This window comes from Megascapheus bottae, chromosome 26 (genome assembly GCF_031878675.1).
Source record: "Megascapheus bottae isolate mThoBot1 chromosome 26, mThoBot2.hap1, whole genome shotgun sequence".
Taxonomy (NCBI): Eukaryota; Metazoa; Chordata; class Mammalia; order Rodentia; family Geomyidae; genus Megascapheus; species Megascapheus bottae.
The window spans coordinates 21,697,998-21,842,176 of NC_143534.1; the positions used below are offsets into that span (position 1 = coordinate 21,697,998).

The 144,179-nt window shown below is 39.1% G+C and overlaps 2 long non-coding RNA genes across 2 annotated transcripts; one reads left to right on the plus strand and one right to left on the minus strand.

The window, feature by feature from the left end:
* The first annotated feature begins 21,160 nt into the window (after window positions 1-21,160).
* LOC150046066 (uncharacterized) lies at window positions 21,161-24,710 on the plus strand. The gene is made up of 2 exons (XR_016532727.1): window positions 21,161-21,254; window positions 24,607-24,710. It is a non-coding gene; the product is annotated as an uncharacterized LOC150046066 (long non-coding RNA).
* Window positions 24,711-27,523: 2,813 nt separating this feature from the next.
* LOC150046067 (uncharacterized) lies at window positions 27,524-89,905 on the minus strand. Its single transcript, XR_016532676.1, has 2 exons — window positions 89,647-89,905; window positions 27,524-27,623 (listed from the first exon to the last, which is right to left on the minus strand). It is a non-coding gene; the product is annotated as an uncharacterized LOC150046067 (long non-coding RNA).
* Window positions 89,906-144,179: the final 54,274 nt, after the last annotated feature.

Below are 144,179 nucleotides of genomic sequence, written 5' to 3' on the forward strand. Positions count from 1 at the left end.
TTCCTTCCCAGGTTGGCTTCAAATAGTGAGCCTCAGATCTTAGCCTCCTGACTACAGCCATTTTTAGTTTAGAATTTTTAATATATTTTTTCATTTAATCTCTACAACATACCTGTAAGGTTATATTGGTGGTTTTAAAACTTTACCACTGATTCTTTGTATTTTTTTTTTAATGCGGGGCTGGGGACTATGCTATCTCCCTCTACATGTGGGATAGTCTGTGTTTGCCTCGCCCAGTAGGATGCCACTTTCTGAGGTTTCATAAAAAGATATGCATCTCAATCTTGTCTTCTATAACATTTGCTCTCAATGCTATGAGTGGACAGGCATGTAGTTGGATAACTTGAGGTTATCATGCTGTGAGAAAGACTAAGATATAGAGGCTGCAGTTGACAACACGGGCTGTACTAGTCTTGGATTAAACTCCCATCCCAACCCCGGTGCCAGTCACAGAAAAACACTCTGACACTGGGTAGGATCCATCTTTCCAGTTGGGTGGATAATCCAGATACCATGAGGTAGAGGCCTGCCTCAATTCCTAACTCTCATCCATCAGTACAATGAAATGCTTGTTTGCCTTACCTCGAAGTTCCTAGGTGTTTTGTGGTGTGATAATCACTAACTAGGACTCAGGAAACTAACATGATCAACTTGGGGTGATGCCACCCAGTAAAGTAGAGACCTGCAATTCAAAACCACATCTGTTAGACACCAGACCTCAACATCTTTTGCCCTAAAATGATAAGCACTACCAAAGAAGTCAAGAAATAGTGTAGTTTTCTTTTTGTTGATGGTCATTAGTGAACACTTATTCCAAGCTTGCCAGTCCTAAACACAGAAAAGCTGTGCAAACCATGCGGCGATCTTTAATTAAAGTATGTTTTTAAAACCCACCCCTGTGTTCCCACCAAATTGTCATGTATCTGATTTGAAAAGTAGCCAACTTATTGACTTTAACTTTCATCTGAACCCATCTGGCAATATGGAACTCAATATGAAAGCCCCAAGTTCTGTTTATCACTGGGTTATACTATTTGAAGCCAACCAAGCTAACTGCTTAAATTTTTGTTCTATGTTGCCACTTAAATGTTGCCTCTTAGTTCCTTACACAGAAAAACAAAGTTATAAACTTTTGCAAAGTTTCTAAACATTCACAAACCTTACTTGCTTCTTTTCAGGACAGGTAAAACGCCAATCTGAAGGTAAGATGACTCTACCATCTTATTGCAACTAGAAAGTCTTTCTGCATATTGAGATCCATGTGGAAGGTCATTGTTCAAAATCACGTTTTCCAGTCACTTCAGGCCTTGCCTTCCAGCTCTCTTTTCTTTCCTATTTCACACAAAGGAAGTCTAATGTTATATTCACTTAACTGTGTGCATGGTTTAGGGAAACTCAATGAACGGGGGTAATTTAATATACCCTCAAACCTTATTGGAGCTGAACTCTAGGCAACAGGCAACATGTTCCTATGCTTTGAAAACGTGTACAGGCAGAAACAAGATTTTACATAAACACACTTTTCCTGGAATAAATTGACTAACTTTGTAAAGCTTTCTTTATAATGAGAGGTCTGAATGCAAGGTCACAGGTGACAGAGCTGCATAAGCAATTAGTCGCTAAATGCATCTAGAAGCCTTTGGGAATAAGGGACTTTCCTGCCCAAGGAGTCTTATTTATTAATTGTTAATTATAATTTCTCTTATCAGCTTCTCTGTGGATTTGATGTCTACAAAGAAAGACTGAGCGAGGGGGGAACCATGTATGAGAGCTTTCAAAAAGCAGACAGTCCACGAGTTAGCAGTGCCATCTTAGCAATAGCATTCTGGGATCTCAAATGGAGAAATCAAGCAGCTGGGCTTTGTCCACCTTATTTACATATACCTCAGGTGTAAGAGACCCAGGTGAATTGTGCAGTCCTTTAAGCTGCCACTCATGTTTCGTCCCATGGCAACGGCAAATGGGAACTTTGTTTTACCTAATTGTTCCAGCACACCAGTTAGCTTCTTGGGAGCCCTAAGTTTTGCAGTCAGCTTCGCAGCCTGTAAATTTCATTTAATCTGAAAATCTTGTCTCTTGTACTGCCTTGGGAAGGGTGATTGGTGGTGATGGATTATGTTGGCCTCTCTCCAACATGGTGGATCCTGTGATTTACCAGCAAGTGATGTGTCACCAAAATGTAACTTGATTGTAGGTGTCCAAAGATCAAGCCACATTAGGACTGAGGCAGTCAGTGGGCTGCCTTTACAATAGCAAGAAACTACATAGACACTTTATTATTCATTCTTTTATTTGTTTGTTAGTTTACTTTTGGTGGTATTGGGGTTTGAAGGTAGGATCTCCTGCTTGCTCTAGCACTTGACCTACATCTCCGGCCTTTTTTTTTTTCCTGATTATTTTTGAGACAATGTTTCACAAATTGTTCTGCCCGGGTTAGTCTTGAAGTATGATCCTTTATAGGCACTTCTTAAATGATTGTTTCTTTTCACAGGGAAAGAAAAACAGTACAACCATTCTTAAAAGGTATGAAGCATGCCATTAAATAGTGCTAGTTTAATTTTTCCTGTAGTGATGTCTTCTTCATGGAATTTGTGGTATAATTCTTTGTAGGTTATAAAAGTACATAATTGCGTCTGACAAATATAGATATACTTATTTCCCCACCAGCAATAAGTGGATTAGATGATATTTTAGATCTAGACAACCCTAATTAAATTACCCCTAACTTCCCTGGTCTCTGTGGAATGATCTCTCTTTGACCTTCACAGCCCATCAGAATAAATGAAAGGAAAGCACTTTCATATTTTTTTCCATGAAAACATTACATGAGCCTATATGTGTGTATGCTACATATATATGTATATATTAAGAGGAACTACCAAATGTTTGCATACTCTTAACATTTTCTTTAAAATGAAAAACCTGTGGTGAGTAAAGCAGCATTATGTCAAGGAAATGTATTAGGTTACTTCAATGAGCGATCCTTTAAAGGACATTTTTTTTGCCCACATTTATTGTATATTGAAAAAATTTTTCCAAAAAATATCCCTCTTTAAGAGTATATATGCATTCTGAAATCTTTGTCTTTTAAATAGTACCAGCTGAAACTATTGTGCAAGCTTATGAACAAAACACATACTGTTTAAATGACATAAAGTAGTGGAAGTTTTCTTTGTAATACCATTCACTTGTATTTATCTTTCGTGGGAAAGGAATCTTTTATTACTGAGGTGTCTGTGATAAACATTGAAGAAAATACTTTTTTCCATTTGTGAAGAGAGCATGTTCATGTTGTACATTTTAAATAAAAGTTTGCCTATATTATACTGCTTGTTTAAAATGAAGTTTCACTACATAATAGACGTATTTTCTTTTAGAGAAGAATAGAATTAAAAAGTAACAAGTCATGTAAACTATTACAACCAACAAAAGTCTTACTTCCTTCCTTCTTCCCTTCCCTTTCTTCCTTCCTTCCTTCCTTCCTTCCTTCCTTCCTTCCTTCCTTCCTTCCTTCCTTCCTTCCTTCCTCTCTTCCTTCTTTTGTGCTATTTCTGGTGCTTGAAGTTAGGAGCTAGGTACCATCTCCTAGCTTTTCCACTCATGGCTGGTGCTTTATCACTTGAGCGGCTACTCTACTTATAGCTTTTTACTGGTTAGTTTGATTGTTCAGGCAAGCTTTGAAAGGAGGGGGGAGGGAAGGAGGAAAGGAGGAAGGGAGGGAGCAAGGGAGAGAGGAAGGAAGGAAGGAAAGACAGAAAGAAAGAAAGAAAGAAAGAAAGAAAGAAAGAAAGAAAGAAAGAAAGAAAGAAAGAAAGAAAAAAAGAAAGAAAGAGGAAGGAATGAAGAAAGAAAGAGAGAGAGAAAGAAAGAAAGAAAGAAAGAAAGAAAGAAAGAAAGAAAGAAAGAAAGAAAGAAAGTGAGCTATGTTTCTGAACACTTGTATATTTAGGCCTTCCTTTCTCATGAACTTCTGAGGATTCCCACCATAAAAATACTACTCAACAGTATGGTGATTCCCTAGAAGACTAAACACAGAGCTCCCCTATGTCCCAGCAATCCCACTCCTTGGCATTTACCCAAATGTCCAGAAAAAAGGGCATACTAAACTTAATAGCACAATGATGTTCATTGCAGCACTATTTACCATAGCAAAGATAGGGAACCAACCCAGATGCCACTCAGTAGATGACTGGATCAAGAAGATGTGGTACTTATACATCACAGAATTCTATGCTGCCATCAGAAAGAATGACATCACCCCATTTGTAAGGAAATGGAAAGACTTAGAAAAAATCATATTAAGTGAAATAAGCCAGACCCAAAGGAACATAGGCTCAATGGTTTCCCTCATTTGTCATAATTAGTATGCTACTAGCAGAGGATATAGGATGAATCTAAACGTAAGGACCTCCAGGACATGGAGACAAGAGCTTAATTATGAGTGACTGTTGTTCTTAATGTACTATGTTTTTTAAAAAAATCTTCTCGTGTTGCCCTTTGTTTAATCTCATATTATTATAGTATCTGACTTTGTTACCTTGTATATTGTATATAAGTTCATTTGACTATTTGAAATAGGAAAGGGTTGAAAACAAGATGATTGAAAGGAGATGGGAGGAGGAAAATGGGGACAAAAACCAGAGAAGGGTTATCAATGTGTGAGAAGTAATACACCTACTACCTGGTGAATGTAACTGTCACCCCTCTATGCATTATCCTGACCATAAAATTAAAAAAAAATACTGCCTGTTTGTACCAACCAATGAAAGCATCCATACATCTTAAGTAAACACCGTTGTTGGAGTTGCAAAGACTGCACATAGTAGGTCACCAAAAATATTTGATTTAACTCTTACTACTACTGAAATGGGATGGGTGATTTGAATCTTGTATTGATTTTTAATAATAAATTATTCAAGTCTTGTGATAGTCTGCTTGATTTTGTTGTTTGGCTCAGTAAGCCCCAGTAAATATTAATCCACCTGTTGATTGCAAAGTGATTATAACCATATGCAGATAGGCAATCTTTTTGACCATCCATTTGACTGTATTTGCTGCCACAGGTTTTGCCACACCATTAGATATACCTTCATTTTCAGTTCAGGTGCTCTAATCTCATCTTTTCCTATTACTAAAGAAAGAACTTTGGACAACCCCCCCCACCCCCCGCCAGCACACATACCCCTCATCGACACTTGCTAGAAACTTAAGTTTCTAACTGAACAAATACTATACAGGATAAAATTTGATTTATACCTTTTATTTTGATTTATATTTATTTTCACAGATGAACAAGAGGAATTCGTTTATGGTAGTCACATCTCCGAAGCACAGAACACTACACTTCTTTTTACTATACCTAAAATTTTGACAAATGGGTGAATTTACGGCTCCTTTCTCCTCTCAAAATGTTAGTTTTAATTAGTACAGTACTTGTCTGGGAGATGAAATAATATCAAAGGAAAGGCTCAAAAAATTACCTGTTGTACACCTTTCCCCACATCATATCTCAAGATCATTTAAATTCTAATAACATCACATTGAAAAAAGTCATTAAATCACATAATCTTCAATTTTCTTCTTTCTGTTCAAATATTACTATGCTCTGTATATATGTTCTCTCCTCTTTTTGTTTTCCTTCCTCTTATCCAGGGAGCCTGAGCTGTTTTCTATATGCGCGTTTTTTTTTTTTTTCTCAACCTTCTAGAAAGCAATTGAAAACATGTTTGCACGCTGGGTTGATCCATCTATTGAGCATAAAGCTATTCAGGAATTTTCCAAATAGAGGAAAGTAAACATTACCTGTGATACCAGGAGCATAGTTTCTCAGGATGGTAAGTTCAGGAAATAACCGTTAATTTTTGCTCACTACCCCTGCATCAGTGGGTGGTACCTGAGTTTCATGTACGTTCCATTTCCAGAAACTTCTTTCTTGCTCAGCTCTTTCTATTGTACATTCTCTTACTTTGTTTATCCCCTGTTTGTGTTCATAATCAACAGCAATCTAATCATTCAATATCGTGGTTGCTATGATCGAATCACAGGTAAAAGAATTCACATTACCTTTCTAACAATCACTGACACAAACTGTTCCATGAGTGTAATTTTTTTTTCTTGTGCTGATTTTAGGCTTGAATGCAGGGTCTGTCTGGATGCTGTCCATAAGCTTTTTTGCTCTAGGCTCTTACTTCACCACTTGAGTTAAATCCCTACTTCCAGCTTGTTTCTTTGTATGCTAATTGCATATGAATCTCATGGACTTTCCCTGCCGGGGCTATCTTTAAACTGTGATCCTCAGACCTCAGTCTCCTGAGTGGTTAGAATTACAGGTATAAGTCTCTGCTGCTTGGCCCAGTGAGTAGAATCTCTTAAGCAAAGGATGGAAGTTGTTGAACTCAGTCTTGGTCACACCTCAATGGCCTGCCATCCCCTCCTCTCTTCCCTTCATGCTGCCGATAAGACTAGAACTGGCTTGTTTCAAATGTGCTTCTGGGTTGCACCCACCATATGGCAGCTCTGAGAATGTCACCCTGTGTGCTAGTGTATTTTTCCCATAGCTTATACAAATTGTAAATTATTATCAATAAAATAATGGTAAAGAGAGACAAGGGCAGGGAAACGATCTGCCATGAAGCATCCATTAGCAAATGAGATTGGTTTTCCCATTCATGTGAAAAGTTCAAGGAGGCAATCTTGTTAAACAGCCATTTTGCATAAAGAAATAATATGCTGTAATGGACCTTTTCAAATAACTTTGATGTTTTCCAGAAGAATGTATTAATACTGTTCTTTGGGGAAATAGAGGTTGAAGTCTCAGTAGAGAATAAAACCAGCATTTGTTAGGCAGTTGGTTGTGGCTCAGCAGATTTCAAACACATTTCCATCCTCTGCTAGGAATGCTTTAGATCATAGAAATGCAGTCATGATTTTCCATTCTGTAAACATGACAGAAATATATTGAGAAGTAGTGAGGCAACTGCAGTTTGGCTTCTTCATCTTTTCCATCCTTTTCCTTAACATCTGTCAGTTTATTCTGTTGCTTCTATTTTGTGTGTGTGTGTGTGGAATTCACTAGCTTTTTTATTCAAGGCTGGCACTCCACCATTTGACCCACAGCTCCGCTGCTGACTTTTTAGCGATCGATTGGAGATAAGAGTTAATTAGACTTTCCTGCCTAAGCTGGCTTCCAACCAAATGATCTTTTGATCTGAGCCTCCTGGGTAGCTAGCTAGATAATAGGCACAAGCTACCAGCGCTTGACTTTCTATCAACTTCTTAAGTCTGGAAATATGGAAGAGATAGGACAGGAAAGAATAGGATAAAGGGGACAGGTATGACAGGTTTGCTAGAGAATAATAACAGTAACTCAAGCAAGACCCACAGTCTGTCTTTTTGGCTAGATTCATACCTGCCAATAAACATCCATGCATTAGACTCATGTAAGACCAAAGTGTATTACACTCTAGTGGACATAGCAAAATGGTGCTTGCTTTTAGCTATACCACTCTTCTGTCCCATTTTTCTCATTCCATGAGCTAAGATGGTATTCAAGTTCTTTCATTTTCTCTGTATTTTGGGGACATTCTTGGAGCATTAGCCTTTATAGGTTGTCACAGCTACCCTTGCTAATCAAATTTGAAAACCCTGGGAATATAAAGTTAAACAGCTTTCTTTGTCATGGAAATTTTATTATGGAGCTTTTTAGTATATTTATTCATTTTGTGAATCTTCTTAAGCATTATCTTCTTGCCTTCTGTCAAGCTGAATCTTTTTGCCAAACATGCCTTGCACACTAAAAAAAAATAAAGATACGGAATTACAAAACCAGGGATTACAGATGGAGAAGAATTGATTTGTGTCCTAAAAAAAACACAGTTTTTATCAGTTAATAGGATGAGGATGAGTTGACAAAAGCCTATGGATTCTAGATTCTCCTTAATAGCTTTGGTGCAGCTGTGGAATTAGAAAAGGTCCAGGTAGCAAAGGCTCTGGAGGAAACTTGCCATAAGCAAGAATGAGGATACGTATACCAGCATCCAGCACTCCTACTAATGGTTTTGTGAGTGTCCCATTCTCTGGCAATACTCCAGGCAAACCTGTGGACCCCAATTGCCTCCTTAATTACAACCTGTAAAATACCAGCTCAGAGGTGCCCCAGACTCATAAGAACTTTAAGAATTTGAAGTCACCACATTCTGAGGTTAATTTGTTACATCCATTAACCAATACAGATTTTGATCAAATGTGAACTAATGTCTCTGCAGGGTTCATTTGGAAATCTGTAATTGAGGGTAAATGTAATGGAGAGAATTTTGAAGAAGACCCACCTATTACTCTTGTCAAGATAAGAGAAAAGAATGTGTATGTACTTAAAATAGATGTCAGTCATCATAGAGAATATTTACTGAGCATTTACTAAATGCGTGGCACTATGGGAGAAGAAAAATAAATAATCTCTTATTCCTCAAGGAAATGTATCTCATAGATAAGAAGGCAAATAATGATGGAGCATTTATTTTCAGAATAGAAGTAAAATAAGTGTACAAATTACTATAGAAACCACACTTCCATATGTGCAGATGGGAGATATTAGTTCCAAGAGAGTGGAAGGAGAAAAATAACAAAGTTTATGGGGATAAAATGTCAATCCAGCCAGGTGTTGGTACTCATGCCTGTAATCCTAGCTACTCAGAAGGTTGAGAACTGAGGACTGTGATTTGAGACAGCCCAGGGCAGGAATGACTGTAATCTCCAATTAAGCAGCAAAAAACTGGAAGCAAAGGAATGGCTCAAATGGTAGAGTATTAGCCTTGAGCAAAAAAAGCTAAGAGATAGCACCCAGGCCCTGAAGTCCAGCTCCAGCAGAGTGTGTGTGTGTGCTCGCACACATAATCAACCTAGTTGGCCTGGAGGAGTAGGAAATAAACCATTTTCACAGAAAGGGTGACCAAAGGCATTTCAGGAAAAGAATGGAAAATATATTCAGATATATATTCAGAAGGACTGAAACAAAACTGGACCATTCAAAGGACTTTTGTTTGTACTGAGTTGACTTTTCTTTCTTTTATTTTTTAATAAATCATGTCAAATGTACCCCAGCTAAACTTCCAAAAATCAAAAAGTCAATTTCTGTCCTCTTGGTTTCAACTCTAAATCTGATAGGAAGAATAAACATTTCCTTTGGGATAGGCCTGAAAATATCCGAGCAAAAGACTTCAAAAAGATCCCCCACGATTCCTTGGAACATTTTTTCTAATATTTGACATCTTTCACAGCTTAATGATTGCAGGTTAATTATCCACTTGTAACTTGTGATGATGCTTCAGGCTTCTTTGAAAACTTCTGAATTTCTTTGAACTTTCTTTTTTTTGTTTTTTTATTTTTATTTTTTTAAATATTTTTATTGTAATTAATAAAAGGGTTACATGATATAGAAGGTGCATTAATTCACATACATTGATACCCTTTCACATGTCTTGGTACCCTTTACCCCCCCCCCCCCCGTCTTGGTTTTCCCCCATTCCCTATCAAATTTCAAATAACCAAATACAAATAAATTCAATATATCAGCTAACAAAGTGAGGTACTGAAACAAAAGCCATATAACGAATGATTGTTGTCCTTAATGTACTATGTTATCTCTTTGAACTTTCTTATAGGTTCTTTCTCTAAGTCAATAGAGATTGTCTTGTTCTCCTCTGGATCTAGCCCAAATTTTCTGTCTCTTTAATAGTAGAGACCCCTTTCAGGCAAAGCACATAAAGGAAAGGTCTAGAACAATATGACAAGTATAGTTAAAAGTTGACTTGGCTTTCATGTTTTATATTCCATGCACATGATATTTGCCTCTTGATATAAGTACCACGTACTGGGCTCACATTTGTCCTTGCCTATTATGATTTCCTGAGCTTGAAAAGAAACCTTGGTTCGATGGCAGCTCATGAAACTTCTCTCAGGGTCCTAAAATCTACAAGTCATAACTTTCCAAATATTATATTGGCACAAAGACTCAATATGATCATAAAGTTAATACTTGGACACCAGAAACAAAGTTGGCTTAAAACTGTTTTTGAGATGGGGACCAAGACATGAGAAAGGGTATCAATGTATGTGAATTAATGCACCTTCTATCTGGCAAATATAATGTAACCCTTCTATTATTACAATAAAAATATATTAAAAAAAACTTTTTGAGGACTGGGAATTTGGAATACTCACCTAGCATGCACAAAGACCAGGGTTCAATTCCTCAGTACCACATACATAGAAAAAGCCAGAAGTGGTGCTGTGTTTCAAGTGGTAGAGCTCTAGCCTTGTGAAAGTCCATGGACAGTGTTCACGTCCTGAGTTCAATCCCCAGGACCAGCAAAAAAATCTTGCTTTTTGCTGGTGAAGTCCTAAACTTATCTGGAACCATTGTTGCTATTTATCTTGCATAGTCTTACAGACATTCTGTCTATGATGTTTGATGGTTCCTAATGCTGTTATCCTTTTGCTGCTGTGCAAACAAAGATATAGTAACTTATTTACACAAGTAAATTGTAAATGGTGAATTTCTATAACTCCTAACTGAACTAAACAAATACAATGGAACTTGGCTGTTTAAAGAGGGGTAAATAGTTCACTAAGTTACTGAACTAATGAAAATATGTAAGTTAATTATATCATAGTAATTAATATTTAGTTATAACAGCTATGGCTAATATTTAGTTATAACAGCTATCTTTGAATTAGTAAGATATGGCTAAGAAGATTGGTGAAGACTTGGGGACTTATTTTGCATATCTACTTGCAACTCAACTAGCAGCTCCTAGACAGAATGACACTCAGCTAGCACCATAAGAGAAGATGATTGGCAGATTTGCTGTTTTTCCCCTAATGAGAAAGACCAACCATGCCTCAGTGTGGCTTATGCCTGAAATTCTGTCTACTCTACTTAGAAGACTGAACTCTGAGAATCACTGTTTGAAGCCACCAAGGGCAGAAAAGTCCATAAGACTCATCTCAAATTAAAACACCAGTAAGCGGGAAATGGAGCTATGGCCCAATGGACAGTGTGGAAGTCTTGAGCATAAAAGCTCAGAGACCATGCCCAGTCCCTGAGTTCAAGCTTTAGGAACTGTAACAACAACAACAAAAAATCTGCACAGAGAAAGAAAGAGGGAGAAAGGAGAGAGACAGAGAGAGAGGGAGGGAGGGAAATTGAGAAAGGGAGAGACCCAATCAGTCTTTTTGGGTCTCTTAGATAGGTAATTTCATTCCCTGAATGCTTTTGAACCTCCCTTTTTCAATTGGCCAAGAGTCTGGCAGTAATTGGCAGTGTGTGTGTGTGTGTGTGTGTGTGTGTGTGTGTGTGTGTGTGTGCTTCCTTGGACGGATTTTTGATGGAAGGCTCTACTCTGGCAGAAGAACCAGCTTTTTATTTCAACTTTTGAAAATTAAAAACAACAACAACAACATTTTTAAAACCATATTAAACCACTAGGATTCCATAACTGGTTAATGTCTGAGAATATCCAAGAACATGCATGCCTTAATTCCAGCTTTCTCTCTATTAAACCACACTGGTAGAGAAAATTAACTGGAAACTTAGGTCCTTGGGAACACATTACTATATGATTATACTGCTTTGTCATTATAAAATTATGGGCATCATTGAGAGGTAGGAATCAGAAATTGCACAAAGCCAGTTCAGCAAATTATATTCTAAGTATTCCCTTTGGAATCAATTAAAGAACATCTTTAACAAATTAATCCTTTTGTTTCATCATTAGAAAGGAATACATAAACAGAATATTTAGGCAATGAAATATTTTTTGTTCAAATTAATTGTAGCAAATTAGGTAGAGAATTTCTAATAAATTGCAAAGTTTGATACCTTAAGAACCTATTTAAATAAAAGCTTTTCTTTCAGCCATTAAATTATTCATTTGCCTGGCCTGAAATGATAATTTAATGGTTTTATTTATATATGATAATTTTTAAATTACAAAAATATAGTCAGTCATATTACTAGTTCTTTATATACAACTGTGAAGATTACATACAGCATTTTGATTGCGATTAAAAACAATAAATGAATATTCAGATCTGACTAATTACATCATTTTTCAGTTGTTGTGGAACTGAAAAGCTATAACTGTAGTTTTGGCAACTCATACCTATAATCCAAACTGCTTGAGGGGCAAAGGTAGAAGGTTAGAGTTTAAGGCTAGCCTGGGGAAGAGATCATGAGGCATTATCTCAAAGAACAAGCTACATTTTATGGTGACACCTGTAATTTCCAGCTATGTAGGTGGTAGAGGTAGGAGGCCTTTCAGATGCCAGCATTAGGCTAACGTGGGAGATCATGTCTGGAAAAGAAAGAAAAAAAGGCTGATGGAGCAGCTTAAGTGCAATGATACCAAGCACTCCACAGTCACAAGGCCATGAATTCAAACCCTTGTATTGCCAACAGAACAAAATAGAATGAAACCTTGTTCTCGAATAACCCAGTAATTGAGATCTAAACATTTCCATCTAAGAAAAATGTATATTTTTCTCCCATTTGTGTATGTATGTATGAGGTATATAGTATGTATATACATGTGAATATATGAATATGGATATGAAAATACTTGTTATATTTTTTTTCCTCTTGAACCAAACTCTTGATTTTCTCTACAATGAAAGAAGTCAGCCGACTCTTTTCAGCAGGTCTTTCTAATTCTTCCATTCTATTTCATAGCAATACTTATGGAAAGAAATGTCTGGAGTGTATTTCACGTCTCACCCCATCTCAGCACTCAAACTCCTCCAATCAGGCTTCTCTCCACCATCCTCTGAAAGTGCTCTTTTCAAAGTTCCAATGGTTTTCTTCTCTTCCTCCTTCCCTCCTTCCCTCCATCCCTCCTTCCCTCCCTTCTTGCCTGCCTCTCTTCCTCCTTCCCTCTTCCTTTCTTTCTCTCTTCCTTCCTTTCTCTCTTTCTCTCTTTCTTTCTTTCTTTCTTTCTTTCTTTCTTTCTTTCTTTCTTTCTTTCTTTCTTTCTTTCTTTCTTTCTTCCTCTCTCTATTGTCTTTCTTTCCTTACCTGCCTTTGTAATTTTCAAAACATCTGAATATGCACTACTTGGGAAAACAGTCTCTGCTCTTCATTTTCTTCTTCCCTCTACTTTGACAGCTTCTCCTTCCCAATTCCCTTTCCACTGTTTAATATCCAAGTCATGATCCCAGGCTCTTTCTCTTCTGCTCTTTCCTTCTTCCTCAGGTAATCTTATCAAGTCCCATTACTATAGCTATCATCTATATGATAATGAATCCTAAATCTCTTATTTCTGTCCTGACCTCCACTGGTTGTTCGACTTCGACATTAAATGACTTGTAGACTCTCAATTTGGTGTTCATAGCAGAATTCTTGATTTCTTCCCACAAACTTATTCCCCATCCACCTTTTAACAGCTCAGGCCAAGAACCAAGATCTCATCCTGGTCTTCTTTTATTCCCCCACTGCCTGTTTTCAATCCCTTGCTAAGTTCTGTCCGCTACTGGTATAGGTCCCAGCAATTTCTGCTTATCTATCACTATTATGTTGGTTTCTAAGTCACCGTTGTCTCGAACTGCTGTTGGGGGTTACCACAGTGCTGATTCTCCTGTAATCCATTCTTTACAAAGCACATAGTTAATGCTAAGCAAAAGTAAAATCTGAACTGTACATTCAATTTAAAGGTCATCTGACCCTGGCCCCTGTCTATCTTTCTGAATACACTTTCACCCTTCTACTCTGCTACCAACTTCTGTGCCAGGGGTTTCATGAGTAAGAATGGAGTGGGGTAAGAATGAATGGTGGAGTGATAGAATGATGGTCCAGAGGAACATGTTTAAAACTACTAAAATTTCAAGATTGTTTTGACCACGTGTTTAAACTAGTGCAGGAATCATTTATACATTCACTCATAAAAACCATATGTTTGTGGAACATAATACTCATGACCACTATTTTTAGAACAATAAATAAAATGGGATCGACAAAGTCTCTCATGGGGTTTACTTTCTAATGGGGGCATAAAGTAGAGAGGCAAATTGATGAATGAACCTGATACTTTTAGATAATGAAAATAAACAAAACATTCTTCAAGTTGAGGGGTATAAACCCAGGTTATCGGACAGGTAGCATAGAGGCAAATGGTATATGAGCCATGGACAGAGAATATTCCTAAAACAAGAATCTAAAGACCAACTTCTTCATAAGAAAGATGATGAATGGAATTGAAACAGTTCAGTATTTTTTTTGGCCAGTCCTGGGCTTGAGCTCAGTGCCTGAGCACTGTCCTTGGATTTTCTCAAGGCTAGAGCTCTACCACTTGAGCTTCAGCACCACTTCTTTCTATGTATGTGGTACTGAGGAATTGAACCTGGGACTTGGTGCATGCTAGGCAAGCACTCTACCACTAGGCCAAACTCCCAGCTCCCAGGTAAGTATTTTTTCACAAGATAGATTATATTTATGAAAGACTGAAAATACCATTGTAATCCCAGTTTTAGTCCTAAAATCACTAATAAGAATTGCAAAATTAGATGTACAGAGCAATATATCAGTTAAAAAATACAGTCTGGAAGAACTCTGGAAGAAAGTTTAAGTCAGAAAATAGAGAAATAAATCAAGAAGAAAGCAATAAAGTATTAGAAACTAGGCAAATAGAAAAGTGTCAGGCTCATTAAGATTAAGTAAATAGTTCCTATAAAATACTGTAGAACCTTTAACTATGAAACCAAATATTAATCAGACTAAATTGACTGGCAGTGGTGAAACAAATCTAGTTCTACCAAAACATACAAAGACATTTATGAAGAAAGAATTTAAGCTCTCTTGAAGGATATTAAAGAATAGCTAAACAAATGGAGAAACACACAGTGTGTCAAGATGAGACGACTTAACATTTTAAAGATGCTAACTTCCCAGATTAATAAAGGTATTCAATATTCCCATAAGTATTAACAGTTAAGAGCTTTGGTGGAATTAGGGCACCTATTTTAAGATTTATCTAGACAAATGAAAGCCTATAAATAGCTAAGAATATTCCTAAAAGAAAAGCCTTCAAGATGATCACAGTGTGTCATATATTAAGACACATCTCAAGTCCATGATATTACATTATTTTAGTGCTCAAAAATAACCAAACAGTTTGAACTATGGACCAGAATCAAGTCTACATCTATGGAAACCTGATATGTGACACTACAGAGATTACAAACCAGTGGGAAATACCAATTTTTAAATAGATTGTGCCAGAAAAATTATTTTCCCATATGTATGTAAACCAGATTTGTTCCCTATTTCATACCACATGCAAAAATAAATTCCAGATGCTTTCAGATTTTGAGCTTGAAGGGGAAAATATGTGTATTAATTAGCAAACAGTGTAAGAATTATTTTGGTCATTTTTGGTGAATAATTTCTGCAATAGTTTGCAAGAATTAAGAATTATAAATAAGTGGAAATGATCTCTAGTTAACAAAGGTAGATTGAAAGATACTTCCAATTGATATTACTGCTTTAAGTATTCAGGAAACTTTCCAAGTCTATCCATTCCCCGCCAACCCTCCCCCCCAAAATGAACCAAATGGAAGTGGAAAGCTTATTAGGTCATTGGCCATTAGTCTAATGAGATACTCAACCTCATTATGAAGTAGAGATTCATACAATAAGCATTAAATTGATAAAAATGTACAAGCTGTTCAAGTTCAAGTGTTACAGAGGATTAAGAAAAATGTCACAGGAATGAACTTTGGTCCAGGTGCTGGGTACGATACAACCTGGAACATCAATTTGAAGAACAAGTTAAAAAGGTTGAATGAATTTGCAAGTGCCAGTGAATTGCTACTAACTCGGCGGTTCTATTTATTTCTAAATACATTGTTGTATAAAGCCATCAGAGAGTTTCCAGGAAGACATGCATGAGGATATGAAATGTAATTTGGCTTGAGATAGCAGGTTTGGAAATAATGATAGACCAATTTACATGGATAACTCTTGAAAGCATAAAGTTAACTCTTTACAAAGCGGAATATATAAATTCATAGTGTAATACCACAAGGAAGGATGCTGGGAAAGAAATTGAGGATGAAGAAGAAGATAAACAGAAAGGGTATCAATGTATGTGAATTAATGCACCTTCTATTTGGCAAATATCATGTAACCCTTTTATTAAGTACAATAAAAATATTTAAAAAAAGAAACATTACAAGTAGCAGATTAGATTTTTTTCTCTTTCCTCTTATATAAAATTCCTTTATTTGCCAATACCAATTTTGTTCCCCTTCAAAAACAAATGAGGGCAATATTGTAAAGACTTAAGAGGGAGTATAGAAGAAAAGTGAGGAAAATATTTTCCTTGTATAATATTAGCATGTAATCCAGTATTCAAACTAATCTTCAATCAAGTCTAGTTTGAGTTACTGATAGAAATTGCAAAATACTAAGACATGGTAGTTCATGTCTATAATCCCAGCTGCTGGAGAGGCATAAATAGATCATTCACCAAAGCTGTTCTAAGGCAAAAAGTGAGACATTGTCTGAAAATTAACTAAAAGCAAAATGGCCTGGGGTTTGTGCCAGAAGAGCCCCCAAAGCAAAATGATCAGGTCATTATTTTAGCCTCTTCTAATATTCAAAGTGCTTATGTATACATTTTTGCTTTATTATGTTAACAATCATAAGGGGTAGTGAAGAAAAGATCCAGGTCAAATCTTGTACATTAGTCAAAAGTTAAGTGTCTTAATGGCAACAAGAAACAGAGCCAACACTCTACCTCTGTTTTTAAAAATGATGGTCAAACCAGTTGTTCACACCTGTAATCCTATCTATTCAGGAGGCAGGCTGAGGTTTAGAGCTAGTCCTGACATAAACTTTCCAGTTTCATCTTCAATTAATGTGCAAAAAAATCTTGAAAGTAGAGATGTGAATCACATGATAGAACACCAGCTGTCAGGGAAAAAGCTGAGTGAGAGCATGATACCCTAAGTTCAATACCCAGTAAAGACAAACGAACAAATAAAATACACAAACCAACAACCGCATTGTAGAGTTTACTTCCTTTTCTCATCTGTTATTCCTGTGCAATTTTTCACACAGTTAAGCAACAGTTTAATACCATTTTTATTAGAAAACATGGAAGAGAGTACAATGAGGGAAAAATAACTCACATCTTTCTTCCAAGGACCTTACATTCATAAGCCCAATATTTCCTGTAATCCGAATGATCATTGCTGCAAAAGGAAGGCCATATCTTCCTATTCTCTTTAAATTAACTTTCTTTGTGAGCATCCCTTCATTTTGAATTATGGTTTAGTGTTCCTTTATGGCTGGGACTATGATTAAAGCTTAATTAATCTCTGAGAAAGCTATGTCTACATTGATCCACTAAATCAAAACTTTTGAAGTTATATTTTACTTTTATTATCTCTTTAATAACTAACTTCCGGCTCATCAGAAAAATCCTACAATAAATCCATATGTAATTGATGATGACATTGATTTGAAGTTATCATGATAAAATTTTGAGTCATGTCATGGTTCTGACAGGCCCCTTCCCATATTTGTTTTGGTGCTGGCACGTGGGCCTGAACTCAGATTTTCCCGTGTGTGCTTAGTTATTTTATTCAAGGCTGGTGCTTTACCACTTGAGGCACAGCTCCACTTCCAGCTTGGCAGGTTAATTGGTGATAAAAGCGCCTTTGTGTTCTCAACTAGCTTCAAACCACTATTCTCAGATCTCAGGTTCTTGCATAGCTAGGATCATAGGCCCCTTTTAGAAAATACTTCAAGGTCACAACAAATCAACAATAAGCTTTTCTATACCTTATGCAATGTCTTACTCCTTTGAGTTCCTTTGACTAAGCACTTTGTTATTGAAGTGTGTGTGTGTGTGTGTGTGTGTGTGTGTGTGTGTGTGTGTGTGTGCACGCGCTGGTATTAAAGCTTGAACTCAGGACTTGCTGTCCTGTAGCTTTTTGCTCAAAACTGGTGCTTTGGTACTTGAGCCACACCTCCATTTCTGGCTTTTTGCTGGTTAATTGCAGATATGAGTCTTACGGACTTTCCTGCCCAGGCTAGCTTCAAACTGTAGTCCTCAGATCTCAGTCTTTTCAATAGATAGGTAATAGGTGTAAGTCATTAGCACTTGGCTTGTATTCTTAAAATAATTACTGAAAAAACTGTGTGTGTGTGTGTGTGTGTGTGTGTGTGTGTGTGTGTGTGTGTGTTGTGTGCGCGTGCTCTGGTCCTGTAGCATGAATTCAGAGCCTGGGCACTGTCCCTTTGCTTTTGTGCTCAAGACTAGCTTTCTACCACTCGGGCTACAGTTTCATTTCTAGCTTTTTGGATGCTTAATTGGAAATGAGAATCTCACAGCCTTTCCTCCCTTGTCTGGCTTCAATCTTCACATCTCAGCCTCCTGAATATCTAGGATTGCCTACATAAGCCAGGGACCCTAGGCTGATATTTTTTTGTCAGTTGTGGGACTTGAACTCTGGTCCTGGGTGCTGTCCCTGAACTCTTCAGCTCAAGGCTAGCACTCTAGCTCTGGAGCCACAACACCACTCTGTTTTCTGGTGGTTCATTGGAGATAATTGGACTTTAGTGCCCAAACTGTGAACTGTGATCCTCAGATCTCAGTCTCCTGAGTACCTAGGATTACAGGTATGAGCCACGGGGCTCGGCTTTAAAGTATTTTTTAAATATTATTTTATTTCAGGTAAACTCTAAAATTCCATCCAAAGCCATGGAAACAAGCATACTTTTTTCCTAAGAAAAATATCTTCTGGGGGAAGCAGATGGTTAAATCAGTGATACTTCTTTACTTGAAAGCTGTTAAATTGCTGATGAGTTGGCTTCAATTTTTCTTTAATGATAGGAATCACATATAAAATAAGTTTAAAATTCTGAAGACTATTTTTGAGAATTTCAGTACTTTTATTTATTCAACAGTATGAAAACACCAAATTGACCAGGTCAGACTTGATGGCTTTATCCTGCTATGTTTCATTAGAGTTTATACACCGAAACGTAAGTCTTCAAGAAGCGTTGGTAAAAGTGGAGAATTGCTTTAGGCCATTCAAAACCAAGAAGGTTGTAGGTTATACATGAATTAAGTCAAATATTCAACAAGGATTGCAAGGAACTATGTTTTGGTAGTTTTAAAATCTTCAATACAGAGTTCTTAAGGACAGATTATAGATTTTAATGAATTACTCACTCCATTATATTTGAGGCTTGAATCAAGTGAAAAAGAGTGGTAAGTCCTGATATCATTCGTGTGTCACTGCCACTGTGTGAACACAGGGTAAGCTTAAAATGGCAGTAGTGATTTCTACCCATCCAGTTGATCTTCCCTGACTCCAGGAATTCCACGTGTGGACCAAACAGCATAGCGCGAAATCAGAATCCTGCTAGACAGGAGTTGATCCTTTTGGTAACTTCAGCTACCTTTGTAATTGAATGCATAGCATCTAAGTCATAAGTAATGATTCATTTTGATCAAAAGCTCTACCAGGCTTTCCTGATGATTGGTCTAGTTGTTTTGACTTCCAGGGTCTAATCAGAGAAACAAGAAAGTTTCATTATACGCCACAGCAATGTGGAAATTATTTATATATATAAACATAAATAAGTAATTTGTCATTCATATAGGTGACTAATGTGGAACTAAGAATTCCAGTAAGTTTGTTTCATTTATACGCAGATACCAAGTGGTATATAAAGTTCTTACATATGAGTAAAATGTCTTGATCAAATTTAGGGAAATTTTTCTATATACTTGTCTCATGAATAAGAACTTACACGAGAAAGAAGCTATATTATTGACATGTATGTCTGTTTTTCTATCATCAGTTACCTAACTATATGTTTATTTATAATTAATAGTATACTCCCTAGATAAACTCATTCTACTACCATTTGGAAGCCAAAAAGTCCAAGATTTAGAGGAATTATAAATGAAATAAATACTAAAATTTGACACAAATTATCTTGAAAAAATACAAATTTTAAGGATACTTGGAATACAAAAACCTCTAAAATGTAAGAATCAGCAAAAGGATAAATCATGAGGTGATTAGTTAAGTGTCAATTACTTTTTGAGTGCTTTTTTCCAGCTCATGAAACTTTTCATCTGACAGATGAAAAGCAGAGACCTCATCAGTACCTGAAGCTAAATATCTACCAGCAGCTTTTAAACAATGCCTGTCATGTTCCTCGTTTGGGAAGTAGATTCACATATAAATTAAGGTCCCCTAAACGGTAGCTATGAATTAGAGGTCTATGAAATATGCTCCCACTGACATAACCCAGTGGTTCACTGCTATGGTTTCAATTGTTTTAATGATAAATTCCCTTTAGAAAATGAAGAGGTCTGTTGGTAGTCAAAAACCAAGAACTAACAATGGACCATTTTAGACTTGCAAATGATGGAACATTTAATTATTTCAAAATAGTATTCCCCAGTTAGGATCTGATCATTAAATCCATCATTCTTCAGTTTATATGCACAAAATATTCATCATGTCTTTCCCAAACAAGAGTCAGTCATCTTAATATAGATTTTTGGACCATCCCTTTTAGCACATTTCATCAAAAGCCTGGAATTTCATTTGTTTCCTGCAACAGAGATAAAGTGTTTGTAAATGATGTGATAAGACCAGAAAGAGAAAGGAGAATGAATTCCAGCTTCATGGAGAGATAAGGACAGACCCTTGTTTCTGCACAGGGAGAAAAATGAGAGAAAGCATCAGCCAGTCTCAGGTGGGAGTCCATGTCCTCTGAGGATGGCTTTGTAAAAATGGCTTCAGCTGGAGGCATAGCTCAATAATAGAATTCGTGCTTAGAATGTACTGCCCCTGAACTTGAACTCCAGCACCAACATGTAAAACAACAATAATAGTATGAAGTTAATTTTGATACTCTGAATTTGTTCACATCAAGCAACACGATGGAGACCTTAGGGAATGACAATGACGTACACTTGCCTTCTTTCAGTCATTGTCAAATGCTGGGAAAAAAAAACATGTGTCTCATTTTTGAGGAAAGAAATGTTTCAGGAAACAAAGTTTTATAAAATTGAAAAGCTATTTATTTTTTTCATGCTTTTATTTATTTATTTTTCAGGAATTATGTCCAGTAGTTTGAAATGCCTTATTTCAAGTCCAACTTGGATGTCAGTTATTTATCCTGGAGAAGCATTGACAAACACAAATACCAACCAGATAGAACTCCTTTAGAGGTGGGTCCTTCTAAAGGGTGTGGGAAAGGTGAATGTGAAGCAATTACAAGCCGGTTACCCATAAAAGACATTGAAGGGAATGTCTTCTTTGTTCCAACACAACTGCCATTTCCAGTCTTGGTCCTTCTCTTTGCCAGCATTCTATAGTTCAGACTAAAATCTATTGGATTTCAGCGACAGCGCCAAGGTGACCTGCTGGTATTAAAGCCAGACATTTATTTCACTTCTGCAGGTAGAAAAATGCTCTCATTGGTGAATAAGCACATAGACACCATCAGAAGGTGTCTCTGGAATTTTAACCAAGTAAAGCTGAGTATACACACACATATATGAAATATATACATATCTATATTCATAGAGTGAGAGGGTGAATGAATGATTAGGAGATCTTAGAGGATTCAAGACCTACAATTATTTAGTATAGCTAAATCAAGTAAGCTCCCAGTCCTCACCCTGGTTTTTTTTTTTATTGTTCTTTGTTATCTTTCAATAGTTGTACAAACTGGGTGCAACTTCATTCATTCATTTATATGTATAGTAAATCTTTATCAGAGTCATCCCATCTATCATTTTCTCCTATTCCCAGCATGCCTTTCTCCTCCAATCACATCGTTTTCTAGTTGTGTGTTCATACGTATACCTTGAGTATTTAACTTCATTCCCTCTTTCCACTCATCTGCGTCTCACCCACACACTCATTCCTTCCTCAGCCAAGGCATGTTTCAGCTTCTGAGTATTTATTTTGTTAGTCTGCCTATTGTTCCGTGTGATTATATCATAAAAATGTATTCTGGCATATATATTTATGCTTTACAGCCTGGTCAGAAAGAATGAATTCCTTTCCCTGTTTCCCATCTGACTCTATCCTGTGCTTCCAAGCCTTGTCTCTTTCACCTCTGAGGTCAGTGCTGAGTCAGTGGTAGTGGAGAAGAGAGAAATATGTCAGTTGCTAAGTGGTAGAGTTGCCATGAATAATGTTTAACTGTTTCCTTGTCTTATCTACAACTTGGAAGAACAAATCACAGGCCTGTAGGAATTTTATTTAGGATTTAAAGTTCAAGGATTTATGACCTAGCTAATGGCAAATTCCCATTCTTCCTTTGTTTTCTTCATCCTAGCAAAAGATCCCTATTTCACCTTATGCTTTTCTAGTTTAAAAAAAAGCAAATAGCTGTCTTATTGTCTTTGAATAGTGAAATGTGTATTTCTTTCATAGAAAGAAGCAGAATGAACATAGATAGACAATATGAACTATTAATATGATTTGATTCTCTGATTCCCCACCGAGGCTGTAAGTAGACAATGAAGATCCAGCTAGTGATTAGTAGCAGGGTATGTAACCTACCATTTTCTCACAAATAGACTGCCAAAGCAGGAATGAGGGGAAACAGAAAAGATTTAAATTAGGTCACCAGAGAATGCTATCAGAAGCCTCAACCAACTCTAGAATGCATTCTCCTTATGAGCAGGTATGGAGACAAATAAGTTTCAGTTGTGGACAGTATTATCATGTCTACAATAGTAAAACTCCAGTCATTTTGATAGGTGTTCTGCATACACATGAAGTGTAAGATCACTCTTGATAGATGTGATTTCTTATAATAATCAGTATACGACTCTTTCTTTTGTTGACATACAAAACTCTGAAGGACTTTGCCTTTACCCACACTGTATGCAATACCTAAGATGAGCTTCTAGCTTGCCTTTGCTTTCTTCCACCTTGTTAAAATATGCTATAAAATATTTCCATGTTTACCTATAAAATATCTCCATGTGTACCTATAAAAATATTTCCGTGTTTACTTGGTCAATGTGGCGCATTGCAAAGCTTTGTAAGAAAATTCAACTGCTTGGTAAACATCTCTACACACTGACAGAAGCACTTGTCTAGAAGCGAAAAGGAAGAAGGAAAAGACGATGGTTATGATGATGATGATGATGTTAGTGCTGGTAGACTTTCACTAAGTGCTTCACAGGAACAAGATCTGGCTCCAGGAAGACATGATTTCTTTTTGTGAAACATTCTAGAGGCAGCTAGCTCCCTGGCCTTTTTCATAGTACGTCATTCCTCACTCTCCTCCCTTCAACGGACTCAAACTTTCTTTTTTTTCTTTAAATTTTATTTTATTGTTGGGGTAATATATAAAGGGGCTACAGTTACATTCGTCACGGAGTTGGTGCATTACTTCTTGCACATTGTTTTTGTCCCCATTTCCCTCCCACCACACCCTCCCAATTATCTTGTTTTCCCTCCTTCCCTTCCCTTTTTTAAATGAACAAATAAACACATATACTATATACCAGGTAACAAAGTGAGATACAGTACCCACATGAAATTAACCATAAGGAGAAAAAAAAAGAAATAAATTAGTACATTAAGAATAACAATCATACAAGTAAAACTTTGTTTCCATATCCTAGAGTTCCTTTCATTTAGTCTCATCCTAGATGACCTTATGGACCTAGGTTTTGAGCTATTGTGATCCTCTGCTAGGAGAGTCCTAGATGTGTACTATTACAAATGAGGGAATCCATGGAGCCTACATTGACTCAAACTTTCAAGCTGACCATTTTCTTGAAATATGTTTAGCTTCTTGTTATTCCTATCCCTGTTCAATTTCCACACTATTTCCCCTCGCTATGCTCATCTCTGTCCTTTAGGTCATGGTAAAGACTATACACTAATGATTACTGGCTGTTATCATTTGTTGTTGTTGTTTACATGGTCCTGAGCAATCAAACTCAAGGCTTTAGGCAGCTAGGCAAGCACTCTATGGCTAAGCCCCATTCCCAGGCCTTCCTTAACACTTGCCTATTCCACTGAGCGTGTCCTAAAGTGGAGTGAAGACACACAAGAGAAAAACATGGACATAACTTTCCATACTGATGCCTCACAGGATTCAGTGGGAAACTGAAAATGAGCAAAATAAAGGCATTGAGGAAGGGGAGGAACACAAACGTTGTAGGTTACTTCTCCTTGTGTCAGCACAAACAGGAAGGTCAAAGTGAAGGTCAAGGAAGCTGTGGGTGTTGATTCTGAAAAGTCAAAAGTGTCATGGTCACTTCAGTCACCTGTGGATGAAAGGCTAGCAATCCAAGGCTACACAGCTGAGTCTCAAGACTATTCAGCTCTCTACAGAACCGTTTCTGAAGACAATTAGGATGATGTAAATTGAAGCTGATGACTAATTTGAGGAACTATATTATATTAAAGTTAGGAAGAAGTCTGTTCTTCCGACAGTCTCATGGAGAAACTCATTTTCACTGCATGTGAGGTAGTCTTTTAGAGTTCAATAGGATGGAATGCAGAAAGAATCTAATGTCTGAAAACCTATATTTCCCTTACTTCTAGAAAATTAAAATGGCTCTTCGATCCTCCAAATGGAAGATATTGTTTCTCCTCTCCTTAAAATCAAGGAAATTAACTCCAGGCTACTTAGAAATTCACAAATAAATGTAAGTATTTGGGAAAGAAGTAAGGGGAAATATATCAATTCCAGAATAAGGACAAATTTTTCCAGAAGATCAAGGTAAATGATCACCAAGCAATTTCCTTCAGAGAACTTACAGGCGTTACTATTAATGTGAAAACATAAGGCACTGACTTTTTTGTGCCAGTCCTGGAGCTTGAACTCAGAGTCTGAGCACTGTCTTTGGGCTTTCTCAAGGCTAGAGCTCTACCATTTGAATCATAGTACCACTTTCAGCTTTTTCTACGTATATGGTACCAAGGAGTTGAACCTTCATGCATGCTAGGCAAGCACTCTACCACTAGGCCAAACTCCCGGCCTGGCACTGGCTTTTTAAAAAAATTTTAATGAAAGATGTTCTTGAAAATTGAAGACCCTGGGGCTGGGAGTTTGGCCTAGTGGTAGAGTTCTTTCCTAGCATGCACACCGACCCGGGTTCGAATCCTTGGTGGTACCACATACATAGCAAAAAGCTGGAAGTGGTGTTGTGGCTCAACTGGTAGAGCTCTATCCTTGAGAAAAGTCCAAGGACAGTGCTCAGGCCCTGAGTTCAACTGATTAAAAAAAAGAAAATTGAAGACCTTGAGAAATAAAGTACAATGCTGAATTAAAAAGAAATACAAGTTAAAAAACTCCCCTTCTAATTACACATGAAAAACTGTAAGTCTGATGTGTTCTTTTATTAATTTCTAAAAATCATTAGTTTCAGAGGATTAAGGGAGTATTTTCAGAACCCAGTGTATTGAAGACACATATCGACAATAATGCATGAACTAATTTACTTTGTGCATCTTCCGGGCAGGAGAATAAGCATTTAGGCACCAATACCAATAATAAGTTTGACTCATTCAATATAATAGTCTTCAAAACATAGACCTGTGTTTATAGATTAAGATTAAATCAAGGAGTGGGTTGAGTAATTGCTAACCCACAATGACCTCTCTTTCCTGAAAATGAAATAAATCTAACAGACATTTCTTTTAACTCAGCCCTTGAGAGAGAGGGTGTGTTGCTATTTTCAGAAACTGTTAAGCTAGAGCAAGAGTTAGCTATTTGTTTCTGGCTTACTGTGCTTTAATATTTTAATTACATAATAAATTTTGGAGTTAATTTTGGAGTTTTCTTCAATATTTCACAACAGTTTATGAATAAATTCAGATAATCTTGAGAGTCATGTTTTAAGACATGTCTAACATTCATTTGAATAACTTACAGTTCCACCTAGAATCATATCTGGCTAAGGTAGAGTAAAAGGAATTAGATTTATACTGCTTCCTAAAGCAACTTTTTTAAAAATTTCATTCAGGATGCTATAGCTTATATATTAGACTGAATAATTTATGAACAACAGAAATTTATTGTTCACATTTCTGGAGGCTGGGAAATCCAAGATGAAGGTAGGAAGAGATCCAGTGTCTGGTATTCTCATGTGGCATAGAAATAAGCACCCTTTACAGTGGTAAACACACACTGTATTAAATATATAAGGTCTTGTCTATGTGAGTTTGATTGCAGAAACTAATAAAGTATTCTCTAAATAAAAAAAAGAAAGAAGCACCTTTAGGCCTATTTATGAGGGCATTTTATTCTATTCCTCCATTATCTATTATCCATTTTTCATTCCATATCTGATCATTTTCCAAATTGCTCTGCCTTATAATATCACACTGGAGATTGGGTTTCAATATGTGAATTCTTTGGAGACATAAATACTCAGATCTTATCACAATCAAAACCAAAAGCAAATGGACGACACAAGAAACAACCCATGGACATTAGATGACAAAGAACAGCATGAATGAAAAGTTGTAGACAAAAGAGATGGCTCCATGATTGTTACAGCCACATCACCCCATTATGTACAAGCCATGTATAGGGAGGAGGAACCCAAGGGAATTTTAGAGTCTTGTCACCTGTCAAGGATACCAAAATACCTAGAGTCCACAAGAAGAAGTGTCCATAAGAAAGCATGTGGCAGAGGAACGAGTTGTTGAGAGGAAAGGACAACTTCTGAAGTAATGTAGTATTTATCTGAATATTCTCTATCATAGCTGGAGTAAGGAGAGCACCAGAAAAGGTCAGAAAATAGGAAATACCACAATACAATCACGCAGAATTATTCAATTGAGCTGGGTGTTGGGAGCTCACATCTACAACTTTAATGAAAGCATTCGGGGCAGGAAAGTCCATGAGACTCTTACCGCGAATTAACCACCAAAAAGCTGAAAGTGGAGCTGTGGCTCAGGTCGTAGAGTGGTAGCCTTAAGCAAAACAGTGCTCATGCCTTGAGGTCAAGGCCCTGAGACCAGCTCAAACACTTCTCCCTTCAATTTGGTTGATAGAAAATGTCAGGTAAAGAAGAGAAATAAAGAAATGGAAAAGAGGAAGAAATAGAAACAAACTTTAAAATATAACAGGTTTGTACTCATCTTTATGTATAATTATACTACAGTAAATGGTTTAAATAACCCAATGGAAAGCATGTTGAATAAAAAGATCAAAACCCACCTTTCTTCCTTCCTTCCTTCCTTTCTTTCTTTCTTTCTTTCTTTCTTTCTTTCTTTCTTTCTTTCTTTCTTTCTTTCTTTCTTTCTTTCTTTCTCTCTCTCTCTTTCTTTCTTTCTTTATTTGTCTCTCTCTCTCCTTCCTCCTCCTCTCCTCCTCCTCCTCCTCCTCCTTCTTCTTCTTCCTCCTCATCCTCCTCCTTCTCCTCCCCCTCCTCCTCCTCCTCCCCCCTTTTCCCCTCCTCTTCTTCCTCTTCCTCCTTTTCATCTTCCTCTTCTCCTTTTCTTCTTCTCCTTCCTCTTCTTCTTCTTCTTCTTCTTCTTCTTCTTCTTCTTCTTCTTCTTCTTCTTCTCCTTCTCCTTCTCCTTCTCCTTCTTCTGCTTTTCTTTTTTTCCTACAAAGAAAGCATATTTTAGTTCATGCAATTTGTTTTAATTAAATAATATTTCAAATATTCAGAGAAATTACCCCTTTGGTTTCATTCCCTAAAAATTTCTCCTTTAGTATGACTCTGTGAATGCCCTCTTCCTCTATAGGTTATCATGTTCAGTTATATTTTAGATCTCCTTCTACAGATGAGAGGAAACACGCACTATTTGTTTCTCTGAAATTTTAATGCTCATTTTATTTTTATGATTAACTTATGTCTTCAGTTATTCATTATTGTAAAACCCAACTTTCTGTTACCCACAAGAAGTATGGTCTAAAGATGAAAAACTTATAAAAAATGCCATGTTAACTGAAACAAAATTTTTGACCAGCCAAAGTGTTGTAGATTTGAAGGGTATTTTATAATAAGGAGTCAATTAATTGGGAATATAACTGTCCTAAACATTTATGCATTGAATAAGTGAATAAAATGAATAAAAAGGCATCAAATAAAATAGCTTCAAAATACATGAAGGAAACATCAAGAAAGCTACAAAGAGAAATAGTTAGTGTGCAATTATAGTCAGAGAATAATTCATAGGAGGAGTAAACAAAATTAGTGATGAGTTAGAAAATTTGAGCAGGATTGCAGCACCTTGACTGGCACCTACTCTAGAGCATGTTAAATCTTTGGGGTTTTTCAAAATGTATGGGAGATTTATGAAGATAAACTATATTCTATGTTACATACCAGTTTTGAAGAATTTTAAAAGGCACAAGTGATACTATACATGCTCTCTGATTAAAATTAGCTAAAAATTACTAACAGAAGATTGGTGAATTTTTTGTAAAACAGATAATTAAAAAGTAAATGTATATGTTAAGTCAATCAGTGGTTAAGAAGCTTTCCCCAAAAGAAAGCTCCAGATTCAAATGGTTTCATTCATAAATTCTATAAAGTATTTAAGAAAGAATAGTATCACTTTCATGCAGTGTTTTAGGAAAAGAGAAAATATTCTCTACTATTTTATAAAGCCATTGTTACCTGTTACCAAAAGAAAATCTTTGAAGTAAAGGTAAATACAGTGTAATAACTGTAAAGAACATACATGCAAGTCTTAAATAGTTCGTTAGCACACTAACAAACTCAGGATATATTATCCAGTACAGTTTCCTTCAGGAAGGCTAGGTTGACTTAACACTCAAAAATCAACCAACAGTATTCAGCATAGCGATAACTAAAACAAAGATAAAATGTAAAGTCATCTCAGCTGATCCAGGAAAAATATTTGACATAAATCTGGGCTAGATATTATTGTTTAAAAACAAATCAACTTTCTAGGAGTAGAAGGGAGTCTCTCACCTTAAAAGAGGGCACTGAGGAGAAACCCACAGCTGGCATCTTCCTTTGATAAGAACTTCAAAGATTATCAAGATTGACGCAAGTTATGGTGCCTAGTTCCTTGAGGTAGTAGAGATGAAGTCTGATATGGTTTTGTCTGATATTATGTGTGACACACAGAAACAAATATCTCTTGTGTATATGATGAGCCAGTCCTGAGGCTTGAACTCAGGGCTTGGGCACTGTCACTTAGTTGTGTCACTCAAGTGAAACCATAACTCTACTTCCAGCTTTTTGGTGACTAATTGGCTTTATTGAATCTCATGCACTTTTCTGCCTGGGCTGGCCTCAAACCAGAACCTTCAGATCTTAGCGTCCTAAGTAACTAGGATTACAGCTACTTATAGCCCCTAGAGTACAGCACACTGTGAGTTGTAAAAGTCATTTTGTTCCAGTGCAATGGGAAGCTCCAGTGACCAGTGCATAGCCATTTGTCTCAGGCTCTATCACTTTTATCAAGTCTGCCCATTGATGCCTCCCAAAGGTAAACTGTGTAGAGATTTGGCCTTATAGTCAATGTGGGCATGGGGCTCCTTGAAATTCCTTTGATTGTTTTCTACATGATTAGAAGGGATGTAGTCTAATTTATATTGCCATTAATAGGCTGGGATATAATCACACTGAGCCCCATCAATCCTTAGAATCCTTAGAATCTGGATCCTTGTAAGTTCGTATGTCTGTTTTCAGAAATAGTAAGAATGGTTCCGAATGTAGGCTCTTGAATTAGTATTTCTCATTTTTTTGAGATTGAGCTGTGTGGTCATCATAGCCATAATTTGAAACTTGGTGAAGATGCCTCTATGGTTAAAGTACTTGTCAGTCATTCACTACGCAGCTTTCACATGCTTCTCTTGGAAGTTCTTACACATCCCATCTTAAACATGGTATAGAGCCAATTCTGGTAAAGCCAAAGGCTGTGGGGATAGAACTCAGCACCTTCAGTGTTCCTGAGAAGTTCAGTAACTATTGACACTAGCAGTGACCCTAATAAATAGAGTCACAGAGTCACATCTACATGATCCTGTTTTCTTTGAACAGGAACAAACAAAAGGAACCCAATTACTGACTCTTGGCTACATTTTCTTTTTATTAGTTATTGAAGCTTTGCATTGATTAACTTGGTCTGGCTTCCAGATCACCTCCCAGAACTTGAATTTTCTTCGGTTGTTATTAAACTCTGATTTTAACCAGGCTTCTCCTAATGCTTACACTAGAACATGTAGCATATCTATGCAGCGGGAGGAGCCTAAGAATAACTGCACCTTCAAATGCCTAGCTGAAGCCCTTTCTATCCCACTGGAATCAGATTGCCAGCACAATAAAAAATGGAGTCGATTTGAACACTAAAGTGTGCCAAAGGTCCCTTTATTTGTTAAGCTAGAATTTAATATCTCCATGCCTTTAAATTAACTCATCCCAATAACTTGGAACTTCTTCACTTTCACTGCCTTTTTAAAGAATTGGTCTAGTGACCACAAGTGAAAAGCTAATATTGCCACCTGGTGCCTGTGTGAAAGTTCATAAATAATACTTCTTTATTATCCACCAAAAGTATTTGTTAACCCCTTCTATCATAAGCTTATGTTATAACCAGGAAGGAACTCTGGTAACCTCTTGTATTAATTTGCTTGCTTTTACAAATGAAGTAACAATTCTACTTGAGGTTATTAAGAATAAGGGAAGTAAAAAAGAGGTACCTACTGGTTCATGCAAACAGCAGCAAGCTTTTGTTTAAATCTGGCTTGAATGTACTTGATGACCTCGATCCACACTAGCTATGTATTGCAGTGCTTGTAACAAATGATTCTTAATGGCATCATTGTAATAAAGCCACCCATTTTGTGTAGTGCAGTCAGAGCCAAGTTTTACTTAAAATGGACTACTTTCTCTGCAAGCATTTATCCCACTGTTTCAAACTAAGTAGTAGGAAACTTTTCTCCATGGCTTCAGAAGGCATCAGTATAAGTGTCAAGGACAAAATTGTTAGATGGGGGAAACTTAGCAAATCTCCTGTGGTCAGATGAACAGCCAATCAAATGTTTTCCAGTGCTTTTTCATTTACATATGTAACACCTTTGTTAAGTGACACTGATCTGTACAGACATAACTCCTCCACTCTTCTAGCCAAATAATTATACAATTGTAAACAATCTTGAAAGTCTTATAAAAACAAAAAAAATGCTGTAGTGTCATCCAACTACAATTGGAGGCTTTACGGAAGGCATGGAACAATAACTGACTTCTAAACTAAGATCAGAAGGGCAAATAGGAAGTGGATAACTAGAAGGCCAGGCATGAGGAGAATGATACTGGCCAAAGACATAGCAAATGGGAGAGGTCAGAAAGAAGAAAAGTAAGAGTGATTGGAAAGGTGAAGGAATTTACAGGATCATGGTAGAAATAGAAGTAGGAGATGAGACTGAATACACTGAAATCAGATTTTATTGGTCTCGTAAGCATTGGTGAAGACTTCACACATCCTTCTGATGCGGTGATGGTGTTTTATAGTTAACCTTGTACGTTTAATGGGATCACTTCTAAAATGGAGAAGAACAATGATGGATAGAGTCGAAGGCCCAAGACAGGGGCCATTTTGGAGGCCGTAATAATAATTCAGGTGTCAACCGGCAGCAAACCAGGGTTCGCAGATTGGGGTTCCTGAAATAGGGGGCAAGGACTAGGAAAAATTAGAAGAGAGACAAACAGATGGGGTTCAGGAGGGCTACAGCCCAAATCAGGAGCCACAGCTTAAGAAGCCTGTCGCCCAAGACCGTAGCCCCGTTTATTTCCAGTTCTCAATCTTAAATACACATCTTTAAACTAGGGAACTGCCAGGGGCTACATTCGTACAAACAGTATCAAGTCTGAAATAGGTTGAATGAGAAGCTATCAAGTCCCAAACAGGTTAAATGAGAAGCTATTGACACAGCCCAAAATCATGATAAGAGCTTACTTCCTTGTGTACTCAATTGTGCGGGTCCAAGGTCACTGACCCCACAGTCACGGTCACTGACCCCACAGTCAGTCCCCAACATCTCCCCCGTCTTTATTTTAAAAGAAACACAAGTGCAATTTTTACTCTTTTCTATACCCCTAATTATCCTGTCACATTTTCCAAAAATGACTTTGGTCCCTTGGTCTAATTCTCTTCTCCGGGAAGACACCAAATGGCGGACGACGCCGGTGCAGCGGGAGGGCCCGGAGGCCTCGGCGGCTTCCGAGGAGGCTTCGGTAGTGGCCTCCGGGGCGAGGTCGCGGTCCTGGGAGAGGCCGGGGCGCGGCCGCGGGGCTCGCGGAGGCAAAGCCGAAGACAAGGAATGGATCCCCATCACCAAGCTGGGCCGCCTGGTTAAGGACATGAAGATCAAGTCTTTGGAGGAGATCTATCTGTTTCTCCCTTCCCAACAAGGAGTCTGAGATCATCGACTTCTTCCTGGGGGCGTCTCTCAAAGACGAGGTGTTGAAAATCATGCCCGTGCAGAAGTAGACCTGTGCTAGCCAGCGCACCAGGTTCAAGGCATTTTCCTGATTGTCTGGGGAACTAAATCTCTGCAACCTTAAACAATGCTTTAGTTGTCAGATCCACAAACTTTCCTGAATTTGTGGCTGGAGTCAAATCAAACTTTACTCAGTTAGAACTTTAAACTACCACTATCACAGATGATTGACAAGTTCCTGCCCAGTTATGAAAGGCATGGGCATTAGTAAGGCATGCTTACAAACTATTCTATGACCTCCCGGCTCTGAATAATATTGAATGGCCAAGCACGAGTGACTCTAGGATCTGACACCATCTCTGCCATCACCGCAGAGGCTTTCTGCATCTGGATACTTCATAGTCCCAGTAGTGTCTCTCCACACAGGGATAAACATCCCCTGGGCATTTCACTTGCTTGGTTGCTGGACTTGAACTCGGGGTCTGGGTACTGTCCCTCAGCTCTCCAGCTCAAGGCTAGCACTCTGCCACTTTGAGCTCCAAAGCAACTCTGCCTCAATTAGCACTCTGCTGCCAGATTAGACACCACAGTCTCACAGGGACTTTGCTTTGCCCGGGGTTGGCTCAGAACTGCAGTTTTCAGATCAGTGAGTCCTACAAAAGGCCACGTTACTCCAATTAAAGCAACAAGGTGGTCAACACAGAAATAGTCTCTAAGCATGAGCTTACCTAGAACCTGGTAAAAAGCCAAAGTTACATCTGAATAAGGATTGCTGTACTTCTCCATGGGCTAGCTGGAAGTTATTTTGGTAGTCCTGATTTTCCCTTTTTCTCTTTCTTAAAACATTTAAGACAACTTCACTTTCAAATATTATTCAGAAACCCAATTCTAATGTTCTTTAAAACGTTTACACTTTTTAAACTTAAACACTTAACATTTTAGTCTTCATTTGCATTTGAAAAACCTTTAAGGGCTCAAGGCACTCCCTTTTCTCCAGGTCTCCTTGGGCTCAAGGAACGCCCTTTGCCTTCAGGCCTCCTTTTAGAAGCAATCCAGTAACATGAAACCAAATCATACAGAGATAAACCTTTAAACATTCCTTTAAAATACTAATCACATTATCCACATTTTACCATTAGATTTCTAGTGTCAGTTTGCAAGAAAAGACAGACAGACAAAGTTTCTGACGTTAATGAACAATTTTACATTTAAATCTCTAATACATGTCTCCAAATTTTAACTTAAGGTAATAAATCCCAAATTCCCTAATACCTCTGTGCTAAACAGGATACAATGTTTACAGTGTAAACAGCTGTATGCCTTGCAATAAAATGCAGATTTCAGGATCTAGAAAAATATTTACCAGTTTTTCTTTAAGACAATGCAATAATCCTTTGAGGCATAGTAAACATTCAAACCTAATATTTTTGTTGAAGTTTTAAGCTTAGATTTACCCAATTGTCTTTAAGTATAAATTTATCCATTGTTTTATACAGCATGCTGACAATTTAACCCTGAACATGTTCACTCACTCATTCACACACATTCATACTCAAAGATCATAAAGCGCGCAAAATTAATATCGGCCGTTCAATTTCCGGAAGTTTGTGTCAAGAGAGTTTTGCCAATTTTACTCTTACAGATGAGAACCAAGTTCAAAACAAAACTTTTTGCAAGGCAACTTAGCTGGAATTTATTTTTCCAGGGCTTGTTACAACTGCAGACATGGGGGAGCGGCCATGCTAGGCCCAGAAATGTTCAAAAAAATAACAAGGATGTGTGCTTGAGTATGCACAGAAAACCCATAAGGATCCATACTTAGAAATGGTACCAATTTTAAACACAAAACTGGACAAGGAAAAACATGTAACACGAACAAGACAGAGAAACGGAGACTTTTAAATAATCAGACATTGACATATAACAAGAAAATTGGACTCAATCAGATACACTTAACACAAAAAACATGAGCTCAAATGAATGTTTTCACCAAACAGTTATTTTTAGATTTAGACATGTCTTGCTGGTGGGACTCTCAGGTATGCCTTGTTATCGACAAGAAACTCAGAAGGGGAGGGGGGGGTCAAGGCGTCCCTTGACCACCCAGGCCTCTGTTTTAGGCCCACAGTGCACCTTTTCAAACAAACAAACAAAAATAAAATAAAATAAAACGCAGACATACAAGGGGGTCGGCCGACTTCTACTTACCTCTGGAGGCCTTTGCTTTTCACCTGGGCATCTTTTACAAAAAGGTTATTAAGAAGAGGGATGGTAAAGACAAAATAATGTCACATATTAAATTGTGTAGAGTCAATGAATATGTTAAAAGGTCCCTACATAATAGTAAAAGGAGGAGAAACACAGCTCATATGAATGTGTGGAACAAGTGGATCAGTAGCAGTCCCAATTGACATGCACAAATAACTCAGGTCCTTTCCACGTCGCAGGATGCACCACTGGAGGGTTGGGGGTGTAGGCCCAGTGAGTCGCTGCTTGGATGGCCACTGTCACTCTCCACGATCCGAACGCAGCGTTCAGGCAGCCAGCGGGCGTCATTTTCTCCTTGTGAAAAAACACATACATGCCCTCGACCCCAGGTTAGAACAGGATCGGGTCCATGCCAAGCACCAGTTAGGGGATCCTTCCACTTTACTAAGGCAAAAGCACGCTGCTCTCTTTTTTCCCAGAATCGCTGAGCAGCAGATAAATTATTTGAATCCAAATTCAAAAAATTTAAAACAAATAAAGCATGATTAAGTATATTCACAGGGGTAGCGGGATACGACTCTCCTTTCTGTATTTTAGCAATTTGATGTTTTAATAATCCATTAGCTCTCTCCACAATGCCTTGACCTTGAGGATTGTAAGGAATGCCTGTAATATGAGTGATATTATAGGAATGGCAGAAGGATTGAAATGCTCGGCTTGCATAGCCAGGGCCATTATCTGTTTTTATTTGCGAGGGAATCCCCATCACAGCAAAGCATCGAATGCAGTGAGAAATACAATGTTTAGTGGCTTCCCCAGCAAGGGGGGTGGCCAAGATAAAATTAGAATAAGTATCTACAGTAACATGAACATATTTTAATCGGCCAAATGATGGAACATGCGTGACATCCATCTGCCAAATGTGATTAGAAAGCAGTCCTCGTGGATTTATACCTAAATGGGGGGCTGGTGAAAAAGGGACACAGTTGGAGCAAGTCTTAACTATTTGACGTGCCGCTTCTCTAGATAATTTAAACTGTCGGCGCAAGGCTCGGCTGTTTTGATGATGGATGGCATGTGACTGCTTAGCAAGTTCAACCTGAGTTAAGTAAACTCTGGTGGCTGAGTCAGTAACTGCATTGCCCTCACTTAAAGGGCCAGGAAGATTAGTGTGAGCTCGAACAAAGCCAAAAAAACAGGGGTGGTTGCGAGAACAAAGCAAAGTTTGTACTTGGCGAAATTGGGTCTGAATATTGGAGTTAGTAGTTCCAATAAAGGGAACAGTTTCTATGACTTGAAGAGCACGAATTACATATTGACTGTCTGAGTATAAGTTAAAGGGCTCGTCTTGTAACAGGACGAGTGCTTGTAAAACAGCCTCTAATTCCACCTCTTGGGCGGAGGAAAAACCCGTAACCCAAGATTGAGTTTTCCCATTAATGGTCAAAGCAGCCTTTCCATTAGAGGATCCATCTGTAAATACCAAAGCAGCAGAAGATAAAGGCGAGGCCTGTACTATGGAAGGAAATAGAAACGTATGACACGCAGCAAATTGGAGAAGTTTGTTAGACGGATAGTGATGCAAAATTTTCCCCGTATAATTGGCCCAAGCAATGGCCCAAGAATCACAATGGGCGAATAGCCAATCTTGTTGTTGTAGATTATATGGGACACAGATAAAATGAGGTTCCTGACCTAAATATTTACGGGAATCCACTCGGCACATATGTATCAAATTAGCTACCAATTCGTAGTAGGGGGTCAGCACTTTGCCGGGTGTTGATGGTAGATAAAGCCATAAAAGTGGGCCATCCTGCCACAATACAGCAGTTGGGGAGTGAGAAGTAGCTAAAATATAAACTCCCCATGGTTTAGAATAGTCACAATAGGTCACTTGTTGCTGGGAAATTGCCTTTTCTACAATTTGGATGGCCCTCCTGGCGTCAGGATTTAATTCGCGCAAGGATGTAGGGTTGGTATCTCCTTTTAAGAGATCAAAAAGGGGTTTTAACTCTCCTGTGGAGAGCTTTAGATAAGGCCGAAGCCAATTTATATCTCCTAAGAATTGCTGAAAATCATGAAGAGTTCTTAAGTGTGAAGTTTTTAATTGTATTTTTTGGCTTTTAAAATAGTGTGGGCCTAATATATGGCCTAGATATGTAAAAGGGGGATGTTCCTGAACCTTTTCAGCTGCTATTATAAGGCCAAAGAGGCTCAGATCTTGCTTTAGTTGTCCAAAGGCTTGTCGTACGATGATAGGGTCAGAACAAGCCAACAAGATGTCATCCATATAATGAACAATATAAACAGAAGAAAATTTTTCACGAGTGGAAGAAATGGCTCTAGCTACAAAACTTTGACATAAAGTTGGGCTATTTGCCATGCCCTGTGGGAGCACAAGCCAGTGATATCGCTTCATGGGTTCTTTAAAATTAACAGAGGGGACGCTGAAGGCAAAGCGCTTACAGTCTTGGGGCGCCAGGGGTATAGTATAGAAACAATCCTTCAAATCTATAATAATCTTATAAGTATCCTTTGGGATTGCCATGGGTGAAGGCAAGCCAGGCTGTAGGGCTCCCATCAGTTCCATGGTGGCGTTCACTTTCCTCAAATCCTGTAACAGCCTCCATTTACCTGACTTTTTCTTTATAACAAAAATTGGAGAGTTCCATGGAGAGTTAGAAGGGGCCACATGCCCCAAGTCCAGCTGTTCCTGTACCAGCTGCTGTACTGCAATGATCTTTTCTAGTGAAAGAGGCCACTGTTCAACCCATACCGGTTGTTCAGAGAGCCAATTTATGGGATCAGCATGAGGGGGAGGGCAAACGACAGCTCCCGTCAAGGGATACCCTAATCCTTGTCTCGTAGGGTGAGACTGGGGTTGGAGTGGCTCTAGCTCCCCCTGTGCTGCTCGGCCTAGTCCCCTAAAGGGGAGGAGGCCTTGATCAAGTAACTGCTTAGTGACCACAGCACTAGGACTAAACATATACACTCCCATTTTTTCCATGATATCACGACCCCATAAATTAATTGGCAGATGATCCAAGACAAATGGCTGAAAATGACCAGAGTGCCCTTCCTCATCTCTCCAAACAAGGATCGCACTGCTCTGCTGTGGGTCAGTTGCTTGCCCAACCCCCTGTAGGGAAGTCATAGAGGTTGTCAGGGGCCATTGGGTTGGTCAATGTTTTTTAGATATCACAGACACATCTGCTCCAGTGTCTAATATTCCTTTAAAGGGCTTTTCTTGTATAAATATAGTCATCTCAGGCCTCTCTTGTTTTATGCTTTGTACCCAATAGATATCAGAAGATCTAAATCCTCTCTGTCCACATGGGGAATTAGCAGTCTCCCCGGGAGGTAAAGGCACAAGTATTAATTGTGCTAATTTTTGACCGGCTGGGATCGATATCACGTGTTTCGGGGCAGAGGCCATAACTTTGATTTCTCCAGTAAAATCCTGGTCAATTTTGCCAGGTGTAATCTGTATCCCTTTAAGGGCTGAGCTACTTCGCCCTAACAGCAATCCAGCCACTCCTGGGGGAAGGGGACCGAAGACCCCCGTGGGGAGAGCTTGTGTCCCCATCTCTGGGGTCAATACTGAGCAGGTGGAGGAACAGAGGTCCAATCCTGCACTGCCTGGGGTGGCACGGAGGAGGCTGGAGACTGATCTTGGGGGGTTGTTAGAAGATGCACTTGTGGCCGAGAAGAGGGAGGGACTGCCCCATGGTTTTGCGGGGCCAGGGGCTGGCCCCCTCTCCAGTTTCCCGAAAGCGGGCGGCCATTGCGATCTGTTCTTGACCTGCAATCTTTAGCCCAGTGCTTCCCTTTACCACAGCGTGGACATGTGCCAGGTGATTTTTCTCTCTTTTGCCTGGCCTGGCGTGGGCATTGCGTCATCCAATGTCCTATTTGTCCACAAGAAAAGCAACGCCCTGGGGGTCTAGCATCCCGAGAATGCCGCTGACCTCTATATTTTAGAGACTCAGTAACAGTCTTTCCTTGAGGAGCGGCGGCTAAAGTAAGGCCTTGTACATGGGAGGGTCCAATATCAGCACACAGTGAAATAAAGTCCGTGATTCCTCCCTTATTCCTATGGGGTCTGATAGCCGCCTGACAGGCGGCGTTGGCATTTTCATAGGCTATGTGTCTAACTATACTCTCCCTTGCATTCTCATCTTGTACTAGGCAGTCTGCAGTCTCCATTAATCGAGACAAAAATTCTAGATAAGGTTCATTCGGTCCCTGTTTAACTTCTACTAGATTTTTTGTACGATTGGAATTGCGTAACTTTTTCCAAGCCTCTCTCGCCGCAGCATTTATTTGTAAATAGGCCTCCTTTGCATAACCCAATTGATCTTCGGTGTTTTTATAGGTTCCCTCTCCTAACAACTGATCAACAGTGTAAGGCAGGTTCTTAGACCTATTTGTTTCAATTTTAGCCCGACACTGTGCAGTGAACTCTGTCTCCCATAATAAGTACTCTCCTGCACTAAGGCATGCTCTGGCAAGCCGCTTCCAGTCATTTGGGCATGCAATACCAGCACACGCGGCCTCCAATATTACTTGAGTAAAAGGGGCAGTTGGCCCATATTGGGAGCAGGCATTTTTTAAATCCTGTAATAGTTTAACAGGAACAGGCTGATGGTATACTTGTTCATCATGATCAACTAAACTAGGGAAGCATCGAGGCCCTGAAATACCTTCCCTCTCTCTAGCAGCCTGAGTCAGGTTTAATTGCGATGCACTGTGCCTGGTTGTAGTGCCTGTTAAAAGGGACTTGTTGCTAGGGCCTTTAGGCTTGCCTAAAGGTTGAGAAAGGGATTGAGGCCGTAAGGCTGCAGCCGGAGGCGGTGGGTGTGAGGGGTAAGGTTTAGAATCAGACACCATAGTGGCCTGAGGGTCATATCTCTTTCCTACTTCTGGGGGGGCTCTCTGCTCTGTCCCCATTTTCGATAGAAGATGTAGCATTTCTTCTAACTTCTTCTCTATCGTAGCCACCCGGCCCTCCAATGACTCATCATAACTTTCCTCCTTGGTATTCAGACCTGAATTCTGATACTCAATATCTACTGGTTGTTGTTCCCTTTGCAAGATCTCACTTAGACTCTCTTGGGCTGCGGCATATGGCTCAGCCTCAGGTTCTTCAGAAGGGTCCTTTAACTCATAAAGTTCCCTTAATTCAAGATTAAGTTCAGCATTTTCATGTAGAGGATCTATGTATTCACTTACTAAACTCCATACAGTAGCAGCCTCTATTGGGGTCTTCTCGGGGCCATATACATCATAATAATCTAGAATTCTTTTTCCTATCCGCTGCCAGGCTTTTTGGAATTCCTCCTCTATAGACCTCGGGCATGCCTCCTCGACAAACTGTAGGAAGCTCTGAAGCACCCCTTTTTCCACCCGCGTTCCGTGGTCTTCAAATAGGCCTGTTAAGATCGGTAGAAATAACCCATGGCTATTAGCTTGACCCATAATTTTTACTCCTGACTATACACTCTCTTAAGATCTTCTCTTAATAGTCCTACGATGTGTTACTCACCACAGGGAGGGGTCCTTCACCTTCGTCCCAGATTTTCAGGGTCCCTGTTCGGGCGCCAGATGCCGGGGCCAACCGGCAGCAAACCAGGGTTCGCAGATTGAGGTTCCTGAAATAGGGGGCAAGGACTAGGAAAAATTAGAAGAGAGACAAACAGATGGGGTTCAGGAGGGCTACAGCCCAAATCAGGAGCCACAGCTTAAGAAGCCTGTCGCCCAAGACCGTAGCCCCGTTTATTTCCAGTTCTCAATCTTAAATACACATCTTTAAACTAGGGAACTGCCAGGGGCTACATTCGTACAAACAGTATCAAGTCTGAAATAGGTTGAATGAGAAGCTATCAAGTCCCAAACAGGTTAAATGAGAAGCTATTGACACAGCCCAAAATCATGATAAGAGCTTACTTCCTTGTGTACTCAATTGTGCGGGTCCAAGGTCACTGACCCCACAGTCACGGTCACTGACCCCACAGTCAGTCCCCAACATATACATGACTGGGGAAGCAGTCATGAGAAAGGAGAGAGAGGGATGGATGTTTATAAGATAGAAATACTTAGGATATGCAGATTGTCAATATGGTAGGTTGAGGAAACAGGACTTGTTTGTAGCTGTCAAATGAGCTGTTGGCTCTACTAATTGATACCAGGAACATCAGACAGAGGACATGGGAGTAAGGGATGAAGAAGAGAAATGAAAATTTCATTGAATAGTTTGAACAGCCTATCAGAGGTGACCAGTAGACTGTTGAATATGTTAGTCTGAATTCTAGGGGAGCGGGGATTTAGATTGGAAATTCAGGTCTGCAACTCACGATTAGATTATAGATGAACTGGGGAATTATCCAAGGACAGTATATATAGGGATAAAATTATGCTTAGCTAAAATCCTTGAGACTATCTCAAGGACAAGGAAAAGTCTTCCAGGATGTCCATAGGGTGGTCAGAGAATTTAGTAGAAAACAGAAATTGAAACCAGCAGAGAAGCTGGTATTTAGACATAAGGTGAAACCAGCAGAGTAGTCTCTGGCATCTGTGGTAAGGGCATTCCGTTTTAGTGGAATGGTTGTAATAGAAACCATGTATCTGTGAGATAACAGAGGGAGAAGAGACAATACGTGTGAACCACTCTCCAGAAACTGAAAGGGGAGGCATGGAATAGAGTTATAGCTGAGAGGTGAGAATGGATGGATTGATGACAATTTTATAGTGTGAAAGAACGGAGCAGGCTGAACTGTTCAGAGCAGAACCAGGGAGAATGGAAAGGAAGATACAGGATAAGAGCCTATAGTTACGGAGCAGGCAGGATACCAGTACCAGCATTAACTACACATTTAATGTAGACTTCCTACTGCTTGCAGATTATACATATTCAGAGACATCCCCAATTCACATTAACTGCATTTTTTTCATGAGAAATATTTTCTTTTATAATCCAGCCTTCAAAATTACTTGGCTATGGATAACTCACTTAATTTATAATTTAGTATGATTTATCAGCAATCAACAGCCATACTCAGGAATTTGGGCAAATTGAGAACATCCAACTCACAAATTGCTTTCAAATGTAGTAAAATGTTTGTGAATGCTAAGTTTACAGTGCTGAAATAATATTACATTTTATATACATTCCATTATTCACTACATTTGAATCTCATTATTTCCATTCCAAATTTAACCATTTTCTCTTTTTCAGAAGAAAAGAAATAGACTCCAAGAGTCACAAGTGGTAGGAGAAGATGGACCAGAGAGAAGATGCAGAGAATAAAATGCCAAGGTTGTTGCATCTCAGAAATTACTGTTGTTTTTTTTTTCAATTCTCCTCCCCGTTAGACCCTGGTCCACAGCTGTATAAGCAGCATGTGAAGAAATATGAGGAGGCGCTTTCTTAGTTGTGACTCTTGGAGATGGTTCACATACCTGCTCTGTTCTCTAGTCAACTCTTCTTTCCTTATCCTGTCATGCTGGGGTACAAGAAAATGGCTAAGATACTTTCACCCGTGTAACAACACATTTCACTGCCTTCTAATGTCTTCATTATTGAAAAAGAAAAGGAGGAGATGCTTTTGTATGGATTTTGAAGCCTTGTTTTCTTCTGCTTTCTTTTCATTGTGAAAATATTGCCTACAATTAGAAAATGAAGATTAAAAAATTAAAAATACCTCCTTTGGTAGACCAACCATGTGATTATGTTGCTTTTTATAACATTTTTAGCCATCATGGAAATGCAAATCAAGTTATAGTAAGAGACCATTGCACTCCAGCAAAATGGTTATTATAAAAGAAAAAGCAGTGGTGAGATGCACTAAAAGGAAACTCTGAGACACTGTTGTGAGGATGTAAATTAGTGTGATCATTATGGAGAACAGTATGGAGAGTTTGTTAAAAAATACTAAAAAATAGATTTACCATATTCAACTATTGGATCCATAGTTCCAAAAAGAATTAGTTAGCATGCCAAATAGATACCTGCAAACTCATATTTATTGCAGTACTATTCACAATGTCTAAGATTTGGGATTAACCCAAGTAGTAATTTATATGTATATATACATGTACATACCCCATAGAGTGTTATTTATTCATAAAAAAGAATGATGTCCCCCTGTAATTTGTAGCAAAATGATTGGAAATCTAGAACATTACTGTAAGCCAAATAAGCCATCCACAGAAAAGACAAATTCTGCATGTTTTTTCTGCATGTGGAAACTTAAAAGAAAGCAAATCTAATGTTAGTGTGAACTGATATAGGTAAGGACAGGTTGGGTTTGGTATGTGGACACTGCATACATATATGGAGATATCACACTGAACCTCATATTAATATGTAAAAGTAATATGTGTTCATAAAATGAGAAACAAATAGGGCGAATTATAAGACTCAGTAGCAGACTATACTTAAAGTAGGGCTCTAGGTAGGTTGGTACAAGACCCTGGGTTCCATCCTCAGAACTAATAATATGTTTGCTTGTTTCTTGTGGTTGTTTTTATAGAACTCATAGGTGACTCTGTTCTAGCCTATTTAAAAATCTTGGCATGACTGCAGGGAACCTGAATGAACAACCACACACCATGATGAAAATGCTCTGATTATTTAAAAAGCTGTTTGGGCTAATAGCGTACATTACCTTTTCTTTTCATTCATGTTCCTAAGCAGGCTATAGAAGTAGGAAAGTCACAAGTTCATTGCCTTTAGCCAAAGGCTATTTGTAGCATTTCCAGATAGGGTAGGAAAACAGGTACAGAGTGTTCTTCAGGAAAGGGTATAAGCTTGTAGATAGAAAGAATAAAAGGGTTATTCTGAGTGTACTAACACATAATATGTTGCCAATGTTGCCATTGGTTTTCCAAAGAGAATGTTAGATCAATACACCACTATGTCAAATTGACTGTGATATCCAGAATAACTTTAGATCTGGCTTTAGGAAGAAAGAAAAGAAGGCATGTGAAGATTCGAGTTGGACAATAAGTAATTTGTCTCTTATGAAATAGGTCTTGATAACATTGCATAAATCATTCTCAGAAACTTGTTTAGTCATTTAAACTGCATGGGATAGAAATCTAAAGTAACGAGAAATGTATACATTGTCATAAATCAGTAAGACATAACACTTGATGAAAGGTCTTTCCATTGGATGAATTTTGTAAGTTATGCAAATGATTGCACCTTCATTTCTTATCATTTATATTATATAGGAAAATTAGAATACAGTACTATTAAGGTGAGAGAGTCTTGAAGGTCACAGCAATGTAAAGAGTCTGGCAGTCTATAGTGTCAGCTGCATAATCCATGGAGACTGAAGGAATAGGCCTGAATTTCTTGCCATAGGCCTGGTAAATTCCTATGAATTTAGGTCACTAGGCAAAAGTTCCCGGAATGGCGGCAAACATACAAATCACAATCCCCCTTCTAACTTGTTAAAAAAGAAAGATTCTGGCATTTAGAAATGTTTTGTGAAGGCAGAATCTGAATAGAATGGACTGATGACACATCAGATGAATGCTAACTATGAAGAATATAGAATTTAGAAAGAACTCTGGCAATTAAAGGAGAAAGTTCAGCTGTTTAAGCTGAATGAGTGGAGAAGCTTATGAATTATTTGGATAACAAGTATTTATTGCAAACATGCAAAACACCTGATACCACAGTTTCTAGACAGGGTAAGATGTACATAACCTTAGCTGTATAGATGCCTTCAGTTTGTTTGCAAATTTAGTATTAGTCACACTGGGCAACCATACCAAAATAACCCACGTGGCACCTTAGGTGGCACTTGGAGAAGGTGACCATAAGTAAGGGGGCAAAGGAGTGAATGGTTGAAGTCAGTGGCTAGTCAAATTACAAGGCTCATCATTTTCTTGTGCCTCAACTCTTTAGTTCTTTTTAAAAGAATCTTCTCTTTATTCTTTGCCAGTCGTGGGCTTGAGCTCAGGGCCTACGCACTGTCCTTGGGCTTTCTCAAGGGGAGAGGTCTACTACTTGAGCCACAGCACTACTTCTGGCTTTTGCTATATTTGTGGTACTGAGGAATCCAACCCTGGTCTTTGTGCATGCTAGGCAAGCACTCTACCACTCTGTTTGTTAGTTCTGTTCTTAGAGACACATTCTCTGGCTCGTTGGCTTTGAAAAGTCTCTGAACAAATATCCTTTCTAAAACACACTGGGAAACCTAACAATGTTCTCCGTTGGTACTATCAAATATTTCAAATATCTTTTTAAATCTTCTTTAGTTTGGTTATCTGGTCATTCCTAAATTAGCAGGTAAAAGTACAACTCCCTAGGAAAAACTAAGAACCTGCTGGCGTATGTAAAATTCCCTAGGTCCCTTCTATGGTCAATAGTTGTTACCGGTACCCTCAAAGTGGTCACTTGCATCAAATTGCCTGGAAAAATCTCCTATGCTGTTGTGCTACACTGAAGGACATTGTCTCTGTTGATAAGAACAACAAAAGGTAGCAAAAGTTCACTTCCTGTTGCAATGACAAAGGCACAAGCGCCTTTTGTCACTTTACTATTCCGCTTACATTTGGTTTTCTAGTCACTACTTGTCACACATGAGAAGTTTGCACATGCGAAAATACTTATCATCTGCTCCAGTGGCCTGTGTTCAATACATTTAGAACTTCCAAATAACAACAATGATATTTTTTTCTTTTTTCAAAACTATCTTTAAGTAGTTATTACAAAGGGGTTTCAATTCAACACGTCAGTTTCTTTCTGATCATCATGCATCTTGAACAATGTCATCTCTTCCATTCTCCTCCCCCATATCTCCTAATCCCTCTTGTCCCCTCAATTTTCCTAGTTCCATTTCTACACACACACACACACACACACACACACACACGCACACACACATATTGAATACGCACGCACACATATATTGAATATTACCCCTGCATTGTCCGATTTTCTTCTCTTTATTCATATAGCTTCATTCTCTTAACTACTTTCCTGAAACCTCATGTTCTAGCTTATTGGTATTTATTTTGTTAGATTATAAGAAGTTGTTCAAAGGAATTACACTATTGGAATATATCACAGTTTAGTTAATATATCAGTGTATTTATATATATATATATGTATATATAAAACCTGTACATGTTATATCACTCTTCCACATATGAGAGAAAATGTATCCTTCATCCCTCTCAGCCTGACTTACTAATTTAGCATAATTTTTTTCAGGACCACCTATTTCTCTGCAAATGGGATAACATCGTATTTCCTTATTTGGGGGATGGGGTAAAATTCAAATATCTATCTATGTATCTACCTATGCCTCACATTTATAATTATTTTCTATGAAAAATATAATCTTGGAATGATAGCCTAAAGTGTCTTTTTATGTATGCTTGTTTTTGTTTTATAACCTAACAAGAACTGCTATTTCATTGGTTACTCTTGGCTAACAGTTTGAAAACTTTGCAGCCAAAGTGACCGAGATACTACATGCTCACTTTTACACTCCAGTAGTTTCACACTGAACAAATTTTTATATTATTAATTCTTGATTATTCTTTTCTATCAGGCTGAGAAATTCTATGTCATATTTATTGCAAACCTAGTTATTTTTAAGAGACATTTTATGACACATAGGACAGACTGCTTCTCTGTTATTTGCAGAAATACTAATCTTTCTTGGGAAGTAAACACAAGGATCTATTAAATTATGGATAAAGGATGAATTATTTTATGCCTAATTATAAAAATAATGAGTAAAATATCAAAGAAATTTGTTTGGGGAATTCTAGTTAGGAAGAAAAAGAAAGCTAATGATTTTCATAATAGAACTTTGGAAACTATTGCACTTCCAATTTTATGGGAGAAACCATTTCATTTTTATTAATGTTTTTAATTCTAGAAAGTTGGTTGTGGTATTTTTCACGGATACTTGTTTGCAAAATATAGGTGAAATGATATAATTATTATGAGAATTTTACTGTCTCTCTATGAGAGTAAAATAAACAGAAAGACTAACTTCCGATAAGGATAAGGACATCTCTGCCACTAAGCAGTGTTTGGCAAATGACTTTAATTTCCTGGGACTTGATTTCTGCACCAATAAAATAAAAAAGCAAGAATTAGATCACTCTTGACAATAATGTTTTTGCTTGGCAAAAACATGCTCCTTGGACAAATGAAGTTGGAAGTCATTATACATTGTGTCCCCAGTGGGGTGTTTAAGACACACACTGGTAGATTAATAATGAGAATCCTGCAGTAGAGGAATTTGCTTATCTTTGTTTATGCCAAAGTTTCCTAAACCAAGCTGGCCACAAAACTCTTCCTTTGTTTTCTTTATATAACGGTAATTGATGTATTCCGTGCACATTTTGGGAAATGCTGGCTACGTGGGAATTGCTGGCTAGACTATCTATGGGGTATTCCAGCCCCCACCTTTTGTTGTTTTACACAGTTCAAGACAACACAGTGAAAAGCTGAGTCCCGTCCTTCTTTTAAAAACAGACATTAGAATCAATTAGCCTCATGTGATGGCTGCTCTTTCTAATAGTATCTTCCTATTTTCACTTTTCTGGTTTTCATGAACCCCCAAAAGTCATGAATTTCAGGTCTGTACTAAGCCCCTAAGACATCTGGGATAGCAGAAAACTGCTGCTAATCCTTTCTTGATGACTAAATGCATTTCAAAAGACATCAGGATGACAAATGACAGAAGCTCTCTGGACATTGAAACCAAACTTTCACATTTCCTAAGTCATTATCATAAACCAGTAACCACACTTACTCAACATGCATTTAGTGACCATGTGTCATATCACAACAGTATGATGAACACTAAGGCAGTTATGGCTTTAGAAGTACTTCTATACATTAATGGAACCTTGCACGTTTAGCAGGACGGGAAACAATAAGTTTCGAATAACTTACGCATTCTACAATAGGAATAAAAAGTAACAGTGGCTACTGTCTTCTAAGTACCTGCAGGGAGACAGATTCTAGGTCTTCATTACTATTTATTTTTTTTGAAGTTTCTAGCAATACACACACAGACACATATACATACAAATAATAAGTTTGTAAAACTCTTAAACCCTAACTATCAAGTGCTGGTGACTCACACCTGTAATCCTAGTTACTCAGGAGGCTGAGATCTCAGGATTGTTGTTCAAGACCAGCCAAGGCTACAAAGTACATGAGACTCTTACTCCAATAAACTACTCAGAAATAACTGCAAGTGGAGCTGTGGTTCAAGTGGTAGAACACCAGCCTTAAGCAAAAGAAGCTCAGGGACAGTGTCTAAGCCTTGAGTTCAAGTGGCAGGACTAGAACAAAAATTAAATTAAACTTAAATGAAATTAAAAAACTTGAAATGTAGATTCTACTGTTGTATCATTTTACAAGGAGATGACTAAGGCTAACTAACAAGGTAGTGACTACTCAAGGAAATGTAGCGTCAAAAGACAGAATGGACCCAGTCCAATGTCTTTATAACTCCAATATCACATTGCCTTTCAAATCATGCTTCGATGTGAAAGCAGGCAGAGGAGATGGGGTTCCACATGACACTGGGGTGTGGGGATTAATTGATAACACTTCATACCAAGACTCAAACTAAGATTCTAGGGAGGATGATTTGGCCTTGCAAAAACAAAAAAATCAGATGTCCCTTCTTCTGTATGAAAGAGGAAATAGAGCTGAAATGTGAGTAAAAGTAGGACTTTCTGTATTTATTTTTGTCAGTCGTGGGGCTTGAACTGAGGGCCTGAGCACTCTCCTTGGGCTTTCTTATGATTAGAGCTCTACCACTTGAGCCACAGCACCACTTGCAGCTTTTTTCTATGTATGTGGTACCTAGGAATCAAACCCAGGTCTTCGTGCATGCTAGGCAAGCACTCTACCACTAGGCCAAACTCCTGGCTCTGTATTTATTTATAAGCACATATTAGTCTGGGGAAAACTCATAATGTCTGATCCCTGTCATGTACAGCTGTTTAAACATAGCCCGCCCTTTTATTGTTTCTAATCCATATAAGCCCATTTGAATGAACCATCTATCATCTATCAAGTCTACCTAATACATGGATAGTTGTGATTTCCCCTCAAAAAGTCAAATATCATCACCATCATCCTTTTTTGTTATTAGAAAAGAAGACATAAACTTTATCCCAGAAGCCTCAATTAACTGAAAAAAACACTCCTCTTCCTGGCTTTGGGGGTGCTGAAAAGAGCTCATCCGCATTGTCTATCCTGTTTTTAAGGAACTATTAAAATGAACAATACTCCCCTTTTCTTGGAGAACACCAATTTTTGTTGGAAGTTTAGCAAAAGAGTACCTTTATCAATCTACAGAAAATATAAAGATTTGTCTCCCCTTTGAAAGGAAACCTTCACTCTGAGTTCCAAACATCTCTTTATGGTTTATCCTAGGATACAAGTGTCAGAGCTGGGTAAGTAGCAACTCATGCCATTCAAGGTCACCGTGTCTTGTCTATGTAAACCTTGCCTATGTCAGAGAATTGGAACACAGCTCTTAGTCTTTTATCCCCCTTCCACTTGCAATCCCTTAACTTCATGAGACTTGAAAAATTAAATTATTAGATTCTACCATGACTTAAAGTAATGACAACCTTTCTGCAGAACTTCTAACGAGCTGAAAATAAAGACTATGTGATTTCATTATGTCCATGACATTTGGCTGCCCAATGGGTAGTAAAGAGGCTCAGGGAACGTCTTTTCTAGGCCTCATTCCAAAGTAGACAGTGATTTGGAAGCCAAAATCCTCTGTGTTCTAGTTTCACATTGTTTGTTTGGGGCAATTGGAGAAATTGGGGTAAGTAGTCTTTTTTAATGACCTTTCTGGTTCAGAAATTCTAGGTCATGAGAATAAAATACAATCAAACAAAGGTAAACTAAGTATGGATGAATATATTTATGAATACAATGAACATATATTTTAGTGACAGAATCTATCTTTGGATATTTCAGGTTTAAAGAACAGATGTATATATAGGTGTAGTAAATAATAGACTCATTTATGGAAATTGAATTAGTCAATTATACAATTGTATAAGAATCCAAACAATGTTTATTTTAACAGCTTTTCAGCTCAGCTCTAAAAGGTGACAAAAATCCATGGGCAATGATTCTTAGGAGCCTGCAGTCAGAAATTCTAGGCCCCAACCTGGGCTTTTTGCTGTAATCCTTTCTACTCTTAACAGTATAGATCTATGCCCTCTAACCTTGTGATGGAAAGAAGCAGCTAGAGTTTCTCACCTTGAGGAAAGAATGAGACTCAAGAAGTCTAAGCACTTAAAATATTATAGAATTAACAATTCACTACGTTAAGAGGGTCTCCAATGTTTTTTAACTATTAGCATGTTAAAGTCATTGTATGAAGAATTTTCAATTCAACATGTCAATTTATGAGTACAATGCATCTTGCTTCGTGTCACCCATTCTATCAATCTCCCCTCATCTGTCACAACTCCACCCATCCTTTCAAGTTATTTGATTTCTTTTCACATGTGTACATTTAGGATGAAGACTATATTTGCCCACCATTCCTCTCCCTATTTGTCTGCTATCTTCACCTTAATCACAGCTCCTTCAGGTAAATCATATTTCAGCTCGACAGAACATGTTTTTGTTCTAAGTTTTTGCATTATTTTCCAATAATAATGCCAGGTTAGTAGAACTATTACGATTTGTATATCTCTGACATTTTCTTTTTGTGGGTCATGGGGCTTGTACTCAGCCTGGGTGTTGTCCCTGAGCTCTTCAGCTCAAGGCTACCCCCCTACCCTTGAGCCAAGCCCCATTGCTAGTTTTCTAGAGGTTCATTGGAGATAAGAGTCTCGGGTCCTTTTGTGCCCAGACTGGCTTTGAATCTTGATCCTTAGATCTCAACCTCCTGAGTAGCTAGGATTACAGGCATGAGCTACCGTTCCGGGCTACATCTATGGCATTCTAAGTTGCTAAACATTTGGGAACAATGTTGGGCTGATTTTATGCTTTTATATTTATAAAAACCTGGAATTAAAAAATACATCACAGGGCCGGTAGCATGGTTTAGTGGTAGAGTGCTTGCCTAGCATACATGAAGCCCTGGGCTTGATTCCTCAGTACCACCTACATAGAAAAAACAAAGCAGGAAGTGGTGCTGTGGCCTAAGTGGTAGAGTGCTAGCCTTGAGAAAAGCCCAAGGACAGTGCCCAGGACCTGAGTTCTAGCCCAAAACTGGCAAAAAATGTATAACTAACCAACTAATTGAAGAGTGGCATAAATAACTTAGCCTTGCTAAATCTATACTGCATTCTGATATCTGTATTTTAGTTACCACTTTTTACTTCCCATTTTTTATTTAATTTTCACAAAATATTCTAAACACAGTATTTTTCTTCTTGAGAAAAATTCCTATTTTTCCCACAGGGTAGACTTTTGGCCACAGGACAGGAAATGACCAGAGTAACTAGGTTCTAAATGTCATTAGCACAAAGGAAATGTCTTTGTGTGTACCCTCAACAGAATGGTCTCTTGTAGTGGTGAATACTCCCTAAATGTCGATGCAATAATATTACTAAATTAATGAGAGGATGTAGAATTCATGATCCTAAACTCATGAAAACGTGTAGAGAAAAATATGCGGGCTTTGCAAATATCTTTGATTCATTTTGCTCTGTAGCCACGTGTGGAGGGTTAAGCTGGAGTTGGAGAATTCCATGCCAGGATTGCCTTCTTGGCACAACCCTGGTGGAGGATTATGGTCACATTTCATACATATTCTAAGAACATTCTCTGCACATCTTCTCTACCAATTCAGATTAGTCCTTCCAGACCTGTAAGTGTCACTTCCTGATATGGTAAAGTTTCACCAAATGCCTGTAAGACATCTAGAGAGAAATATATATTTGATTCACTGAAAATGAAGACAGAAGTTTGCCCTTTTGATTTTTCTCAGAATGATCTATTACTTTTGTGGTACACATGCCCCCTGCCTTGGTCCTTTCTAAGGGAGTTTAAATGTTTCTGCCATTTCCCTCCAATAAATTCTTTGACAATGAAATCACAACCAAATCCACTTTGCAAGGGGCAGGAATTGTGGCTTAGTGGTAGAGTGCTTTCCTAGCATGCACGAAGCCCTGGGTTTGATTCCTTGGTACCACATACACAGAAAAAGTCAGAAGTGGTGCTAGGCTCAAGTGGCAGAGCACTAGCCTTGAGAAAGCTCAATGACAGTGCTTAGGTCTTGAGTTCAAGCCCCATGACACGTCAAAAAAAGTGAAACAGGCCACCAAGGAAAGTTACATGTCCCCTTCTCCAACAATGTTCTGTCACAACTGTGCCAATCTTGGCTTCAAGTATTAGTAATTCTGCCAGCAAGTTGACATGTCTTTCAGGGTCAAGTAGAGGAATGACAAAAGTGATCTATTTATATGTTCCTGTCACCTCTTTCTTTCCTTTTTATGTTCCTGTGTATACAAAACCTAGTAGTTATAATCAGTATCTCTATGTTAGAGAACAGCTGCTGGATGTGTATCTGAATACCATATTTGTACCATATATACCTCAGGCACATAGAGGAAACCAAGAAAGTAGCTATTATAACATGTATGAGCTTTCATATAAACAGATGATTCAAACTTACTTAATCTTCCAAAGAAATTCCACTGATAACAATGAGAAATCTGATTACTTGAGAAGTGATTTGTAGAAATAGCAAACTATAAGAAAACATGAAAGGCACAAATTATAAGAAAACTATTGAGTGAGTGTACAACATTTTATTCCTTTATCTGAAAAATGCTTATTAAGCACTAAGTGCCAAGCCTACTTTTAGGGACAGAGCAATAAATGAGAAGTCAAAATTTTCACAAAAAGAAGCCACACAAGTTATGCTACAAGGAAACAGTAAAGGTGATGCATCTGAGAATAGTGATGTGCACTTACCTGAAAAGGTGGCATCTTAGTGGATCACTACGTGACATCAAAAGAAGCATCAATAATAGAAGCCTCTGAATAGAGTGGGACCTGAAGATACTGAGAAGACCCCTTGTGTCAGAGGACATGGCAGCAGCTGGTAGCATATATGGGGGCAGAGAAGAGGCAAGACTCTGATTAAGTAAAGCCAAGTCCAAGTTTTAATTTTATTCAAGTGTAACAGCAAGGCGTTAAAGACTGGGCCAAGGAGTGATGTCATCTGATTTATATTTTAGAAGATCATTATGCTTATTTTATGGGGAAAGAGAGGAAGCTGGGAGCTGGCTCCAGCAGTTCAGGCAAACATCAAGGAAAAAAAAAACCCAATGGTGGGGAAAATAGTAAAATGCCAGCAAGTGATGTCATTAGAAATAGGTTCCAATGGGAGAGAATAATGGAATGGGTGCCATTGAGCAAGATGCATCGGACTAATTGATACATTGGATCGAAATCCCTTTGTATAACTACTTAACAATAATAAAAAAATTCATCAAAAGAAACCTTTTCCTCTGCATTTGTCAGCATGAATATCCCCTCATCATTGTATCCCAGAATTGAAAGTCTTAATCTCAGAATTAAGAATCCTAACAAAGGCATTCTGCAATCTCACCCCAAAGTTACATGGGAAGCTTGTTTTTCCCCCTTTTTTTTCTATCAAACAGAGCTAGATAATGGACTTTTTTTTTTCTTAGTGGAAGCTCCTGAAATTACAAGAAAGAAAGGAAGAAAAAAAATCATGTGAGAGAAACAAAGATATTTGATAAGGCATGAGGGCTAGACAGGGAAGCAGGGTATTGGTCAAGCAAAGAAAGAAAAACCATGGGGGAAGAGAGTCATCAGGCAGAGATGAAAACATCCCCCACCACACACACTCCTCTACATTTCTAGCAGGACAGAGACATTTGAGCAAAAGCACACACAAATAAAATGTCTCAGTGAACTAGATATTGATTCATCATATTTTTGAACCAGAAATCTAGAGAGTACAGCCAGAGAAAGGATTTTTGTGGTATTTCTGTGCATGTTTGGCAGTGAGGGAAATGAATATCAAGATGTTGTGATTTCCAGAAAATGTTCTTGGCCTTATGTGGGACAAAAGAACAATATTGTTTAATTTGGAGTCATTCAAGGAAAGTAAGGATGGCCAGGCAGATAGCTGAGCTATTTTTGTCCGCTTCCTTACAAATATTGAATTTTCTACCATTTCATGTCACTAGTCACAGATATAAATTTGGAGACGTATGAGGAGGAATTTTCATTTCAATTTAGTGGATAAGAAGGAGTTGAGAATTTCAATTCCAGAATTTCCATAGTCATTAGGATTCTAGATCAGCTCCTTACCCCTCATGCCAACAATTAGAGTCCAATCATCTAATGATTCTTTGTGAAGTCATTGCTTCCTTTTTTCATTCATGTTGTTCTAGTTAGCCCAAGAATGAGTTTTCCAAGCAGAAAAAGTGGAACAAATGGTTATTTGCTCCTAGCCTCCCCTCCCCAAAAGATCTAAAGTAATATATGTCACACATACACATATGTACAGTCACAAAGAAATCTTTCGTCACTTAGAAAGTATAATTTTAACACATTATTTCTAGCCATATGAAAAGCTTCTATTCATGGAGCCAAATAGGTAAAGTAGAAAATACAATCAAAGAAAAGGGATTTAAAAGTACTGAGATGTGCAATTCTGAAGGATAGAAAGTGACAAGTGCCTTGATAACAGTATAAAGAATCATTTACATGGAGGTTGGTGATGGATGTGGGAAGCCATAAGACTACATTCATATCTAGTGGTGCTTACAGATCTGGCTCCACCACGAGCATTCAAGAGGGATGAATTTCAATTTTGTTATGAGAATTTTTGTTAGTTATAGCTGAAATGTACATGTTATATAGAACAATTGTTGAATTCTACAATGGTTTACACCAAATGAGATCTATAAACCCTTTACTATTCCTTGGGGCCTATTTCAGAACTATCCTTGATTTCAGTCATTTTTTCCTTACTGCCATTGGATACTTTCCCCAAGCATCCTTTTCTTTTTCCTTTATTACATCCTATTTTGAGACATACTTTAAAATCCCACTTTACTGAAACTCAGTAATTTTTGTCTTTTATGAAGTGAAGTCCTATAATAAAGTTTAACTTCAGAATTTACAGACATACTATCTATACTTTCAACTGTTTGCAAGATAATCCAGTTATTTTTGCTTTTGTTAGACATGGTTTAGATTCTTGATGTACAGGAGAAAATTACTTACTCATGGGGGAATATGACTCACTGTTGAACATTTACAGCTAAATACAGTTTCATAATTCTCTACCTATGCTTGTACATGTGATAACTTCTTATTTGGGTTTTTTTTTTTGGTCAGTCATGGGACTTGTCCCATGGGCGCTGTCTCTGAACTCTTCAGCTTAAGGCTATCACCCTACCCCTTGAGCCACAGTACCACTTCCAGTTTTCTGGTGATTATTTGGAGATAAGAGTCTCACTGACTTTAGTGCCCATATTGGCTTTGAACTGTGATCCTCAGATCTCAGCCTCCTGAGTAGCTAGGATTATGGGTATGAGCCCAGCTATGTATAACTTCTTATCATGTAATTTCAAACTTTCAGGTTTCTTAGTTTGGATCTCTGGAAAACCCTAAGGATTTAATCTACCTGAAGTCTTTTGCATAGGACTTATTTTTAAGAGCTTAGAACTCCTGGCATGCTGATTTTTTTTTCCATTTACATGTAGAATCATTTCAGCCAAAGAGAAATAGATTAAAGCTTCATGTAAGTAACTCATTTGCTAGTTAAAAAAACAACAACAACAACAAAACCTTTAGGAGAACTTTGGATCAGTATAACAAACCCAGTAACTCTACCAATGCTACTGATACCATAACTTTGGAGAGTCCTTAATCTACAGTATTGAGAAAAAGGCCAGCTCACCCAGAGGGTGAGGGTGACAATAGGTTCCACTTCGTGTTGTTACCAAGTAGGGAACATGTTAGCTCAGGAAAAATGGGCCTATTTCAGAAATGTCTACAGTCTTACTCTAAAAACTGAATTCTGAGTTCTGCAAAACTGATCTCTACTATAAAAAAGTTAAGGCTACCATTCAGAGTCAGGGAAATGGTTGTCATTAATGGTTAGATAGAAGTTTCCAAGAGATGCAGTGAGTGTTGGGAAATAGTACTCCAGAATTAGGATCAAGCAGATTAATTATCAATTGTTTAAAAACTGCTAAACTGGGCCGGGAGTTTGGCCTAGTGGTTAAAGTGCTTGCCTAGCATGCATGAAGACCCGGGTTCGATTCCTTGGTACCACATACATAGAAAAAATGCTGGAAGTGGTGCTGAGGCTCAAGTGATAGAGCTCTAGCCTTGAGAAAGTCCAAGGACAGTGCTCAGGCCCTGAGCTCAAGCTCAGGACTGGCAAAAACAAAAACAAAAGCAAAACTGCTAAACTGGATAATAACTTAATAACAGTAAAAGGAATACTGATATTAATCTTCACTGCCTGAATACTTTGTGTATCAACAACTTGTATGTTATCTCATTTAATCCTTCCAATTGCTGCTTGAAATAAGTTTTTTTTTTACTGGTCCTGGGACTTCAACTCAGGGCCTAGGCTCTGTCCCTGAACCTCTCTGTGCTCAAGGCTAGTGCTCTACCACTTGTGCCACAGTGCAACATCCATTTTTTTCCTGAATAATTGATTAGAAATAGGAGTCTCATGGACTTATCCTCAGATCTCAGCTTCCTAAATAGCTAGGATTCTATGCACCAGTAACCAGCACCTGGCATTCAAATAAGTCTTATTAAGGAATATAAATTTGAAAACTGAGGCATATTGAATTTCAGCAATGTAACTGGCAAGAATCACCCAGGGCAGAGTGGTAGAATCAGAATCCAAGTGTATCCTTATGTGATTTCAAGGCTTATATTTTAAATCATGTTTAAATCACCATTTCTCCACAGTAACACAAAGGTAGAGGTGGGACCTGTTGAGAGCAAATGCATGGAAATCTCCCTTAGGAGGGAGATATTGTGGTAGATATTGTGGGAGGAGGAAGCAGGTAAGACAGAAGACAGAATCTGGAAGGATGACTTCAGTTTGAATGGAATTAGGACACAGAGATGCCTTGAAAGCTAGAGCCTTCTCTTTCATTTGTCTCTTATCCTTTACATGTAGGATATGATCTAGTTATAAGTTCTCACCCTACAATAAGAATTCTGCTATAAAGCATCGTTGAGGCTTGAACTGAGGGCTTGGGACTTTTGCTTGGCTTCTTCTCCCTCCCTGCCTTAACGCTGCTGCGTTATTACTTGGGCCACACCTTCCTGCTTTTTGCTGTTTAATTGCAAATTAGTCTCTTGGACAATTCTACTTAGGCTACCTTTTTGACTTAGAATCATAATCCTCTAGGATTATAAGGTGGAGGGGAATTGGGGGAAAGCTCAGCTGGGGAAGGAGGGGAAAACAAGATGATTAGGAGGGGGTGGGGGAGGGAAATGGGAACAAAAACATGAGAAGAGGTATCAATGTGTGAGAATAATGCACCTACTACCTGGCAAGTGTAATTGTAACCCCTCTATACATTATCCCGACAATAAAAAAGAAAAGAAAAAATTCAAAAATGAATGAGAAAAGAAAGAATTCTGCTATAGCAAGTATAGCTCTTTAAGTTGAAAGCGTTTTAAGGTCAGCCTGAATGACATAGTAAGGCCCTGCCAAATGGAACAAAACAAACCAAAAAGTATGATGGCTAGTTGTTGATAGGTTCCAGTTCTTCTAAAAGAAGGTAAAATTTTATGGCATTGCAGAAACAGGAGGCAAAGGACTGACCACAGTTGCTGTTAGTTTATGACCTTGTTTTAGTTATATCCTCATTTGAAAAAGACACACTTCAGAGACTCAAAAGACTTTCTGTACAAGTTTTCTCCTTTGAATAGTGATAACCTTCCAATTTTCTTAGAATTCTAAACTTTCAGAGCAAATTGGAAGACACAATCAACTCATGGTCCAAACCTGTGTACCATGCACATGCAGATTTATGTAAATATACATGCAAATCAGGCACTGCCACTGAGCTTCTGGGAAATTGCAAATGGAGCCCTTAGTACAGCAAAGGTCAAATATACTTGGCTTAGAGATCAGCTCTAAATGCAGATTTTATAAGAAAATAGCATCCCCTAAACACAGTTGTCTTTAAATGCTGCAATAATTCCACACTTGAGTAGTTTTCAGTCATAATTAGGAAGAGGTGACCTGATTCAGAGAAAAATGAAGTGCAGAATGAAACTGAGCCTTCATATTCTAGTTTATTTGCGTTTGACACTTCTTATGTCTACTTCCTTAATTTTTTCAGGTGCTAATTATAGGACTTCAGTTGGCATAGAAAATTACTTTCATATTTCCAAGTGGTTTTGATTTGAATATTGTATTTCCCTAATTTATCTAAAAGATGGGCTAGTCAAAGGCTAATGGCCTTGGAAATACCTCATTGTAGATAAGACTCCTGCGCTGGAGTGTGGGTGCCTTTCTTGACATGCTGCATGCACAATGCCAATGTGATTTTGGAAGGCTGTGAATCCTCACTTCAGGAAAACCAGTGGAGACATGGGGAGAAGCCCAAGGGTCATTATACTGAAATATCCCATGGAAGTTTACTGCAAACTCTTGGGTGCAGTAGTGTAGGATATTGCTAGTTCTCTGCCTTAAGGCAGGGAAAAGAGACGGAACTGTCTGGTGAAAATTCCATCAAATCAATGCTAGTACTGAAGTAATACGAGTCCCAAAGATCCAGAGCCCTCTATGTGTGCCTTGGTTATTGAGTTCACAACCACAGGTATTGTCCTGTTAAATTGCAGGATTCAATTAAATGCATTGAATAGATTTTGAATGTCACTAATGCATCTTGTCAATAAACAAGTCTGAATCTAACCATGTTTAAGAGATTCCCCACACTGGCCACATTAAATCTACTGCTTCCTTATCCTCTAAACATTGTATGCTATAGTTTACATGATGAGAATGCTCCTGTCCCCTTAATTTATTGCTAGGTCTGTGGCTAGTGGCAGAGCACATATTTAAAAATATTCACAGCTGTATTCTGAAGAGCAGACAGGGGAGTGTTAATTAGTTCTTTGCTATAAGCTTTGTATTCCTTGGATAAGATAATTCAATTCTTCTCATTTCTCATCTACCAATCTGAAATCACAATGCCAATTTCCTTCAATGAAATAGTCTCAAAATATAATAGTTGAAAGTCTAAAAGTAGGCTAAGTACTAGTGGTTCGTGTCCGTAATATGAAATCTGAGGATTACAGTTGAAAGCCAATCTGGACAGGAAAGTCTATGAGATTTTCTCCAATTAACCACCAAAGAGCTGGATTGGAGTGATGGCTCAAGTGGAATGGCATACACACACACACACACACACACACACACACACACACACACACACGCACACACACACACACACTCACACACCCTCACACACACCCACGTAAAAGTATCTTTTTTAATGGCATATTTGCATACAACCTGTTCTTATCTTCCTGTAGGCTTGAAATAATTGTTACATGACTTAGACAAGTACTCTACCACTGATCAATTCTCCCAGCCCCACAAGGGTCTGTTTTAAAGCTTAGAGAAGAAAATTGGTGAGTTTAGAATTAGCTGTAATCACATAATCACACACTGATGGCCCATCAGAGCCAGCCTGGATAAAAAATTCCATGGGACTCTTTTCTCTAATTAACCACCAAAAAGCCCCAAGTAGAACTGGCTCAAGTTCTACAGCTCTAGCTCTGAACGAAAAAATCCGAGGGAGCCCAGATTTTGAGTTTAAGCATCCTCTCTCTCTCTCTCTCTCTCTCTCTCTCACACACACACAATGGTTCCAGTGATACTAGATACTATAATATAAAATTAAAGGGCAGAGTATCCATCTATAAAGTAAGATATGGAGGTTGCTCTGTTTAGTATACATAGTCAAGTACCTGGAGTCAGGGATGGAGAGAAATGCAAGTTTTTTTTCTTTTTTTTCAATAAGAGAAAAAGTAAGCAAACGAATTGGACCATAGAGAAGAGGAATGGGTCACAGTCCAGCTTTCAGCTTATGAGATAAGTACTTTCATTTAGATTGTAAATAATTCTCACCTGTGGTTAGGTATAAAGCATGTAAGTAGTACCAATATTTGAAAGAGAAAATTGTTCTTGCTTCTAATTAAAAGGTATTATACTCTCACCCAGCTGTGTTGTCCAAGAATCCATTAATCAAAGAAGCTATTACATCTCTACTTACATTAATTCCTTTATTGAATCACGTGAGTTATGTTCAAACATTTATTGCCCAATAATTTTCAGAGAGAAATGTAATAACTTGGGTGGAGATATCATTAATGTGAAGAGAATTTTTGGCACAAGAGATGACGAGGTGCACGAACTAGCCCTCCAACCCCAATTACAATTACAATGGACCTTTCCAAATTCGAAGGCTAATTTCAAATGGTTGAGCTCAACACTGCCGTAAACAAGATGGCTAGATTTTGGCAGCACTCAATACCAAACTAAGTCCTAGACTTTTGGCAAGGTCCACATCAGGCAAATTGAATCAGAGTATCTTTTTAATGTTCCAGAACATTCCAGGCTATTTTTTTACGTGCCATGCTTTGGGTTTTTGTTTTCTATTGGCAAGAATTTCCATTAAATCTTTATACAAAATAAAATAACCATATGAAAAAGATGACTGTCTTTGTAAAGCAGGAAGTAAATTGTTCCTTTAAGAAAACCATTTCATGAAGTAAAACATGTGTCTTTTTTCTGTCAGTCGTGGGACTTGAACTCTGGGCCTGGACGCTGTCTCTGAACTCTTCAGCTCAAAGCTACTGCTCTACTTCTTGAACCACAGCACCACTTGCAGCTTTCTGGTGATTAATTGGAGATACGAGTGTTACAGACTTCAGTGCCCAGCCTGTCTTTGAACCACGATCCTCAGATCTCAGCCTCCTGAGTAGCTAGAATTACAGGCGTGAGTCACCGTGCCAAGCTTTACTTACCACTTTCTACTTGCCATTTTCAATGTGATTTTCGCAACGAATTCTAAACATACTATTTTTTTTTCTCCCCCAGGCAAATAATTCTAACAAGACTCTGTTGGTTATCACACAAGAATTGATTAAATATTGACTTCTCTCACTGTGCTTGTCAAATTCCAGAACATTGAGATGAGTGGTAATGGTGGTTATATTTGCAGTAGGAAGTCTGAGCCATTGGGAAAAGGCCTCATATTTCCTAGTTAATACCTCATGCTTTGGTGAAAGCCTGAAATGTCAGACATTTGACTCAGGTCTGAGGCAGAAAAGAGGACATAATAATGACAAGAGTTAGACATGGTGCAATCACAACCTATTATTGTTTGGCATGACCCACTGAGTTGTCTATACCAGATAGGTTATACCTGTTAGAGATGGGATATGGTTGGTGCTGAAGAAGTCAGTTCTTTCAGCCATAGAATTGGTGTAAGGATCCGACGTGAGAAAGTTCGCAGGTCCACAGGAAGACGTTTTATCAATGACACAAATACATGTGGGAAGGAAGATAATCTGGGAAATTCCAACATGTAAAACCCAGAGAGAACTAGAGACACTTGGGTGGATGGCACAAGACGCGCAGAAGAGAGACCCTTTCATGAGTCTCTTTTTCTTAGTTCTACCAGGCTCTCTGTGGGAGCAATCCCACACCTGAGATATTTGAGGACCTGTATGAGGTAGGACTTTCTTTGGTTGCAAAATGGGTCCAAGTGAGCATGAGATTCAACAAAACCATGAAGATGGCATTCACATCATCACCTCAGACCCAGACCCAGGCAGCCTTACTGTTGGGCTTCAGGAAAGGAAGAACCTTTTAGAATTGAGATTGTCTCCTTCTCCTCTCTCCCCTTGTCCTTTTACATTCCCCTCCTTCTGTCTGTTCATCTGTCTGTCTGTCCATCTATCTATCTCCCTTTTCAAGCACACACATACACACACACACACACACACACACACACACACACACACACACACACACACAGAGGAAAAGATTTCCATGGGAAAAGATTCTGATGGATTCACTTCAGGCAGGGCTAAGCAGTTACGATGAGTAGGGAGTTAGTGTCGGAAAAAGGAGGCGATAGGGGACGTGTAGCATGAGTTGAGTGTCAGTTTCTAGAGAAAACATAGGTCAAGTCATTCAGCAAATAGAAAATTACTAACAGTATTCTAAAAGTTGATGTGTCCACGCACACATAGCCAGATGGGACAGGAACTAAGAGACCCAAGAACTAAATTTCCCTAGGTTGATAAAGGCACTTATTTTACTAGGCTGTGGTAACACCCAGGATTTCAGGTAAGTATGCCAGCCTGAGGCAGGTAGCTTGGAGACCTGAGCACTCCGAAATAGCATTAGAAGCAGGTGTCTTGATGCTAGCTTAGATCTAAGGTCCAGTTAGCGTCAGGACCTGTTGACAAAGGCAAGGAAGGAAGAGCTAGCAACTGAGAAAAGTAGCCTTGAGATAGGCATTAAAAAAGAGAGAAGCTTACTTCTTGGGCTTGAGGTCAGCAGGAAAGAACAGCAGAACTTTGGGGCCAGTAAGTCCCATGAGCCACTGGTACAACATGCCCCATCCTTCTTGCCATCAGGTCTGTGGGGCCTATATGGATATACAGTCTCTGAGGATTGAGGCTTCTGCGAAGAGAAAAGCAAACGGGTCATTAGAGCTTTCCACTTGCTCAGAATAGCATAGTATTTGTGAGGTGGGGACTTGGCAGTTTCTCTTGCTCAGTAATGATAAGCTCTCTCAACTTTTCCATACTGGGGTGAAAATTTTCAGCCTCCAATAATAAGTACTGCCCGAACTCAAATACAGGGAGACATGTTCGAATGCATGCATGCACTTTGAAAATGCACTAACACCATGGTAAATACTTTCTAAACGAACACTTTTGATATATCTAGTCTTAGGGTTTATGAGGCTTTCTAAAGAAAGATCCCAAGAAACGATTTCAAGAGTTGCATATACACATCACCTTGTGATACTTTCCATGCATACAGGGAATAATACACAAAATCTGTCTACATCTCATTCTGGGACATGTTTTACTCATTTGCTTAATTTGCTGAAGATTTTAATGTCACGTGGCTGCCAGGAGAAGGACATGGAACCATTTAGAAGCAGGACTCAGGGCATTAACTTCAAACGCCCATTCTTGAGCCTCCTGCCAAAAAATAACAAAGCATTTGTCTCTGAGATAGTTAACCTCTCTTCCATACACAATCCACAACACATTGCCTTGGCAGGCTTTGTGCAATTCCCCATTCCTCTCCGTAGAGGATGATAATCTTTCTGCTTAGATTTGAGCCTTTCCCACAAAAATGAGAAACACCAGAAACACACATCATTTTCCAACAAATTAGCTTGTCCTAAGACTATTTTTCATCTAATTTAAGGGTAAATGTCAGAAATGCCTTTCCCTGCACTGGAGCTAAAAAACTAAAATTCTAAATGTGGACAAGAAATGGAGTTTGCTATTCCTGCAGGCAAGGGTCCTCTATTTGCATAGCATTCTCATCAAGTCTCTGGGATTCAGTGTCCAGAGGAAGTGTTCTGAGGATGTCCTAGGTTGAGTATCTTCTTTTATTTTTCCCATATCTTTCATCCTCCCTTCCCTATGCCCCTACTCTCAAGGATTCTGGCTGTACTACATGGCTTTGTGACATATTTCCTCTAAGTTGGAGGTGTACACGAGTCAGTCACCGCTGAAAGGTGATTACTTATTCACTAGAAAGGAACTTTGAAGAGCAGTGGGATATGGTTTCCTATAAATGACACGTTTGATCTGTTTTTCAACTAATTCATGGAAAATACTGATATAAAGTGCCAATTATTTTTCTCCCCTGCATAGGGACGGGCAGTCTTATTGTACACTTGAAAAAGTCACTGACGATTTGCTCCCATTCTTGTAGCTCTCCAGGGAAAAAGTTGTAGTTTTCTTCTCTCTCTCTCTCTCTCTCTCTCTTTCTCTCTCTCTCTCTCTCTCTCTCTCTCTCTCTCTCTCTCTCTCTCTCTCTCTCTCTCTCTCTCTCTCTCTCGCTTTGCTGTGAAGATTAAAGTTTAATTTGACTTCATCTTTTTGTAAAAAGGACTCTTAAAGACATGGCAGCTCTCATATCCTTCCAGATATCATTAGAAGTTGTAAATTTTGTGATTGATGTCTACCACGCTGGCCTCTGGAGCTGCCTTCTAGTTAAAATAATAAAATATTCCTTATCCTCTGGGTACATGGCAAACACAGCAGGTGGTCCTTGTTTACTGGTGCTAAAGTGAGCCACTCCTCTCCAGACAGCTCATTTTTGGACTCAAGGCTGAATGCCATGCCTGAGTGATTCTACTTCTAACAAAGCCCGCCAACACTTGTTCATTCTCATTGTTTAATTTGAATGAGAATTAGCTGCTGCCACATGCAAATCTGCAATCCTCCATTAGAAAATGGTTTTCTAGACATGCTCACTGAAGCCTGATGGCTGCAGAATTAGAGGGAAAGGGGTGGAGACACACATTGCCTCTCGTGCCACTGGGTATTAGATACAAGAGAGGTTGCAGAGAGGAGAGGTAGATAGAGGTGGCTAACATCTTCTGGCTGGGACTGAGGATAATTGGAGGATGGACTCCCAGGAAAGGACACAGGCTTGAGGAATACAGTGGCTCACAAATTTTGTTAAGAGAGTGTGCAACCAAGCCACCAGCATAACCACCAAGAACACTGGAGCGGTACCAGCACAAGATGTGGCTGCTAAGGTTGCAATCAGAAGGAGGGAAAACATAAAAGTCAAAGCTGGGATTTTTAAGGCACTGTTCTCCCTCATCAGTTGGATGCATTTACATAAGACGCTGGTGGACGGTCTGGATGCACATCCCAGAACTTGGCCCAGAACTTGGCCACATCTGGTTGCAGGCAACACAGTGCACCTTTGCTTTCCACAGCAGACCCTTGCTTTACACAGGCTTCTATGGTGTGGTCTGTAGAACTGTAATACTGTACGTAGTGTCTAAACACTAGAAACTACTTATTATGTCCCACTCTATACAGCCTGCTTCAAAGTAAATCTTCTTGTTCAGAGAATCCATAGGTTTTTGTGTTATTTTGTTTATTTTGGTTTTTTCTTGGTGGTATTGGGTTTTGAATTCAGGGTCTCATGTTTGCAAATCAAGTTCTCTACTACTTGAGCCACATTCCAGCCATTTTTTTTGCTTCAGTTCTTTTTTTTTTTTTTTTCTGGGGAGAGGGACAATGTGAATAGGGTTTCATGTTTTTTGGTCCAGGACTGACTTCAAACCACATAATTCTCTTACATTATCTATACCATTCTCATAGCTGAGATTATAAACATGCACTGCCATACATGGCACAAAATGCATGGTTGGAGATGCAATCAAGATATTAATGACATCATCACTATCCTCAGAAGAAACAATAACTATGATGCCAGATCATCATGCCATCCTTATTTGTTCATTAATTTATTACTACTTTGACATTTTCCTCTTGGCGTTCTCAGTACAGCTTGACAAAGGTCAGTATTTTGTTTCTCAAAGTGGGTAATCTGCTCATTTCAATTACTTTTACTAGTGATATTGTGTATTTATACCCTAATGGAGGCTTACCCGTGCCACCATTTTTATTCTGTGAAAATGATCCTCAACCTGGAGTTTTAACAGCTTTGATAATGCTTCAATTAGTGTTACCCAATCCTTAGCCAACCTTTATTAACCACCAAGGAATTCTGCCAGGAAGGCAGGTAATTCTGTGAAGACATTAAAAATATTCCCAAGCTGGGCCACTGGTGACAAGCCTGTAATCCTAGCTACTGAATTGGGTGGAGCTCTAAGGATCTCAATTTGAAGCCAGCTCAGTCTGGAAAGTCTCTAAAACTCTTCTCTCCAACTAACCACCAAATAACTGAAAGTGGATCTATAAATTAGTGCTAGTGTACCTAAAGTGCCAGCCTAGGGCACAAAACAAACAAACAAACAAAAAAACAAAGTAAGGGACAGTGCCCAGACCATAACACCAGCATACACACACACACACACACACACACACACACACACACACACACACACACACACACTATTCTCCCTCCCAAGTTGGTGGGAGTTTGGAGTAATGGATGGAGTTCTATTGTACACATGAATAATAGAAAAGGCAGCTTCCTTCCTCTCCCAAAACAAAAGACCTCTCATGCTTTACATTCTTGATTTCTAAGCTCTATCTGCTTTCAGGCAGTTGGAGTTCCCTTCTTATTGTGGCTGGTACAGTTGTGAACTTTACCCAGTGGTGTGTCTCACAGACCAGACAGGAAGTTAGAGCCCTAAATATACAGAAGCAGAGCCTCTAGCAAGCTGTGGGTTAACAACTGAGAAGGAAATTGCCAGCCCAGGAGGCAGAGGGCATGAGCATGAGATAAGAGTATCATGGCCAGAAAAGACTCTGGCATGCAACTCCACTGGTTCCAAGGTCAAAGACAAACAGAATGTCAGAAAACTGCCATGTCTGTAGAATTCCACTGGTAAGATGCATGGGGCAAAGAATGCAATCTTGCCTCTGCCAAAAACCCAGAAGATTTATTCTCACAAGCCCTGCCCCAAACTGAAAAGGTCATCTGCCTAAGGAAATAGAAATGAATGTTACCATGATTCTATGGGATCTCATGATCTCCATTACCTAATACAGACCCCTTCCTGTTATTTGTTCATTTTTTAAGTGCCCAGAATAGATTATGGCATAGTTTCTAACTTTTCAACTTTTCAGGCCATCTGGAGGCTTTGGATCTAACACATCTCTAATCTTAAAGCACATCATCCACATTAGCATACCAAGTTCTGAAAAAAAAAGGCTACTCCCTATCTAGAGCTTTTCTTGTCAAGGACTAGAATCAAAACAGTATCTCTCTTGAACAATATCTTTCTTGAAAAAAGAGAGCAAATGGTGGAAGGACAGCAAGATGACAGCTGAGAGCCTTGAAAGGAAAAACAAAAGAAACTCTGGAATGGGCAATAAAACAGGCATGAGCCTTTTCAAAATTTATTGAGTGTTTATAATATACTAAGCACTGTATATGATACCAAGTGGGTCCACTGAGCAGAACACTGGACTTTCTAACTATTTCGCTTTGAGAGAGAAGGAAGATTTGATGAGAAATTCAGGCAGGTTTAGACGGAGGGGGTCTTTCACTTACTTTCTTTAAGAAGCACATAGTAAAATGCAAGGAATACTGGACTGACATCTGAGTTTCCATTTAGTTTTATCATCTTACATCATTTATTTATTTATTTATTTATTTATTTATTTGATGGTGTTCAGGCTTCCTTTAGCATTTTTGCCCAAGGTTTATTCTCTGCTACTTGAGCCACAGCTCCACTTCTGTTTTTTTTGGGGGGGGGAGGGGTTGCTTAATTGGAGAGTGACTACAAATTCTTCTGGCAGAGGGCAGAGATAACAACATCTGCCAAAGTCTTGAAGAATTTGCTCTTTCAACAAATATTTAGTGAGTTACTTTAATTATCTGTTGATTCATTTACATATTGTTAGTGCTTTCAACCAAACACTGGAATATAGCTGTAAGAACAACAGACACCATTTCTGCACTTAAAGTCTACCATTGCACGGGTTTAGAAGAAAACAGAGTGAAAAGTACCATCATTATGGGATAATATGAATCAATAATGACCAAGTTTTCAATCATAATAATAACAGAGATTAGAAAAATCTAGCAGAATGAGGTAATAGATAATAAAAGTAAACTATTTTAGGTTAGAGAATTGTAGAGGTCTTTCATGAGAAGGTGACATTGGGTAAAGACCTAGAAGAATCTGGAGTCCCTAGCAGAGTGGCAAAAGACCATGTTGGACTCAGAAGGAACGTGCTGGTTTAAGAGAAGATTTGGTAGATTATAGTAAGAAAGTTTTGGAGGAAATAGTTTTGTGGCTCAAGTGGTAGAGCTGAAGATGCTATCCCTGAGCTGAAGAGCTCAGGGATAGCATCTAAGCCCAGAGTTCAAACCCCATGACTGACAAAATAATAACCACAGATGATGGTGGGGATGTAGCCAGAAGAGATCACTACTACACTGTTGGTGGGAGTGTAAACTCATTCAACCATTAGGGAAAGCAGTATGGAGATTCCTCAAAAGACTAAACATAGAGCTCCCCTATGACCTAGCAATTCCACTCCTGGGCATTTACCCAAATCTCCAGAAACAAGGGCATACTAAAGCCATTAGCACAACAATGTTCATTGCAGCACTATTTACCATAGCAAAGATATGGAACCAACCCAGATGCCCCTTAGGAGATGACTGGATCAAGAAGATATGGTATTTATATACATTTAAATTCAATGGTGCCATCATAAAAAATGACATCGCCCCATTTGTAAGGAAATGGAAAGACTTGGAAAAAATCATATTTACAATAGAACAAAATCTAGAGGCATAAGGCCAAATAGTATGACACTAAATGTAAGGACCTCCAGGATAAGGAAACAAAAGCCATATAATGAGTGATTGTTGTCCTTAATGTACTATGTTATCTCTCATCTCTTTTGCCATCCCTTGTTATCTCATATTGTTACACTATTTCACCTTGTTATCTGATATATTTTATATGTGCTTAATTGGTTATTTGAACTTGGATAGGGAAGGGGAGAAATCAAGATAAGTGGGGAGGGTGAGAGGGAAATGGGGACCATGTCATGAGAAAGGGTATCAAGGTTTGTGAAGTAATGCACCTTCTATCTGGTGAATATAATGTAACCCTTCTATTAATTACAATAAAAAATCTAAAAAATCATATTAAGTGAAGTAAGTCAGACCCAAAGGAACATAGGCTCAGTGGGTTCCCTCATTTGTAATAATTAGTACACATCTAGGACTCTCCTAGCAGAGGATTACAATAACTCAAAAAACCTAAGTACATAAGGTCATATAGGATGAAACTCAATGAATGGAACTCTAGGATATGTAAACAAGAGCTTTATCTTGTGTTATTTTTGTTCTTAATCTACTATGTTATTTTTCTTCTCTTTTTTTGCCCTTCGATTAATCTCATATTGTTACTGTATCTGACTTCGTTACCTGGTATATTGTATATACGTTTATTTGTTTATTTGAAATAGTAAAGGGAAGTGGGGAAAACAAGATGATTGGAGAGGGTGGGGAAATGGGGACAAAAATATGAGAAGAGGTATCAATGTGTGAGAAGTAATGCACCTACTACCTGGCAAATGTAACTGTAACCAATCTATACATTATTCGGACAATAAAAAATCAAAAAGAAAAAAAGAAAGTTTTCTTTCTCCATTTCAATGGAAAGTGTAAATAGGTACGTGATGCAGTTTGAGAACACTGGAAGAGGGGTAGAGAGAGCAAGGACAAAACCAAGCAGGGCAGTACACACAGCATAAGAAATGTAAGACGTGATGGTGAATTGTCAGGAATTTGGAGGCCTACCAAATTCCTACACAGGGGAGGTTGAGGTTGAAGGATTATGTATTCAAGGCCAAACTGGGACCCACAGATTAGCCTGACTCTCTACCATGCTCCCTTCACCATCTGTGTCTGTCGCAGAGGGAGGAGGAATCAAGAAGAAGAGAAGGAAGTAGAAAGGAAAGATGTGAGGAAGGAAGGAAGAAGTAAATTATAAAGTTCTTAACCAGGATGTCAAAGCTGGAGAGAAACAGGAGGATTATTTGAAATATTGTTTCTCACAATGAGTTGGATTTATTCGGATGCCTCACTGGAAAAGGAGGGGAAAAAAGATGACACTGACATGCTAGGAAGGGCTCAGAGGTATGTTGTATATAAGAAGGGGGAGAAAAGCTTTGTTTTGAACATGTTTGTGATTTTGAGGAGGCTGTATTGACTTAAACAAAGCAAGAAAGCCAGGCATGGGTAACTCATGCCTGGAATTCGAGCTACTCAGGAGGCTGAGATCTGAGGATTGAAGTTCAATCTAAGATTTTTAACTTCAATTAAACACCCCCACCCCAAAAAAGAAGGAATTGTCATTGGAGGATCCCAGTGGTAGAGTGCTTGCCTAGCATGCATGAAACCCTGGGTTCAGTTCCTCAGCACCCAAATACACAGAAAAAGCCAGAAGTGGAGCTGTGGCTCAAGGGGTAGAGCTCCAGCATTGAGCTAAAAAGCTCAGGGATAGCCAAGGCTCTGTTATACAGAGAGAGACAGCAAGAAAACTTGGAGCCTGTGTACATGTAGGAAGCCATACAAGAAAGAGACAAGTAAGGCTGGATCAGGGATCAGGGAGAGACTCATAGGAGACCTGAATGTTGAATTTCACCCTATAGATGACAAGAACCAGGAAAGGCACTAAGCAGAGACTGAAAGTGTCAGTTTTCAGTTTGAGAAGAGCAATTGTAACAACATCATGACTGACTGAAAGACTGCTGAACCTGGAAGAAGAAACTGTCTAAGAGGTAAGAGTCCAGACAGACAGGATGCCAATTGAACAGAGAAGACAATCATGTTTAGGAAAATATGGTCCCTAAAACACACTTTGACAGCCAAATTCATGCCAAAGGTTTGAGTCTCCTGAGGTGGACTTTGAAGTTGTTTGCCTACGGATGAAAGCAGACATTGGTGAGGCTCTGGATGAGTGCAGAGGTTCAAGAGACCAGAACATGGAACAGCTTCTCCAACACCAATCGGAAAGGCCGATAAACTGCAAGGCAACTGTCTACTCTGGTAATATGTGATCAGCTCTAACTTCCTCCTCACTACACAAATGGGCACGAGGGAAACTAGTAAACAAATAATGCTCAGCACTATGCAACTGAAGCAGACAGTTCTACAAGAGTGTAATCCGAGCCTGAAACAAAGCTCATTGACTTCCACTTGATTTTAGGCTGCAATTCCAAGTTACAGGAAAGAACAGAGGGAGAGGAGGAGGTGATCATGTGAATATAATGTGAGTTTTTACTAATTCGAACAAGTATGGACCATTCGTCGGAAAACTGCACCTGGAAGAGAATGGTTAGCCACAGTTTTTATGAGTCCCTCACTGTACCCTTCTGGCTTTGGCATGAGCACGCTGGGCAAAGGCTCCTTCCTGTACTCACATGGAAGGTAAGAGGCACACAGCTTGAAAGGAAGGAGGTGATGTCAGGATGTGTAGATTTCGTAAATAAGCAGACTGATGTGGGGACGGGGTGTTCATGTATTCACAAAGGTTTCCTAAGCACTACCCGTTTCTGACATTGCTCTCAGATGTCAGCATAAGCAGTACCATGGTGATTAGAAGATAAGGACAGTTGCGTTGCCGTTGTGGACAGTTGGTAGAAGAAACATGTTGAGAATTGAATACCTGGCCTAAGGTCACATGCTAATAAGAGGTGGATTTGACATTTGAACTCAGCTCTAAGTCTTGAATCCTTCCCATCTCCCTACATCCAACATCACTTCTCACTATGTGAATTTGAGAGGAGTCTATCATCTTTTTGTTTTGCCAGTCCTGAGGCTTGAACTCCTTGGGCCATAGTACTACTTCCAGCTCTTTCTATGTATGTGGTACCGAGGAATCAAACCTAGGTCCTCAGGCGTGCTACTAGGCCAAACTTCCAGCACCGCTCCCCCTTTTTAAAGCTATCCAGATAGTTTTAATGCACACTTGGGAATAACTGCCCCATTTAAACAAAACAAATCCTTGGGATAATTATTCACTGACTGAAATTTTAAGCTGATACTTATTAGCATTTTGCTTATTTGTTAAAGACTTGCTTGGGCATTAGACATTAGAATTAATGGGAAAAACTAGCCAGCAGTCAATGCCAGGTGGTGTGTTGCTCTACTTTCCACACTGGTTGAAATCCCATCATTACACATGGCAACATTGTCTTTCATTGTTCTTTTATTGCCCTGTGATCTGAACTGTCTTCTTACAACTTACAGGAAAAACAGAAAATGTTTCTAGATTCTCCTTGGTAAAATGTAAATCCTTTCCTTTTTTATTATTTTTTTTAAAATCAAGTCTCAACTAGAGAAATCTGCTTTGGATCAAAGTAACAAATCATTTATCTGGATCTTTCTCCAAAACTGGAACCAGCCCAAATGCAAGCCATGATATATATGTAAGAGGCCAGACATTTAGAAGGACATTAATTCTTTCTTATTGTTGATGGGTTTGTGCTGACAAGAGGACATAGAGACCAACGGCAGAATACTGAAAGACTGTTTGGGTATTTTTAGCCTGATTAAAATAAGAAATGATTTAAAACTATTTCAAACAGTTCTTCCCACAGACTTCAGCAAAGCTTCCAGCCTGATTTCTGGACTGGAGTGACTTGGCTAACGCTATGGACATTGGGTAACTTCTCACATTTGGACTGAGCCTTCAGCATTTTGAGGTTGTAACCCATCCATCCAAACAACATTTTTTTTTTATGATAGAAACAACAGGCCACAGATGGGACTTGTCTTTTATTGTCTATGATGGGAAATCATAACAATTCTCATGAATTGCCTGAGAAATGTTAAAAACCACACTGCTGTCAACAGTATGTTTATTGCCTGAAGACAGTTCAGGTGAGAGCACCCTCTGATAGGTTGTGGATTAAAGGTGAGGCTATGTTTGTGCCCTGCCAAAGCCTTCCTTGTTTGCTCTTGAGTTTACTTCATCATCAATGGGACAGTTTTGCTGGCCTCAGAGCCAGGCTGGAGGCAAGGCAGATATGGAGGGGAGCCCAGTTACTGAGGTACTACCTGTTTACAGTGTCGGCCTTGTAGTTCCTCTACATGATTCATGGTAAAGGCTAGTCTAAAGAGCTATTCTGGCTTTGATAAGGCCTACAATCACTCTACAGGCCCTGGATTTTGCAGGGTGACTTGAACAGCATATCTCATTTTTGCTTCTCTGTTGGTGTGAGTCATTTCCTCTACTTTGAGGAGAAACGACTCCTGGGACAAAACATTTATCATTCCTAGCCAATGAATCAGGCAAGCGTTCAAATTATGACAAGATTTTTTGTTGTTGTTGTTGACAACCCAAGATCTAATCTCACATGAAATTGTTTCATCCTTGACTATAGGACTGAGTTTCAGGTCTTGGGTGATTCAATGTTTTCTTTTTCTTTTCTTTTCTTTTTTTTTTTGCCAGTCCTGGGCTTGAGCTCAGGGTCTGAGCACTGTCCTTGGACTTTCTCAAGGCTAGAGCTCTACCACTTGAGCCTCAGCACCATTTCTGGCTTTTTTCTATGTATGTGGTACCGAGGAATCGAACCCGGGTCTTCATGCATGCTAGGCAAGCACTTTAACCATTAGGCCAAACTCCCAGCCCGATTCAATGTTTTCTATCTGAAAGGAATAAAAATAATTTAAGCACAAAGACACACACACACACACACACACGGCAAAGATCTCCTAAGTCTTTTTCTGCTCTTGTGCTCCATAAGCCATCCACCAATCTCACCCAGGTAGCAGTGTGCAGTGCCTGTGACCTGCAGTGAGGTTGCATATTCAAAACGCATCAGATTTAACACCTGTGAACAGCCTTTGTTTGTATACACAGAGTTGGCAATGCAGATAGGAAGGCTGAATAATATTCTGTTAAAAGAAACTAGAGTCAGATGCTGGTGGCTCACACCTTATAAGCCTACCTCCTTAGGAGACTGAGTTCTGAGGATCGAGGTTCAAAGCCAGCCTGAGCAGGAAAGTTTATGAGACTCGTCTCCAATTAAACAACTAAACAAGAACCAAAAATGAAGTGGCTCCAGTGAAAGAGTGCTAACTTTGAGCAAAAATGCTCAGGAACAGTGCCCAAGCCCTGAGTTCAAGCCCCAGGACCAGCACACACACACACACACACACACACACACACACACACACACACACACACACACAGAAAATAAACCCATCCAATTCTGTGTCTCATTTCCAGAAACACTGTCCTTCACCAGTTTACCAGAATGTTTCATCAACAATCTGATCACACATGGAGCTTCACCAGTAACACGTCTGTGGCTGTGAATATAGGTGTGTATTTGTGTCTGATTTAATGAAATCACCAAATCGATCCCAAATATTGTAAACAATGGCATTTTCTTCTTTCAAATGGACAGTTTACCCAGAAAACTTAAAATATTCACTTTCTTTAAGAATTGAAAATAAGTCTCTCTCTCTTTTTTTTTTTTTCATTTGAGTTGGAGTGGTCACCATCTCTAGGGAACAGGAAAATCTGACCAATTACATTACATTGTCACTTGCTAGAGACACTTGGAATATTCAGGCATCTATCAGCTGCGTGAATAATAGACTGATTAGGCCTGCCAGCATTCAAAATGATTTACTGTCCTTTTGTAAATTAGTTAGAAAAAACCCTTCCTTCTTCCTTCCTTCTTTCTTTCTTTCTTTCTTTCTTTCTTTCTTTCTTTCTTTCTTTCTTTCGTTCTTTCTTCTTTCTTCCTTTCCTTCTTTCTTTCTTTCGCCAGTCATGGGGCTTTGAACTCAGGGCATAAGCACTGTCCTTGGGCTTTCTCAAGGTTAGAACTCTACCATTGGAGCCACAACACCACTTCCAGCCTTTTCTATGCATGTGGCACCCAGCAATGAACCTGGGTTTTAATGCATGCTAGGCAATCACTCTACCACTAGGCCAAACTCCTGGCCAGTTTCCTTATTTAAAAAAAAATTATTATAGACTAAAACCTGCTATGAGGTTTTGACAAGATCATGTTTGTCAGGAGGCCAGCATTCCATGCACTGCAATTGCTATAGTTGATTCAATAACTGTTAGCTATTATTATCACATTATTTCACATTATTATTCTATCGCTACATTATTATTCTATCACTTAATCCTGAGAGAATATTGTAAAACTCAGTGGTATTTCAAGGATTAAACTGGATCTTAAAAGGAAACTTCTCAATTCCCAAGATGACATTTTAGGTTGCTTCTCCGAGGCTTTGGGAAGATTTCTCAATTTTCCTAACACAAAGTAGATTATTTTTACACATTCTGTACCACCAAACTTGTAAAGGGGATTCCTTATTAGACCAGATCTACCATGTGTATCAGGAATTGCAGGTGGGTCAAGAGAGCAAGTGGAGGCTCTTTACAACCTACATCCATCTTTGATTTTTCAGGCCTCTTTGTGTGTTTGGATTCCACTGGTTACCAGGTAGTTCTGGGTGGAGGCTTTGATGTTCATGTGAATTCTGTCTTCCAGCTCCCAGCCCAAGGTTACCATGTAGAAACTGTAAATGCTGAGAGTCATCCTATCACAGTTAAAAGCTACAGTGAAATAAATAGGATACGGAGCTTAACTGTTTTTCCAGGGAGAATAGGCTGGTAGGCTGAGAAGAGTGAATGAATGGTAAGCTCAAGTCTATGAAAAAAATGAGATAATAAGTCAGAAAGGCTTTTGAGTTCAAGCTCTACTCCTGGCACAAAAATAAATAATTATGTAAACTAACAAATAAATACAAGTTGAAGAAGCCTAAAGAAACAATTCTTCTAAAGACAAATGAGCCAAGAAATGTTCTAACTGCAAAACAAACCCCAAAATACCCCTACAACAACAAAAACCACTCTCATCTTGCTATTGTCTCTTTCCTTTCAGTTCTCATTTATTATAAGCAGAGATCATCTCCAGACTGCATCTGCTCTGCCAGGAACTCCTTAAACATGTTGCCTTGTTTCTACATCTTCTTTTCTATTAAATTTTTCTTAAGCCACAGGTATGTGATAGAAAATTTTATTCCTGAAAGTAATTGATTTATTTGTGCTGACATCATCAAAATGTCTCAACATGAATTTGATTTCATGTCCAAGATGATTAAATGTACATACTTCTTACCCTTAAAAGCAGAAAGCCAGGTTTTTCTTTGTGTAAAGGAACTTACTCCAAAAAGTTGTGGGCACTCCTCTGATTTCCCAAAATAAAATTGTGAAGACTATCTAAGAGTTTCTCCTAATCATATAATTCCCATAATAGTCACTAAAACCAAGAATAACCAATAGATAAGACAGAATTCTGAAAATTGGACTTACATTTCCAGTGTGTCTATTTATCAAGAAAACATCTATCCTTCGTGCTTTTTTCATTCTCAAGAAAAAACAAAAGGCAGGCAAGGAAAGGGAGGCAGGCAGGCAGGAAGGAAGGAAGGCAGGAAGGAAGGAAGGAAGAAAGAAAGGAAGGAAGGATGGAAAGGAGGAAGGAAGGGAGAGAGATAGGGAAGGGAAGTAGAAAAGGGAAAGAGATGAAGGGAAAAATAAGGTAGAAGAGGAAAGGAAGAAAAAGAAAATCTCAAACTCACAAAAGAAACCCAGCCATTCATTTATGTCTTTGTATCTTAAACAAAATGAATTGATGACTTTTAAACCTTTTACACTCAAAAAAGAGAAAGTGCCTCTCCCTTGACAACTCACATGATAAGTTGCAGCCCAGTGTGCTTTGAAAACGACCAAACATAAATCTGTCTTCCATGGGGGGTTTTAATTGGAAGTCACACTGACCCTTAACTCGAGCACTGCTGCCACACAGCTTGTGATAATGAAGAGTGACAAATTGTCTTAGCTGGATGGAACCTCTCCCTGCTCTCCCTGCTCTCCCTGCCTGGTCTTGGCCACACCAGGCATCTGAAAAGAGACATGCATGCATTCCTGAAGTCCAAAGATGACTGAAATCCACCCTAGACTGCTGGATAGGGCATTGTGGAAGCAGGTGTCTCCGTGAACAAAAGGGTTTTGGAGCCCCAGAGAAACATCTTTGAAATGAGAATTCAAGAAGATCAGGCAGAGAGAGGAAAAAAAAAGAAACCGATTTTTCATGGAGAATTCTGTCTACTTGTGGACTGTTTGGGAATTAGGTTATCAAATCTTCTGAGGTTTTCTAAGGCTGATTGTAGGAGGGGTTGCAAAGCTCTGTGTAGAGTTCTGAAGAAAAGCAAACCAGAAACAACAGGAGTTTCTAGCTTGGAGAATGCTGTTGAGCAGAGATTGCGATATTGAGACCATTCCAGGAGAGGAAGTTTTAAGGCCAAAATTAAAATAGTACATTTGTTCCTTGCAATTTGACTTCAGAATCCCCCAAGGCTCCTTTGCTGAGAAGCCTTATTTTTCACTTGAGAGATCTTATGTACCATATGGATTCTTTTTAATTTTTTTAATTTTTTTTCGGTGGTTTACATATTCTATTGCCAAGATTGTCTTAGGAAACCCAGTACCTCATTTTCCATGGGCATTCCAATAGATAACAGGTACCTTCAAAGTTCACTGTATTTTCTCTGGTAGATGCGAACACACAGAATGAAACAATCCTCTTAAGCAAATAAAAACAGTGTTCTCATCATCTCTAAGCTGTGCCAATCATTACAGCAATCTCAATAATTATTACTAATTTAATGTTCAAAGCACCCACCTTCATTGAGAAGCAAAGTGGAATTGGAATCCAGCCTGGATATTAGCCTACCACAAAACAGATCCTCAACAGAACAGACACATGTGTTTGAACAGTTTGACCAGATTGGAAGGTGAATTCCATTAATGTATAAGTTCCCACTGAAATTTCAAGTAGACTGACTAAATTGATTGAGCGCATTGACATAGTAAATGATTACTATATGGACTTTGTTACCTTATAGATACTCAGTTATGGGACAGATATAAGGTAAAGGAAAAGAAAGCCTGAGTTGACATTAGTTGCTGGAATCTTTTTTGGCTACACTGTGATCTTCAAAGGGAAGACTGATTTACTAAACTTGACTTACAAATGGATTTGTAGGAGTGTTAAATTTGGGGGGAACACTCAACCATCCACTGACAAGCTTCTTAGCTTCTTTGGCTCACTTCTTCATTGTTGGCAGTCTTAGAATAACAGACTGTCTCATGCTCTTTGCGTGTGCTTCTCTTCAGCTCTTAGGCTTACTGGGGTGCTGTATTTCGAATCTGGAAGATGCTTGCTTGTCTGGATCTTAGTTAACTAAGATGCTGTCTTCACTTCCTAAACAGTCTAAACGTGGAGAACAATTACTCTTGCTGTATGATTTAATCTTCTAATTCATGGAAACCTTCTCCAGTGCTCACAACACTCCAGTAATGATGGATTATGGGAAAAGTACAGGAATCCTGCCATCTAAAGATGTTGTATTTTGTTCACATAGGGTGTTATTTTGGTTGATTTTGTCATTGTTAATTAGAGTACTTTTTTCTCTGAAACATACAAAAACATGTTTCCTGAGGAATACTTGAGGAAATCTCAAATAGACATATATACATAAATATGTTGTAGGAATGTGCATATATAGGTATATAAAATAAACTTGCAAATATCTGCAAAAATAAAAAGTATAAAATGTCTAATAATATTCACAGCATTTTGTTCAAGTACTCAAGAAAATGCTTGCCTTTGGCAGAGTAACGGAAAGAACAACAGACTATACTACCATCTCTACCTAAAACACCTGCAGAACAAAATCTCAGCCAGTTGTCTCCCTAACACCTTACAGTAACTTCTGACATTCAGGTTCTGTTTTTGATTTGTTGGCTTCGTTATTGCTTCTGGTTTTATTTCTTTTATTTTCTTTTTAAGTTGCACCAATCCCGGGGCTTGATCTCAGAGCCTGAGTGTTGTTCCTGAGCTTTATTACTCAAGGCTTGCATGCCACCATTGAAGCCACAGCTCATTTCAGCTCTGTGATGTTAATCCTGCCTGAGCTGATTTTGAGCTACAATCCTCTGATCTCATCCTCTAAGTAGTTTAGATTACAGGCGTGAGCCACTAGCACCTGGCTTGTTTTTAAATGGTTTTTTTTTTCCAGATAGAATCTGTCTATGTAGCTTAGGTTAGTTTCCAACTTCTGATCATCCTGTCTTCTCCTCCAAAGTGACTACTGGATTCATAGGCCTGAACAACTTGCCTATGTTAATTTCATGTTGAAGCCCCTAGCTTCAGGGGCCCTAGTCCAGGAAGTATGATCAAGTGGGCAGACACTTAGCAAAAACAGTATTTCAAACAAAAGGAATGTATTTGTGAAACATCTTCACAAGAGTTTTGAATGCCAATGATATAGTAGACTAGACACCATACCAAATGCTTTATAAATTCTACCTCAATTGATTCCCATTTTAGAGCTTCCTGGGGTGAGACAAAGATTATCTTTCTCTCTTATGCTTACCATTTAACACAGGAAACTTACTTAAAATTTTGCAAGTTACAATTTGGTTGACTGTAATCAGATACTGATTATCATTCATCTGAGTGTCTGAAGGGAAACATCGCAAAAGAGCATAGTAAGTGTGTGTGTGTGTGTGTGTGTGTGTGTGTGTGTGTGTGTGTGTGTGTGTGTGCTGTAACACAGGCTTGAACTTAGTGCCTTATGCTGTCTTTTGTTTTCTTGTGTTTGCTCAAGGATGGCCCTCTATCACTTGAGCCACTAGCCTTTTCTGCTGGCTTTGAGCTTTTATCCTCAGATCTTAACCTCCTAAATAGCTCGGATTATAAATGTGTGCCACCAGGGCTCACACTGACATACAATAAACCGAAATGCTCCTTAGCATCAGAGTAGCCTTGGCCTTCATAATCAACTTGTATTACCCGAATGATCCATTTCTCTAGTCTCTTCTCAAGAAGCTCATTTCCCAGGCACAAATCATCTTCACTATGCTTTCTGAATCATGTCCAAAATTCTCCATAATTCATTTTAGTTCAGCTCTACGCACAACAAAACTCCCTAATAAGGGCCAGCCTGAAGCTGAACGAAAGAAGAATTAGCATGTGCTTCTTGCATGGCATACACCTATGCTTTAATCCCTAACACATCCCTGTAATGTAGCTTGTCTTTAATTCCAGATTGAAAAGCTGAGGCATGGAGAAAATAACACTTGTGCCAACATCACACAAAACCAGCAGTAATTTAGCTTTTTCCTTCTCCAATGCAGTTCTCACTAAACGCCAATCCCCTGTCTCGACTCATTTTCTGGAGGAAACAAAAGCCAGATACTCCTTGTTAGCTATGAATGAGTAAGATGCTGGCTTTTTGTTTTATAAGTACATAAATGGTGTTTGAATTTTTATATAGCTAGGACTAAATCAGCCTTGGGCAAAATACTGTGCATGTAATGATTAGAACCACATTATTGCAAAAGAACAAAAAATGTAAATGGAATTTTGCAAGGAAAATTTCTCAGTTGAAATTTTTGATGGGTCTGCTTTCTGGTTCACATGGGACTTTAAAGTTAGTTTTATCAAAACAACTTGAAGCATAATAAAAGGAAGGACATTTCTACTAATGACCATTTAGATAATAAAGTACCAAAATTGGGTTGGATACAAAATTCTGAAAATGATTCTTCTGCATGTGATTTCTAAATGATGTAGCTTGTCTGTCTTCTTCATTTCAGTGTTTTCCATGTGAATAATTTCACAAGCACTTGTATGTGACTTACCTACTAAAGCTCTACATTCATATTACAGGCATGTATGTATGCATGCATGTATGTATGTATGTACGTATGGGTGTATGCACATGTACACATATGTATGTGTTTCTGCTCTGGTACTAGGACTTGAACTTAGAGGTTCATATTCTTGTGGCTTTTACTGCTCATGGATGGTGCTGTTACTTGAGCAAAACTTCTACTGTGGTTTTTGCTGACTATTTGGAGATGAGAGTTTCTTGGATTTATTTGCCCAGGCTGGCTCTGAACCACAATCTTCATATCTCAGTCTCCTGAGTACCTGGAATTGCAGGTATTAGCTATCAGCTGACAGTTTCTTTTCAAGCAAACAAAATGGTTCCATTTTATCTACATCTAAGGTATCCACAGAAGCTTCAGCACGTTCCTGGGCTTCTAAACATTCTAACTTTCTTCACTGAAGTTTCACAGAAAAAATTGATTCTTGGACCAGCTCTTTATACGTCTATTGCTTTATATTTATATTGCTTATATATATGTATATTGCTTATATATTTATATTTATATATTTATATTTATATTTCACCATCCCGGCTGCCATCTCTGTCACAGACTTTGCTTTTTGCTTCTCCTCTCTGTCCCAAGCATGGCTCCTTAAAGGCCTGTTGTGATGATGTATACAGTGACAACAAAAGCAACTGTTTCTTATTTTAGAAGAGACATTTTTAGGGTTTCTTCAAATCTGTCAAAGACAAAGCCCTCGAGGTGAAATCTTTCCTCAACAACAAGCAAACTAATATCTCTCCCTCTCTGGCATCTTAAACTTCCCTTGGCAAAAATAATAGAATGCAGTTCCTAGAGACGCAGGTTTGTCCTCAGAGGGGTCTAGAGTGCTTCAGGGGTCAGGAGAAAGGCTGAAAGTTCAGCCTTCAGCTCCTCTGAGCACTTTGCCCTTGTATCCAGCTTCCCAGCTGTGGTGACAGTTAACAGCCGGATTCTTGGTGACGTGGAAACTTGATCACCACATCAGTACATGGGCCATCAAACAGCTGACCCTGGGGTGAAAGTCTCCATGTTGTGTTACCTCCTTTCAGCCAGGCCACCCCTCCCCCCCAGCACTGCTTTTTCAATTTATATTTATGCCCTTCTTCCCCCTTCCTGTTCTTTCACACGAGGCAGCTGACAATAGTAATAAATGTGATAGTCTTCAAGGATGGGGCTGTGACAGGCTCAATAAGGAGTGGACTGATTTGTTGCTTTGGGGTTGAAGGCTCAGACTTTCATGAAACAAAAATATTATATTCAGGATAATGATTTATGGCCTTGACTCCTGTTTGATTGCAGACTATAAATACTAGCAAGCAATACTTACAAGCATCTCTAGAGGACATTAGGGACCCACTCAAGTTTATTTTATATGGCGATTATGGATTCTGTATAAACATGGACATTATTTGAAAGACATTATTTCCCCCTTTAAAAAAGGTGTTTGTAGCTGGTTATGTTCAACAGTGATTTCTGTAAACTTCGGCCTGTATCACATGACTCAAAAGTGCTGAGAAATCCAATGATGGATCAGCTAGGGAGGCAGAAGCCTGTGTCAATTGATCGATACTCTGACAAGAATGTCATCTTCTTCTTAATCTATAATAAGCTTCCCAGTTGAGAATTCAGGGCCTACGATGAGCTACAGCCCTCCAACCTTTACACGCTTGTACTGCAAATCTGTTGACTGGGCTCCTCTTGTTGACTGAGCTCAAATCGCATTTCTTTGTGACTAATTGATGCTATTTTTTCTTTATGTTTGTGGTACTGAGCTTTGAATGCAAGGCTTCATACTCTTGGGAATGGTACAAGACCACTTGAGCCACACTCTTAACTCTTTTTACCTTCAGCTAATTTTTAAACTAGGTATTCATTGAGTTCATTTTGTATGTGCACATGCTGGTCCTGGTGTTTGAACTCAGGGCCTGGGTGTTTTCCCTGAGCTTCTTCTTTCTTGTTTTATTTTGCACAGTGCCAGTGCTCTACCACTTAAGCCACAGTTGCACTTCTGGCTTTTTTTTTGGTAGTTTTTTTTAGAGAAAAGAGTCTTATAAACTTTCCTACCTCAGCTGACTTTTGAGCCTTAATCATTAGATCTCAGCCTCCTGCATAGCTAGGTTTTCAGGTGTGAGACACTAGTGCCTGGAGGGTCTCATGTATTGAAGCATAAGCTAGATATAGACTATGATCTTCCTACCTATGTCTTCTGCAACATCCTTGTCACAATCATATCTAGATAATAATAGCAATAACAATAATAATAATGATGATGATGATGATGATGATGGCAACAGCAATAAATAAAATAATAAGCCTGGTCTATATGCTGAAATTCAATTCTCCTGATCTTTGCCATACTAATTATGAGGACTATAGTTGTGAGCAGCCATACCCAGTCCTGTGCTTAATTTGCTTAGCAGGAAATTACTAATACCTTCTTCAAAATCACATCCCTTCTTTGCTTGCTTCCTTGCATGTTTCTCTCCCTCCTTCCCTCCTTCCCTCCCTCCCTCCCTCCCTCCCTCCCTCCCTCCCTCCCTCCCTTCCTTCCTTCCTTCCTTCCTTTCTTTGTAGGCCCTCCCTTTTTCTCTCCCTCTGTCCCTTTCTTTCCTCTCTGTCTCTCTGTATCTCTCGCTGTCTCTCTCTCTCTTGCCTTCCTTTTCCTTTCTTACCATGGTACTGGAGATTGAACCCAGGGCCATGTACAGGCTAGGCACCTGGTCTACCACAGAGCTGCACCCCAGCCCATCTCATTCTTCTTTACCTTCCTTTCCTGGTGCTGTGTGACCATTATACTTATACTAGATCAGTTCCTCATGCCTCCTGCCCATTTGTTGAGAGTCTTGTTAGTCATAGGCCTGAGACAACCATTCTGCCTTCACCACTGAAGCCGGTGCCAGCCAGAATGGAGACGAGAGCTTTGTAAATAGAAAGCTTCACTTATATTACAAAGGCATTTCAGTCCCATGAGGAATTTATACTCTCTATACTTAGTGCTCAGTTAATTTATCTATTTAAGGCAGTGAATTATATTTTTTTCCATAATACTGATTTGATGTCTGCATGGAAAAGCAAATGACCTCTCTAAAAGCTTCTATTGAGCTTTAGGAATTGAATTCAAAAGATGTTCGCTGACATATCATTGAAGGAGAGCCTCACTGCAGACAAGCCTAGGCTTTGGCGCTGTCTGGATCACATTATTATGGTAGGTAGCCATTTCCCCTCCCTATGTTATTCAAGAGACTTCCCAGAAGATAGAAACCATTTCATTCTTTATGCTAGCAGTGATTGTCCTAGGTATTCTTTTTGTGGGTATCGTTCTTGATAAATTATAGATGAGCTTGATAGTAAGACAAATGCCATTATCTGAGTTATTTATTCATGGGATGTTGTCTGTAGCATACGCACACTAGTTTTTCTCCAAGTTTGGTATTGATCAATTGCTTTAATCAGTTGTAATAGGGGATGCTAAAAGACTCTGCGATAGCAGCTTTGAACATCAGAATCTCTCCTGGGTCTCTGCCAGGCCGGGAGTGAAATCTGTGGCTGTTTTCCAAACTCTCGGTAGCAAGAACTCAAAAGTAGAAGTGAATGAGTAGCCTCCATCTCTCTAGACAAATGAAGTGCATTCCTCTAACTCCATATCCATGCAAGCTTTGCTTTGATAATACCAGTATACTTTTGTTCACAAATTTTGTTCAAGTACAATATTAGCTGGAAAGATGGCAGACATCCAGCCTCCCCACCTTTGGTTAACGATACCCACATATCTTTTCTGACTTTGTTTTCAATGCAGGGAACAAACTCTGCTGGTTCCCAAGAACACATGGCTAAAACTTCGGTAGATAATCAGCATTCTGTCTCGAGGCAATTAGAGATGATATAGCTGGGACTCTATTTTTATTTATACTGTGTAATGAGGCTCCAAATTAAAAAAGTTATATCCTAATCTCTATTAATGTAAAGCTTTGCAGCCTTGTGAGTGCAGTGGTCCATATTAGGTGACAAATTTATCATTTTTACACTTTCTTTCTGTGCTGGGATTCAGCATTTCCTGAGGACAAGTGCTGATGCAAGTAGCAGGAGCTCTGCCTCCCTCCCTGCTCATCCTACTGTGGAAGTGGGCTTCATCTGAGTGATAAGACGTGACAGACCACACATTTGTGGGCAATTATGGTACACATTAGGTGGTATTAGAAAGCATAAGGTCAAAGGATGGAGGCTTTAACTTCCTAAGAAGTGCAATAATGACCCTGAAATGCACAGCGTGGGCACCACATTACAATTTTAAGAGAGAATACATTAAGATAAAGAAAACAAGGGAAGAATAAAAAGAAAACTAAGTGGGAATTGGTAGACAAGACTATGAAATCAATGTCAGACAAGCATCAGTCTTTGTGTTTGGATTTCCAAAGCCATTTCCCAATTGTTTTAATCCCTGGGCAAGATTCAATGCCCTGCCACACACAGTCAGAGACTGCTTACAAAGGAGCACCTAACTGATTTCTCTACCATTTTTAATGACGTTGGGAAGACCCGGAAAATGATCCAATTGCTTTTTGTTGGAAAAGAGAACTGTGCGTGGGCTGGTGAGTAGCGAGAGCCCACCCGAGGGCTATGTACAGGCCAGAGGACTGAATGATTGTAGAAGTTGGCAGATATGACTCAGTTAAAGATGTTGAGAACATTATCCTGGAGGACCCTTGTGAACTTTAAACACATTTCTCATAAGAGAGAACCACAGGAAGAGCTCACACCCACCCACACCTACACACACACACACACACACACACACACACACACACACACACACACGCACGCGCGCGTATAAACTGAAGTGATGTTCTTACAAGGTAAAAAAAAATAGCAGTTGCCTTTCAGCACAGGAAGAGACCAAAGTATTGATTCTACTTTAGTCAGGCATCCGATTGACCTCATTGATACCTTGATACAGACCCAAAGATAGTGATTTTACTCTTCTAGATTCCAGAACCACTTGTGCTTCCAATTTTATTTTTCTATGTACCCTAGTTTGTGACCACAGGAAACTGATTTAAGTCACAGTAGTTATGAGGCATTGAATATCTCAGACCCTATCCCTTCCTTGATTTTTCTTCAGGGTTACATTGGTAGAGTTATTCCTATATGATAGGCTTTTTATTCTTTCAAAGAACCCAAAAAGATAAAATGTTTGACTACCATTTCAGCAGTTTCCTCTCTTTTGACTAACAACTTCAACCTCTCTGTGTCATATTTCAATGAGATACATTGTGTTGTGGCCTCTCTCTGGCTAGAAGATACCTTGTCATGTTTTTGTCTGTCATGTACCTAGACCCTGCCTTCCACTAAAGGCTCATACTTCTTTGAGTAGATTTACTTTGATGTTGTAGAAAATAAACACTGCCAGTCATCTGGGTTGTTCCTAGGCACAAAGATTAGACCTAGAATGTCCTACGGAATGGGGAAATAAGACTTGGACAGGTCAGAAGCCAGAAGAGTAACATGTTAATCCCAGCCTTTTTAGCACATGACAGGCAGGAAAAAGGCAAAGCTGAAAGTATGGAGTAAGGTGGGGTACATCTTGAAAGGTTATGACTGTTGCAGGTAAAATTGGAGAACCCCCAGTTGATGAGCCTGGAGTGGGATACTTAAAGAAACGGTGTAAAGAAGAGATGGTGGGGTTGGGAGAGATGAGGAAGAATAATGGAAAAGGTGACACTGAGCAAGAAGCAGTATGCTTTAAAATTGACATGCTGCTTTGAAACCCCTTTGTACAACTACTTCAAGGTATTTTAAAAATATTTTTTAAACAAATGGATTAAAGGCTAAACATGGTAGCAACATGCATCTCGTGGTTTCACATACTTGGTAGGCAGAGACAAGAGGATTGTGGTAGAAGACCAGCCTGGGAAAAGTTAGCTTGAGACCCTATCTCAAAATATTATGCTAAGTGAAGTAAGCCAGGCTTACAAATCCATAAGAAAATACAGCAGGTGGTAAGAAAGGGGTTAAACTGAATTAATTGATGTGTGTTAGACTTGATGGAGATCTCAGAGTAATTCCTTAGAAAGACAAAGTCAAAGCCCAGCAGAAAAAGCACCAGGAAATGGATACAAGTGGGAGGGTTGGGCCAAGAGGAGAACAATTGCTGAATGAATGGGAGGAAAAGGGGATGCGGTCCAAAACAACATTGAGATCCACCCCACCCCCGTTAGGATGGCTATATAAGATAGTGATTGGATTGTGGGGAAAGAGGGAACTCTATTACACTATTGATAGGAGTGTAAAAATGTTCAACCACTCTGGAAAACAGTATGCAGTTCCACTCCTGGACGTTTATCCAATAGACCACAAACAAGGCTACACTAAAGCTACCAGTGTAACCATGTTCTTTACAACACTGTTTACCAAAGCCAAGATATGGAGTCAGTTCAGATGCCCCTCAGCAGACAAATGGATCAAGAAAATGTGATATATATACACAATGCTCCCATCAGAAAGAATGATATTGCCTCATTTGTAAGGAAATGTAAAGACTTGGAAAAATTATATTAAATGAAGTTAGCCAGACCCGAAGAAACATAGGTTACATGGTTTTCCTCATTGGAATGTGCCTGTAAATCTACAAGTAAACACACTGGATAGTAAAGGACAAAAAACTACACCTGGATATCTTAAATGAACAAGTCTCTAGACATTCACACAGTGAGACCAAAAAGGATATGCTTGGGAGAGGATCACAAAGGGTCAATAATTATGTGCATAGGATCATATAAAATAATATTTATTGAAACGAACTCCGTTGTTTCTGGTTTTGCTTTCTGTTCTTGTCTGTTTTGGGCAGTGTTGGGAGGAGGCACAGAAAGCGTGGACAAAAGGTTAATAGTGCACATAGATACTATGTCAAAATACACAACATGTGGGCTGTGGACAGGAAAGAAAAACTGGGAGAGAATGAGAGGAGAGGTGACATGGCTCATTACCTGACTTATATAACTAAATTTCTCTGTATATCACCTTTAAAACAACCACATGTACATATATATACTGAATCAAAATATATTGCATTCAGGCTCAGGGAGTTTGGCCTAGTGGTAGAGTGCTTGCCTAGTATGCACGAAGACCCGGGTTAAATTCCTTGTACATAGAAAAAAGCCAGAAATGGTGCTCAAGTGGTAGAGCTCTAGCCTTGAGAAAGCCCAAGGACAGTGCCCAAGCCCTGAGCACAAGCCCAGGACTAGAAAAAAAAATACATTGCATTCATAAACTGCTTTGTTAAATGGCAACTCCTTTGTACATCTATTTAAAGATAATAGTAAACAACAACAATATAAAAAAACCTAAAAGCAAAAGGACTAAGGGAGTGGTTCAAGTGGTATCTATGATGCATATAAGAGTTGGTGTGGCTCCTGTTTCAAACATTCTCCGGGCTCTCAGATAAGAGATATTACAATACAAAACTATTCTCCTTCCATACCTTCTAGGACAACTATTCTTCTTCTATACCTTCTAGGACGTGAAGACAAATGCCAAGTATCCTGTATATCACGTTATTACAACCTTTGTTAATTTCATAGCAATCCAAGGGTACACTTTTATTTTGCAAATAGTCCTCTCAGTGTAGTTTAAGGATAAGCAACTGTAGACTGTTGGCTCTAAAATTTGTACAGAATTAAATTTGGTTACCACAGGTACTCCAGTGTATATTATTTATAAGGAGAAATTAGCTATTGTCCCTTTTCTTATACTTTATTTTCCAAGCCTTTTTAAAACCCGTGGTATCTAAAATCCAACTATTTCCAATTTAGTGGGAGAATACTGAGCATACTGGACTTTCTGCTTCATATCAACCTTCCTAATTGGTACTATTTGGATCCTAATGATCAGCTATTTAAGATGTAGGGGGGAAACCCTTTTCCCAGAACTCTCCCTCATGTTAATTTGTTTCACATGCAATTTAGTAGTAGTTATTTAAGAATCAAAAGAATGATGTCTCCCTCCTCTCTCTCTCTCTCTCATGCCAAGGTTTTAATTTGCATTTATTAGACTGGCACTCTACTACTTGAGCTATATCTCCAGCCCTACAGTTTGAAACTCTAGTAAACTTCCCTATCCTCCCCCTTGACTTCAATCTATGAACCTCCACATTTCAACCTCCCTAGAACAAGGATTAAACACATGAGCCATAAGCACTCAGATGTTTTTATTTCTTAGGGCTGGTGAAAGAAAATCATTCACTAGGGCTGTTGCAGTGATTCAGATGCATTCTTGAAAACTTCATTCCTAAACCCACATGTTATTGGCATTTGGGGGTTGGGTCCTAGAGAGGTGGTTAGGACATTAGCCGGAGGCCTCATAATGGCATTAGTAGCTTTATAAGAAGAGAAAGAACCTGCTCTAGCACATTTGCTCTTACTAAATGATGCCTTCTATCTGTTACAATGCAACTAGAAGCTACCAACAAGCCAGGTACTAGTGGCTCAAGTCTGTAATCCAAGCTTTTCAGGCAACTGACAGATGAGGAACCTGGTTCAAAGCCAGCCAGGGTAGAACCTCTGTGTGACTCTTAACTTCACTTTATTAACATAAAGCCAGAAGTGGAGATGTGGTGCAAGTGATAGAGCAGTAGTCTTAAACAAAAACGCCCCACAAGAACACATAGCATACTCTTAGAATCATGAGTTAAATAGACCTCTACTGTTTATACATTAGCCAGATTTTGGTACTTTGTTACAGCAAATGAAAATGTACTACAATAGCAACAGAAACATTTTTGAGTTCTTTCTCTATTAAAACATTTTTTTTATTAAAACTGAGACTTTATATCACATTTCAAATGTCATGTTCTACAAACAAGTATAATAGAAACATTTTAATATATCTCTCTTGTACATTTAGAAAAAATTGTTCTTTTAAGTGAAGCTATTGTAATTATAATCGGTGTTAATGGTTGAGCTTCTGCTCTGTGACAAAGATACAGATTCTCTCACCTCATTCTTGCAGCAATGAATACTATTATTAGTCCCAGTTTTATGGATAAAGGTCCTGAGGTCCAGGTTAGGACACTTGCTAAGGTCACACATGTCTAGTTAGTGGTGCAAAACTCAAACCACAGTAATCTGCCTTAGGACCATGTGCTGTTTGGAATATAAATTGAAGACAAAAAATATACTTTAACCTAAGGTATAAATCTTCATCTATAAACTCAGGCGGTTTATTTTTCCATAAATCAACTTAATATCTCAAAACCCTTCTCCCACAAGGTTGGAGGAAATAGAAGTATGACTCTCCCTTTGCCTCCTTTCCTGCACCAGATTTGAGAAGGTTTGGCTATCTGACTGAGGTGTCACAGGAACTAGATAGTCTCAGTGGTTCTGTCTAGTGACTGTCACGTGACACATTGCCCCACTCCACGTGATAATTTCTGCACTGTCACTTCTATAGCGTTCATGGATCCCAAGTTTTGAGATGTGTGCCACACACACTCCCCCTTTCCTCAAGCCCTGTCTTACCTTCATGAAGACATCAGGTAAGCAGGGCTCCATCCTCATTTTCTTGAACCAGGGAAGTCTTAGTTGTGGGTCTAGCTCCTTCCTTTCTCCCTCCTTGTCCGACTCCATCTCTCACTCTCCAAGAGATGTAGCCTACATAGTCTTTCTTGGGTCACTGTTATTTGAAATGGACTTAGAATGTCAGTTCCTTTGCAAGGAATGACCCAAATTTAAGTCCCCAGCAATTTAGGTCTTGACATCTTCTTGAATGAGCAGAGAGCAAGGCAGAAAGCAGAGAAAAAAAAATCACCCTCCACTTACTTATGCAACTGAAACCTAGAATTTCACTGCTCTCATTTCCATATTTTTTCCCATTAGCTCTAACTTGCTATCCTGTAATGACCTCTGCTTCCCAACTAACCAGAACTACCCTAGTTCAACCATTGCCTATGGACCACAGTATTTGTTTTTTTATTTTTGTCAGTTGTGGGACTTGAACTCTGGGCTTGGGTACTGTCCTTGAGTTCTTCATCTCAAGGTTACCACTCTACCCCTTGATCCATAGCACCACTTCTGGTTTTCTGGTGGTTCACTGGAGATAAGAGTCTCACAGACTTTGCTGCCCGGGCTGGCTTTGAACCACTATCTTCAGATTTCAGCCTCCTGAGTAGCTAGGATTACAGGAGTGGGCCACTGGAGCCTGGTTCATAGTAATTTTAATCTATCTTATATTTTTAACTTGACTTATGGAATAATTCAGATGATCTGCTGGTTTGGAATTCACCCCAATCTATTCTAGTCATTTGAAACCTTAAAAAGAGTATTAAAGGAATATTTAAATGTCTCATTTCATGGAAATTAGAAACCCTAGGTTATACTGTTAATATAGTCATGCAGAAAGTAGGAATAAAAAACCTCACCGAGAAGATAGAGTATTCACCATTAACATTACCTTCAATATCACCTCATACAGATTTCAGTGCATATGTTGTTTATATTTTATCTTGTCCCTATCTCTTCACTACTAGTAAATCCCTGGACTGTTGGTACGTACAGACACATGTTTTCTCAGCAGATCTCATCTTTGGGGATCATTTTATTTCCACAGGTTAGTGCCTCCCGACTAGAATAGAGTACTCTATAATTTTTTTCTAAAGATTCTATCAGTCTTGATCCAGTGTTCTAGGTGATAAATGACTGAAAGTTGGCCACAGAGGGAAAGTAAGCCATGAGTCATGCTGTCTCCTAGTAACCAGTCAGTAAATAGCTTCCAGCAAGGATCTTAAACCCCGAAGAACACTTACCTTTGGTAAGTATCTATATCTATGGGCTTATCCTTATTTTACAACTTTGGAAGAAAAAATATGATCAAGTTCAAACAACAATGAAAACACATCACTGGAAGGAGCCTTCCCCCAACACCATGGACCTGCACATATTTTCTGATACTTTGCTTGCCTTCAGATATTTTGAACATGCTGCTTTATCAACTGGCAAATGAGTTCACACTGACAGGTAGTGGAATACTGTATATAGATAGCTTTCTCACTCGTTCCCATTAACCAAAGATTGCCCTAAACTAATTACATTTATTAGTATTATATATTATATAAATCTTCCCCAAATGGCATGTAGAAAAGGGAGACTATAACCTTATTAACTATTCATCTGGTTGGATACTGATGTCTCAACTACCTATAATCCTAGTTAGTGGATATGAGGATCCAGGTTCAAAGCCATCCCCAGGCAGGAAAATCCATGAAACTCTTACCTCCAATTAATCAGTTAAAAGTTGGAAATGGGGCTGTAACTAAACCTCCAGTACTCCTTCCTCAGAAATATACATCTTCTTCATCCCAAACATTAATGATAATATTTTTTGGAATAGTGGAGTCCTTATAAGAGACATGGAACAGGCAAACAAAACTATGAAAATATTAGTGTTGGATCCTGAAGATCATAAGATATGTCAAGATAGGTGAATACAGAAAGATGCTTTATTTTATTTTTAATTATTTACTTACTTTTCATGCTTATGATTGAACCCAATGTCTTCAGCATGATAGACAATATTCTACTGTCGAGATATACCCCTAGCGTAAGAAAGGCATTTCAGATAGAGAACAGCCAGATAGCTCCAAGAACTAGTGGGAAGGGAAATTAGTAGAAGAGGAAGATGTGTAGCAGAGATGTGTAGAACCATCTGAATCTTCTTTTAAGACCTGCTTTGTAGAAGTATGGCTCAAGTGGTAGAGCACCAGCCTTAAGTGAAAAAGCCAAGCAAGAGTGGCAGTCCCTGAATTCAAGCACAAATAATTTCCTTAGAGAGTGCCAAGTCTGATTTAAACTGAGGTTAAAGGTATGGTTTTCTGCTTCCTCGTTTTCCTTTAAAATGTCTGTGTAAACTGTATGTGAAATGTTGGTTGAACAAATATACTTCCATTTTAGCTGAGAAAGAATTGATGATCCCTAGACAGGAATGAAGAAAAGGCTAGAAAGACTGACAGCAGTTAAAAGTTATTCCCACAACAGGTATTTTTTTATGGACATACATCTTTCCTCAAGACACCTTTTATACTATTGTTTTACTGGGGCTTGACCTCAGAGCATGGGAGTTATTTTTTTTTCTCAAGATTGATGCTCTAGCACTTGAATAATCACGCTTCTGGTTTTTTTTTCCCCAGTTCTGGGGCTTGAACTCAGGGCCTGGGCTAGCACTGTACCACTTGGGCCACAGTGCCACTTCCAACTTTTTCTCTGTATGTGGTACCAGAAATCAAACCCAGCTTTACTGGTTTGTTTTATTAATAGACAAAGGTCCTAGAATGACTAGCTGCTCTGTGAGAGGGGCTGGTACGAGTATTGGGGACTGATAATGTCAGCAATTCTCTTTCTCTGGATGAACTTATTTCAAGTTTTGATGAGTAATTCTAAGGTACTTGTCTTCTGCTTTTTTTCCTCTTCTGACAGTAAAAAAATTAGCACTGTGCCCGAAAACCTTTTTATACCATTTAATTTGGTATTTTTAAACTAATAAATAGCCGCCTCATTGGGGGCTTATTGTACATTTCAAAGATAATGTGAGCTTTTTATAGATGATCTTTTTAATCCTTCCTGAGAATTTCAGGAAGCGCAGTTATTGGCTCTTCATCTAGCACAGGGAGTTTCACATAGGTTGAACAAATTGCCCAGTGCCACAAAACTAATATGATACAGAGCTGAGACTTGAACCCATGATTTCCTGGGTCTATAGTTCATAATCAGAACTATAATGCTATCCAGTCTGAGCCTGAAATATGCTGAAAAGAAATTTTTCATGCCTATTAATCTTGCTAACGAGTCATTGGAGACTTATGTGACAGTGATTCAAATGGATCAGGAAGCCCATAGCATTGTGATTCTCAGAGGTTATCCAAGGTGAAAGAGAGATTCAGTGGAAGTTGGGAGGCCATGGGAGACAAACTCAGGACTTTCAATTCCCTTTTCTGAAAACAGATGTATTCCCTAATTTCCTCATGTGGAAATGCTAAGCAAGACTTCATTTAGGGACAAAGCTGGTGGGGGAAGCTTACATTACAAAAACAAAAAGAGTTGATCATCTCTAAGTCCAGCTCAATCTGTCAATTTACTTTTGTACCTGATAGCACTAGGATTTGTACTAAGGATCAGGGTGCTGGGTGCTGCCCCTTCGCTTTTTTTTTTCCCTAGTCACAGTTTTGAACTCAGTGCCTGAGCACTCTTCTTGGGCTTTCTCAAGGCTGGTACTCTACCACTTGAGCCACAGCACCACTTCTGGCTTTTTCTATGCCTGTGGTACCAAAGAATTGAACCTGGGCTTCCTGCATGCTAGGCAAGCACTCTACCACCAGGGCAAATTCCTGACCAAGCCCTTTAGCTTTTGCTCCAGGCTGGCACTCTACTAGTTAATCCCTATCTCCACTTTCAGCTTTTTGCTGGTTAACTAGAAATAAAAATCTCCTGGATTTTCCTGCTTGGGATGGTTTTGAGTCACATTCCTCTTAGATCCTCACCATCTGAATAACTAGGATTACAGATAAAACCAGTATTTCCTGGCTCTCAGTCTGCCATTTTGTAGTATGAGAAAATGAAGCTATAGACCGTAAGTTACCCAGGATCCCAGTTGAAGTCATAGGCTCTCAAGTCCCACAATTAGAGTGAAACCAGCCTCACAGAGGAGTTTTCACATTGCACACATGGGGTCTGACCTGGGACATAGCCGGGGATTCACAATTCACCACATCTTTCCATTTTTGTATTATTTTGAAAGTATTTTCTAATAATATGCTAGAATTTGTCTTTTAATCTCTGTAGGAGCCAAGTGGGATAAAGGTTAATCTTCTTCATCACAAGGCTTCCAATGTTTGAAGATGCCAAGCAACTCCTCAGAGGAGCCTGTGAATGCCAGGTGTGGCGACTCTGATTTCTTCAGTGATACTTCAGTGAGCCTTCCTTCAGAGCTCATTGATTTCTTCCAGAAAAGAATTCAATTTGTCTTTATGTTCTTGAAATCTTCAAGTGTAGAATTTAAATTCTAAAATATTTAATGCATATATTGTCTTTGTAACTTTTATTTACATGAGGCAACATCTGATTAACTCCCTTCTGGTAGGCCAGGATGGCAGATGTGAGAAATAAAGTCATCATTTACCTGGAGTTCTCCTGCACAAAATCTACACATATACTTTCCCTTCCCTTCTCTCCCTCCCCTTCCCCTTCCCTTCCTCTCCTCTTCTCTGTCTCTCTGCCTCTCTGTCTGTCTATTTCTCTCTATCTCTCTGTCTATCTCTCTCTCTTTCTCTTCTGCCTTGCTGGTACCAATGTTTTGAACTAGGTGCCTTGTGCTTATTCAGCTGGCACTCTACCACTTGATCCATAGCTTTTTCTCAGCCTTTTGCTGGTTAATTTGGAAATGGAATTTCATAGACTTTTCTGCCCAAACTTCCTTCCTAACTGCAATCCTCAGGATCTCACATTCCCAAGTATCTAGGATTTGCAGACATGAGCCACCAACCATAGCCAGCCTCCTCCCTTTTCTTCAAAGAAATTCCCTACCCAAACCCTCTGGCTCCTTCCCTAAATGAGCTCCTGCTTATACCACAAGCTGCCTGTGTGTGCTTTTCAGGAGGGTCTATAAGGCTAAGTCAGAAATGGACTAAGTCAACACATCCGTGATAATATGTCTATTTAATACATTTGTGGCGGAGCCACGGCAAAGTCATTTTAAAACAGTCATCAGTTTTAAGAATTTTTACAGATACATTTGCGAGTGAGATCATGAAGTCGATGCTTACAAAAAGCACTGGCTAAATATTACAAAATGTGTTAGAGTTGGTCCTTCACTCCCTCTGATAATGGAGGAAATTTTAGGAAAATAATCTAAAAGAAGCAAATAAAATGTCATTAAATCATAGCTGGGAAGTACATTAGAATTTACATTCTGAAGCAATAGTGGACTATCTTTCTAGTCATCTATGGTTAAAAGTGTGTCTTTAAGTTTGTCCTGGATCTTGACACACTCTGAGTGGGAAAAGAATCCATTTAAAATTGAACATTTACTAGAAATAATCCACCAAATAATTAATGACCTATATATCCATAATTTAGGGATGATGGCGCTCTCTCTTTCTCTCTCTCTGTCTGCGTGTGTGTGTGTGTGTGTGTGTGTGTGTGTGTGTGTGTGTGTGTGTGTGTGTGTGTGTGAGGGAGAGAGAGAGAGAGAGAGAGACAGAGAGAGAGAGAGAGACAGAGAGAGAGAGAGACAGAGAGAGAGAGAGATCTCAGCCTCTTGAGTAGCTAGGTTTATAGGTATGAGCCACTAGTGCACAGTAGAATGGTTCTATTCTAGAGTATTGTAATTGTGCATGGCTATATCTGGTCACTTTGCACCTTTTATTCAAGGAATTATATGCTTCATGTGAACTGTCTTATTTACTACTACAACTGTTTGGCAATTATTATTTGTTCCATTTAATGTTTTTGGAAAACACATTTGGAATTTGTTTCAGGATTGTTCAGGAGAAAGAGCAAATATCACAAAAAAATATCCAGCAAGACTTAGATTTCTTTCGAGAAGAGAAGGATAGTTAAACTTATCGTTTCAGGGATGAGTCTGGCGACATCAGAATCAAAGCAAACTTCTATTTAGTGAACTCCAATACTTTCCAATTTCATTTCCAGAGTTCGAAATGAGAATCCTTACACTAGCTGTTTTCTAATAATAGGATTCTCATAACCACTAATGGGAGGGTGCCAAGATGAATGAAACTGTCTCTCTGCCTGATCTCTACTAATGTGGATGCCAGTTAGCTTGAGAAGAGGAACACTCAGCTGTGGCTGAGCTTCATCTGATCCCTCCCGTGACATGAGCTCACTTTCAGGAAACAGACCTCAGACTTGTCTTTGGATCTTAGCATCTCCCTTTCTAAAACAAAGAGATTGGAGAAAACCCTTTTAAATGTTCTTAGATTTCTAATGTGCCACAATTCTCACTTCTTTATATAAATTTTTCAATGCATAATACATACATATGTCAGAGAAATGCAAATTCACAGACTCTATGAAGAGGGGAAGAAAGCAAAATGGAAGGCTATATCATATTTAACTATATTTCAAAGGAGAATGATGATTTGATACTTCTTAATGTCGTTCCTTTGAATAGAGAAGCACCTGGTTTATTTTCTACATCTTTCATAAAGATTTGAGAGTTTGATGTGCTTTCAATTAAGCATTCAGTCCCCTTAAATGGTTTGTTGTGGCTACCCTTACTCAAAAGCCGTCTGAACACATCAGTCCTTGCACAGAAAGGTATGAAGGACAGAAGCCATACCTTTCCTTAACCAGAAAGTCAACAAAACCCATCAAACTTGGTCCTTGGATTAGACATGAGAAGACTTGGGGCAAGACACAAGAGGAGTAAACATGATAGAAAGGCTTTTTAGGAAAGAAATGTGGCCAAGAATGGAGTCTACATGGCATAAAGCCTCAGGAAGAAGACACAGTCCATGTTTGGCCATCTTCAGTGTATTGACAGTACAGGAGAATTAGGGAGAGGGGATAAAGGTGTGCATAGTTGAAGAGTCCTCATTCCAGATATAATATGTTTAGTCATTATCTCTGTGCTGGGTTTCCAGAGTTCTGGAGAAATTGTTTTCATTGACAGTGTTTGAGGGGAGCAATCTCACTCCCACAAGGTGATTGTCCTAGCTCTCAGAGACAGCTTGATCCTTATTGGTAATTATCCTCATTTTAGGGGGTGATTTGTCCTGCAAGGATCCTTGGAGGTAGATTTAGTCCCTCATCTTAAAGATGATTAATCAATCCTGTTATTCCTGGAACCCAAGGTGATTGCAGAGTGACTACAGAGAGAACAGCCTATACCAATGACAGTTCATTTGTGGTGGCCAAAAGAATTAAAGTTACAAATATTCTTTCAATAGACTGAAAATGGGTTGTCTCTAGGGTGAGACCATCTGTATTCATTGAGCACTTATTTGTGATTGCCTGTGAGAAATTCATATCCCTCGGTCCAATCCACCAGTTACCTGTGAGTAGGGAAGTTTAATTACAGTCTTTTATTTTCCTCAGAGAACTTGTGATCTCCTCCTCTATTTTAGGCTTCATTTGCATTTTCTCATCGCTCAGGGCTAGCTGCTGCATAACATTTTTGAAGAAGTCTCCTTCAGTTCACTGGGAGAATAAGGCTCTCTACTTCTAAGCCAGCGAGACCACTCCTTTCTTCTAGCAAGTGATTATGTCACCACAAACAGAGATTTATGAGCCCTGACTCTAAAGAAATGGAAGGTAGAATGAATGATGAGAAGTTCCAGGTCTGCAAATACTTTCTTCAATAATTAGCCTGAGGAGGGGAGAAGGGAGAAATTGACCGCACTAAACTCCCATTTTACACAACCCAAATAATGCACTGCTAACATCTGACTGAGCACAGAAATTCATCTTGAGGCGATCTAGTTCAAACCCCATTTGTAAAGTTCAGGCTGAAAGGCTTCAAGGGAAAGAATTAAAGGGCTCCAAACACTATCTACTGTGAGTATTCAACAATTAGTAGGATCTCTCCAGTTCTGATCATATATCTGTAGGAATGCCCACTGGTCAAAGTGAAATAATAGTATACTCTAAGAGGAAGAAGTTGAGTCCTCTTCCGTGATGCAAATTCAGAAGAGCCAATATACAGAAGCAATCATGTTTTCAAAAGTTCTGGCCAAGCCAGTGGGAGTTTTTGGTTCACCTGAAGAGTGAACTGCATCAGTTATTTGGTAATCCATCCGTCATGTGCGCACCAGTAACTAGCCAACCAAATATTCAATCCATGCCAATGTATAATCTCTATAAAGAGAGTATGGGAGAAGACAGCCTGGAGAAAAGGTGACAGAAATCTGTTAGTCCATCAATTGTGTACCTACCATATGAGAAATTATTTGGAGACCTGATATGAGCTCAAAATATGTGACATGCCCTATTCATACACGCAGAATATCACAGATCCATGGCAGTGATGGATACAAGAAATCACGTGAGAGCACCCAGAAAAAGAAGCCTGGGGACTTGGAGGAATCAAGAGAAAGCACCCAAGCTAGGTACTGGTGGCTCACACCTATAAAGCTAGCTACTCAGAAGGCTGAGATCTGTGGATTGTGGTTAGAAGCTAGCCAGGGCAGAAAAATCTGAGAGACTCTTACCTTCAATTTGCCAACAAAAATACCAGAAGTGGAGCTGTAGCTCAAGTGGTAGAATGCCAGATTTAAATGAAATAGCCAAACAAAAGCATATAAGGCCCTGGGTTCAAGCTCTAGTACCAACACTCTCCCTCTGTCCACCCCCCCCCCCCCCCTCTCTCTCTCTCTCTCTCTCTCTCTCTCTCTCTCTCTCTCTCTCTCTCTCTCTCTCTCTCTCTCTCTCTCTCTCTCTCTCTCCTCTCTCCCTTCCTTCCTTCCTCCTCCTAGAAATTACTTTCACAGGAAGAATTCTGGTAAATGAATGAAAATGGAAGCCTGCAGGGTGTTTTTATTGGCATTGTGGTTTCATCAGGGAGAGAAACTGACAAGAGATCAGGTTCATGTGACTTGTGACTGGTATCCAGAGTAGAGCCAAGATGGTTCCTTGGGAGAAATGCATTGAGAGCTAAGGATAGACAAGGCCCTGGAAAATGAGGAGAAAATACTAATCACAGTGCTAAATACTCTCTACATGTTCTCTCACTTAATTCTCAAACCACTCATAAGACAAATGTCATTTCATAGATGAAAAACCAGTGCTTGGAGACATGCAGAAAATGGAGCCAGAAGTGTAGCCCCATCTTTTGACTTCAAAGTTCAAATGTTCCTTTCACTCTGTTCCATATTCAAATTTCCTAACCTATTAGACTAGAAAGCTAAGCCATGTGGGCTCTAAAATCCATTTAAACTTCCGAATACTAGAAGTCTACCATTCTAAATAACAGAGAAATCAAAACTGACACCAAAGGCTGGAGAGTGACCTAGAAATCTGAAAGATGATGAATACTTTTGATAGAAGAGCCTTTACTTTCTCCTTTTTGCCACTTTCCCATCTTTGTCCAGACCAGGAGGTCCTGTCTCAGAGGTATATCCTGGAGGTGACTTCTCTATCAACCATGAATATTCATCCAGGAATAAGTTATGCCAGCCCCCGGGAATTGCCCCTGGAATCACATCTCTCCCTGCTGAGGCTGCTCCCAGCTCCACCCACACTTCCCAGAACCACCTTCCAAATAGAGAAGTCTGTGAGTGTCCAAGGCCTTGAGTCAAACTTACAGTAGCCCTCCTGTATCGATGGAGAATGTGTTCCAAAATTCCAGTGGATACCTATAATCAAGGCTAACATGAGCTCCTATATATACTGTTTGTTTTCTATTTGTTTTTACTGTAGATGTGTATGAGGGAGAGAGAGAGAGAGAGAGAGAGAGAGAGAGAGAGAGAGAGAGAGAGAGAGAGAGAGAGAGAGAGAGAGAGAGAGAGAGAGAGAGAATGAGAGGGGGGAGAGGGGGGTCTTATCCTTTCCCTTTTCCTTTTCTTCAATGAACAATTATTTTGTCAGGTTACATTATTGTGAGGTTATAAATGTCAAAAAAAGGAAATACAGGAATTCATACTGGTCTCTTGCATGAATCACACTATCTCACTATCTTCCTCTTGTATCTTACACAGCAGAGACCAGGTGGATAGGAATTCAGGAACTGAACGCCCTCCAATGGCTTGTTAAATGACAGTTGTCTTCAAAAAAGATTTTCTCCCTTGACTCTTTCAAGAATGAGAAAAAAAGCTCTGGGACAGACATTTTTTTTCCCATGAAAAATGAGTGCCTTGTTATCCTGCGAGTCTTTTTCCTTCCCACCCACAAAGCTGGTCAGTCTCCATTCATCTGAGTACCACAGGCATGCAGAATAGCTGGTGGCACCCCCAGGCAGTGGCTAGAAGAGGCTTCCTGCCAGCCGGCATGGACTTGGCCCCCAGAACAGCCCACAAACAGCGGAGTCACCGAGACTCCTTGGACTCCAGGCAAAATGCAAATAGTACATTCCTTAAATGTTACTTCATGACAACCACCAGCGCAAACAAAGTAGGAAAAAACCCTTTCACTCTCCTTATCCAAGTTATAAAAGTCAATATCACTAATATTTAGAGCAATGAACATCAAGAGACTTTAGAAAGGATTCCTGAAAAACAACACAATATTGCTTCAATGGTGTCCCTATGCCAAATTTATAATAGAATCTAAGTATGGAGAAATATCAGCAGATCTGACATTCTAAAACTTATGAATCTATATTCTTCAAGTGATCACCATCAAGACAAAGAGAAAGCAAAGGAATTGTTTCTGATTAAGGAGACTAACGAAATTTAAAAACAAAAAAACTACATTCAGGATCCCACAGCAGATTCTATGACTGTAATTGATATAATATCACTGATAAAAATCTGAATATGTACTGTATATTAGAAAATGGAGGGACAAAGGAGCATAGGCCCAATAGTCTCCCTCATTTGTCATAATCAGTAGAAACCTTGGCTCTCCTAGCAGAGGTTTATAATAGAACAAAATCTAGAGACATAAGGCCAAATAGTATGACACTAAATGTAAGCACCTCCAGGATTAGGAAACAAAAGCCATATAATGAGTGACTGTTGTCCTTAATGTATTATGTTATCTCTCATCTCTTTTGCTATCCTTGTTATCTCATATTGTTACACTATTTCACCTTGTTATCTGATATATTTTATATGTGCTTAATTGGTTATTTGAACTTGGATAGGGAAGGGGGGAAATCAAGATGAGCGGGGGTTGGGGGGAGGGAAATGGGGACCATGTCATGAGAAAGGGTATCAATGTTTGTGAAGTTATGCACCTTCTATCTGGTGAATATAATGTAACCCTTCTATTAATCACAATAAAAATATTTAAAAAAAAGAAAATGGAGGGAAATCAGTGTAAATTTACTCTGAAAATTGTACTCTAAGTAGAATAAGGTTCTCTGTTCTTAGAAAACAATGAAATAGCAACTGGTAAAGGATATAATGACTCCAATATTCAGGAAAAATATATTTCTATACATGTATATATATATGCAGCTGCAACTATAATCTTTCCATCATCTATCTAATCATCATTTATCTGTCTATCTTCTTGTCTGACTATCCAGAAGAGTATAGTAAATGAAACAAAATTCAAGAGAAAAACGTATTATGGAGGGTTTTTTTTGTGTAGTATTGCTACAACTTTTCCAAAAGTTTGAAAATATAAATGAATTCATTGCCAGAAAGGCGTCTCCACTGCTAAACCTCACGTGAATTAGGAGTATACTTACAGTTTCCCCTTCAAGAGCCAGCCTTAATTTGAACATTTTGGAGGCTGAGAGTTTAAGGCCAGGCTGGGCTATGTAAAAAGAGCCTGTTTGAAAACCAGAACAGACATTGCTCTCTCTTAGGAGTCAGAGGGTGAGGTTCTAGCAGCCCTGAGATAGAGGAAGCACGTTCTACCCTTGGTGTCCCTTGGCTGGCACACAGAAGTTGGCGGACTCTGTCTGAACCTTTAGAATGACAGAAGGCAGATACAGAAAATAGCTAACGTCCAAGGCCTTCTGACCTGTGGTGAATCTGCCGTTTTGTTTTCATATCTCTGACCTGAATTCAACACAACCCGAGTCTCTCCCAGTGCACACACAAAACATTCCAGTAATAATCACCTTTGACTCTAGGAGCATGAGAGGGTCTCTTAAGTCTCCTTATTTATCACACTATTTATTAACTTCAAATAGGTACATACCATTCTACCTGACTTATATGATATTCTCAAAAATGTCAAAACTCCAGTGACAAAGAAGACAGCAGCAGTTTTCAGAGCTCATGGGAATAGTTAGGATCTGATTCCAATATGGCAGCATGAGATGGCCTGAGGAAGAGTAATGAAAATGTTCTGGTTTCTGATTGTGGTAAGGGTACCAGAATTAAGGATGTGTTCAAAATCAACCACTAGTCAGGAACTAGTGCTTCATGATCTGAAGATTATGATTTAAAACCAGCCCAGGCAAAAAAATGTTCGCGAGACTGTTTTCTCCAACTAACTAGAAAAATCCTGGAAGTAGGGGTGTGCTTCAAGCTTTCAGTGAAAAAAATCAAATGAGAGTTTAAGGTCTGAGTTCAATCCCCAATACTGGCACACACACACACACACACACACACACACACACACACACACACACACACACACACAGACTTGTTCCAAAAGTTACTTTTAGTATATGAAATTTTTAAAGTAACAATTATTTACTTAAAAATGAGCTTATCTCCTTAATAAGCGATTAAAAAGTCACTGAGTGAGCCTGGGCTATTATGACTTTACGACATAATTCTTTTGCCTGTCATTGTGCTTTGGGTAATTTGAAGAAAAATAATCACCAGTAGAACTTGATGAGCTTGGAATTCAGCCATTTCCTTGATTGCCCTAGGAACCTTCTAGAAATGGTCATACTAGCAGCCTGCAAGAGAGGAAAGTTTCCTGTTCAGTGTACAGTCATCTCCGTGGTCTATATCCTCCAGAAGAGCGGCCAACTCTGCTCAGAAAAGCCAGGGATGACTCAAATAAAGGTAGGTGGTGAGGGCAAAGAGTTGGCAAGGCAGAGCTACCAAATATCTCCCAAGATGGAATTATCCTAATCAATTTACTATGCTTGTGGAAAGTCCATGCCCTTTTGAGATCAGAGATGCGATCTTGTCGTGGCCTCCACGTTGATTGGATGCAGAAAAAGTGGTGACGAGCCTTCATAGCTTCTACATACCTTTCACTTAGTTCAAATCGTGACCTGAACCGGGTGCCAGTGGTTCATGCCTGTAATACTAGCTACTCAGGAGGTTGCGATGTGAGGATCATGGTTCAAGATAATCCATGAGACACTTATCTCCAATTAAACACTCCCACCCCTCAAAAAAAAAAAAAAAACACGGCTGGAAATGGATCTATGGATCAGGAGATATAATGCCAGTTTTGAGCATTTAGCATGAACGCAATTCCCAGATCCTGAGTTCAAGTCCCAGATGTAGCACACACACACACACACACACACACACACACACACACACACACACACATGCAATGTCATTGGGTACTTTTGCTTAAAATCATTCATTCCTTTTGCTGAGTTGCATGGATCACTGATTTAAAGATTTATTCCCTGTATGTTTTGTGGTGGCTGGCATTACATCAGGTGCTAGATGTACATATAAATAATGTATATGCAGGGCTTACTGCAGCCCTCAATATCTTAAAGGTTGTGCTACAAGCTACAGAATGTGATGCCAGCTTGACAAGTATTCCAGGCCCCTGGGCAGTAATTTCCCAAGTTTTGATTTAACAAAATAAGGTTAGGTTTAATCAGTCAGTCTTGTGAATTGCTTAGCAAAATTCATTATCTGTGATTGAATGCATTGACAAAAATTATAAAACCCTGCCGGGCATCAGTAGTTCATGTCTGTAATCCTAGCTATTCCTGAGGCTGAGATCAGAGGATCTTAGTTCAAAGCCAGTTTGGACAGGAAAACCTGTGAGACTCTTACCTCTAAATAAGCACCAAAAATGTCCAGAAGTGAAACTGTGTTTCAAATGGCAGAATATTAGCCTTGAACAAAAATATGCAAGGACAGTGCTCAGGCCTGAGTTCAAGCCCCAGGACCATATAGTCTTCCTTATAAGATACATGTCTTCATCCTGACACTAATGAACTGATACGTGGTTATGATTAACTTAACGTACCATCAGCCCTTTTATTCCCAAGTGATAGCTCCTTTTGGGTGTGAAGCAGGGACCGCAGCAAGCAGTGACAGATAGGAAGTGAAGAACAAATCGAAGGAAAGAAATGTTGCTAAAGTATCACCATTGTGATAATGAGAAAGGAGGATGGGGAAAGACAGAAAATGGAGGAAAGAGAGGGAGAAGGAGGGATAGAGTGGAATACTGGCATATGGAGTTCCTTTGACTGTCCCTCAAGCAAAGCATGAACTATAAGAATCCCATCTACAGTAGAAAAAAAGGTTTCATTTTATCTATCAGTTGTTAATTATATTTTGTGTGTACATGCCTGCGCAAGCCTGTGTGTGTGTGTGTGTGTGTGTGTGTGTGTGTGTGTGTACGTGTGTGCACATGGATACCAATAGTGGGGCTTGAACTCAAGGCCTAGGTGCTGTCCTTTATGTTTTTGTTTATTTCATTTTTTGCTCAAAGTTAGCACTCTACCACTTGAGCTACAGCTCTGCTTCCAACATTTTTGAGTGGTTAATTGGAGATAAGAGTCTCATGCTCTTTTCTGCCTGGGCCAGCTTTGAACCACAATCAGCTTCCCAGATAGAATAACTAAGATGACGGGCTTGAGCCACCAGCACCTGCCATGCTCTGTTGCCTTTCTATGGCAATTATCATGTAACTCAATTTTCTCAAGCAAAAATACAACATTTAGGCTAGAGAAGCTCTACATTCATTGACTCTACTGTTTCTTGGGGCAATAATCCTGACTTTGAGGTTCTCTACTGTTTATTTTCTAATTCGTTTCACCATTTTCTTTTGACACTTGAAAGAACTTTGTGGAAACTACTCAGTGACAGAAGGTTTTCCATAAACAGCCTATCATATATGTTTCCTATTAGAGCTTCTGACATTCCACATGTTTTCAAAGGTAATTGGAAATACTGGAGACAATTTAAAGGGTCATTATTGTGTTAGCCAAGAAAATAGCTAATGATGACTTTAGCTACTGAGCTATTTAGCTGATCATACAACCCATTAGTTCAATTAAGTAAATCAAATAGGAAAAACCATTTAGACTTAAAAAGCCACCCACTACTACCTATTACTTGCCCGTGAGGCTTCCATTTCAGGGGCAATTCGAATTGTTTGTTCACTCTCTATAGAAGAAAATGGCCAGCTCATTTGATTTAACAGATACAGAGATTGAAGATCACTTACAAGCTAAAAATGATCTTAAAGAACATTTTGAAGGGAACAGAAGACTGGAAGCCTCTGTAGAAAGCTAACTCAAGCTATTTCTGGAGTGGTTTATTTCATGGAGGGGGAACTGAGGAATAGCACATGGATTTTTCTTGGATACCCCAGCTCATATATTAATAGTTACTGTAGAGTTATTATGCAGAAACCATGCCATTGTAGAGTGAGTTGGTCTATTGAATGAATGCTGAATTCTGATGAAGTCGTAAAGACATTATCCGATTAAAAATTCAACAACTGATGTCATCAGTGGTATACTAGAAACTGAGTAGGGACTGACTTTCCTGCACAGCCCTGAAGCATTTTCTGATTGCCCAGGTGGAGAACTCTTTTCCTGATGAAAATCAAGCTGCTAATGTGCTGACATCTAGATTTATCTAGCTGCTGGAAATTCAACCATCGGCGATATTGAGAGGGTACATTTGCACTACAGGCTGTGACTTCTGATACAGAATGAGGTAAAGAATGGTTTTACGTGAATTTATATTCTAAGCAAATAATTCATTTTTTTTCCTTTTCTTCCTCCCTTCCTCACACAATCTTCTCACTTTCTTTTCTTTTTTTGTAGCCAGTACTGGGACATGAGCTCAGGATTTGAGAACTTTGCCTTCGTTCCTTTGCTCAAAAGTTACCACTCAATCATGTGAAACACATGATTTTTTAGCAGCTCACCGGAGATGAGTTTGACAGACTTTTTGACCTGAGCTGGCTTCAAATCTCAGTCCTTAGACCTCAGCCTCCCGAGTATTTAGTGTGAGCCACCAGCTCCAAGCTAAGAAAATAATTCCTGACAGCCATGTTTTTTCTTCCAACATCCACCTTAAACTGGGGGAGGATCTGCCATTCCCACTGGGAAGGAGCTGTAGGGGAAAGGCTGGACTTGTCCTCGATGGCCACACCTATCTACCGAGTACTTAGGGAGTTACAGTCTCAGGATTGAGGTTCAAAGCCAAATGGGTCAGAAAAGTCCACAAAACTCTTTTCTCAAATTAACTAATAAAAGCCAGAAGCAGAGGCACGGGTCAAATGGTAGAGGGCCAGCTATGAGTAAGAAAAAGCCTCATGAGATTAGGGTGCTCTGAGTTTAAGCCCTAGCACCAGCACAAACACAGACATAGACACGAGAGAGAGACAGAGAGAGAGAGAGACAGAGACAGAGACAGAGACACAGAGAGACAGAGACAGAGAGAGAGACAGAGAGAGAGACAGAGAGAGAGAGACAGAGAGAGAAACAGAGAGAGACAGAGACAGACAGAGACAGACAGAGAAAGAGAGACTAAACATTTAAATTAATAAAAAACAACCTAGTTATTGTAGATATTTGATATAAGGACAAAAATCTGACTCTCTATGTATCAATAGCTAATGGGTTCTGAAACAAAAGTGATTGTCTCTTAGAAAGGAGGAAGTTTGCATGCTTCTCCCGGACGCCCCGTGAGTCAAAACCTTTCGATAAGAGATGATTTTGAACTAATTGAGCCTATGGCTCAGATGATCCTGGCTTTTCTATTGTGATCTAAGAAACATGACTTCTTATCCTGTCCCTTCTTTGCCCTTCACCTATATGTCACATGGAAGTCACGACATATTCTGTCATTTCTATGCTAAAATAGTCACTACTAGAAGCAGCCCAAGAATATCCGATTGGCAAAACGCCATACATGATTTAATCTTCTATTATAATAGTGGTATAACATAAAACTGGTCACTTACATTATTTTTATTGCTATCTATCTATTGAAGCTTCACTTTGAGCCTAAGTCTAGTTCATGACTAGTTAGGTGAGAGGGAAATGGGTGGCAGAAGTTGTAACTTTGTCAGGGTTTTTTCAAGACTCCGGGGCTATAAATACATTTTTCTAACTTCCATATTTTGCTTTGATTCTCTGTTTACACCTAGAGAATGGTCAATCTTGCCCAATGGGTAGGGGAGGATTTTGGCAGGAAACTGCTCCTCCTTTACCTGTCAACTTCCTTTCTGGAAACACATGATCGGAGAGAATAAGAAAATGGGAAACGCTATGTAATTGCCAACAGTTGGCGGAGCAGCAAGTGAACTTGAGTGGGTGGTGTTGGACTCCATTTCTCTGTCTGATCTGAGTTTGTACAACAGATGTCCTGGAGGCTGGAGGCAGGCAGTGCTCATTTGGGGAGGTGAGATCACTAGGGAAAAGTCCAGGCCACGACTGTGGTGACAGCCCCCTCTGGTCCTCCTGTGGGCCTTTTCAGTAGCACCAGGGCCACTTTCATTGCTCTGAGGAATAGCAAACTTTGCCAATTTAATATTTTTGTACGACTGGAGTGCCATAACTAGATTGTATGAGGTTTCACCCCCAAATACCCTGGTACTGTTTATTTCTGAATAAATCTTAACTTGTGACTTAAAAAATGGCATCCCAGAAACCTTTTGTTTTCTGCTTTTGATTATAAAAGGGACAGGAAAATACAATAATTCTAATGTTGTTTTTTTTCCCTCTGTAATCAACCTGATATCTCCTTTGTGTGTGTGTGTGTGTAGTTTTTAATGCATTTGCTTATCTTTGCTTTTCTTTCTGTCTTAGTTATTTTTTCTCATAATACCCCTTTTAAGCTTTTATATTTCTCCAAGTAAAACAACAACAAAAGGACCTCTGGAAATTGTAGATATCATCATCTATTTAACATACTAAATATATTCTTCTCAAGATTTTCACTATAAAATGGTAAAAAAAAATAATTATCCATGGCAAAGGAAAAATTCACCTATAATTAGTCTTTTACCCTATTATTTTAATTAGTATTTTGCCCAATTATTTAAACCTCCATGTGTAGTTTATATAGAGTTATTTTAACCCCGAGACAGATATGGGCTTTATAGCCTTTATTTGACCTATGAGAAGTTGAAATTAAATAGATTTTTTTATCCTTTAAATTTCAAACAAAAATGAGAATTCACAGAATATGTGACATCTGATTTTTTTTTGGATGTTGGTAGAGACAATGTCTGTTTCTAATTACACAAACTAGTTAAGAGAAAGAATTTCAGCCAGCTGACATTTTTCCTTTCATTAAGTATGATTTAAACCAGCTCATCTTTTTTGCTGTTCATTATTTTACATGCCATCTAATGATGGTCTGATTGAATTTAAACATTTGCTTCTGCCTTTGTGGATGTAGAACCCATGTCTAAACGAGTCCTGCTTCATAACAGGAGTTTTATGATATGTTTCCTGTGATCTATACCACTTCAAAGTTATTTCTCTATTCTCCAATTTCCATGTTCTTATGCCCATTAAACAATTCAGGGAAGGTCATTACTCTCTTGACTACATTGTCAATTAAGAATGAAGAAGTGATAAACTCTACAAGCCTGACCTTAAATTATTTATTATTATATCTCAGAGGATTGTTTTCAATGTTAGCCAATTATTTTCACTCATAACTAGAATTTTAACTCCAATGAAGGAACTTGAGTAAAAGCCTTTAGCTGAAGAAAACTTGAGAAATTATCATGACACCTTCTCTCTGCTTGCATCATTTAAATGGCCTCAAAGGCCTTAGCAGTGTAGCCAGAAGAAACTGAATCCCCAAAGGCATTGTCCTGTACCTGGAAGGCAAGTTCTTGCCCTGTTCACACAGTAAGTGACTTAGAAGAGAGAGATGCTGTGGACACTCTGATTAGAATGTCCTTATGATTGTAAACTTGAAGAAGGACGAGGCTGGTATCAGTTTGAAATAACATTTCTGGGTTTGGCCTTTTGGTGACCATTTTCACGCTCATTTGCCCATATAATTCATTAGTTTTGAGGCTAGACGATTGGTGTTGCCTCTACCTTGCACTCCCAGAGTGTACATGAATTAGTGCCCACTGCCAGTGTTAATCTCTTGTCTGTTCATTCATTGTACTTGGAGGAAATGCAAACATGATTCTGTGTTCTATACATACCCACTCAGCATAATCTGTTAGTTCTAGAGGGCCGGTAATTTAAGTAATGAAATCATACAGCCATGCTTTACCCAACTTGGTGTGTGAACAATAATAAATTGGTTTAATGTTGGTTCAGGTTACTACATTGCTGAGAAACAAAAGAATAAATAAAAAGGAAAAATGTGTAGAAAATAATGAAGTCTGGTTTTTAAATACATTTTTAGATTTCGTTACTCGGTAATCATAGAATTTCAAGGCTGAAATAAATGTTAGAGATTGCAAAATCAGAGCAGACGTGAAGATGATTCACTCTGGTATAATGTAAAATCATGGAACTTGGAATCAGGAGACTCAGGCAGAACAAATGTTTCATGAAAAAGAAAGCACCATGGTAACTGGAATGATATGTATAGGTCATTTTCCTGAAAGCAAAAATGGTAGTTCATCATGAATTACCTATAGAAATTAGATTTTAAGTATAGAGGGCTAGAACCTCCAAGTAATGGAATTGTAAGCTTCATTTGTATTTAACATTTAGACATTTCCAACATAAGCAGAGCTGCTCATGAAGAAATGATAAAAATGTGAAATATATAGGTATAAACACATATATAAAATTATGCACATATAGAAATTTATGTATTATATACACAAACATATTTGTGTGTGTATATATACATTGGGATTGAGAGTGGAAGTGAAAGGAAGGTTTGATTAAATTCTGACTAGGAAATACATATTTTCTATGGTAAGTAAAATATCAAGTATAATTAGTACAATATAAATGCTACTGAAAAAAATAGCTAGGTCTGGGGCCGGGAGTTTGGCCTAGTGGTTAAAGTACTTGCCTAGCATGCACGAAGACCTGGGTTCGATTCCTCAGTACCACATACATAGAAAAAAGCTGGAAGTGGCGCTGACGCTCAAGTGGTAGAGCTCTAGCCTTGAGAAAGTCCAAGGACAGTGCTCAGGCCCTGAGCTCAAGCCCAGGACTGGCCAAAAAATATATATAGCTAGGTCTAGTGAACCATACCTATGATCTTAACTATTTCAGAAGTGGAGATTGGCTAACCTGGGTAAAAACAAAATGAGGTGCCATGTTAACCAATATAAAGCTTGGCATGATGATTCACGACTTTCTTTCATTTTCTTTCTTTCTTTCTGTGGTTCATGGGGCTTGAACTCAGCCTGGGTGCTGCCCCTGAGATCTTCAGTTCAAGGCTACCACCCTACCCCTGGGCTTGGGCATTGTCCCTGAGCTCTTCAGCTCAAGGCTACCATCCTACCCTCTTATCTGGTAATATTTTAAACATCAAAACTATCACATCATAACTGTATAAATGTAAAATATCTTGTACCTGCTTTATGACACACAGTCGAAACTGTGCTTTATCTAAGCTGTTTTCAAAACATTAATTGTATTTATTTTTGATTATGTTGCACCAAGGAATTGAACCTAGTGCCTCATGCATACTAGGCAAGCACTCGGCTACTACACCATATTCCCAGCCATCTGAGTTGTTTTTAATGATGCCGCTCAAGAATGTTTTCTTTCTAGATGATTGATAAGCTAGTAATAATAAAAAAGAAAGATCATTTATGAAGAAATCACATGGAAAATTCGCAGAAAAAGAGGTATGTGGTGCTTTGACCCCCAAAATTAATAGTCTCTGAAGAATTTTTGCATCATTCCTTAGCAGATTAGATCTATCCTGAGATGTCTTTAAACCAACAAAGCCTGAAAATGTTTACTATATGAACAAAATAAAATAAAATTTAGTGCATAAATGAACAAAGTAGAAATTTCCTAATTGAATAGAGAAGTTCTAAACTTGCTATTCCCTTCGGAAAGCCTCCTATCAGAATTTCATTTATTTGTACAAGTCATTTACCTGCTTATTTACTGAGATCTCTGTCTGGAACCAAAACACCTCCTTTCAATTAACTAGGCCAAAGACCAGTCCAAAGAAGGTCAGTTAATGAGGCCAAAGCTCTTAATATTGCTGTTACTATTATTTGCTCCTATTTTGCTTTATATTTTGCTCCTAGCAAACCAATAAAACTGAGGGTTTAAACTATGTAGAGTACTTTGACAGAGGAATTGTGTAAGAAAAAGAAATATCGGGCATCAAGTTGAATGGAGTTTCCCTGTTCCGCTGTTAAAATGACCTTGTAGCAAGCATAGGTAATCATACTGAAAGACACCTAGCTCCAATTACTCAAACTATCACAAACAAGTCCAAAATTTTCTCTATAGATGAAGACCACATTCTGGAGACATTTTGTTTATTTTTTAAATGATACTACAACATTAAGTTTTGACTCAATGTGTTCAAGATCTGAGCTAATACTTAGTAAAGGAGAAAAATGAAAATTTACAACTCTGTGGTTTTAAATTACAGTTTTGTCTTGGATATTGCTGTTGTATAGACTTTTCAGTAGATACATATAGGCATTTCAGTAGACACATTTTACTTTACTAGAGCTTCTTTTGCAAGGAAATATTACCTGCAGATACTAATGTCTCTCTCTTTTTCTTTCTCTGCCAGTATTGTGGCAGCAGTATTGTATGTTTACAGCTGGTACTCTACCACTTGAGCTACATCTCCAGTCAAGCATTTTGCTGGTTAAATGAAATTGTAGTCTCATGGACTTTTGTAGTCAGCTTTTTTTCAAACTGTAATTCTTTGATGTCAGTATCTTGAGTAGCTAGGATTACAGGGGTAAGCACTGGTGCCCAGCTAAAATTATCTTATATAAGAATGCTCAGGCTGGAAGTTTGGCCTAGTGACAGAATGCTTGTCTAGCATGTACAAAGCCATGGGTTTGATTCCTCAGTACCACTTACATAGAAAAAGTCAGAAGTGGTGTTGTGACGCAAGTTATAGAGTGCTAGCCTGGAGAAAGTTCAAGGACAGTGCCCAGGCCCTGAATTCAAGCCCCAGGACTCACAAAAAAGGAAGAAATAAAGAAAGCTAAAAGTAATAGATTCAGATGAGTTCTACTTCAAACATACCCTACTTAAAATACCCTGAAATGAAACCAAGTCTATATAAGTTTAACTTAGTTAACCAGTAAACAAATTGCCTACTAGAGCAAAAATGTACTTTACAGAGGAAGATAAGAGAATCCTTAGAGTCTAAACTGTATCAAGCATGCTACTGAGCATACAATAAGAAACTACCAAAGATGGAGGGAGAGATGTTAAAGAGAATAAAGTAAAAATAACTCTCATAAACAATACCTAGAAAAGTTCAATTAATATTAAGATAAGACAAGATAATAGTAAAGAAGTTCAGACAGGAGTTAAAAATACATACATTATTTAATAATCATATAATATACTTACAAATTTTAAAATATTGTTATAAAAATTAGACTATTAAAGGAACTCAGTAGAATGCTAGAAACTGGAGAGAAACAGAAAGGGAAAGAAAGAGAGGGAGAGAGGAGAAAAAGAAGAGAGGAAAAGTGGGGAAGAGAAGGAAGGAAGAAAGGAAGGAAGGAAAGAAGGAAGGAAGGAAGGAAGGAAGGAAGGAAGGAAGGAAGGAAGGAAGGAAGAGGGAAGGGAAGGTTGAAAGGAGGAAACTAAAGAGTTGTGGTGATATATGCCCATAATTTCAGCACACATGAGACTGAGATAGGAAGATTTCAAGTTCAAGGCAAACCTGGGGCCCATAGGATGACTACCTAGAAATAGCAAGCAAAACTTAAAAGCATGGAAGGGAGGGAGGGGGCAAGGAAGAAAGGAAAGCAGAAATGCTTTTAAAAAGATAATAATTTTTTTCCTAAAGGAATTACTAGATTGCAAATGAAGAAATAATCATAGACTGACAGAGAGACATTATCTCATCTGAAGAATGGAGAAAAAAGGCTAAAAATGAAAAAAAAAATTGTGGCTCAAAATGAAATATCTAACATATATAATCAAAGTCCCCCACCAAAAAAAAAAACCATGGAAACATTTTTAGAAAATAATGGTTTGGGCCTGGAGTTTGGCCTAGTGGTAGAGTGCTTGCCTAGCATGCATGAAGACCTGGGTTCGATTCGACATATATACAAAAAAAATCAGAAATGGTGCTGAGGCTCAAGTGGTAGAGCTCTAGCGTTGAGAAAAGTACCCAAGGACAGTGCTCAGGCCCAGGACTGGCAAAAAAGAGAAAATAATGGTTCAACTGGTTCAACTGATTATAGAGTATGGAATTTTTTTTTAAAAAAAGTTAAAAAAATTAACAAAAACGTAAGAAAGACCAATAGTAAAGAAGTGCATTTAATCAATCTTTGGTGAACTCCTAAATACTAAAGATAAAGAAATTGCTTTAAAACCTCCTATAAGGGGAAAAACAACATAAATGATGGCTTGCGTCTCGTCTGAAATATTAAAATTCAGAAAAGAATAGAATAAATATTTTTAGATGCTAAATACAAAAATAAACCTTATGCTGATCCAGGATTTAACATTAAAAAAATACTATGATAAAATAAATCTGCAACAGACATTCACAGATATATGAAAGTGCAAAAACATTATGTCATCAGAACTGAATTAAAAAGAATCATAATGAATATTCTTAAGGCTGAAGGGAAATATTACCACATGAAAGTTTCACTCCACTGGAAAGAATGAAGACCAGTAAAACAGCAAGTAATATGAGGTATAAAAGTCTGAGCTGCTTTTCTCTCACATAAAATTATTTTAAATGCCATTTGTTAGTTTAAAATTAAAGTAATAATATTATAAGGTAGCATTTATTCAGTTTGGGGAATCTAAAAGTAGTACAATGGTTATGAAGCAGGAATTACCCTGTTGCAAGTGTCTTATATCTGCACACATGCAAAGAACTGGAGGCAAAGTGCATTGGTAATTCAAAAGTGGAAGTGTAGTATTAAATGTGAAGTGGGACCATATTGATTGAATATGGACTTTGACCTCTATGTTGGCTTTTTTTTACTAGTTAGTACAGTACATTGACTAAACCTTAAGAATTATCATACAAACAAACATATAAACACACCCTTAGCTTATATAGATTTTACTTGGGTTGTGTTTTTACCAGAGACTTCTTGGCTAGTGATGTCTTGAGGATAATGTAGTTGTTGGCAGAGAAATTCATGACTTAAAAAAATGTGTTGGATACTGGTTTAGTTTGTAATCTACTTGTAAGAAGCCAAATTAAAAAAAACAACATTGTGAATGTTTTACATCTAACAAATGGTCTTTGATAAGCTCTGGATATTTTGCTATTGTTTATAGTAACCACTAAAAAATGTTATAATAAATCAAATCTCAGTTTGAGATTTTTTTCAGAGATGGGTTTGAATTTAGGGTTTCACATTTACTCAAAATGTTTCCTCAGGGGGCTGAGAGTATGGACTAGTGGTAGAATGCTTGGCTAGCATGCATGAAGACCCAGGTTCAATTCCTCGGCACCACATATATGGAAAAAAAAAGTTGGAAATGGTGCTGTTGCTCAAGTGGAAGAGCTCTAGCCTTGAGAGAGCCAAGGAAAGTGCTCAGGCCCCAAGTTCAAGCCCCAGGACTGGCAACAAAAAAATCCCCCCAAAAACAAAAAAAAATGTTTGCTCATCTGGGGCTCTACCACTTGAGCCCTGTCTCAACCCCAATCAGAATATTCTTAAAATATGAGACTCATCTCCATGCTATTACATGTAATATATTGGAGCTATAATGATACAGGTATAATTGAAACTAAATTAAAAAAATAGAAAAAGATATCATGAAAGTACAAGCAAAATAAAGTACTGATGGCTATGCTAATTTGAAGCAAAACTTACCTCAAGAAGTAGGAATTATAAAAGACAATGACTTTTTTTTTTTTTTTTTTTTGCCAGTCCTGGGCTTGAGCTCAGGGCCTGAGCACTGTCCTTGGACTTTCTCAAGGCTAGAGCTCTACCACTTGGGCCTCAGCACCACTTCCAGCTTTTTTCTATGTATGTGGTACCGAGGAATCGAACCCGGGTCTTCATGCATGCTAGGCAAGCACTTTAACCACTAGGCCAAACCCCCGGCCCCAAGACAATGACTTTTTAAAATCCAATTAATTAGCAATGTATAGCATTCCTACAAACATATGACTTAGTAATAGATGATTAAAATATATAAAGAAAAACCTGAAAGAGAAGGGAGAAATTGACCACCCATAGCAGGAAATTTTATCACATTTCAGAGAACACATTTACAGAACATCAAACGCAGTTTTAGCATACACATTGTTTGAACTTTGCTTAGCTCAAAAAGGATCATAATATTGAGCCATAAAATAAACTTGACTCAATTTCAAGGCATTGAAATCTTACAGTATATTATAAACTAGAAACTACAGTGTGGATTAAACTAAAATGCAGTGGAATACCCACAAGGCCACAGATTTTGCCAATTTAATAAGGTATTTCTATAGAATGCATAGACTGACTTTTACAATTACAAATGAAACTGTTCAAATTTAAATTGACTGGAAAACAGAACTTTAAAATCTGTAGTATTGTGCTAAATAATAGCTTAAAATGAAGTTGATCACTTTAAATGCTTTCTCTAGTAAGTAATAGGTTTAAGATCAATACTCCATCTTCTTTAGGATGAGAGGACAGCACAGTTAAACTAAAAGGAAGTAAAAATGGAAGAAAGAACACCGAACACAACACAATAGAAGGAAGACTGCTAGAAGATATTAACAAAGCCAAAAATAAGTCCTTTGAAGCTGGTAATCTTTTAGAAAAACTAGTCAAGACACAAAGAAAAATAAAAACAGACATTGTCAAGAGCAGATTCAAAGAAGAGGGAAACCATTCCATAGGCACCAACACAATGACAATGTTTTACAAATGTTATTTGATAATTTGGAAGAAGTTAACACATGACAAACTGATTTTTAAAAATTAGAAAATGAGTGTTATTCTGTTAGAGACACTGACTTCTAATGAAATATATCCTCATAAAGATATATGAAGACCTAGTTAGTTTCACTGATGTACATAAACATACATGAACCAAGACCATTTCCCAGTTTTAAAAGCTATAATACTCTTGATGCAAAATCTTGACCAAGAACTGGTCAAGAAAATAAAGTAATTAGGGATGGCTGCTTCACTGTTGTTAGGAGTGTAAACTCATTCAACCACTATGGAAAGCAGTGTGGCAGTTCCTCAAAAGACTAAACATAGAGCTCACCTATGACCCAGCAATTCTACACCTGGCCATTTACCCAAATGTCCAGAAACAAGGGCATACTAAATCCACTAGCACAATGATGTTCATTGCAGCACTTTACCATAACTAAGATATGGAACCTACCCAGATGCCCTCCAGTAGATGATTGGATCAAGAAGATTTGTATAAGTACCATTTCCCTTATTTGCATTACAAGTGCCTGCTTCACAGGCTGTTAGGAGGAAGAGCTGAGCTGAGCTTGTGCTCAGGGGGAGGAGGAAGAGGAGGAGGAGGAGGAGAGGAAGAAAAGGAAGGGGAGGGGAGGAGGAAGAGGGGGAGGAGGAGGGGGAAGAAGAAGAAAGAAGAAGAAGAAAGAAGAAGAAGAAGAAGAAGAAGAAGAAGAAGAAGAAGAAGAAGAAGAAGAAGAAGAAGAAGAGGAAGAAGAAGAAGAAAAAGAAGAAGAAAAAGAAGAAGAAGCAAGAAAAAGAAAAAAAGAGAAGGAAGGAAGAGAGACCCAGATTCAATTCCTCGGTACCACATGCATAGAAAAAAGCCAGAAGTGGTGCTGAGGCTCAAGTGGTAGAGCTCTAGCCTTGAGAAAGTCCAAGGACAGTGCTCAGGCCCTGAGCTCAAGCCCAGGACTGGCAAAAAAAAAAAAAAAAAAAGAAAATCAGGAAATGAAACCACACCCTAACATCCATCTGAATTGGGGGAAAGGAGTCCAAAAATACATGTTAGAATCTGGGCACTGGTGGCTCACACCTTTAATTCTAGCTGCTTAGAAGGCTGAGATCTGAGGATCATGGTTCAAAGTCAGCTTGAGCAGATAAGTTCATGAAACTCTTATCACCAATTAACCACCAAAAAGCCTGAATTGGAGCTGTGTCTCAAGTGGTGGAGTGCTAGCCTTCAGCAAAAAAGGTCAGGGAGAGCAACTGGGTCCTGAGCCCTAGGATTGGCTTGTACACACACACACACACACACACACACACACACACACACACACACACACACACACACACACTAGGAAATTGGTAGCCAAGTGCAACTACTGTTGCTTGAAGTGGAAAAAGTATGCAGTTCAAGGATTCTGGGTCTACAAGACAGCCTAAGACCAATGCCAAATGCTGTAGTGGAGATGATACAGACTTTTAAAGGCAAGAAAAAGAGTTGCCAGGAGAAATCAGGGTGAGTCACTCCACAGGCTTTGAGGATGCATCTGAAAGCTGCTTGGTTGCAGCCATGTAGGGTTTAGGGGTAGCTAGTAGAGTACCTGAGACATAGAGTCTAGTGCTGGCTCTTTTTGGCTATAATTTTTATAAGTATGCAGTGGTGACTGACCTTGTATCTGCTATTTGGAAAAGTATTTGTCAGTGTTGTAGTTTGTTGTTTGTTACTGCTGCTTGAGAGGCAGAGCACAATTCTTAAAAAGTCTTATGTGGCTGTTTGATTCCTTATCTGAAGCTTTTGAATTCATTTTAAATCATCTTCAATCTTGAAGATTTTTGGAGGGAGGTAGGACCTTTGAGTTGTTCTAATTTCTATCTGTACGTACAGCCCATCCTTTTGTAAAATGTATTTTACCGGTATTTATAGAACAATTTGTGCTGTCTATTCAAACACATTAAAACACTTATTTTTTGCTTTTCCCAATTCAGTCAATTGTTAATTATCATGTTGTCATTTTTCCCCCCAGACTTGGCACCAAAACTTCATTCATTCTTCTTCGAAATTCTGCTACCAACATACTAGAAAAACTGTTATTATTTCTCAAAGTCACAATCCTGACATCTGTTAAGTAAAGGTTTATTTTACACTTCAGAAGTCAATCTCCTCAGCTGACAAGACTCCTTCAGAAGTTTACAGCTTGCTTTTGTCAAATATTTGGGATAATAAAAATTGCTTTGAGAAAACATTTGTTGTTTTTTTAAATAAGAAGGAAAATATTCTTATTTATTAAAAAAACTATTTTAAATTTTTTTCTCTTGAAAAAAAAAAGACCCCTCAACTTTTCTTATCAATTTAGTTTACAGAAAAAAAAGACAGTAATAAACTGGGGTAGTACTTGTGTTTCATATCAAAAGACCATTTCTTTCTCCTAACATCCCTGAAGGTCATATAAGTTCCAGACAAATTAATGGAAAGCAAATCATAGTAACATGCTGGTCCCTGCGGAGGAGAGACTGGCAAGTGTGTTTACCATTCCAATATACTCCTTTCCTGGTCACTGTAGAATCCCTAAGTGACTGTTTAGGATTTACACGTGGCCTTCTGTGCTGAAGCTCCTCTTTGACCCATATCATCCATCTAAAGGACAAATCTACCCCCCAAATCCCCAGCCTCTTAATATTGCTAGAAACCATGTAAAGGAATAAACTCCTTGTCTATTCTAGATTGGCCTTTGTGCTAAGGATTGTCCCACCAGCTGCCTGCTTGTTATGATTTGGATATGAAGTGCTCTACTCCAAACTTGTGTGCTAAAGACTTGGTGCTCAAGGCATGAGTGTTTAAAGATGGCACCCTTAGTTATTGATTAGATCTTGAGAGCTTTAACCTCATCAGTGATTAACCCATTGATGACTGCATAGCCATTAGGAGATGGGGTTTCCTTAATCCCTCCTCTCTATTGTCTTCACCTCTACTTTTTGCCTCCACCCTTGGCCATTAGATGGTGAACTGGTTTGCTTGACCTTATGCTTCTGTCATGTTGTTCTGATTGGTCAGCAACTCAGAAACAATGGAATGCAGTACTCAAGAGCCTTTGGAGCCAAAACCACTTTTCACCTTTAAGTTTATTTATTTCAGATATTGTATCACCGGAATGGGAAAATGACTAACATACCTGCTCAATCTTTATTATAGTCCTCCAAGGTAAGCATTGACTCACCCAAGGTTTGACATCGAGGCTTACAATTTGATTCTAAATCTTTACTACTTTCTAGCAAGTTATAAAATATCACACTTGATACTTTCATTAAGAAAACTGTTTTTTCTTGCTTGGCATATTACAATTCCAAGCTAAATTATTTTCCAGTAAGAACTCAGGTCTCTGTGGCTACACACATTCATGAACTGTCCAATTTTTAACTGCAGGTGAGAAAATCTGCAGCCCTCTTGTGTTTTGTATGTGCTATCTTTCCTCTCCTGTGGCTTTGCTATCTCTCACAATTGTCATGTGATGGAACACAGAGTCTACCAGAATTCTATAGATGTTTTCATATATTGAATGATTTCCTACTACTTCTGACACAGAAGTCATGAAATTTAGTATTTCAACATCCCCACGTGTTCCACTCATCGCATGCATTGACAGAGCACTGAACAGGGAATCAGTAGCTCTGGTCTCTCACACTTGTTCTTCCATGAATTTATTTCACACTGCAAAAATTGTTTGACTTCGTTCAATTCCATTTTCTTTTGTGTAAGAAGAAAGAAAGACTCGTACCTCTTTGATTGCTAGAAAAACCAAATAAATCATGTGGCAGTCATTTGAAAACTATAAAGTATTTCATATGATGCCCAAGTTCAAATTCATTCTATTAAGCCTGAGGTAGAAACTTTATAGCTTCCAATATTCTTCATTTGAAAGGCAACCTCTTTATCTTTGTTCACTAGCCAGGTTCTGGGTTATAAGCTACTGGAATAGCTCTGAGGATCTCACACAGCGGGCTGGGGTGAGCTGGAAGATGATACTGTATAGTAGGCTGCCAAAGTCCCTGTAGAGCCTAGAAAATCAGAAGAGCAGGGTCTCTGGAGGCCAGATGGAAAGAAGACTGTGGAAAGACAGAGCACTACAGAGTGCCACTGCCATAAGAACATTCTAAACCCCTCCTTTGACTTTGCTATCCCTTGTTCCAGAATCAGAGACCCAAGAAGGTAGATGATTGGCCAAAACATTGGTCCCAGAAGTGTGTCTTGGATGTCAAAAGTTTGGAGGAGGCTCCCACGCCATCCTTCATAGATGTCAAATACAGCAGCGTGTACGATGACAGTTGCTGTGCACATGAAAAAGGGGGTGGAGGCCACACAAACCAAACAACTCAAATGATACCCAGGACTACTCATTTCACTCAATCAGAAGGCACACACCACCCTGTTAGCTATGAGCCATTTCTTTTCTTGTCTTTCTCCCCCCCCACCCCCTTGGTGCTAAGTTCTTTTCTGCTGTAGAGCCATCTAATGAGGATATCTGAGATTCTTCCCATTCCCATTTGTCTGACCCCCTGATTAATTTTTCAAGACTTAGTTCATGGGGAGGGGGGGAGATACTTATCTGATCACCACTACTCTAAGCCAAATCTCAGCCTTACTCCCACCCCACCACCTACTCCTATATATAAATTGTGTTCTTCCTATTAGCCCTTAAAAGTCCAACATTCATTGGTATGATCATATACATGTGTACATACTAGGGTGCAGGCTTTGTGTGAGTAAGGTCCACATCTAATTTACTCATTGATAAATCCCAGTGCTCACGAAAGAGTAAATGTTTCTTGAATAGATGCGTGTGTGAGTTCAGACAAGGTTCTCTGAGTTACTGCTCCCAGGAATCCTTGAGGATTTTTTACTTTTCCCCTGGGTGGTATAGGTATGCCATCAAGTCCTTCCTACAATAAGAAGTAATGGGAAAGGACATGGCACATATCTTCTTTCTGTTGGAACAAGTCAGGAAACATTCAATGACAATCAGGCGCAAAGTAGCTGTGTGTATAGAGAAAATATTCTCTTGAGCCCTTATGGCATGTCAGAAATTCAATTTCTTTCATTAGTTTGTACTGGAGAAAAAAATATTAGTATATGCATCTTATCAAACAATATCACCTAGATTTTATTATTTTATTTTATTATCTAATTTTTTAACCAAGGGGTTTCAAAGCAACATGAAAATTTTCTCCTGGATTAGGTACTTTCTATCAGGTACTATGGGAGTTAAAAATAATTCTAAAATTTATTGTTTTCTTCAGCCAAAGAGCTTATCCTATAGCTGGAAAGACAGAGTGCTAATACATGAAGATTAAACAATAGCAGCTGCAGACAATAGCACTGCTCGATTAATGTGGTTAAGGAGATGTTATATGATGTGGAATCATTAATGTTATGGATAAGAAGAGCTATTCATTCTGAAAAGAGCTTTTAAAGGGGGTCTTTATTTCCACACCTGGCTACCACTCATGTATAAGCATACTCTTCCCACAGGAATTACACCTTTTAAGAACAGTTCTCCTCCCCCTCCTTCCTCCAGCCCCTCCCTAATATCTCCTCATCCCAAACATATTTGGAGTTAGGAGTCTGGCTACATTTACTTTCCCCTACAATAGAGTACAAGCTGGAATTCCACATTATTCTCCAATGAATCAACCCCATAGCTGCTGCTTTGCCACACACTGGGAACCACAGCTTTGACACACAGGTGTCTAGAGGATACTTCAGATCCCAACCATAGTAACTGGAAATAGGCCCAACATGAGGCATCTTTCTCTGTATGCCCAGTGGACTTTCAGTTGGGCTGAGGGACTTTCAGTTGGTGGGTTCTGGCTTTATTCTTTAGCTTCTCTAAGCATCTGCATTTTCTCATTTGTAAAGGAGACATCATAATAAAGGACTTACATCCTAGGTTTACTGTGAGTATGGGGGACCATACTTCCCAGAAAGGCTTAGCAGGAAGAGGCCTCACAGATAGGAAGCAGTCCTGAAATGTTGGCTCTTATTACCAGAGCCAAATCTTGGCATAGCATGTGTGAATTATTCCAAGAGTTTCAATGATTCTACTTTTTCCCACTATTTACTTTGTAGGGGAAAAATGGTAATTCGACAGAAGAGTGATTGCACCTTTACATGGAAACACACCTGGCTTGTGAGTGTGCATCCCAGAAGAAGCTGTACAGATTCTAGAAAGCCACTGGAACAAACAGAAAGTGGTTAGTCTTTCTCCCTGGCTGGCTCAGTTCTGTAGCTTGATAAGACAGGGGCCTTTCCCACTTGATTGTGCCTTTTTCTAATCCAGGCTAATAGCAGTTGTCCAAAATGATTACTCTGTTGTTAGTTTGATAATGGTGTTGAATTGTGCTCATCTCAATAAGATTCGAGAGAATTTCTCCACTGTACTCAGGCTGGACACAGCGAACTCATTGTTAGCACACTAATCAGGAAAACAATTTCCACCTGGGCAAATTAGCATTCGGCTCCCCCAGATACCATGTCATTTTCAGGCAATTAGAGATGGTTGTTCTTCTTCCTCCATGTTAAATTGTGTGTATACAGCAAGGGACAAAGACACTGAGTGGGAAGGAGAGAGACCTGGAATCCTGCTCTTAATTGGTTTCTCCTTTGACTTCAGCCATGTCTGCCTCCCTCTGTCCACCCATCCCCAGGTTCTCTAATCATTTTAAACCATGGGCAATGAACATATGTGCCTGCATTTCACTGAACAGACACCTGTCTGCCCAAGAAAGCCAACCAGCCCCCACATTGGCCTCCCTCTCAGCAAGCTTACACGTGGAGATGTTGAAGCCTCTAGTTTCAATTCAGCCCCTGGGTCTGAGGCCTAATTTTAAACAAGTTGGAATGGGGGTGGATTCTGGTAGTGGATGTTTTAATTGCATTATGCCAGAGATGGAAATCTTTTCATTCTTCATGTATACTATGCTTCCTACTGTGACTTACAGCCTGAACTCAGCTCTCTCCCTAGGCCACTTTGTCAGCTGAGCTAAGATCTTTTGTTATCTCAGTACCATTAAATGCCCTTGAGCTACACTAGGCTTTTTAATTCAGACTTTCCTCTAACAGCAGGAGAGAAATGCCATGATTATGTGTGTGTGTGTGTGTGTGTGTGTGTGTGTGTGTGTGTGTGTGTGTGTGTGTGGTAATGGTAGTTGCAAATGTGGGTGAAGGTTTTTGTTACATAGGAAGGCCCTTGAAATTTCCTAATCTTGAAATAAAGTAAATAGTGGGTAAAGAATCTCAATCCAAGAGTCCCTGATATAGCATAGGAGAAAGAATGAATGTGCTTCTTATTTCATTTAATCAACTGCCCTACAGTCAAGGTGTTAGAAAAATACCTTGCTTAACATAGTAGAGAAGATTCCTATTATTTTGCATTTAAAAATTTATACCAGTTCTAGGGCTTGAACTTGACCTGTGTATTGTTGGTTGGCTTATTTGCATAAGACTAATGCTCTACCACTTGAACCACAGCTCCACTTCTTCCTTTTTATTGGTTAATGGGAGATAAGAGTCTCATGGATTTTTCTTCCTGGGCTAGTTTTGAACTGTGATTCTCAGATCTCAGTCTTCTGAATAGCTAGGATTTTAGGTGTGAACTACTGGTGTCGAGCATTTTTGCTCTTTTTTGTTTTTAAAGAAGCATTTATTTCTTCCATGGAGTTTATAGGGGATAATAAGTTGTAACTAGATCCATAATTCTTTTTTCCTTTTTGGATGTTTGAGACAGGTTCAGTGCTGTCTCTGAGAAGCCATTACCTCCTTCAGATCTGAATCTGAGCAATGGGGAGAGACAGGTTCCTGGGAAAACCTTAGGGATGATATACTCTCTAATTGCAGCTCAATTGTGTTGTCCTGGGACGCATCTCAAATAGGAAAGAAGTGTGTTTGAAATCATTGGGTTTCCTATTTCAATCAGTCAAGTAACATGTGCTCAGTTAAGTGTTAGCTACAGGAGGATGGGGGCTGTCAGCCAGTTATGTCAAGATGTTTTGCTATTCCAGATGTTGGTTCACACAAAAAAATAGCATGGTGGTGTTAAAAATAAGCAGGTGCAGAGTAAATAATTATAGTAAATCAAAGGCATAAATTGGAAGAGTCCAGACTTGACTTCATCCTCACTAAAATCATATCCTACCTTTCTAGCTTGGGTCTTCTCTGGAGGGTTTGGATAGATTTGTCTCCAGTAAGGACTGCTTTCTGCATCCTCTCCCCTACAACAGCTCAGATGGGCAGGGTGGAAATTTATACCATTCAGCTTTCTGTTACCATAGTGCAACATTTAAAGTAGAAAACCAGTAAAGAAAACAGGTTTATTTTGGTTCACAGTCCAAGATTAAGCAGCCCCATCGCTTTGGGCTGTGGCGAGGATGTTGGAAAGCAAAGACAAGTAGCACTTGATGGAACAACTGTTTGGGAAGCAAAAAGAAAGAGGACAAACTTTGGTTGCACAGTTGTTCTCAGGAGCTTTTCCCCAGTGACCCAAGGACCTTCTACTAGGCCTTGGGTCACTTTTTAAAGGTTCCATCACCTCCCAATACAGCCACCCTTGGAAATAAGCTTTAACATGTAAAGTTTTAGGGGTATACCCATCTAAATCATAGCAAAAATCAGTCTACACTCAAAGCATCTTCACTGGCCCCTAGCTAGAGCTGCCACATATTTCTGTCTAGCTGACAGCCCAGCAAGGCTCTAAAATGCCACAATGTCCTAGGGCAAAGATTTTTTTTTTTTCTGTCTGGCCATTGGCTCCTCCCATCAAGATAAAAACCATCAACAGGGGCAATTCTAACCATGGCAGCCCTTCTAGCCACCCAAACCCTGTAGCCTGTCTGTATCAGCTTGTAGCTCAGGCAGTAATTAGAACAAAAAATGACTGATAAACACACACACACACACACACACACACACACACACACGCCAATGTCTCCTAACAGAGGAGCCACTGGAGAACAGTTAGGGACAAAGATGCTCTGGTGTTCAAAAACTATCTCCCTCTCCACCCCCCCCTGCCCCCGCCCCTGGCAAAAAGGATGGGCTTGCTTGAGGTAGTTTCCACACCTACCCTTCTCAGATTTTCACAGTTGCTTTTCCTTGAAAACAGTCTGTAGTTGGATTTAGTTCTTTTTGGTTCTCAAGAGCTTGTCATACCTGATTTATAAAGGAAGAAGATGGAGGGAAAAAAGCATATTTTGGCGGGGGGAGAGGACTGCTTTTGGAGACATGGTTAGAAAAAGCAAAATTAACTTAAAAACAAACTTGTAAATTGTTCAAGTGGAAGAGTTCATAAAATTGACTGTTTATTTTCTGGCTTGTTGGTTTGCAAAATAATAGGCACACACAACTTGTTGTAGTCTTTGGATTTTCTGACCTCTTTATTGTTCCCCCCGCCCACACTGGAAAGTTGAATGTATAATACTCACCTTACATGACTTTCTGGGAAGATGTATTAAGAAAAAAAGAACACAGATAATCTTTATTTAGATGGCATTTCATAAAGGGCTTTTGGTTGATCTCAGAGATAAGCCAGGTAGGAAATCTGATCTGCTACTCATAGATGGAGTTAACGGCTTCAAGGGGCTAGGATGGAGGAGGAAAGGGCGAAAAGAGGAATCAGGGCATTTGTGGCTAATGGATCCATGAAGAGTGACTCGAGTAGCTGCCCATTCTTGGAGAAGGACAAAGTGGTGGGAGTCTCATTGAACTTCTGCAGGATCCTACCACAGTACTCTGCTTCCTAAAGTGAATGGAGCTGTGTCCATAGACATACCCAGATCTGGTGGTGTGTAGATAAGGATTCTGTGAGCTTATGACACAGTGCCCAGTGCCAGCCTCTTCCTGGCAGAGACTGTGGGTTATTACAGTGCAATTATCTCTTCTTCTGATCTCACCACCCAAACTCTACAGTGATTCACAATTCCCCTGCAGGAGTGCCTTCTGGAGTCCATGCGATAGGAAAGAGTTCAACACTATGATCAGTCTTGAAAGAACAACAATGCAATCCATTGCTTGTGCAGCTCAGGATTTCACTGAGAAGTAGAGGTGAGTAGGTCTTCAGGAACAGTTCCCTTTCGTCTCTGCTCCTCATCGAATGTTGGAAAGCAAAATAAATGAAAACTTCAGATTGTTCTGATTTTGATTCAAATAATTCTGGAGAATTCTGGAAGTCTCCTCCATCCATATGATGTCTCTTCTCCCGAGAGCCTTTGTGGAGCTGTCCGTGTCAAATGCTTTCCCACACCCTTTGGGGGCACCCTGCTAAAGTAATGCTACCTTTTGTTTTATGTTTTATTTTACAAGACCAAGACCTTGAATCTATGAACTATATGGGCTCCATCTTCTGCTTTAGGTAGCTACTACATGGCTATGTCATCGGTTTAGAGTGAACTGGTTAGTTGAATTACTGAATCAAAGTGTGTACAGGAAGAGAAAAAGAAGAACTGAGCTACACATAACACCTTTACCATCAGAGTTATTCAGATTACAATCTGCCAGATAGCAATGTTGGCCAGTCACCTTGACGATTCCTATATGGTCTTGTGATTCCAGCTACTTGGAAGAAGAAGATCTGGACATCTCAGGTCGTAGCTGTTCTCAATTTTTAAAAAAATTTGTTTTGAAATATCTCTATCTCAAACATCCCAGGTAAGTAGGAAACAAAAAATAGCAGGATCACAGTCCAAGAAAGCCTGAGCAAGAAAAGTGAGGCCTACCTGAAAAATAATCCAATACAAAAAGACTAGAGGTGACTCAAGTGGTAAAGCACCTGCTTAGCAAATGCAAAGACCTAAATTCAACATCCAGCACTTAAAAAAAAAATACCTCTGCCTTACTCACTCATTCACTACATTTCAAAAGCATCAGGCTTCAGCAAACTACAGGTTCTACTTTTCATTTTATTTTATCTAGTTGTACTGGTACTGGGGCTTTACTAAAGGCCTCATGCTCGCCCTTAGCTTTTTTCCTCATACCTGTTGTTCTTCCACTTACATCACGTAAACCTGTACTTCTGGCATTGCTGGTTAACTGGAGATAAGATTTCTCTGCCTGGTCTGACATCACATCAAGATCCTCCAATCTCAACCCGCCTGCATAACTAGGATTATGGGAATGAGCTAAGGATTCCCCAGATACTTTTTATTCTAAACAAAGGTGGGAAGGATCTATGTGCACTTTAAAAATGTTCTTGATTAAGGGAAGGCTCACCAAGTACAGAGCTCTGTATGTCCAGTGCGTTCTACTCTGAGTCACTAGAGCCTTGAGCTCTGGACTTGGCAAGCTGTGTCTGCTTGCAGAAGCTTGTAGCTCAGGTGGGCACCAGGACCACTTAGACTAATGAAGCTGTTGAAGGTTGTACATGGATAGCAGGTAGTTGGAATAGGGAATTGCACAAAGGCTCTCACAATGGGGTTTGTCTCCGTCCCTTTATGAGCCAGCGCCAAATATTAAGTCATCTGCCGCTTCTTAAATTGCATCTGCTCCTCTGAAGTCCTGGCACTCCCAGTATTTTAGATGCTTTTGCATGATTGATCATCACTTTTGCTTGCATGAATTTAGGTGGGTAAGAAGAAAAACCACAGCAAAAGAACCTGGCAGGAAGTTTTTTTTGCAAAAGACTCATGGTTTACCTGAGGATAATGGCTTCTTCAAATCCAAATTCTTAAGTGCTCTGAGGTTAAAAGCTTCCGATGTGCCACAAAGTTGAGGGATGATGATGTAGCTGGCATATTTTACAAGTGCAATTTTACATTGGGCCATCTTTAGATGAATGGGTTTTTAATTTTCACAGGGGAAGGTCATTATCAGACAGAGGGATCTTATGTCCTGACAAGGCTCACGAGGAAAAAGAAACCAAGGAATCATACTTGAAATGACATTTCCCTCCATTTCAGAAGTGTTCTGGTTGGATGTGGATTGAGAGGGAACTGATTTGATTTCGCAAGTTATATAAGGATACTGTTAGGGTCACATGAGGAAATGGAGGAAAACACAAGGATGTGGTCATGACTCAAAACTGTTCTTTCTATTTCTTCATCCTTCCCTGTCAACACTGAGATAAAAAGGAATTCTTAATTTCATTAATATACTTACATTAGTAATTTTTTTAGAGAGGGTCTCACTAGGTAGTCAGGATTGATGATTCTCCTGTTTCAGTCTCAAGTGTTGAGCTCACAGGTATATACCATCACATCTGGCTACTGATAATATTTTACTAATTTTATAGTCAACACTACCACTGGCTAAATACTTACTATTCATTCAGTGAGTGGCAACTATTGTATCAGCTTAGAGTTGTGGTGAGTTATCTTCCTAAAGTCACATGCCTAAGACAGGATAGAGCTAGATCAGAACTCGCCTAAGGTCTTCCTGAGGCCAAAGACAGTACCCATGCTCTTATGTTATATTCTGTCTCCTGTCTAGAAAATAAGCAAAAGGCTGTCCAGAGGCATTACAAAACTTCTTCTACAAGACATACACCTTCACTTTTTGATGATTAATTAAATATAAGAGTCTCACAGACTTTCCTGGTCAGGCTGGCTTTGAACTGTGATCCTCAGCTCTCTGCCTCTTCAGTAGCTAAGAGCTGCCTTTCTTGTCTGCAAAAATCTTTTCCCTAATTGTGTTCTGGAATTCTCTAGGGTTCCTGCAGTATCTTGATCTCTGTTTTCCTAGGAGGACTGAAGACATCTCAGAGAGGTACATGTATCAAAGGCTATAGATGTCTCCAAACCCTTTTATTTTTTTTAATTTTTTTATTGTAATTAATAAAAGGGTTACATGATATTTGCCAGATAGAAGGTGCATTAATTCACATACATTGATACCCTTTCACATGTCTTGGTACCCATTTCCCTCCCCCCCCCACACCCCCCATCCGTCTTGGTTTTCCCCCCTTCCCTATCAAATTTCAAATATCCAAATACAAATAAATTCAATATATCAGATAACAAAGTGAGATACTATACCAATATGAGATAACCAAGGGATAGCAAAGGAGATGAGAGACAACCTAGTACATTAAGGACAACAATCATTCATTATATGGCTTTTGTTTCAATATCCTGGAGGTCCTTTCAATTAGCTTCATTATATGGCCTTATATATGGCCTTTTGCTCTGTTACAAATCTCTGCTAGTAGAGCCCAAGGTTTCTACTGATTATGACGAATGAGGGAAACCATTGAGCCTAAGTTCCTTTGAGTCTGGCTTACTTCACTTAATATGATTTTTTTCTAAGTCTTTCCATTTCCTAACAAATGGGGCGATGTCATTCTTTCTGACAGCAGCATAGAATTGCATTGTGTACAAATACCACAACTTGTTGATCCACTCATCAACTGAGGGACATCTAGGTTGGTTCCATATCTTTGCTATGGTGAATAGTGCTGCAATGAACATTGTTGTGCTGGTGGATTTAGTATGCCCTAGTTTCTGGATGGTTGGGTAAATGCCAAGTAGTGGAATTGCTGGGTCATAGGGGAGTTCTATGTTTAGCCTTTTGAGGCACTGCCACACTGCTTTCCATAGTGGTTGAACGAGTTTGCACTCCCACCAACACTGTAGTAGTGATCCCTCCTGGCCACATCCCCTCCAGCATCTGTTGTCATTCGTTTTCCTGATCCTGGCCATTCTAACTGGAGTGAGGTAGAATCTTAGAGTCGTTTTGATTTGCATTTCTTTTATGACCAGAGATGTTGAGCATTTCTTCATGTGTCTATCGGCCATTGTTGTTTCTTCTTCAGAGAAGACTCTCTTTAAGTCTTTGGCCCATTTTTTAATGGGATGGTTGTTACTTTGGAGGTTAGTTTTGGAGTGATTCAATTTTTTGAGTTGTTGATATATTTTAGATATGAGGCCTTTGTCCGTTGTTTGGTTGGTGAAGATCTTCTCCCACTCTGTAAGCTTCCTGATTAGTTTACTAGCTATGTCCTTTGCCATACAAAAGCTCTGCAGTTTAATGCAGTCCCACTTATCCAGCCTTTCTCTGATTTGTTGTGATTCTTGGTCCTTATTAAGAAAGTTTCGACCTGTGCCAAGGAGGCCTAGTGTATCTCCTAATCCTTCCTGTAAAGTTTTCAGTGTGTCAGCTTTTACCTCCAGGTCTTTGATCCATTTGGAGTTAATTCTAGTGCAAGGTGACAAAGAAGGATCCAGCTTTAGTTTTCTGCAGGTGCTTAACCAGTTCTGCCAGCACAACTTGTTGAAGAGGCTGTCTTTCTTCCATTCTATTTTTTTGGCTCCCTTGTCAAAGATTAGGTGGCCATAAGTCTGTGGTTTAATATCTGGGTCCTCAGTTCTATTCCATTGGTCTTCAGGCCTGTTCCTGTGCCAGTACCAAGCTGTTTTGGTCACTATAGCTCTGTAATAGAGTCTAAAGTTTGGAATTGAAATTTCTCCAGCGCTGTTCTTTCTGCTAAGAAGTGTTTTTGCTATACGGGGTCTTTTATTATTCCATATGAAATTTTGGATTGCCTTTTCTATTTCTTTAAAGAATGACATTGGGATGTTGATGGGTATTGCATTGAATTTGTAGATAGCTCTTGGCAAGATTGTCATTTTCACAATATTGATTCTTCCAATCCAGGAGCATGGGAGGTTTTTCCATTTCCTTAGTTCTGCTTTAATTTCCTTTTTTAGGGTTTTAAAGTTTTCGTCAAAAAGGTCCTTTACATTCTTAGTTAAGCTAATTCCTAGGTACTTTATTTTCTTTGAGGCTATTGTAAAAGGAGTTTCTTTCCTGATTATTGCCTCGTTCCTCTCACTGTTGGCGTAAAGGAAGGCAGTTGATTTTTGAGGGTTGATTTCATAGCCTGCTACTCTTCCAAAGCTTTGAATCAGCTCAAGGAGCTTGGGAGTAGAGTCTATAGGATTCTTTAAATACAGAATCATGTCATCTGCAAAGAGGGATAGTTTTATTTCCTCTTTCCCTACTTGGATCCCCTTTATGCTTGCTTCTTGCCTTATTGCACTGGCTAGGAATTCTAGTACTATGTTAAAGAGGAGTGGAGAGAGTGGGCATCCTTGTCTCATTCCTGATTTTAGAGGGAATGGCTTTAGATTTTCACCATTAAGTGTAATACTAGCAGTAGGTTTCTCATACACAGCCTTTATTACATTGAGGAATGTTCCATGGATTCCTCGTTTCTCCAGAGCTTTTAACATAAAGGGGTGTTGGATCTTGTCAAATGCCTTTTCCGCGTCTATTGAGACAATCATGTGATTTTTGTCCTTGCTCTTGTTGATGTGTTGAATTATATTAATTGATTTGCGTATGTTGAACCAGCTTTGCCTCCCTGTGATGAATCCAGTTTGATCATAGTGTATAATTTTTTTGATGAGTTGTTGTAGACGGTTGGCCAGTATTTTGTTGAGAAGTTTTGCATCGATGTTCATCAAAGATATAGGTCTATAGTTCTCTTTCTTTGATGAATCTCTGTCTGGTTTGGGGATGAGGGTTATACTGGCTTCATAGAATGAGTTTGGTAAGGAACCTTCATTTTCAATTTCGTTGAAGAGCTTCCAAACCCTTTTAATGTCTGCTATCTGCTCTGCTATGCTTTCCTTTGACCAAGATTAAGTAGCCACACAAGAAATAACCTTGTAGCCTCCTCCTCAGATCAGACAATGTTTTCATTGCTTCTGAGGTGCAGATAACCACAGATCAAACCAGAAATTAAGTCTCAAGAGTGCCTTGCCACTAAATTGGTTGGATAATTCACAAGGGCAGCAAATCAGCCTTCAGTGAATTTGGCATTTGAGAATCATCCTGATTATCACTGGATGGAAGAAAAGGGAGAGAATGGCAAGGAAACCAGGCAACCTGGCCCTCTAACTACCAAACCAGGCAACCTGGCCCTCTACCTACCTAGTGCAGGGTAATCAAGGCCAATCATGGAGGCGGGGTCTGGGAAAGGGGTCTGCTTAATCACTGGGTTCAGAAAATTCTGTTTTGCCTAACAAAAGCCTCTTCAGCACTGTTTTTTTCCCATTATTCAGGTTCAGAGGGAAATGATGTGATAAGGAGAGGTCTGGCTGTCAGGAAGTGAAAAGGTAGCCTTGGCACCTCTCAACCTCCCCTCTCAGATGACAGGGAGTTGTTCCCATTGTGCTTGGCTGCAGAACTGGAGAGCAGGCCCATTTTTTCCTTAGGTGGAGGCAGCCAGTACATGACTATCCTAGCTGAGATTTGGAAGCAATATAGGATTACATTCCCTATCTGCCCCCGTTCACTCAGTAGAAGTTTACTCTAGATGGTTCTTTTGGACCCCAGGTTCATTCATATACCACTATCTATCAGTTCCAAGGAGTGTGGAACATCTTCAGGAACCAGAGAATCCAGTTACTTTCTTGACAACAACTCCTAGCAAGGCATCCAACTCCTGACATTCTAGGAGGCTTTGCTTCTTGAAGAAGGCCAATGGTAGACCAGTTGCAGCAGCCACCATGGAGTTTGCCTACATGTCCACACAAACTTGGTCCAAACCAAGATTAATAGCAGCCCAATTTCAATGAAGGTAATTGTAAAAACGCACATACCAATACTAATAAATAAGTACAAAGTACAATTTGGGGGTCAGTATCTTTCAGTAAATACTGGGCTCTTGGTGCATTTTATGGGGGTGGGGGAAATGGGGTCTTACTGTGCAGTCTGGGCTGGGGAACTTGTGGTTTTTCCATACTCTGCTTTCCAGTGCTGGGATTACAGGTGGTCACTGCCACGCTTGACTTTGTGTTTGTTTGTTTAAGGTAGCGAATGTTATCAAAGATGACCTGTTTCAAATACGGGTTAATTTCAAGCTGCAGCAAAATAGAAGCAGAGAGAAAGGATTGGATAGTTTTCTCCAAGATGGATTACTTCTTTGATTGGGAGATGAAGAAGTAAAGGGAGAAAAAAAATCAGTAAGCAGATGACGAAGTAAAGAGATTAGAATTCATGTGGATGGAAGCACAGGCAGAATCTGCGCCACCCAACCCGGAACCTGAACTTCTGCCCAGGGCAAACATCATCTAGGAAGTAAGGGATAGGGATAGTTCCACACTTGTGATCATTTGATGGTCCATGCTCACAAAGGTGAGTTTTCTTTCCCCACAAGGGCGTCCATTGGCATGACTTCTGGGTCCATTATGTCCACCCTATCTCTCATTCCTCCCCAGGGACCAGGGGTGATTTACACAGCAGGGTAAAGATGTCCACATCTCAGTTTTATAGGTTGTTGGCATCACTGGATGCAGATGAGCCCCAAGTTGCAATGTACTATCTTTCCTCCTCCTCCTCCTCCTCCTCCTCCTCCTCCTCCTCCTCCTCCTCCTCCTCCTCCTCCTTCACCTCCTCTTCCTCGTCATGGAGCTTGAACTCTGGGCCTGGGCACTGTCCCTGAGCTCTTCAGGTCAAGGCTATCACTCTACCACTTAAGCCACAGAGGGCCATTTCCAGTTTTCTGGTGGTTAATTAGAGTTTCACAGACTTTTGTGCCTAGGCTGGCTTTGAACTGCAATCCTTAGATCTCAGCCTCCTGAGTAGCTAGGATTACAGGGTGAGCTACCAGCACCTGGCTCACCTATATTCTTTTGTGGTTCAGAGACTCTAGTTTTGGAGATTGGCAGTTATTTTTTCCTCTTTGTCTTTTCTGTGTATTCTTCCACCACCAGGAGTAGGGACACCAAATTAAGCACAGAAGGCTTATGGGTAGGCAGAAATGGCTTAGCAGATACTCCCCAGCTCTGATTCTTGCTCAGTTGTGAGCTGGTATCCTGCTGAGGGCCTCAGAGTTGCACAGACCAAGCAAGGCACAGATGGGAGGTGTGTCAGAAGCACACACCATCTGCAGTGCCATTAGTTGCTGAGAAAAGACCGAGTTTGAGCAAGGTGCTGAGTGAGCTGGACAAGAAGCCATCGTTCACTGTCCACAGAAAGCAGGGACAGTGGCAGCATACAGCTGTCCTTGAGCCTGGACAGCATCTGAGAGGAGCCAGAACATACGGGGTCTACGAGGGAGACTGAGCAATCCTATGGTTACCCCTCAAAGCAGTGTCACTGCTTGTGACTAATATGTTGACTGAACTTGGTTTTCTCTCAACTATCTAGCAGCTCGAATCTCTTCTCAGAAGAAAAACAAGCAGGTGAGTTATACATCAATCAAACAGAGAATCAGCTTCCCTCAGTTCCAGGAAGAATAATGCAGGGGTCACATTCATTGCTACATTTATTCACCCAGAAGGAATTAGTGAATACTTGCTGCATGTTGAGTATTGTGCTGGGCGCTTGGGATACTTGGACTTGACTTGCAGATTTTGTTTGTTTTTTATACAAGGAGAGTACTTATAATGCAAACCGTAGCAGAGATAGCTTGAAATAAGACTGCTACAATGTGCTGGGAAAAGGGGGATTTGCCCCTTAATGCTTTGAACATTGTCTCTCTGGTAAAATAGTTTTTATTTCTGATAGAATAACTGGCTTCTGGCTATTGCTATTGACAACATTCTTTACAGTGAGCTGGAATCTGGATAATATGCAGGTTTTAAAATATAAAGCAAGGAGCCTAACCAAACAACTGGCCCAAATAGTTGTATTGAGATGTTTGTGCATCAAGTCTTTCACTGAGAGGTCATCTCTTGTGTTGATGGAAGAATCATGCAGGTTATAGAGACCTAATAATTGGCTGCACAATTTCTAAACCCCATTACAAAATTGATAGATCTAGGGCATAGAAGAAATTACAAAATTTGTCACTCTGATGATTGGTACAAGAGGAAATACAAATAAGAAACATGGGAAATAATTTCTGTCTTCCCATGCATAAGCAAAGAAATGCACATGAAAGCAAGGTGAAGGAACTATTTTTGTCTGAATTAGCAAAAGGCAACAACAAAAAATACTGAATCAGAAACTCTCTAAAAATAGCATTATTCATTTACTGTTTCTGTTGGCATCTGTATAAACATTTGGAGGGGGGAAAGTAGTACAACAAAGAACAGAGAACCCTACCAATTTCCTTCCAAAGAGTTAATACTAAGAAAATAATTCAGTAGAAGAAGAAGCACTGTGAAGGAAGAGAAAAAGAAGAAAAGGAAATCTGAATGGCCAGTATATCAGCATGAAGTCATGGAGAAAAACAATGAAGAAATATCCATGGCTATGTGATGAAGTATTATTAGAATAACAAAGGTAAAAAGATACTGCAATGGCGACTGTGTAAAATACAAACATGTAAGAAGTAAAATGTTAACGGTTTTGTTGGGATAACATGACTATGATTTTTCTTCAGTATTTGCCACAATATTACTTATTACACTTCACATTTTTCTTCTTTACTAAGTTGGTATTGGGACTTGAACTCAGGGCCTCTTGCTCTCTCTTCATTTTTCCATTCAGAGCTAGAGCTCTACTATTTGAGCCTTATCTCCACTTGTGGCTTCCTGATGACTAACTGGATATAAGAATCTAATAGGGTACCTAGGCTGACTTTGAACCTGCTCGTATCTCAGCCTCCAGAGTAGCTAGGATTATGGGCATAATCCACCATCTCATTCTTAGTTAGGAAGCATTCACAAATGAAATGTACTGTCTCATAAATTTCACATGAGCGGTGGCAGCCTTCCAGGGGTTACTGTTAAATGGCTTTTAAGCCAAGACTAGAACATGTATGTGGAGTGGTTTGAGGTGGACCAGAAGAGATCCTGCATGTAGGGAAAAGTCATCGCTTTGTCCAGGAACAGCATTAGACAGCACGTATCACTCAGCACATCTGTCCCCGGCTGGCTTCCCAGAACTTCAGCCCGTGGTGGAAAAGCAAGGAAAAGCCAAACCAACAAAGCCAGGCTGAAAGGTTTTTAATTAGATTAGAGGGGTCCTTGTGTGATCCAGACTGCACTTGAAACGTACGTGTTTTCATGTTTTCTTCTTCAAATACAACTGCTCTTAATGTCTCTCTGTTCTATTCAGCTTGCTTTAATTTAACCTAATATTATTTGATAATGTGTTTCTTTTATATATAATATATTGCTTTTTCCCAAGACTAACAAAGTATTTCATAGGTGTTTGGAAATGAACGCGACAGCTCCCACCGTCTAAGTTTACACACACACACACATACACACACACACACACACACACACACACACAGAGAACCTTTTTTCTTTTTTCTTCAAGTAAAGAAAGACAAAGATCTGAAAGGGGCAGAGAAGCTGCCCCCCCAACCCACTTTGTGTGTGCTCAGCGATTTTGGTCCCAAGACTTCCTGAGAGGAAAGGCAGCTCAAACCACCCATGCTGTGAGTTTTATATTGCTCTGATTTCCTCACGAGGACCACCTTGTGTGACCTCCCACTTTCTGCAAGAAACAGATGGTCCCTCTCCCTCCCATTTAATAAGCAGTGGATACCAAAAGCCCTCTGGTGGCATTGTATAAACCCTTTGCTCTGGTACAGGAGGCATCTCCTTGGCATCCATCCTAAATTCCTCCAAGAACCTCACTCCACTTCCTGTACCCAGGTTACAGCTTTGTCTTCTACTTGAGCTTGGAGCCCACTCAGGGGCAAGGGTATGATGAAGAAGCTAAAGGCAATTGCTTCCTCTGAGCTCTAGCTAGTTAGTAAAAGATGATTCCTTTTGGAGGTTAATTGGTGATTAGGGTCTCATGGACTTTCCGGCCTGGACTGGCTTTCTAGCTGAGATGCTCAGTACTCAGTCTCCTAGCTAGGATTGTAGGCATGAGCCACGACCAATACGGGCCTCAAAATGACCTTTTACTTTCCTACAATTTGCTTTACTTTTTTGTTACTAGATAATGGGCACATAACACAGGGAAGTTAATTTACTGGAGATTCCAAAACACAGTGCGGTATAGTCAGTGTCTCATTCCTTTAAGCCTATCTAATCAAGAGACAGGAAAATTTAACATAGCTCAGGTAGAAACTCCATCTCTAAAATGACCACCAAAACTACAGTACTGAAGATGTTATCTAAATAAGCAAGCCAAGCCAGTATGAGGTTCAAAGCCCAGGATGAGAGAGAGAGAGAGAGGGGGAGGGAGAGGGAGAGAGGCAGACTATGCTGAAATCAGATTGTAAAAAAATCCATGACTGCAAAGCTAACATCATCTCTCTATTTTGCCTGCTGACAATCACGTGAAACCCTCAGATGTTAGAATTTGATGCATCTGTTATTAGGCCTGGTAAGAATCTTCCCATAGAATTATACCTGACTTTGAAGAAAGGCACCAGTAACGCGGTTTCAAAACTGCAAAGAAGCTAAGAGAAAGGATGGATCAAACCCGCTAAAGCCTGCAGAGCAAGCACCCCTTTGAGCAGATCTTGAGCCTCGAAAATCTGCTTTTCAAGGGCTCAACTATGAGAATTCCAAAGCTTGGCAAGTCATTCCTGAATCACCTTTTCAAAACAAGGTCTATTTTCTTAGCTTCAGTTACAACGAAAATTCCATCTGTGCATAATTTCACTCTGTCCCCTTTAAACAACCGCATCTGTTTCTTTAAGAGCAAAGCGCTTCTTTTCTACAATGTAAATTACTTTATAAGCTACTATGAAATTCTGGCTTTATTCATACACAGCAGAAGAAAAGGGATGAATGTTTGGTGGTGCATGCTTTTCGTAGGAAATGAGAGGGCAGATATGCTGACAAGGTATGCTAGTCAGTTTGCATCCGAAATGCCTGCGCTAATCAGCTTATAGAATAATAGCATATTTGCATCATGCTTTCACAGGTTCCTGTCCATGATCCACTGGCTTTGTTGTTTGAGGGCTAGGGTGATTGAGCACCACATGACAGAAGCAAGTAGTAAAATACATTCTTTTCATGATGTGAGCAGCAAACAGAAGTTAGCAAGAGACCCAGCTTGCACAGTTGCCAGTGGTCCTAATATCTCCTACCAGGCCCCACCTTTTAGCGGTTCCAGACATCTCCCAGTGGCTCCAAAAGTTGGGGACCAACCTTCAATACAAGATTCAAACTGTTACATGAACTAGGAAAATATCTTTTTCCCCCTTCCTTTTTGTGCTGCTTACTTGGGCCTGAAATCAGGGTGTCACTGGATGTAGATGAGGATTAGTGAAGTTTCCCTTTAAATGTAGAAATGTTTCACTTAAGGTCCTTGACTTTGATTGCAGAATAAGAATTTCTGGATATGTCATAATGATAAGAAAACTTAGTGGAGCTTTATTGAGTAAGTAAGCAGGCAAGGAGGGCAGGGGCAGACTCTAACAGAGTGTGGGTGCTATGAGGGGGGGGGCGCACTCTTTGGTGTCAGTGACATCAGGGTTATTTCTATGGTAAAGGAAGGGAGTCTGATTTCAAAGGTATGCAAACATAGGTTCATCTTTGCTCTAATTACTCCTGGAATTACTATTTGAGTCTTTGGATGTTTGGGGCACTCTTTCCAGGTAAGACTGCATCTGGCCATAAATCAGATCCTTATTGTTGAGATAAGGAAGGTGCTTAAGTTTGGGGAAGTATTTTTCCCAGGAAGGCACATACTTCCTGTCAGACAAGGGTTAATTCTTGGGGCAAGGAATGCATCCTGCGGACAGGAAGGAATACATCCTGTTGTCTCTCTTTGAAGCAAAGATGACGCTTCTATGTTTCTAAATACTGTATTTCTGGATTGCCTTCATCGGGCCTCAGTTTCCTCAAGTTTATCCTGTCTCATTTTCCCCTAAATGATTTTGTTCCCTTAATCTTAAGGGAAATAGGTGGACAAGCTTTAAGTTGAGTCTTTGAATCCCTGACATTCATTTATCAAGCCTCATTTTCCCTAGGTTATCCTGCCTTGTACTCTCTCATGGTGTTTTCTGCTCTACTACTTGAGGCACACCTCCATTTCCAACTTTTTTATTGGTTAATAAGAATCTTACAGATTTTTCTGCCAAGGGGGCATCAAGTGTTAATCCTCAGATCTTAGTCTCTTGAGTGGCTAGGATTACAGACATGAGCTAACAACATCCAGCTGAGATGCTAATATCATAAACATTTTTCTTTTAGGGTACCTTAGATCACATAGAAAGTACTTCTCATGGGACATGGTTACTCAGTGAGCCTCAATATGACCAGAATCCAGACTTGGATTCTACCAAACTTGGAGGGGTTTATTATATAATATAATATAATATTATATGAGATGCATGATATATATGAAATATTTTATGAATGATATATTTTATATATAATATATGAATATATATGAACCTATACATACACATTATATATATATATATATATATATATATAAACATGTCCTCACATTTGCAGCTACTTACCGGTTGTTAAAATTCCTTGGTGACGAGGGAGGTTTGAGCTGTTTTAGATAAAGACCAAATTAAAGGAATAAGTAGAAAACTTGCAGCCAGATTTTCTTGTGATTCTTTCAATCTGTGACCTCACATCACCCATCTCAGCTCTGTCCAGAAAAACCTTCCAATAGAACTCTGAATAAGTCTTAGTCTATGAGAAAAGTCATAATAGTAATGATTTTTTTCCAAAGGCTATCATTTTGCCAATGTGCTGGAATACTAAAGTAACAATTGGAGTCTTTCTATTCTCTCTCATCTTAAGGAGCCAGAAGTGCAAAACAAGGAACAGTTGTTGGCAGGGGATTTTATTAGCTATGATTTCACCATCAAAGCTGAAATATAACTTTCTATGTGTTCCTACGCATTTACCTCCAGTAACTGCATTTTTTTCTCTGTATCTTCTAACGATCGGATCTTTCTTCTCTGTATCTATTATCTTCTAAGGATCTGATCAGCTTCTTGCTTCAAGTTCCATCTCTAAGCTCCCTTCACTTTTTTTTTTCTAGTTACTGCCTCTTGAGCTATTCAATAAAGTAGAATGTTCCAAATTCTCTAAGGCAACATGGAAGCTGTTTGTTATAGAGCTCAAGACAGCCTTCTCAAGGTGCTCTGTATCACCAAGGCTGCTGGTGTAAGTGTGTTTCATGTTACAATTCTTACTAAAATAGGATTTCTGACAAAAAGTCAGTTCTCTGGAAATAGGGATTAGAAACAGGGAGGTGAGGCATGATCTCCTTAGAACTCTCAGAAGAGACTAACCAGAAATTCTGGCTACAAATTGGGAACTGTGAGTAACCTGTAAAATGACCAAATCTTCAACTAAGGGAGAGCTGTACTAATTATAAGAAAACTATATATATATATTTTTTCTCTTGCAGAAAAGTAAGAGCCACTTATTAGAGCCATATTATAATGGATAGAACCAGGCCCACACGTGAACTTTGAGAAACATACAAAGAAATCCAGCTTCCAGCATCTTCCAATGTAATTAGTCATAAGGATGATAATACTTTGTGCGTACCCAAGATTCTAGAAAAGACGGTTAGAAAATATCTGCTATCAACCAGAAGCTTCTTTATAATTTCTTGTTTCTTCTTTTCTGGCATTGGGTTTGAACTCATGGTCTCAGCACTTGCTAAGCAAGCCTGCTGCTACTTAAGCGCCCAGCACATTTTACTTGCATTATTTTTCAAATAAGGTCTCTTTTCCCTCCCCCCCCCAGGCTGATCAGGACAGTGAATCTCCTATTTATGGCACCCAAGTATTGGTTAAAATCAAATCTTCCTGATTGTTTTCCCTGGGTCAGCTACCTCTAAAATAATTCTAATTTCAAAACATAAACCAATTACCTGGCCACAGGTTCTTATTTGAACCTTAAAACATTTTGTAAGTTATGCACTTTTCTCCATAATATGCCTGCACTTGTTTTGTTTTTATAGAAAATGGTGGTATAAGTCACTGCTACAGATCCCGGACACATCATGAACCTATAAGTGCCTCATTTTAAAAATACCAAATGGAAGCCAGGCGTCATGGCTCACACCTGTAATCCTAGCTACTCACGAGGCTGAGATCTGAGAATCAAGGTTCAAAGACAGCCCAGGCACAAAAGGACCTGAGACTCTTATCTCCAATTAACCTCTAGAAAACAGGAAGTGGGGTTTGGCTCAAGGGGTAACTTTGAGCTGAAGAGCTCAGGGACAGCACCCAGGCAGAGTTCAAGCCCCATGACCACAAAAAAATAAATAAATAAATAAATAATGGAGACCTGAGTAGAGCATTTGAGCATTGTGAAAATGGAGAGGTTGCCTCCATAGAATAGGCAGAATCCCAGATATTGTGTTTCTGAAGGAGTCCTGGGTATTCCAGCCCAGTAACTCCATAATCTCTTGGGAATGTTAAACATGACAATTTCCTATCACCTTTTAGATTTCAGGAGTCAGAAACTGGGTAGGAAGTTCAGGAGAGGTACACAAGTATATATTTTAACTCTACCTATCCAGAAGATTTTGATTGGGTCAGCCAAGATATATGATTACGAAGTGGCGTGCTCATGCCTGTAATTCTACCTACTCAAGGGGCCATGTAAGGATTTCAGTTTAAAGCTAGATTGGGGAAGCAAAATCATATGAGAGTCTTATCTCCAATTAGGCAGCAAAAAGCCAGAAGTAGAAATGTGGCTCAAGAGATAGAGCTCCAGTGAAAACTTTAAGGATAGTACCTAGGCCTTGCACGCTCTCTCTCTCTCTCTCTCTCTCTCTCTCTCTCTCTCTCTCTCTCTCTCTCTCTCTCTCTCTCTCTCTCTCTCTGTCTCTGTCTCTCTCTCTGTCTCTCTGTCTCTCTCTCTCTGTCTCTGTCTCTCTCTCTCTCTCTCACACACACACACACACACACACACACACACACACACACACACACACACAGAATTTGGATTCTTTAGGAGCCTGGAGCCTGGGATATGACTTCAGGATTCTTGAAATCAAGAATAGAAGTTGCTGGATTTGACCTGAGAGCCAAAAGTTAGAGTTGAACTATTTATTGTGCCCAGGGTAGTTGGAATGGAATGTAGTGCAGAGCAAAGCAGCCAAGGGACTAACCGGAAGTTGGATCTGGAGAAGCGATTAGGATGCGGGTTGTAAGAGGAAATGAAACTCCCCCAGAACCACTTCCATTTGTGTGAGATCTGGACTTCTCACATCCAAGTTCAGCATCCAAGGCATAGCAGTGGTGGGAGTGGGGTGTCAGGAGAGGTTCCTGCTGAGTCCTTCCTGCTGAGCTCATGTGAGCTCAACATGTAATTAACCAGAGACAGAGCATTGGTTTCAAAGTGCTAGCAGCTGCTCTTGGGGAAAGCTTTGAAGTCATCTAAAGTCTTCATCAGTTTCCTTAGGAAAATTCCCACCTTTGTCTTTTGCATTGTCTTCTAAAGCATTTGTACATGCTGTTTCTTCTAAGGGGGAATGGATGATATTAAAATTCTGATGGAACTAAAAGTACAGAGTAGAGTAATAGAGGGCAGAACTGGAAGAACCATGGAGCTTGGATAATCAGGAAAATAAGAAGACAGCTACTGACAGCTAGGCCCATTCCTTTCCTGCTCAGAGATGCCTTTTTTTTTTTTTGCAAGTAAAATAAAATAAAATAAAAATCAGTTGGAATTTCCTTCAGCTTGGACAAGGACAGGAAAACAACCCAAGACAGAAAAACTCAAATGAATGTTGATTACAAATGAAGTGTTTGCTGTAGTGTATGGTTTGCGATTTTATCTACATACCTCATACCAAAGAGTAACGAATGGTAGAGCCCTGGTAGTTATTGCTCCAGCAACAACTATTAATTTGTTCTGTTTGATGTTTTCTTGTTTAGTTTTAAATTATCTTTAAGTAGTTGCACAAAAGAACTGCCATTTGGGGCCAGAAGCATGGCTTAGTGTTAAGAGTGCTTGCCTAGCATGCATGAAGCCCTGGGTTTGATTTCTTGGTAACCTTGGTACCACATACAGAGAAAAAGCCAGAAGTGGTGCTGTGTGGCTCAAGTGGTAGAGAGCTAGCCTTGAGAAAGTCCAAGGACAGTGTCCAGGCCCTGAGTTCAAGTCCCAGGACTGGCAAAAAAAGGAGCTGCCATTTAACAAAGCAGCTTATGAATACGACATAGATTGATCAGTGTCACACTCTCTTACATTTTTTAGGGTTACGATATTTCATCCCTAACTGTGTTCTGAAGAGCAAGGTCGTTAGGAAATGCACAAACGCTCATCTTTCTCCAGACCCTCTTCTATGGCTTGTTGTGGCTTTACTTCTCCTCTGGCCCATCTGAAGACTGTCTCCACTGCTCTTTGTGAAGGGGCCACACAGCACTGGTTGACCAGAAGCCTCGTGGTCCACTGCCCTGTGAACAGTGCTGGCCTTAGGAGTGGGCAGCAGGCAGGAGCAAATCCTAGAAAACAAACCCTGTGAACACCGCATCAGATCCCAGGAGCCAGGAGAACCAGGTCTTCCTTCTTAGTGCGGTCCATCTCCCTTCTTCATCTTCTTTCTAGATCACTTACATTCTTCACTGTCCTCTCACATCCATTTCATTTTAGCAAAGAAAGGAAAATGTAAAATCAGTTGCCCTTAGAGGATTCGCCAAGCAGGAGGCTCAATGTCTGTAATTTTAGCTACTCAATTGGGCTGAGATTTGAGAATCATGGTTTAGGGCCAGTCCAGGAAAACAAATTCACAAGATGCTGACCTCCAATTCACCATTAGAAAGCCAGAAGGAGAAGTATAATTCAAGCAGTAAAGTGCTCACCATAGCAAAAATGGGAAGCAGAAGCACAAGACCATGAGAGCAGTACAAAAATTAACAACAGAATACATCTATCGAAGAAGTTATGTGACCACTCTTATACGGAAATGCTCCACGTTAGAAGTTTGTAAAGATTTAAGTAAAATAAAGCCTGAAAATTAACTAACATTGAATCATTAAACATGTAGCTGCTAACATGTTCATGTTCTAACATACACTTCACAAGCAATAAATACTGTCATTTATAAAAATCACAACAGCATATGCACATGCAGGTATCCTCAAACTCAGTTTCACAACAGCTGCTCCTCATGATGCTATCTCTCTGTATTCTATATATTTGTTACTTAGAAGACAAAGCTTTAGTTCAAATGAAGAATCTGAAAGGAAGCATGAATCAGATACCCAAAGGAGCTGACCTGGTTTGCCAAGTACAAACATTGTAGAGATAAAGTTGAACTATGGGAATATATTTTATTTCCACTTTTTTTCCCAGAAGAAAACCTCATTAACCAGAATAGAATACATGATCCTAATAATCATAAGATCACATCACATATACTATTTATTGAGCAATTACTAATAGAAACCCATCATGCTAGTTGCTTTAGCTCCATGATGCAA